General features: G+C 36.3%; 5 protein-coding genes across 7 annotated transcripts; 3 read left to right on the forward strand and 2 right to left on the reverse strand.

Moving 5' to 3' along the window:
• Positions 1 to 1945: 1945 nt before the first annotated feature.
• On the reverse strand, positions 1946 to 5041 carry LOC6647301 (Golgi-associated plant pathogenesis-related protein 1). 3 transcript variants are annotated; one of them, XM_023178688.2, is made up of 6 exons: positions 4898 to 5041; positions 2792 to 2920; positions 2504 to 2730; positions 2333 to 2425; positions 2259 to 2267; positions 1946 to 2117 (listed from the first exon to the last, which is right to left on the reverse strand). In XM_023178688.2, the coding sequence occupies exons 1-6, from the start codon at positions 4937 to 4939 to the stop codon at positions 2039 to 2041; spliced, it is 579 nt and encodes a 192-aa protein (XP_023034456.2). In that variant the 5' UTR covers positions 4940 to 5041; the 3' UTR covers positions 1946 to 2038. The 3 variants fall into 3 exon arrangements, with proteins under 3 accessions (XP_023034456.2, XP_046865143.1, XP_046865142.1); XM_047009187.1 differs by lacking the exon at positions 4898 to 5041 and adding an exon at positions 2985 to 3130; XM_047009186.1 differs by lacking the exons at positions 1946 to 2117; positions 2259 to 2267; positions 2333 to 2425; positions 2504 to 2730; positions 2792 to 2920 and adding exons at positions 3862 to 4031; positions 4173 to 4181; positions 4247 to 4339; positions 4417 to 4643; positions 4705 to 4833 and having other exon boundaries at positions 4898 to 5036.
• Positions 5042 to 8042: 3001 nt separating this feature from the next.
• LOC6647300 lies at positions 8043 to 9436 on the forward strand. Its single transcript, XM_002069496.3, has one exon. The coding sequence runs from the start codon at positions 8102 to 8104 to the stop codon at positions 9128 to 9130; it is 1029 nt and encodes a 342-aa protein (XP_002069532.1). The 5' UTR covers positions 8043 to 8101; the 3' UTR covers positions 9131 to 9436.
• A 3898-nt stretch (positions 9437 to 13334) lies between these two features.
• On the forward strand, positions 13335 to 84434 carry LOC6647297 (hemicentin-2). Its single transcript, XM_023178784.2, has 8 exons — positions 13335 to 13588; positions 47244 to 48022; positions 69826 to 70115; positions 74154 to 74224; positions 77966 to 78126; positions 83012 to 83220; positions 83747 to 83852; positions 84088 to 84434. The coding sequence occupies exons 2-8, from the start codon at positions 47932 to 47934 to the stop codon at positions 84201 to 84203; spliced, it is 1044 nt and encodes a 347-aa protein (XP_023034552.1). The 5' UTR covers positions 13335 to 13588; positions 47244 to 47931; the 3' UTR covers positions 84204 to 84434.
• Positions 28124 to 29179, reverse strand: LOC6647299. The gene has a single exon (XM_002069495.4). It carries the CDS (start codon positions 29083 to 29085, stop codon positions 28171 to 28173), a length of 915 nt encoding a protein of 304 aa, XP_002069531.2. The 5' UTR covers positions 29086 to 29179; the 3' UTR covers positions 28124 to 28170.
• LOC6647298 (plectin) lies at positions 54760 to 56263 on the forward strand. The gene is made up of 4 exons (XM_002069494.4): positions 54760 to 54928; positions 54987 to 55584; positions 55651 to 55800; positions 55866 to 56263. The coding sequence occupies exons 1-4, from the start codon at positions 54868 to 54870 to the stop codon at positions 56185 to 56187; spliced, it is 1131 nt and encodes a 376-aa protein (XP_002069530.3). The 5' UTR covers positions 54760 to 54867; the 3' UTR covers positions 56188 to 56263.
• Positions 84435 to 114386: the final 29952 nt, after the last annotated feature.

The following is a 114386-nucleotide window of genomic DNA, read 5'->3' on the forward strand; positions in this document are numbered from 1 at the left end:
ATAAAACAAATATAGAAACGCCACGCCCCATTTCCAACCAAGCAGACACTTATTCATCAGCCGGAAGTTTACTGTAGTTGTTGTCGAGCAGACTTGTTAGTTGTTCGTGGGTGTTTGCCGCTCATGCAAATTGCATAAGTAACTACAAAAAAAAACAAAAAAGCCAAGAAGAAAAACGAAAATGGCAAAAAATAAAGGGGAGAAGAAAATAGTACAGGGAAAAAAGTTTTCCCTTTTTTGTCTGAATTTATATTTAACTGTATTATAGGGCAAACAGCAAGCCAAGAAGCCAACGGAATCGGAAGTTATAGTTATGCCGCTTTTGAAATATTTTTATACCAAACATAAAATAAAAAAAAAAAAGTGTTTTTGCAACCTAAAGAAAAAAAAAGAAGCCGACAAAATCATACCCTTTGCTACATCAAAGTAAAGTCCATCTGAAAAATCCATCGAACATCAAACTAGCTTATTAACTTTAGGTGAAATATAAATATTTTTGATTAATTTGTTGAGGCTTATACATATAACATAACCTTCATTTTAATAACTGCAGGGTATAAATATGAAGAGAAACAGTGAAATAACAACAAAAGTTTATTTAAAACTTTTTGCGGTTAAGCTGAGTTACTTGGCAGCTACTTTTTGTTGCTACTGCTAACTCGTTTGGTTCAAGAGTTGCTCTTGTTGTCGTTGTTGTTATTTTTTGGATTTTTAAGCTTGCCGAAGGACGCCATAAACATTTTCCATCTAAGAGAATGAGAGAGGGTGGGCAAAAGATTGGAGCACGTGTTGGAGGTCATAAAAAATTATACAAGCTTTGACTTTGGCTATGCCATTAATGCCAAGAACTTCTTAGTGGTGATGCTGTTGATAGGAAGGTACGAGGCCGAGCATTGCATCTTCTTAATCAGGCTAGAGAGAAGATTAACTAACTTTTTATACAGCCGCTTAAATTTTTGAACAATCTGGCAAAGTCTCGCCCCTGCTCGCCGTTACCTTATCGATGCCCACGTAGCCAAAGTTCTTGGCATCATAAAAATTTTCAATTTCAACGAGCAACCAAGAGATGCAGCAGGTCATATCGATGGCAAGCCACCCAGGCAGACCACCATGAACCAGAACCATTGGAGCCATACACATGGGAAGGAACCATGGGAACCACCTTTCAACGGCAGCCAATAAAAGTGTCAGAGGATGCCAGTGACAAAGCTTTTGCCTGCTTTGTATTTATGATGAGCCAACGCCAACGCCACTCTTAGACCCAGGGCCAGTGCCAATCTCCTGCGGGTCAAACCGTGTGTGTGAACGTCTCTCTCTGTATGTGTGTGTGAGTATCCTGCAGGTCGGCTAACACAGTTGGATGCCAGCAATTTGAAATTGGAACCAGAGCATGGTTTTCAAATTGATGGAATTCCAATAAATTCTCCTGGTTTTTTGCTAGCACTTTGTTCAGTCTTTTCCGCTGCCTCTTGCCCTTTCTTTTTTTTTACCATAAACTTATTCCGATGCCCTTGTGGTGGTATCAGGAAAGGGTATTTAATTTTTTTTTTTGCCGTTTTTTTCTGTGATCTGAAGCTGTGCCTGGCCTGGCCATTCCGTTGATTTCAAATGTTATATAAATTATGGCTTAATTTAATTTGAGGTGCTTTTGCAGCATGGCATCGAACAGTGGTATAAAAAATTCGTGGTTTTCAGCCCCGTCCCTAATGTATGTATAGATGTGTGGCGGAAAATGTATATGTACATATGTAGCGATGATCTGAATTAAATACTAATTCATATATTTGTTTCAAATTGCGAAAATAACATAATAGCCATGTCGTCTAAAATTTTATTCAATTTCCTTTTCGTTTCATCTTTTCATTAAGCTTCAAATGAAAATAAAGTTTTTAACTATTGAACTACAAAATTTATTAAATTTAAGACCAAAATTTTACGAAACTATAAATTTTAAAATGATAATTTTTGATCAAGTACTTGCAGTCCAATACATTTTATAAATTATTTATATAATGAGAATAGAATCTAGCTTCTGCAGCTATGCCAAAAATTTGTTCAACAACCAAGCGAATATAAGGACGAGTCCGAATGTAAATTCATTGAGATTTCCGCTACGACTGTAAAAAGTGAAAATGAATAAAATATAAAAGAATATAATATAGAATATGAACACTGTCTATGTAATTCGGTACTCCAATAGACTATCTTATCGACCTGTCGTTTAACTACTTAACCTGCTGCAGGTTAAAGAAGCTTACCATGTTGAACTAAAAAAAAGAAAATGTAATGCAATTAGTTGCTTGTTATCATAAGCATACCGATTAGAGCTTACTTAAGTGGTTTTGGAACATTTTTTGCAAACAGTCCTATCACATTGCCTGTTGGTAGATAGCGTGCCACAATATATACCTTTTTGCTGACTTCACTGAAATTGAAAAAAATATTAAGATGCAAATCTGTGTACTTATGTAGTTCTCAGATGCTTATGCAGATGATAACTCACTTCTTTTTGTGACCCACTCCCAAACGTGTCGTTGCCTTCCAAACCACAGCCGTAAAATGTCCAGTTCCCTTTTGATATCCCCCTTTTTTAAAATTGTATAACTCGATTTCATCATACCAACTCTGCACACAATGTAAGAGATCATGCGTCCTAAAAGCCAAATTTTCACCGAATTCACCGTTATTTGCTCCTTTGGAGTGCACCATTTTATCTTTTACGGCCAATTCCTGCAAACAGAATGTTAATACACATTTTGTTGGGGATATATCGTAACGATTTCTATAATACCTCAGCATAAGCCTGACAACCTTTGGATAGCTCATCGTCCAATTTTAAATCCGGGACACCGTGCAACTGACGCAAACGATTGTGTTCATTCAGAATATCCTTATTGAAGCCAGAATCATTTTTAGCAATCTTTTACGAAGAAAGTTAAACACGGCTAAGCAATAAAAGTGAGAAAACTTTAAACTATTCTTACCACTGATATTAATAGAAAACTTATGAAAATCAAGAAATACATTTTTATTTTTTCTTTTGTCTTGGTTGGAGAACTGATTCTGTAAAAACCTAATTTAGAACTAAATTTGAAAATTAAATGGGAAACCGGAATGATACGTCAGTGGGGAAACAAAATTCCATAGCCAACTGAGCTTAGAAGTCTACATTTCAGTGCCAACTTGGTGGAATTTAGAAACTCCAAGGGGATAAAAATTGTACACTTTTTTGGCTTCTTTAGAATGGGGCAATTTGCCCAACTGCAACGAAAATAATGGACTAGTAAATATAAATTTCAAATGCTGCTTCAAAAAAAAACAAAATCAATTTTTTAGTCTTGATTGTAGTCTTTTCTTCAACAGCTGCCATGGACATAAATATAAGCTTTAATATATGTCGGAGATTGAATTAGGCATTTCTAAGAATTTGAATTGTGTGCCTTCTTTTAAGGCGAATTGATCAGTGTTGCGTAATGAATAACATGACTGATGAATAACTGTATAACACTAGAAATGTGCGATGACAATAAATGCTGTCGTCGAGTGTGGCTCAGTGTGCGGTTGAGAGAATTCAGTCTCTTTTACTATTGAAATTCAACCTGAACGCACGTCGAGACTTGCTGCACAATTTTAGTGATACAAATGAAAGCCAATATTGAAAACAACGATTCAGCACTGAAACCCCCAGCTCCCCAAAATATATGTATGAAATTGCGAAAATAACATAATAGCCATGTCGTCTAAAATTTTATTTAGTTTTCTTTTCGTTCCATCTTTTCATTAAGCTTCAAATGAAAATTAAGTTTTTAACTATTGAACTAGAAAATTTATTAAATTTAAGACCAAAATTTTACGAAACTATAAATTTTAAAATGATAATTTTTGATCAAGTACTTGCAGTCCAATACATTTTATAAATTAATATAATGAGAATAGAATCTAGCTTCTGCAGCTATGCCAAAAATTTGTTCAACAACCAAGCGAATATAAGGACAAGTCCGAATGTAAATTCATTGAGATTTCCGCTACGACTGTAAAAAGTGAAAATGAATAAAATATAAAAGAATATAATATAGAATATGAACACTGTCTATGAAATTCGGTACTCCAATAGACTATCTTATCGACCTGTCGTTTAACTACTTAATCTGCTGCAGGTTGAAGGAGCTTACCATGTTGAACTAAAAAAAAGAAAATGCAATGCAATTAGTTGCTTCTTATCATAATCATACCGATTAGAGCTTACTTAAGTGGTTTTGGAACATTTTCTATAAACTGTCCTATCACATTGCCTGGTGGTAGATAGCGTGCGACAACATATACCTTTTTGCTGGCTTCACTGAAATTGAAAAAATATTAAGATGCAAATCTGTGTACTTTTGTAGTTCTCAGATGCTTATGCAGATGATAACTCACTTCTTTTTGTGACCCACTCCCAAGTGTGTCGTTGCCTTCCAAACCACAGCCGTAAAATGTCCAGTTTTCGTTGAATATTCCCCTTTTTTAAAATTGTATAACTCGATTTCATCATACCAGAGCTGCACACATGTTCGGGGATCATTCTGCATGGCAGCCAAATTTTCACCAAATTCACCGGTTTTTGCTTCATTGGAGTGATCCATTTTATCTTTTACGGCCAATTCCTGCAAACAGAACGTTAATACACATTTTGTTGGGGATATATCGTAACGATTTCTATAATACCTCAGCATAAGCCTGACAACCTTTGGATAGCTTATCGTCCAATTTTAAATCCGGGACACCGTGCAACTGACGCAATCGATTGTGTTCATTTAGAATATACTTATTGAAGCCAGAATCATTTTTAGCAATCTTTTACGAAGAAAGTTAAACACGGCTAAGCAATAAAAGTGAGAAAACTTTAAACTATTCTTACCACTGATATTAATAGAAAACTTATGAAAATCAAGAAATACATTTTTATTTTTTCTTTTGTCTTGGTTGGAGAACTGATTCTGTAAAAACCTAATTTAGAACTAAATTTGAAAATTAAATGGGAAACCGGAATGATACGTCAGTGGGGAAACAAAATTTCATAGCCAACTGAGCTTAGAAGTCTAAATTTCAGTGCCAACTTGGTAGAATTTAGAAACTCCGAGTTGATAAAAATTGTACACTTCTTTGGCTGGTTTTGCCCAACTCCAACAATAATAATGGTTAATCGATTGACTAGTAAATATAAATTTGTAATGCTGCTTCAAAATAAATCGGTTGATTCAATTTTTTAGTCTTTTCTTCAACAGCTGTCATGTACATAAATAAAAGCTTTAATGCATACATATATGTATGACATTAAGGTCCTTAAATGCTCATCGCGTTGACAGATTACCATTACAAAAAAAAGGGGTGGGGTGTGGGTAGAAAAAAGTCAAGTTTGCCTCGTGACACCGTCAAAATGTGTGCAATTATTTTGTGCGAGTGCCCGCAGGCAAAACAAAGGATAATGCGATGCATTCGCTCAGATCGTTGGCAACAGCAGGATAACTCTATTAGAGTCGCACCCACTCACCACAGTGGGTGGCCTTCCGTCGCTGTCAGATATTAAATTTTTTTTGCCCCACTGCTGCCAATAAAAGTTGAGCGGGAATGACACCCCCCACCACATATCCCCTCGGCCATGGTCTACTGTTGTGACATCTACCATCTGTGTGATGTGTGTGTCTGTGTGTCGAACGATGAGTTGTTGCCACAACGCATGTGGCTAATGCTTTGGGCCATCATTGTTGACAACAATATCAGGGACATGGAGACACTGGAACAGCCATAGCCATAGCCATAGCCACAGCCACAGCGGCAACTGCAGCACAAGTAACTTTGTCCCCTACATCTGGCTTTGGTTTTTGGTTGTAAAATGTCAATTTGGGCTTGTGACGAAGATTTATTGTGCGACTGTGTGTCAGTCAGCTTTGATAGGCCCGTTTAAATCTACCCAATATTCCCAACTATATACATACATACATATACATATATGTACATACATATGTTGCCCCACTATCAATTTTCGGCAATATCATCAACGGATATTATTCTATGTATGTCTGTATTAGCTTAGCTTAGATAGAGATACCATAAACAAAATGGTAGAAAGCCATCAGTTTGTTTCAAAATCATTTCAAGTATAGGAGAAATTTGACGACAAACTCGTTAAACTCTTTCTTGCAAAAAAACAAAAAAAGGAACCAAGACCAAGATTTTCATTGGGGCTAATGATGGATAGCGTATAGAAAGAGATAGAAGTATTGATCGACAGACGAGTCGAACTTCTGTTCCCTGTAATTTCCTTCGAATTGTTCTTTTTTGAAGTTGACTCAATTAATTTTAATGAAATTTTCAACTGTGAAAATTTATCAGAATTTTTCTTTTCATTTTGAATTTCGTTTGTTTGGCCGTCTTTATTTTGGTCCTTTTTGTTTTTGGACAATGGAACAATGGACAGAAAGCCTCTTGCCCACCTGGGTGCATTTTGTTGGGGCCTAAAGCCGAAGCTTAGTTAACCAGCCGCCAGATGGCAACCCTGACCGACATTCGATGAATTGACCAAAACGCAGTTTGTTAGTTTTGTGTGCGGCAGAGCATTTCGTTTGACCAGTCGGCCATTTCATTACCCCGCTCTCTTGCTTTTCCTCTATACTTTTCTCACTCTCCCTCCCTTTTACTCCTTTGTGTTTTTAACAGATTCCTGCGACGACCAATGTCTATTTTTCACCTGGTTTGAAGTTTGCGTTCGCATTTGTTTGCGTATTATTGCCTCACGGTATAGAAGGGAGTGGGCACGTAATGTTATTTTACAAAATGTGTGTGTTTGTGTGGGGTTGTGCGGCCAGGTGTGATGGAACATTGCCCTGACAATTGTGATTTTTACATTGGACTGGGTGTGAGAAGGTCGAATGGAAAAGGTTTTAATTAGATTTTACTTCATTTTCTCATGTCATTCAATGTTCAATGCGATGACTCATTTTCTCTTTCCTATGTTGATAGCACCGCCAAACCAAACCAAACCAAACCAACACATTCATTTGCTATGTGGTTTAGCTTTCAAAACGAAATTGCATGAATAGGATTTAACTATGTATATGTATAAGGCTTATCTGTAAATGCTTTACCTGTTTTACCTGTCGAATTAGTGATGTTAGTTGACTTTCTGTTATAGCCAGTTTTATGTTTTCAAAAACACAAAAAGCCAATATCAACCATCGAACAAACCATATTTTATTCTAAATTGATCAAATTTATTAACAAAATTTTTCAACAAAGTAATTTTCTTGGTCGGGCTTAAGATTCTTATTCTTCTTATAGATTCATAACATTTATGGTCTTCAATCTGGCTAAAACACAGTTTTGATTCATAATAAACTTTTTTTTAGTGATGCTAATTTCATGGCTTAATTAGAATAGAGTAATCATTAAAAGTTTTATATTAGTTTGTGCCTCCTTTTTTTAAATCAGAGTCTTAGTTGCTGTAGACTGCTTTTTTTTTCTTTCATTAATTAACATTAAGCTCCAACAGTGTTTGCCATTTCCTGCTCTTCTTTTGCCATCAGTTAAGTATTTTAAAATTCGCATTAAGTTTTTCTACTTGTTTGTCTTTGGCATTAAGTTCTATTATGAAGATGAATTGTTGTTGTTGTTGGAAGTGCAACTGGGTCTGGGACTTTGGTTTTAGCCTTGTTCTGTCTCTATCTCCAGTGTGTTTGCATTGCATGACTTTTCCCTACGTGTGTGGGTATGGCTTTGTATATATGTGTGTGTGTGTGTGTGTGTGTGTTGTTTGTGTTGGTTAGTTACTTCTGGGTTAAGTGCTGCTTAAGCGCTTTTGTAAATGTCACCCATGGTAAATCGCATACATTGGCCCCTCAGAAGACTTAAGGTATCGAAAAATATATTTAAGTAAATGCGGTTATAAGCTCATTTAAATATTAACAATCAGATATGAAAGGTTTTTTTATGATTTCATGTTTCTATATGATTTGTGATTACACATTAAAGTAAGTATTTGAAGTTGTTTCCTTGAATTTTATTTCAAAACTAATTTCATTTCGTAGTTGAATTTATATTTTGCGTGTTAATACTTAAATAAGACATGTATAAGCCAATTGTACCAATTGATCAAAATTTAAGTAAATATTTGTTAACATACAAATCTCTGCCAACATTGAGGGTGGCTTTTGGGGAATCGAAATCTGAATTTTATAATCCTCCGCCATGTAAGGCTAAAGGCATACCCATCTGTGAGCCAGAGAAGGAAGAGGTAGCAGATGTAAAAGTGATATCCACATATTTCGAATTACCTCGTGTAAAAAAAGCAAAACTGTTCCAATGTCCTCAATCAGATTCCATAGAACTTATTGAAGCTATAAGCGAAGAGTCAGAAATTCCTGCCACTCTCGATGAAGAGCTACAAATTGATGATATTCAAAATGAAGTGGATCGCATGAAGTTAAAAGTCTCACAAATAAATCTATTGTTGGGTCTGAACACACCCGAATGTCCCAGTATAGATCCCTGTTTAGATGTGGATACCGAATTGAAGAAGCATTTAATCAGTCCTGAGATCCTAAATTTGCAGCGCAATAATCAAAAACTCCAGCAGCAAATAAGTCAACTACAACTTTGCCGCAAGGCATCCGATCTTAGCATGAATAATCTGACAGAAAGTATCTCTGCTGATCGGGCAGCAGCTGGCAATTTAAAGAAGCGACTTGGTGAATTGGACTCGTTAAAGCGCACTTTGGAGCACGAACAAGCCTTGTGTGGCCAACGATATCGATACATGGAAAAGGACAAGTATGATGGCTCCGACCTGCATCCACTTTTTGCCAGTGCTAATGTTAATATCAAGAGAGTGATTTCAAAGCTAGTACCCACAAGAGAATATGAGAAGCAAAAAGTTCAGGAAATTAAAAAGATTCAATATTTGAATGAACAATGTAGAAAATTGTTTGACTACATGTTGGAATCCTTTGACAAATTGGATGCGAAAACTGGTGTAAGTTCACGTATGCAATCACCTGAACTACCCACATACTTGTATCGCAATGAAAAGACTTTTAATGTACCACGAAATTCAGAAGAGAGTCAGCCAGAGGGGAGGACATCGATAGAAAAGTAACAACAAAGAGAAATCTGTACAAAAATTGTTCAATTTGTCATGGCGACCTTTCGATTTAAAGTTCATTTGCATATATTTCGGAATCGCCTTGATTATGCCGAACGTTCCTGTAGCGACGACCTCTGGCCAAGCTGCTATTCACATTCACGTGGCAGCAGCTGCTCCAAATGAGGTCAATTTCGGTTGTCCCACAAAAAGACTGAAAGAGCATATAACAGAAAAGTAAAGTTGAACACATTTTTTCATCTAGTTGGCCGGTTCTAACAAGATTCCATTTTATGCGAATAAAAACAAAATGAAAGTCAATCTTAATTTTTCTATAAAAATGTCTAACGTAAGTTCTTTAGAGGACTTTGACCCTTTACCTTAATTTTTGGGCATTCGTTACCTACAGTTATTGTATAGATATTATAGAGTATCTCGAACTTCTTTACTATAAAGGCAATTTCCATTTCCTCTCTTTTAGGTGTTTCCATGTGCTTGGCTATTTGTTGGTTCGGTGTTTTTTGTGTGCGTTTCTTAGGTCCTACAACGAAATGTATTTAGCATAAAAATTTACGATAATGACAACAACAACAGCAGCAACAGCAACAGACAGACAGATATAAACGGGCGGACAATTGGGCGGACGGTCAAGAGCATCAAATTTCGCATAAGCAAATAGACGAACAAACATTAGACACTCCGACCGCCAATAACACGAAAATGGGGAGGAGTTTCTGTTTCTAGTTGTTGTTGTTGTGGACAGACGGCGGCTAAAATGACTTTATTGTAGGTTCTAGTAGCCCACCTTATGCTCCTTCTCTTGTTGGTTGGTCCTTGGGTAGGACATACTCGTGTACTTAATCCTCCCTTCTATGTATTTGATAGTCCAATGTCATTGCCCGACTAACGCAAAAAGTTAAATTAATATTTTTCGCATTGACAAAAGTTTTGTGTGTGGATTTGCCTTAATATTTCGTATTTTTTTTCTCTCTCTCTCTCGTTTTTTTTTTGTTGATGGCATTTGAAATTGACGAATTTTGCGGTTTAACCGCCAACGTCAAAGTCAACTGTTGTCACTTTTCATATTTCATGTTGGGGATTTTTAAAGCAGATTAGCAAAGTTTTATGCAGTCATTTATTTAAACTTTTTTGCCCGACTGAAAAAAAGAAGAGAGAGTGGGTGGTGGGGGTTGGAGGCTAAGGATTATGTAACCAGAAATTGTGCGATATAAAATGGAAATGTATTTAAAATTAAGAGTTCATTGGCAGGGGATAAACCCTCAGACAATGAACTTTGCTTAACTGTGCGAGAGTTTCGATTATGTGAATGTAAATGAAATATCGAAATACATAACTAAGTTAAATATACATACATATATTTGCCTTCTTTGTGGCCACTTTGAGGTAAACCTCTTGTATGGCATCTGCAGTGCACCACTTCACTTTGGCAATTCCATATTGGGTAGAGTTCAGGCTCTGATATATTCTGCAGTTGGCTTACGCGACAAGCCCTTACCCAGCAAATGCGTCTATAAATTATTCATTTCGTTTGAGATGTTTGATGTGCATCGAAGTAGGATGATGTCCTTACACACACACACACACACACACACACACTCACTGGCACACATTGCCAATCGGTTTGTTGCAACTCCTTTCTTTCTTTTTTTTTTATTTTTTTTTCGTTTTTCTTGTTTGTTTCTTTCTGTCTGCGGGCATTTTTACCCGCATTTCATAGAATTCATTCATTTTTTAGCATTACTGCCTGTTGTTGGTAAGGTGGTGGCGGTGGTGTTTGCCACAGCTTTGCATAAATAAGATAAACACAAGGATACAAGCATGTGGCTGGCAAGGATGTATGCTGCTAACCCTGTTCTAAAAGGCTGCCACCTCTTCACTTCACTTGGGTTCGTTTTTTTCCTGCTCCTGGTTACTGTGATTTATTTTGCACTCCAATGTTTGCCAAAGTAAAATTGATTGAAGCGTTTGCCGGCGTTTCAATTGATTTTCACTACAGTCAGTTTCCTTCACATCCCATAGAACTACCGCTTCCACTTCCACTTTCTGCTCTAGAGTTTTTACAACCATCTTGGTTGGTCTTCCACTTTCTTTCTCTCATGCCCAGAGATGCATTTGAAGTGCTTGTCTTGTTTACAGTGGTTAAATTAACTTTGGTCAATTTGGTTTTTGCCGAGGACTAGCTTCCGGACAAACTGACATTACATTGCGATAAGTTTCGCTTTTCAGACTCCAATGTAAACTGGGGGACACATCTCCAATTGACAATGGAGCTGCTGTTCTTGTGGCCATTGAGTTTGTTTAGACTGGGCCAGACTTGTCCATTGTCTGCAAATAATTGCATAACTTGAAGCAATTGTTAACAAAAATTGCATCTCATCGAATGTCTATTGAAGGCGACCGACAAGAAAAACCATAGTTAAAGTTCCATTTGGGTTCTATGAACCAAAAAATCGTTTGAAATTTTTAGTTTTGTCTCAACTGTGGAAGAAAATTTTATAATTTTCTATACTGAAAATTATGTTGTTTATTCGAAAGAATTCTAATAATTTCAAGTACTTCTTTTGTAATGGTTAAAAGGTAGGACCTTTCAGAGACTTTAGCTGCTCTGATTTCTTCTTTTTAAGGCAAAATGATTTTATTGAACTCAATTATTTCAAGCTTTATTTGAAAACTGAAAGAATCAAATTTCATTTGCCAAATGGATAAATCAAGATGCCAGCCTAATTTTACGAGCTATGTGTTCCATCTAAATATGTATATACATATATCACTTTTTAATTGCTTCTCAATTTCTAGTTAATTGCTTAACATCAGATTGCTAAACGATTTTCTCGCTTAAAAGCATTTGCTGTCAGTGGCAAAAATAGCAACAATTCATCACTTGTCGTTTTTCATAGTATTGCTTTATAGCATAAGTGTACATAGTTGAGTACAAATGTATAGGTGAATGTGTGTGTCCGTGTGTGTGTGTGTGCGTGTGTGTCAGTGATTTTATTAACTGACGCTGATGGTGATTGAGGCACACACATCAGGGCCATCAACACCTGCAACCCAACCGCCAGCAAACTGCAGCCAAATAAATCTTAAGCTGTCATGTGCAGAGACTACGGAATACAGAATACGTAAGGGCAATACAAACAGAAAGCAGAGAAGCAGGGAATAAGATGGAAAGCAAACAAATTGCTGAAAGAAAAACAAAAACAAAAAAAAAAAAATAATAATAATAATAATTATGCAGAATCTACTGTGACGGATAAAAATAAAAACACGCAACGCAGGACAGTAAAATATATGCCATTTATTTTTATGAATGGGCATTTATCATAATTAAAAATTCAGTTCAAAAAGACCGGCAAAAGGGCAAGCGAGAGAGTGAGAAAGAGTATGATGATGAGGATACCGACGGACCGACGACAACAACAACAAAAACAACAGCAACTACGACGACGACGACGACGAGGGAGACAGCAACTTGCCGAGAACGTTGAGTTTCTGACCTAAGACACACGTCAGGCTAAGGATAGTAAGTAGTACAAAGCATACAAATGGCCAAAACGAGTGCGTCATTTTGAAGTGGCCCATACAAACAGCTGTTGAGTCAGTTGGGACAACTTTGGGACAAGTGCAAAGTAAGGCATTGGAATACTCTCTCTCTCTCTCTCTCTCTCTCTGTCGCTCTCTTTAATGCCCATTTCTATGTATTGGTGAAGCTGGAGCAAAGCGCATGTCTCACCAATTAAACCCGAAACCAACACCCAAAAAGGCTTTGCTCTCTTTCGTTGCCCTCAAATGTATGCTATAAAATGTGGTCTCTCGTTTTAGCAAACGTGCTGCGAACCTTCGGCTCACGACTTCTCCATATCTTGTGAGGTCTCGTACTAAAACACTTCGCATGCCGTTGTCGTTGGCTTCAGTTGTGTGCCACGCTAAGCTGCTGTATAATTTTGTGTCTGTTCCATTACCGTAAACTCCGGCTTTTTGCTTTCCGCCGTGTTTTTGTCCGTGTTGTGTCGTGCCGTCGTTTGCCGTGTGTCACTTCAGCTCGATTAAATCGGTGATTAAGTTGCTGCTGCTAATCGCATCAGTCAAGTGAAATTTGAAAGCGAAAAAAGCAAAAAATAAATATTGAAAATCTTAATCATAAGTGTCACCAAAAATTATATATAATTGAATTTACGTTAACAGCAACAGCAAGAACAACAACAACAACAACAACAACTTCTGCGTTGTCTGTTAAAAGGCGCATCCTTGTTTCGGTGTCCTTTCTGTGTCTCTTTGTGTATGTGTGTGTGCATGTGTTTGTATGCGTATGCGTGTAAGCGTATGTAATCCAAGCAAATCTGTCACGTGTTGTGGATATCTTTGTTTGGCCTACCCAAAACTCTCCGACGATGGGAATTTATTGAAAAGGACGACGGCGATAAAAGAAAAAAAAAAACAGAACAGAACAAGGTGAGTCCCCTCTGTCCTTGCTACGGCCTGACATATGCGACAAAGATAAAAGGCAGTGGAAAAGTTTCACGATCACGTGGAAAATTAAAATGGCTAAGCAGATTATATGAATGATGGAAACGTGTCCATATGAATTTGAATTCACAAAAATTCTTAATTGAATAAAGTAGATTTCTTGGAAGCCTCAGATATTTTCTCTAAAAAAGATTAGCTAGTAATGGAAGTGAGTTTTGAAAGGACTGGGGATAGCATGAGATTTGTTAGAGCAGTGCTACTCTTCTTGTATTAAAATCTTGTTGGAGATATTGGCGATAAGTATTTCTTGTCTCTCTGTGTCTTTTCTTCATTCTAGAAATTGTTTAAAAAAAAAACCATGACTATAATATTAATATCACTATTAGTGTTTTTAGATTTAGTTTTTATTCCATAATACTAAAAAAACCAAAGCTAATACTTTCGTTAAGACTGTGGCCTATTCAAAGCTTTCTTAAAATATAATCCTATATCTTTTTGGTGGAATTGTATTTACTAACCGAAAGGTTAACAAAAAATTTTTTGAATGGAAATTTCTCTACCATTTATCGAATATACTTATTTGTTTATATGTTTATGGTAGGTACTATAGACAATATATATATTTCTGTTGTCTTTTGGAAAGCTGAAAGGTGTTGCCAGGTGATTATTTAATGAAAACACAACTTGTTTGCGTCTTGATTGCGTTGACATTCTCTATAAAAAGTTAAGTCTTACCGTCGTCTTTTGTTATTTTAAAAATATTCAACTATGATATGAAATCAAAGCTAACACGATAAAAGTTTACAGTAGTGATTTTTATTAATTTTTTTTTTAAATTTTTTTCAATTGATATTTAATTTGTTTAACTTGAAAGCGAAAAAACAACCAAAATCGTTAAAAATCAATTTAATATAATTTCGGAAAGTTGTCATGCATAAAAATAAATATGTTAAATAATTTTAATAATTATAGCTTAATTTATAAACAATTAACTCTTTTCGTTTGTTAGTATAAGTTCTTCAGTTTAATAATATTTTAACAACTTGTTGAATAAATAAAAAGCAAATGTGTTTTGCTGCTGTTGTGTTGCGACATCATGTTGTCTAGTCGAGTCATATTTGGCCTGTTTATATTTTCACTGGTTATGGGCCCACAAAGTGTAAAGTATTCGGCAAATGTTGAGGAGAATAAACATAAACTTTGAAATTTTTTTGTTCAGGAATCTGTCGTATTTAAACTAACAAATGCTGTATGTGAAAGCTACAACAAGTCAAGAGTTGTGATACACACTTGTCGCTTGAAGGCAATTAAACGGAATAAGGTAATATTCAATTTCAATGGAACGATTCTATATCCTGTGAACGATATACGAATTCATTTGCAAGTGTTCAAAAGAGCCAATGGATACATTGAGGTGGATGCCTGTCGTTTTTATCGACAAGCTTACAATCCAGTTGCTATATTATTTTTCAATTTGACCCGAGAGTTTTCCAATTTCAATCATACATGTCCATATGTGGTGAGTTGTGTTGGTAATAATTCTTTGATAATATTTATTTTCAATCTATCTTTTTTTGTGAACAGGGTCCGATTTTTATAAAGGGCTTTTATCCAAGAGCTGAAGTTTTACGTTTACCGTATCCAACTGGTGATTATTTGTTAGCCTCTCGTTGGTATTACGATAGGAAATTGCAAATTGATGCAAATATTAGCTATACATTTGTTGAGAATATTTTGGATCAATAGAGGATAACGAATTCCTTTTTTTGTCCATTTCGAAGTCCAATATTCCAAATATAATAAATATTATAAATGGGGATTTGAATTAGAATGCAAAATTGTTGAAAATTTCATTCTTTTAATCAAGATTTGCAAATTGATTTTATGGTATATCAAAAAGATATTCCAGATGTCACTATCCATTAATAATAAATTTATAATACTGTTTGTCATATTTCTATTCAAATTGGTAAAACGATTTTATGGTTTCATTCCTACTAATAATTTTCTAACACACACCTTAGCAGAGAGTGAAAGAGTTAGCCTCAATATAATTTTCAGAATTTTCTTATTTCTTTGCAATTTATGACTGGTATAAGCTGGTGTAAATTGCCATGACACCATTTATGGCAGAATATTGTCTGGGGCACAGTTGATTGAATCAAAGCCAAGAAACATTCCACATTTTGTGGTCAGATAGTTAAATATTACAATAGAGACACTCACACACACACACACACACACACACACACTGGCACGTCCCATTATCGATTGTAATTTTATACAACTGCCAACCAAGCGAATCATATACAATACAATGCAATACAATACAGTCGATACACTGTATTCCCATGATGTTGGTGGTCACCGGCTAACAGCGAAGAGCGTCAACCGCAAAGGACAACGCGACGCCAGCAGAAAGGAGCGCAAAACCCACAACCAACGAAAAAAAAAGACAAAAAAAAAGTAACCAAAACCGAAAGAAAATCGAGAATATTTTTCCAGCGTGTCAACTCGATTTTGCATTGGCCAACTCGTCGCGACACAGAAACGACAACTAAATTATTAATGCACAATGAACTTGAAGCGCTGCTCTGCCGTGGTTCTCTACGGCTTTGTCCGGTTTGCTACGGACTGCTCCGTCCGGTCCGGTTTGGTTCGGTTTGGCTTGGCCAGAACCAAGAACCAACCAGAAAACATGAGCATGAACAATTTAAATGCAATGACAAATTACATTAACTTGTATAAAGCAAGAACAAATAAAATATAATATGAGGGCAAATTGCGTATAATACTTGTTACATTTGTGCTTATAGAAGATTATATAGCTCTTTTAAATACCCTTTATTGGGAGCTTTTACAAAAGGCTTAAACTTGTTCAATACTTCTGAAGAGCTTCAGTTCTTTGTTAATGTTTGAAAAAGTTAATTCTATAGAGAATCAAATGCTAGATGAAAGGAAGAACCTCATGATAGGATGATCATTTATATAGGAACAAAGAGAGGGTGCCTGAAAATCGGTGTTACCGGCTGTCTCTCTGGTATCTGTTTCTTGTTATTTTTGTCATTTCATTTTGCATTTTAAATCACCATTTTAGTGTACTTTCTTCTTGTTTGTGGAGTGTATAATTTTGATATGCATTAAAAACTTTTCAACTTTTTTTTTTTTTTTGTTCTTCCTTCGTTTCATTCGCTTTGTTTCGTTTCGTTACGGTTTTTGCTTCATGGGAATTTTACCTTTTGAAGTTGTGTGATAAAAATGCGTAATGATTTTTTCATTGCTGTTAAATAAACAATTCGGTTAAAAGTTTTGCCATGCCTCGTTTTGCAGGCAGAGAGACAGAGTCACCTGTTTCGGTTTAAATTTTAGCGGCCAGTCAGCGTTTGCTTAACGGCAAAACGTTTTATTTTTATACTCCCCTGGGGGTACGGAATTGGAATGAAAAAAATGAAATTCTTTCAGTTTTTCTGGCCTGATGCCTCTTTGCCTGAATATAATCAAATTCTGCTCTGCATATGTTAAATATTTAAATTAAGGTTAATTTGTTTGTCTACAAATAGATTGTTAAGAAAAAAAAATTAAATATTTCATTGGATTCGATTTCATCGATTGATTTCAATGGAAAATTTTATGCATTTGTTTGATAGATATATGAAGAAATCTAGTTTTCAATATGAAAATTGTGACTAGAGACTTCAACCAAGCAAACTGAAGAGTTTGAATTCAGTTCTAATAATTTGCTTTAAATGAACGCCCACATTCAAAATAATTGCCCATTAAGTGCAAGTGTAAGTATAATATTTCGATTCTTGTTCTTGATGTAATGGAGTAGAAATATATAGAATAACTAGGTCATACAATCATTTACATTTTCTGAAAATGGTGTCAAAGAATTGCATTTTCTTCTCTTAAATCACAAATTTCTTCTCTTGGGCTAACAAATTTCATGAAATATGATATCAAATCATATTATTCATCATTTGCCCGGTGCAGACTTGTCTTGTACTTCATCTTGTCAGACAGTTGTCCTCTCTTTATTTTCCCCTCCATTTCCCCGCTGCACCTCTTGCTCTCTTCTTACACTTCCGTCGTTCAGTTGCCTGGCCAGAATGCAGACACAGAGAAGACAAAAAAAAAAAAAAAGACTAAGAACTAAGAGGGAAAATGGGAAAAGTAAACTGCAAGCTGAAAATTCAGAATAATGAGGAAACTAACGAGCCAAGACTTTTCTCCATTGTTTACTGGTGCAAAAATTGCGCGATTATTAATTTTCTATGCCATTTTGTAGGGCTTGCTGGCTGGTTCTCCTTTTTTTTTGTTTGTTGCTCCTTTTCGTTGTTCGTTTTGGTTTTCGGTTTTTTTTTTTTTGTATTTCCCCGTTTCTCTTTTTTGTCGAGGCGCCTGGCGGCAACATTTTTTAATATTTTTGCAATATTTGCCACGTTTTCTTCATGGCCCAGAACTGAGCGTGCAAGTAATGGCAACGAGTACACAGATGAGCAGAGGCAAGGGCAAGAGGTGGGGAAGAAGAAGAACAAGTTGGAGGCACAACACCAGGCAGCAGGCAAAAGAGTTGCCGCAGCCAGTTGCCAGTTGTGAAGTTTTTTCTGCGTTGGCTTGGCTCTTGGTTGGAGTTCATTGCTTGGCATTCCTTGCTTTTGCTTCTACCCTTCACTTTACTTCAGTTTGCCATTTCTTTTCTTTACTTTGCCCCTCCACATGTTGTATTTGTATGTGTGTGTGTGTGTGTGTGTGTGGTATATGCCCTTCTCTCGTCACTTTAACTGACACATTTTCGTGTTGTATTCGCAGCTTTAGTTCTTTTTTCCAGCCAGACTTTTGCTTGTTTTATTCATTGGCCAATAAATGCTCGCGCCTTGAATGCTAATGAAAAGAAAATTCACGGGTATTACCAATTTTACTTTTCTTTTTCGCTTCTTTACTTTTTTTTCGTTATCAGTATTTCTTTCGTTTACTTTATTAAAATGAGAAGTTTGTCCTAAGTAGACAGAACTAAGTGGAGCTTATGTTGAGTATTATATTAAACATTTTTAAATTAAATACAACTACAAAGAAAACAATAAGGTTTTTTTCTTGGACTAATTCAAAGGATACTCGAAAGCAGAGTTCTAATGAAATTTAAATATTAAGTCTCTAACAACTAATAATAATAAACTATAAAAAGAAATATCTAAAGTAATAAAAATCCAATTTAATTTAGTTTTGTTCATTTTGAATATTTTTTGTACATCTTTACAGGTAAGCCAAATTGATGTGGATGTCCTTGAACAAACGGTTAAACTTTTTGCCTCTGACTCCTTTGATTTCCACCCTTTCACTCTCACTCTCCCTTATTCATTCAGTTACTCATTCAACTGACACATGAGCAAATACATTTTTAATTTAAAATAAACATTGTATATTAAATTACAAAAACACCAAAAAACAAAAATAACAAAAAGCAAACACACACACATACACATATAGTGAGTGAGAGATTGAAGGAGGTAACAAAAAAAAAACAGTGAAATATGGAAAATGTAGAAAGGGTTTTTGCCACTCGACAGGCAATATCCGTTGTGAAGGACACAAAATGCAAAAATGGCAACAAATCCAATTAGTTAATATGAATATTTGATGAAATCACTTCCGTTTCAAATGCGCAACAAAAAAGTTGAGCCTCAATTTCAGCCCCCCTTCCCCTCTCCTCTCCCGCAGCCCTCCACAGCAGGAGTCCCTCAAACTGCATGATGATGATGACGATGATGATTTGTAGTTCTTGTGCTGGGCCAGTGGACTGTGTGGAAAAGTTCGTTTTTTTTTTTGTGTGTGCCAACTGGGGAAAAAATTAAAAGTTTAATGCATACAAATTTTTCTTTTTTTTTTGTATTTTTTGATTGCTGCAAGTCATCGGCCTGTATAATGAAGAAGGGTACCAAGGAGGCGGGGAGGCGGCAGACAAGGGACGAGCTTAAATTTTATTTAAATTTTGTATTTTTTTGCTCGGTTTTTGCACAATAACCACAATTTGCCACAACTTTTTTGTGTGAGTGTCTCTGTGTGTGTGGGTGTGTGTGTGTGAGAGTGTGTTTATGTGGGTGCGGCACTTTGTCAGTGTGAAATGTCAGAATGTTTGAGAAATATTTAAATATTTTATTTGTCAGCAACAATTTCAGCAACAGCGAACACAAACACACACACAAACTAGCTAACTAACTAGCCCTTGGCATGTACCATGCGGCGTATACGTAATATATATATATGTATATTTTATTTTTTGCTGCAAACACCTTTAAGTGTTGCTTCTTTTTTTAACCATTTTATTTTTTAGGTTCTTCTTTTGGTTTTTCACGTTGTGTTCTTCGTTTTGCCTGCTTGAATTTTTAATTCTTGCTGCTGGTTTTTGTTTCTGTGTGTGTGTGGATGTGTGTGAATGTGTGTTTTGTTGTGTTGTTTAACTTTTTTGCCAAATGGCTTCTTGTTATTTGCGTTCACTTTTAGCCAACTCGCATGCCAGGCCAATGGTATACAATTTTAACGAGTTGCGGTTTTTGTTTGCCATTTTCTTGTTGGCCTTTGCTTTTGCTTATTGCCCTGCTCTGCATTGTGTTTTTCTTTTTGGTTTTTTTTTTTTGGGTTGTGGCAAAAATGTCACGCATTGTTTAATATTAATTTCATTTTCAATATGCTCTGACACCGCCAGCACCACAAAAATGAAAACGATATGTGAAAAATGAAATAAAATGTATGTACATACTCTGTGCATACAAATGGTCTTTAAAACTTTTATCTCTCTCTGTAGGAGTCAAGTTTGTCTGCCTTTTAACATATCCATTAGATTTTCAACATGAACATGAACAATTATAATTTGTTTAACCCGAGAAAATGAATAAGAGAATTAAATGTAATCTAACTGAAATTATATGTGAATGAAGCTTTTCTATGCTTTTATTTATATTCTAATGAAAGATACATTAACATTAACAAATTTGCACAAATTTGTTTTATGTTCTCTATTAAATTAATGTCTGTTAGAAATTTTCATATTTTTTCTCCATAATATTTGGAAAAATATGAAATTAATTTTTCCATATTTATCTGTTTAAGCCAAATTCGTTGAATTCATAATTCAATTTTCCACATTAATGAAACTAATTGAGGCTGAAGGTTTGCCAGTGCTCCAAACTCATAAAATTTATTGCCTGCCACCTGCCACACAAAGTCTGGCTGCTGGCTGCTGCCTGCTGCCCTTTCTCCTCCTCACAAACCCCTCGGCAAAGGGCGTAAAAAGTTGCGTAACTGTTAACATATTCAGCCGTCGAACAAAACTGAAATTAGTTAAGCTCATTAAAAATTAAACAGAAATGGAGAGAAAAAACTATTTTAATTAAATAGCTAACAACAAATGATGACAGCAAAAAATAAAAAAAAAAAATTATGAAAAGTTTGACATAAAAACAAAACTTTAAACCAAATGAAATGAGAGAATCGAATAAGGGGAAAAAAGCACCCAAAAACAGAAAGAAAAGAGAGCGAAAAGAAAGAAGCAAAGAAAAGTGGCTCACACACACACACAGACACACCCAGATAAATGTGACCCATAAAGAATTCTGCACATTTATTCCACAAAAATTTGCAAATTTTTATCATTTGTTAGATAAGAAAAGCAGAAGAGTCACAGCTTTTCTCGGTGGCCAAACAATAAATCACCATTAAACAAATTATGTACTCAACTCAACAATTTTAAATGTCTTTTGCTGGCCATTGTATCGAGTATATACATACATATATATGTAGAAACAAACAAGTAGATCTGTGCAGTTACTCAACTCAAAAGAATACGAGAGGCAACAATGTAAAAGCACGAAGAATAAGTGAAAAGGACTATGAGATGACTGACTGGTCCAAGCAAAAAGGGGAAAAATGCAAATAAATGTAATGGAGAATGAGAAAAATACTCAGTGAACAGGAAAACTAAGGGATGAGTTTATATAAAGTGGAGAAAAAAATTTTAAAAAATGTTTACTAATTTTAAATCAATGAAATCTGTTAAATTAAAAAACTGTATCAACGATAAACAACTTATAACTACACAAATGTCCCTTAGCGTGGTCAAAGATAGATATAGAATATAGAGTTATGAAATAGGGGAACTTTGCTCCATAAAATATGCAATAGATTGGTAAAGTATCCATTGTTTTTAACTAATTTATAAATTTCCGTTTGCTTTGTAACTCAAAAAATGTATATTACGAATATTTTTTTCAAGAATCATAAGTATTTTATCCTTAGCACATTCAAAAATTTATGTCAATGTTTCAAAAAGCCAGTCAGGATTCCCTCCACTTAACAACCCGAGTTCCGCCATAGATATAGTTAGAATAGATATAGTTATTTGGCTCTATGTCCTTGTATTTTGTATGATTTCTATATCTTAGTAGGACTTTAGTTGAAGTTAACTTTATAAGCAAAGATTGACTGAGTAAAAACAAATGTTTTTCAGTCTTGGCTACACAATTTGGTACACAGTGAGCGTGCTGTGTTTTGCTCCACTGTGCACAAGAGAGAGAGAGGGGAAGAGACGTAATGCTACGTCAGCCATTATCATTATTACTTGCAACGGCGGTTATCAGCAACGTTTCTCATTGACACGTTTCTCGGGCACTCTTTCGCATCATTCTAGACACTCCGCCCGCACTTGTCGTCGGCTGCCTTAGTCTAAGTAATGGGGGAAAGTGGGCCTAAAAGTAGGTACCTATACCTTGACAAGGTGTAAACATTTATGAGGGGTTTCTGTGTTGTTCTGTGTCTTGTTTTATTTCTTTTTCTGAGAGTTGTTGTTGTTGGGCTTGTTTTTTTCTTGTTTTTTTTTGCAGACGTTGCAAGCGACACAAATTTATTTCTAAACATTTACGGCTCAGCTTGTGTTATGTTTTGTTTGTTGCGTGTGTCACGGCGCCACACGCCACATGCCACATTTAGTGCCCACAAATTTGAGCATCTCCCTGGGCAACGGGGAGTCGAGAGTTTCAAATATTTCTTCTACATTCTGCTGCTGGCTGCTGGCATTTGGATGTTTTTCGGGAAGTGGGTAGAAGACAGAGGGGGGAGTAACCGCATTCTTTAGCAACCACAAATTTTCATGTAGTTATTTTTCTTTCGTCTGTGTTTTTTTCTTTTCTTACTTCTTTTTCTTCTCCTCTCATTCTCTTCTCGTCTCTCATACTCGCTATATATCTGTCGTTTTACGTGTGTTGTTTTATTTTTACAACTTCCTTGAAACAAGTGAAAAAGTGCCAAAAAGCAACAACAGCAAAAGCAGAAGCGGAGACGGAGACTGTTAAAGTGTTCCAATTTTTCTTGTCCACATCTGCATATGTAGTATTCCTTCCTTCTTTTTTTTTTTTGCTTTTGGTGTGTATATCTTTTGCCTCTATTAAATATCTTCTTTCTCTCAGTGTTTGTTTCCTATGTTCGGGCTCTGCCACTGACTCGCTTCGTTGGAATACATTTGCTTTCTATTTTTTTTGTCCTTTTTTTTTTTTTTTTGGAGTGCGTTGTCTTCTTCCTTTTCCGCTTTTGCCTTTGGCGCAAATTACAACGCATAATTTTCACATTACGTCAGCGCATTTAGTTGTATATGTGAGCCCGAGTGTGTTTGTGTCTATATGTATATATGTGAATCCTGCGTATCCTGGCATTTGCCTTGTGACTTTGGTTAATGTTTCGAGTGCGATATGGAAATCAATATTCCTAATGGCTGTCATGCTCTCTTTATATAAATATATATATGTACATATATTTATTTGTAGCTTTGTACTTATCTAGAAGTACAAGCCACGCCCTCATTGGCTTCTGGCCCTCAGTGTTTATCTGTGAAAAGAGAATTCGCACATTTGAATTGCATAAATATGTCAACTTGGTTAATATTTAATCAACATGAAAAATTCATGCGCATCGGAAATTAATTAAATCGATCGAAGACTCATTGGGCATGGCAAATGTAAAACCAATTTAATAAGATAAATGTCATAAAATAGCTGGGGAATTCATTAAGAGGCTTGACTTTTCATTTGATGATAATATTGGTTAATAACAATTTTCATAGCATACTTTTGTGAGTTCGATAATATAATATTTGTTTTCCTATGAAGAAAGACAAGTAGATATTTAAACATACGAGACCAGAAATGAAAATCGACTTAAAAATAAGGCATTTTTTTACTTTCTTTTTACTTAACTATAAGCTTAAACTTTTCAGACAAACTAGTTTATCATAGAATCAATAAATAATCACTTTGGTTAAGTATTTATTCAATGCATGTTTTAAAATATTTATTGTCAATTGAGTTCAATAAACATAGGTGAAGCCTACTAAAATTTTCTCTCAAGTCTTTAAAATGGCTTTATGTTCCCCTGTTAAGTTAAAGTAAATTTGTTCCTTTGTGATATTCTCTTAGCTTGTCTCAACTCAAGCTCAAAGGTGCTTCGCTTCCTATCAAACCAACTCAAATAGCAATAACTGGGTCATATCTAAATCGACTTTTGTGGGTTAGTTTATCTGGAGTAGTAAAATGCTTATATTCACATCACAAACAAAAATCCTTGAAACGCTTTTGTGTTCACTCATATGCCCAGCATGTTTGTTAATAAAGCGAAATCCATTTCCAAAATGAAGTCAATTCCCTTTTAAGAATGACTAAACGACGAAACAGCAACAAGGCAAAAAGTCAAAATAGCAGCGGAAAAGCGAGCCGAAAAGTAAACTGCATAAAAAAAAAAACAAGGAAAAAACCCAAGGAGAGCGAAAGCATCGCGGTAATTTGAACCTTTTTCCATTTGAGTGATTTTTTTCCTACGTCTGGCCCATATTGACAGAGAAATGGAGTAAGGGATAAGTAGATGGGGGCAAAGTAAATGGGGGCGGGGTCAGCTCAAAACAGAAATCAAATATCAAAGTGAAAACTTTCTATACATATACATATGGTTGTGTGTGTGTGTGTGTGTGTGTTTGGTGGCCCTGGCAAAGCATTGAACGCACGTCTAATCCTGCCTAGCAACAGGTTGCCAAGTTGCCTTCCTCATTGCTTTCTCTCTTTTATTTTGACAACTGAATGAAACCCAACGAAATGTTGGACAAATTAGGAAGCCGGATACTTGGGTAAGTCCGAAATCAAACTGAATGGGCGGTGAAATGTCATGGCCAAAATCCGGCTAAAGTTTTCCCACCCAAAAAAAAAGACGTAAAATTGTTAAAATAAAAAGATTTATACAAAAATTTAAACATTGCAACTTAACAATGTCGATTGAAATAAGCTACTTTTTATCCAACTTCTTGTCTGTCTGTTGATTTGGGAATTGACTTTTAGTTAAAGTTGTCCGCCACCCCCATCATGCCCTCCAGCCCCCAGAGAATGTAATCTTTCATCTTAACTGAGATTTCTTCTTGTCTCTATTGTTCTTCGCAACGTTCGTTTCCTGCTTTTTTCGTTGCTTTCCACCTGCTTTTTCCTTTTTTGTTTTGTTTTCATTCTTCTTACATCGCTCGTTGGCAATTACAGAACAAAAAGTCAAGTCCAAACGAATCCCATCGAATCGTTTTCCCGGCCAACATGAAGAGCGGAACACGCAAACCAACAACAAGACACATCAGAACAAAAAATTTATCGCTTGTGGATTTATTTTTCAAGAGATTTTCGACATTTCATCTGCTGTGCACTTGGGACGCGTCGCGACGTGAACGTAAGGCGAGATAAGTTCAAACTTATTGCTTCTCATTCCGGAAACGACGATTTAAAATGCTTACTTGGTGCCGTGGGGTGAATGGAATGGGAATAGAGAAACAGATAAGAAAGGTGTGGGATTTGAATCAATATTTAGACTTAAATTACTATATTAGAGAAGACTTAATTTAGGTTAACTAATTTATATTTACAACTATGCGCTAAGGCTCTAAAATGGGAGGAACTTTGCGTAACCAGGAGACTTTTCCATATTCCTTTATGTTTATTATTTACTTTGGGGGTGAAGTTTCCCCATTTTACAGCCCTAATTCCGGCGCTGTATAAAGTCAATTTATATTTAACTAATAACAAACTTTTAATTTCCCAAAAGATTCAAATTAACTTCTCTATCAGAGTTTCTTAGCTTTTCATCTGATAATCCTTTGCATAAATCAATATAATTTTCACATAAATTTATGGTTCTATACGATTAGAAGGGGTCATTTTGTTTCTAATATAAATACATATGAGCAATTCATTACTCATGGTTTTAAAGTTCGGTTTAGTTTAACACAAGTTATTAATTTAGAACTTCAATTGGTTCTTTTTAATCTAGAAAAAAAGGATAACGAATCACAAATTGTTGTTTTTTACAGTTCTGAATGTGTTTGAAATATAAAATTCATTACCTAAGGACAATTTTAATTCATTTTATACACATTTATACGTATATTTTTTTGTTTGGGTGTTTATTTATTTTATTATATGACCCACTTCAATTGAAGTGTGTTTTGCAAATATTCGCCACGTTTATTATTAACTTTACCAGCATACGCAATTTCTGAAAGCCAAAAATAAACGAAGAGAAACTTAACATACCAGGGCAAAAAAAAAAAATAAAAACCAGGAGCAATGAAATTAAATACGAGTACAGGGCAAACCCTGCTGAATAAATGCCAAATAAAAGCGTGAAAAATGAAACCCTCTAACACTCACACTCCACTCACATACAACCTATAGAAATAAAAGCCCTAAATGGGCCTTCAACACCGCAGCAGAGGGGGAACCGGATGGAGCCCAGATAAACCGAGTCTGAATTGAGAAGGAGCGAGGGGATGGCGAAAGGCCAAGGGTAGATGGCGGGAGTCGTTTATTTGCATTTGCAGACCGACAACCAACCAACCAACCAAACAAACAACATGAAGAAGAAAATGAAATCGGCGCTCCGGCAAATTCATAAAATAAAGGATTTCCTAATTGCCAATTTGCATGCAGCCGCGTCTAATTTTTGCCCATTCGTTGGATACATAAACTTCATTTCAGAAGAACTCCGGTTATTTTTCCACTCCGGGCTATTTAAGTTTTCTAGTTAACTTTATGAAGATTATAGATAAATCATATTTTTTAGAAGACTTTACCACAAATTATGTTTATTCGGAATTTGTAAACCCAGCTAGAGTTGATATTTTTAGAAATTGTCTCTGTCAAAATGTGAATTGATTTTGTTGAAAATCATTCTGCATACATGTCAGTCAACTAATTAGGGTATGTAATCCTTCTATCTCTGTAGAAGGATAATATGATTTTCCTTTTGTTTATTTATGAATTTGTTTATTCAGTAAGCTGGTTTTGCTTCACATTCCCCTTAGTCATTGCCATCGCAATTGCCATCTAAGCCCAAACCCTGCGGCAGCGTTTCACGCAAATCTTATTTACTCATTCCTGACCCAATATCCGCCATGTTGGCTCGTCAACGGACATTCCATGGTTTTGTTTTGCAACGTTTCTTTCTTCTTTTTGTTTTTTTTAATTTGCCCAATTCTGGTCATGATATGGGGTGGGAGAGGGCGTAGCTCTGTCAGCGATATGTATGTATGTTTGGCATATTTGCCTCTGTTCGTATGTTATTTATGCAAATGTCAAATATTTTGATATGCCGCTGCCATGTGAATAAAAGCAAACGGAAGTACATTATAAAGTTGCACCCACCAACCGCTCCTCCATTCACTGGTAGCCACTCAAACCACTAGCCCACTACGCAAACACCCCCCAAAACAACACACCAATTCATCGTCCGTACCTCCCCATACATCCATCTATTCCCGCTGCCACTTACAAAACCAGCAACCAGCAACTAGAGTAATTATGGCATTTTTGGCATTCCACCTCGTCCTGTTTCGATGAGGTCCTGTCCGGGCTCATAGCGGCCTGGAGCAGGAGTTTCACTAGCATTTTGTTACCAGTAACATGAGGCTGCCAACACCAGTCGTTTCCACTCCTCTGTTATCCTCGAGCGTTGTTTCTTTAGGTTTGTTTTGTGGGTGAGGCGGACACGCAAAGTAAATTTTTGAAATTATTGGCACGTTAGCCAAATTACTTCGCGGAAAGAATTTTTTAATTTCATCAACCACAGAGAGAGAGCCCGAAACATCGAGGAAAGCAACTCAAAAATATACATATATAAATATGTTATTGCTGTAGGTGGACTTGTTGAATTTCTATGGAAATTAGAAATACGCAAGTGAAATTTACAAATAATTGAAGTCACAAGAGGCGTGAGTTAGTGGAAACTTATTTTTTTTTCCAATTAAATTGCTAATTGGGTCGCTCAACTGGAAAGTCAATTAGCCAACTCGACAAAAATGAAGCCAAAGATCAATGAGAGGAAAATTCAAACAAATCATAAAATAATCAATTCTAATTAATGAATAAAGTTCATTATTAAATTATGCTTAAAACTTCAACTATTTGAGCAAAATAATAATCAGACTTCAATAAACAAATGATGAAATTGAAATTTTCAAAGAAATCTAAATTAATTGATTTATTTATTTCTTGTTCTTATTATTGATCAGTCCATATATTGCCTATGGGAAAGACAATAACTTTACGCAGTTTACGAAATGTGATTGTCTCGTAATGATATCCTCTGTAAACTTTCACCATATTTTTATCAGCGATAAAGGCCGCCTTAATGGGATCTAAATCGACATCGTAGCAATTGATAAGAAATATCTGAACAGTTGCCATGCGAGCCACAGTCTCATAGGCACTAGCTAAATTTTCATTCCATATGCAAACCGATGAAAATTTCACCGACTCCTTCAGGTACACCTCGGTGGCGTCTTTGGGTGTGCGAAAGGTGTGTAGGGTTATGACACCAGTGGGTCCTGCACCCAAATAGTTATGAGTAAAGTCACAAACCAAAATGGGAGTCCCCAAGTTGGGTGTGTGTTTCATCGCATTGCCCACAATTGTTGTGGCCTTTAATGCTTTTAGTTTTTCCATACTACGCAAAAGGATGGGATGATTGGCAATTGGAGCTGGCATCTCCTGAAAGCGATCGAGCAAACGATCTCTAAACTCCTTCAGCAAGCATTCCTGTATGAGGAGAGTGGCCACTGCATTCTCAGCAAATGGATCATGCAAAGATTCGACTATATAGTGAAGGGCACAATTGATATCGCCGCCATCAAAAAGAATCATCAATCTTGGTGAGTTCCATAAATATATAATGTCCTCTTCGTCGCCAACATCTCCAATATTAGCTGCAGATTTAGTTGATTTCGCAACTTTTGCCAAGTCCACGCCTTTTGGCTTAGGCTTTACCAAGGGCCAACTAACCTGCTCGTTGCGTGTACATTTTAACTTGTGAACCATTTCATATTTGATCAAAGGCAATGGCAGCTGAGGATATCTGGGTATTGCCATGGCCATCTCCAACTCTTCGGGCGAGAGTTTATCAGATAAAAGGCTCATGGTGCTTAACGAAAATCTCTCTGAAAATTTTCACAGATTTATGCACAACTAAAAATATATATTCACTTATCAAAAAATGTAACTACTATGATTACTTTTCAATCTACTTTGAAAAGATCAAAGAGAAGTTATTCTTGGTATATACAGTGTGTATGTATGTATAGGAAGCTAATATTATCTTGGATAACTTATCTTTCCATTTCGGAAGCGTTTGTTTTTTTCGAGCCACACATCAATACACACATGATTGGAACAGTTGACCTTGCCTTCCATTTCTAACCTTACCATAAGTGAGATTTACAGTTGATTTAACCATTTAAGCATGTCTAATGCACAATAAACGTTTTGTGGCAAACTTTTCCAGCTAATACACTCAGGCCAAGTGGGTTTCGTGCTTCATTTTTCGTTCTCCTTTTTTCTTTTTTGGTTCCTTTTGGTTGCCTTTTTCAACGCAACCTTTTGTTCTGAGCAATCTGGGCAGAAAGCTGTGGGCATTCGTTGCTAACTATTTAAGATAGAAATCATGTGCAGTCATTAGATTGTTTTTCGATTGACGTGACATGATAATGAATGATTTTCTCATTCTTATTCCGTTGCCCTTGTCAAGCCTTCCTACTCTTATTTTGTTTTGTTTTCTGGGTGGCTTTTTGCCTGCTTTTCGCTTTTCCGTTTCTCGAACTTTTCGTGTTGCCTACTTCTTGGCATGAAAGGAAGGCGGGAGGAAAGGAGGCGGAGAAAGACCTCTTGAACTGTGTAACATGTAATTTGTGTTGGTTGTGTAAAGTGTTGACTATTTTTATTGATGGCGGTGGTGTCGTGGTCGGGTGGGTGGGGGGCTCTGGTCGCCAATAACGCAAAGGGGTGGAGTGATTCGAGAAGGTGTTTGTTGATTTGTTTATGGCCAACCGTAATGACCAATGAAGTGCCTTTTACCTGCCGAACCGAAATTAACACACAAATTGCAGTTAAAATGCGCACGATATTTAGAAATCAACATGAACCATTTCGACTTTTATTTCTGCTGCTTGTTTCAATTACGACTTTGGCATACTTTTCAAATAGCTGGCTAATCCGGAATGGGTAATTACAGTTGGCCCAACCAGAAAGGACTCTCGTTCGCCCTTTTATGACTATGCAAATATTGTAAGCTCTTCTCTCTCTTTAACTCTGTTTCCTTCTTACATTTTATTTGATGTTGAATGACGTCTGCTCTTGATGTGTATGTGTGTGTATGCGTGGGACTATGTGTGTGTGTATGTGACAAGCTGTCAATGACTGGAAAAGGTGTCGCAAGCAATGTCAGAACATTTAAAATGTGTCATATGAAGAGCTATTTATAGCCATAAATACTTATGTTCGTTACGTGTTTATTTAAGCAATTGAATATAAATTACATTTAAGAATAAAGCATTTTATTCATGATGTCAAAACATACTTAACTCTTGCCTTAATTAAAATCATTTCAAAAATGGCAAGCAGATACTTATGAGAAAACAATACTAATCGATAAAATTCTTTAAAAATGTTGTTGCTCTATAGTCGAACTTATATGGATAAACTTTAACCACACGAATTAAGCGTGCAAAAATCAAATTTTATATTCATGTGCCTATTATGTTAATATTCCTAAAAATTTGTTTATCTAAAAAACAATTTTAATTCTCTGGCCGCATGAAAAATTGAATAAATTGCAGCAATTTCGATTTTCAGCTAAAATTTTCCATTTCGTTGCATAACTAACTAAGTGGAATGTTTTCAATAATTTGAGCTTTGAATATTCTTTATTTAAACAAATTAAACTGACTATGAAATTATGCAAATGATCATAATTTATTTACAGATATCGGACAGACATTTGAAGGAGGTTCTGAAATATCAAAAATCGTATTAAATTAAATCACCATTTGAGAGATTTCATCAGATACTCACTAGCTATTGGTTCAATAAATCCTCAACAAATATGAAACTAACGTTAATATCAGCGACTACTTTCTTATAATACAACCATCTGGTTGTTAATATATAATCGCCAGTTGGAAACGGAAGACGTAGTAGCTCTGGTTTGGGATAAAATCCACGAATGAACATTGGGCCCTAAGAAAAATCAAAAGTTGACATAAACAAAGTTCCAATATCCTTTTAGTCAACTTACTACATAAGGACATGAATGATTTAGATTAGTAAATTCCTGTATCAAATCGAAAAGTAGTTTAGCCATCGGATTGTAAGAGTGACGCATATATTGGCAGAAATCCAATTCGGTTTTCAAAAGCCACGGCTTGTATCCATTTGCCTTTTTCAGCACTTGCATATGCAGTCTAATATCGTTAACTGGATGAGGTAAAATCGTAGACACATTCAATACAGCTCGATTCCGTTTGATCGCCTTTAATCGGCATGTGGGTATAGTAACAGCGGATTTGTTATAACTTTCGCACACAGCATTTGTTAGTTTAAACACAATCGCTTCCTACAAAAATAATTACAAATAAAGTGAGATTTTCGGCAAATATATGTTAAGTATTTTACATTAAGCGGAAAAAGAATTATTAATGTGGCGAAGAGGATTGTAAGTCCCAAGATCAAAACTTCACTTGACCGCATGTTGATTGACTATTCCACTACTGAAATACATTTACATCAATGATTTGGCTTAACCCATTTTTCCGACATGAAGAATTTATTAGTATATGCAATTTATTGTCAAATATCAAAATGCAATCTACCGGAAAATGAGAACCGACTCATTATACATCGAAAATTAATATAAAATTGAGTTGGAAATCATTGGACGTTGGACCAAAACCAACTGGTGATCCCCTTTTTATACCATGTAATCATCTACGAAGATTACGGATGAGATAGATCTACCAAACTCGTGTGCATGCAGATCAGCTTCAAATATTATATTTATCGGCCCAAAGATTATTAAAAAATCTTTTCTTTAAGCTTTTCGTTTAAAATTTGTTTAATTTGTTTGCAGAAATCTTATAAACAGACTTTGAAATCTTTTTAGATTATTTATAAATAATTTCAGATACTAGTAAGCTATTGGTTCAATAAATCCTCAACAAATACGAAACTTACATTAATATCAGCAACTATTTTTTTATAGTAAAACCATCTTGTTGTTAATATATAATCGCCAGTTGGAAACGGAAGTCGTAATAGCTCTGGTCTGGGATAGAATCCTTGAATGAACACTGGGCCCTAAAAATTCCAAAGATATAAACTAAAATTGATGCTTCTATTTGCGAAACTTACCACATACGGACATGAATGATTTAAATTGGTAAATTCCTGAATCATATCAAAGAATATTTTAGCCATTGGGTTGTTAGAGTGACGCATATACTGACAGAGATCCAAATCGGTTTTCAAGAGCCATGGCTTATATCCATTGGCCTTTTTCAGCACTTGCAAATGAAGTCTAATATCGCTTACAGGATGAATTATATTTGTAGACACATTTAATATAGCTCGATTGCGTTTGATCGCCTTTAGCCGACATATGGGTATAACAATCGCTGATTTGTTATAACTTTCGCACACGGCATTTGTTAGTTTAAACACAATCGCTTCCTTAAAAAAATGATTGGAAACAGAGTGAAATCTTTTGCATTTATTATTTGATAGGCTTATTCACCTTACATTAAGTGGAATAAGAATTGTAAATGTGGCGATTAGGATTGTTAGTCCAACGATGAAAACTTCTCTTGACCGCATGATGATTGACTGTTTCAGTACTGAAATTCACATGGTTGACTTGGTTTAACCCATTCTCTACATGAAAAATATATTAGTTTGTTAAATCGTGGAATTTTTTGTTAAACACCAAAGTGCAATCTACCGGAAAATGGGATCCGACTAATGATAGATTGAAAATTAATATAAAATTGAGTTGCAAATAATTTGAAGCTAAATCACTATCATTTTATAATCAGCCATTTATGGTATATACTATTTCGACTGGTATTATGTTAAATTTTAAATAATTACTAGTACAAGTAATTATCTAAAACGATAAGTAATTACTTCAACACATTAATAAGATGTTTAGTCATCATTAACCTTATTCAGAATGATGTTGTGGGCGAGAAGTCGTTCAAGTGACTCGCAGCAGAGAAGTCAGAACGTGGAAAAGTTAAGAAAGGATAAAATTCAAATCATTTATCTATGATTTCTAAATCTTTTTTCCTACTCGATGGTTCAAATTTCGTTGAAGCTTCTGGAATTCTAACTTAACGCACAACTGCTGAGACCTTTTTCTATCTGTGTTTCTGTAATTAAAACATATATAAAATTAGCAAAGGGAAAAAAACCCATTCCATGTTACACAAAAAAGAAATTAAATGTATCACGTCTAACATATTATAAGGACATTTCCATTTCCCACACACCAAGACAGACACACAAACACACACACACACATGCTTGACAGAAAACTAAAGTGGAAAATGGCAGAAAACATGTTTCAGTCTCGTCTCACTTGCCACGACTTCCAAGAATCCATTCCCCTCCCAAGTTCTCTCTACCCTTCATCTCCTTTCGTTTTCAGGCTTTTTCCCTGCGTCGTCGACGACTTTGCGTCTCAAACAGCGGCGCTTTGTTTTGCCTTAATTAATACGCGTTTACATGTTGCCGACTTACGCACGCTTTTCATATGCCGCACACACACACTCACACATTCACTCACACACATACAAAGACAACCTTCCGATTAACACGGCCCTTCACGTTTCAGGCCCTTGTCTTTGTACCGGGCCAAGAAGCGGTTGACACGCAAATGCAATTTGTGTGCTAAGGTAATTTTTTGTATCCTACTATGAGAAAGGCAACTCATGGGTGTCTACCCTAATTCTCTCTTCATACACGCCCACGCCCCCGATCCAGGTAGCTGCTCACAAACAAATGACTGAAATTAATATTTAAATAGCCGCCAGTTTATACCCTTTATTCATAGAGTACATTGAGTACCCCAAAAGGTTATTGTCCTACTTTTTGTTCGTTAAATATTTCAATCAGTTCAAATCAACCAAGTCATTTTTTTCATATTCGCATTATATGAACGAAAGAACTACTAGAAACCTTTATACCAAATTCTTACAATAAAATGAGATATTAATCTATTTTTTTCATTATTAGTCTCTTATTCTTAATAAGCCCCAAACACAGACGCATCCAAGGGAGTTTTCTAGATCCGTCCCTGGTCTGTGTATTTTATTGGATTTTTAAACAGGGTTTTAATTTAGGCATATCTATTACTACAGGGTAGCATTAAGTCGTTGTGTAAACTAAGCCCATTTTATCATATTGTTGTTTATGCTTTCTCTGTCGTTTATGAAACTATAATTAATGTGAGTCACACATAGGACACATAAATACACTCGCTACACTGGAGGTCGTAATAAATGAAAATAACAAATTTTAATCATCTGCGTACTTAAACCGAAAGATCAACGTTAATTAGGTACACAAAGTGAATGCTTTAAAGCACAAAAAAAAGCATTGAATATTGAATATTTATTATCCAACTGGGTCATTCTCAGTATTGATTGAGTATTGTCAATTTTAAATGTTGAGCCAAAATTATTATGATTCCTGTGCGTATCTGGCATATGGCAGATGCCGTTGGCGACATTTGATAAAATCAACATTTAAAATTTAATTAAACACGAATTGATTTTGTCGCTATTTTAGCTCCCGGCCGGTTGCACATGTAATCAATTAATATATTTTATTCACTGAACACACAACATGAAAAGGCAAAGAAACAAATACTCAGATGCTAAATATGGGAAAACTCTATGGAAATGATACTAAAGTGTAGCCGTATCAAGGAAATTGGCTTCAAAAACGGAAATGTACTCCATTTATATCATTTATTTATTTATTGGCCTGATTTTACTGCCATAATATAAGGACCCATTTAGAACTGGGCAAACGTATTGCAATAGATTGAAAATTAATTAATTTAAGGGTCATTCGACTCTGCTTATTCTCATTATGGCAACATAGTGAATGAGAGAATTAAAATCATTCTTATGTTTACATACTACCTACATATTATTTTTATTAATTTTATTATTATTTTTATGCACAAAGTTATGTAACAACAAATTGAGTTGCAAGCATAAGCAAATGAAAATCATAAAAAATAAAAAATGCCCCCACCCAAAAGCCAAGGCTATAATAATGCGAACAGCAGCGGCATTCAACCGGGACAATAACGACAACAATAAATTAAATTATTGTACAAGCAAAATATAATGAGGTCGTAATTTTCATTTTTTGTTTTTGCTGCGTTTTATCGAAATGCAAAATAAATCCATATGTCAATTGGTTGTGCGCGTAAATTCATATTAAATTAAAAGAATGAAAACCCAACAAATTCATTGCAATCAGGAATTGCATCAACAAATTGGCACAATCGGGATAGTGGGATATATAGGACTATCCGTATAGGGTCCGAGACTGCGTATGAAAATAAAATTTCTTAATAAATTTTTGCAGATTTAAAATTGTAAACGCATTGTTCTTGCATATTGAGTTATTATATTATATATTATAAACACACAGGTTGGTCCTAAACATCAAAGGAGAGAAATTTGCCTTTTCATTAATGCCATTTATAGACAAAATCGGTTCGATGATTCCTAATAAGCTTATTGCCTAGACAAAAAAGAAAAGGGAAAAGAAAACTCCAAAAACGATACAAATAATAAATAAATGGGGAAAATTCTAAGAAAATTGTCTGACATCTTATGGTTAAATATTAAAGGTATAAAATATTCATTGAATGCAAATGAATAGCCATCCCAGGGCTCTGAAATAAAAGGTAATGCAAATATTTTTGCATGGATTTATGCAAATTGCTTGCTAAGATGTAAACATGTTAGAGGATTTTGTAAATTTAATCATATGCGCAAGCAAATTGAAATGCCAACGAATTTGGATATTTTAATCAAGCTCTTTTGACGTTTATTTTCATTTCATTTTTTCTTCTTTATTTTGTGTTTTTTGTGTGTTATCTTTGCAGGTAATTTCTGGATATACAGATTCATGTGGCATGTGGGCATGAGACTTTTATGCGATAGGGCTTCAATATTGCGTGATTTTCAGTTAAAAGAAGATTAAGTACGTGGAATGTGCGTGTCGACATGCCATAGCCACGGATACGAGTAGTTGTGGAAATGCATCATTAACGTGACTAATTAGTTAAGGGTAAAAAGTTAAAACAAATGAACTGGAAAGCGAAATCAATGCCATGCACAGGTGCTAGGCAAGTCAGACTTAATAATGGGCCAACCAACCAACCAACCAACCAAGTACCAAGCGGAGGCAATCCGAGGAGGAGTGCATTAAGCAGTGAAGCATTTGAAAATTAGCGTGTGCCAACAGCACTCGAGTGCATCGTTAAGCCACACTCTCCCTTTCTCACTTGCTTCTCTCTCTCTTACTCTATTTATCTCTCACTACTCTCCATTATGGCTATCCTTTTACTCTCTTCTTCATTCACTTCATTCCGCTTGTTTTGGTCCTTTTGCTCGAGTTGGCTTCGAGCTACAGCTAAAGCCAAAAGGGGCACTTAATGTATTTATGCGGCTCGTGCTGCCCGTTAAGTGCAGCTCACGATTTCTCGTAAAAAGGACATAGCTGCTGTTGCTGCTATGTATGAACTTTTTCCCCAGTGGCATACGTGGCGTATGCGCAATAAAATGCATTTCAATAGATTATTATAACGCGTCCGCGTTCCTCATAACTTTAAAACCTCACACATCGATTTGGCTTATAAAATATATGATGTGGGAATTGCAGTCCTCACAAATCTTGACTTTAAAATAAAACTTTGGCCATAAACACTATATAAAAGTCGATTCGATCTTACCAAAAAGATGTTGGTGGAATCAAATCAAAGATTTTCTTGGTAATTTGGTAGATGTTCTAGCCTAAAGTTGCTCAATCAAGTGATTAAATAGTTTGATATCTAGTGCACATTGAACTTAATTTAAAATTTTCTAAAAAATACTTTTTTTCTCTATTGTCAACCACTGTGCATGAAACATCTTGGCACGAGGCGCATTCGCTGCTATTTTTGTTGTGGTTCTTGTTGTTGTTACTGTTGTTGTTTCAACAGCACTCAGCGGTTACCCTGTGCGTTTATTATGCCATTCACAGTTTAATAATGATAATAACGTCAGGATATTAAAGTTTTCCTGACAGCCAGCTAGCAGTCAGCCTCCTATTGCCAACATGGCCATCCTCTAAGGGATCTTCTCATGTCTCTGCCCTGCTGCCCCTTTGTCGTTTCCGGCTGCATTCCAGACGACGAGGCATTAAAACTATAATCAGTTTGTGTAATAAAGTAAATTGTGTACGTAATGCGTGCCGATGATTATGGTGGTATGTCTTTTATTTATTTATTTTCTTATGCGCTACTTTTTATTATTACGGCTTAAAGTTGCTTAGCAGCCAGTTAACGCCCCGGGCCCACAGGCGTCAGACAGTCGTAGGGTGAAATGCTGGAAATGGGAGGTGGGCGTGGGCCAGCACAATAAAGCTCGTTGCCAATATTAATAAAAGTTTGGCCAAAACTTAATTAAATTTGCTTTTTAATGTGCAGCCATGTATGGGCAAAAAGGCGCGAAATGTAATAAATTGACCATACCACGGCAAGTCGGCTACATATAATGTCCATATACGAGTATATATATATATAAACCGCAGCTGTGTAAAATCTTCTTGCTGTTCTGCTGTGGCAAAGAAAATCGTAGAGCGAAGGTAGATATAGAGAGCTAAAGAAGTCATAAAATGTTATTTTTCGGGCACTTTAATTTTTCAATTTTTAGGTTTGAATTTGAGGCTTTCTTTTTTTTAACGGATTTCTGTAATGAAAATGTTTTTTTTTTCGAATTAGTCGTAATTGCAATTAGAAGTTATAATCTATTCAATAAGTTTTTGTATTCTCAAGTAATTTGGCAATTTTAATGCTTCACCTGCCAGACAACATTTTGCTTTTGATGTTATTCACTTTACAAAGACCTTCCTCATCATCATCATCAACATTATCATTATGATACTGGCTTTCGGCTTTCGTCCCTAATAAAGCACATAAAATAGCATTAGAGTGCCAACAAAGTCGACATTATGAGTTCTTTTGTGGCATTTAGTTGGCCCTGAGTCGTTCTTCCCCCCAACATATACATTCACTGTGCCATGGTCTTTGTGAGGCGTGTCAATATTTAATGGAGCCCTAAGCTCAGTTCTCGCGATTGTTCACCGCCGTGTCCTGGGGCAAGGACCACTTCTTCTATTTAGTGGAAAATGTTGGCCGCATACACCGATACACACACACACAGAGGGTGTGCCCAATTAAAGTTCCACCAAGTTCAATTTAGAATTTAGAAACACTTAGTCCTGAGTCCACACTCTTCCCCTGGGCAAACAATCGAAGCAATCAAGCGAAATCATAGCCTTTGAAACGCATGCTACGGATTTTGTGGGTTTTAAGACTTAGCGATTGGTTTTGGGCTGAAATGGAAAATGAAAAAATGGTAAGAGTTAAGGCTCTATAGATGTGGAAACTTAAAGTGAAAACTTAAAAACCAAAACACCAACTGTAAATGTTGTCATTTGGGCCATTTTTGTTGTGTGTTGCCTCACATGAATTACAAGTTGAAATGGCCAACAACAATGTCAATAACACAAAACAGTTTGACAGGCAGTCGCACACAAAAAGGAGGACAAAGCCAGCCAAGCGACAAAATTATGTAAAAAGTCAACAATCAAGGGTGTGAGTCCCGGGCTAGCAGTGGCTGGGGAAATGACTGTAAGGACCGACCAGGCGAGTACGAAGAATTGTGTCTGAAAATGGAGACAAAATGAAAGCGAAGCAAGCGAAAAGCACATCATGACCTCTCGAGGCCACTGGCAAAGTTGAAGGCGAAAACAAAAGGAAAACAAAGAAACACACAGGGTAACACTGAACAAATGAACATGCTAAGCAGACAACAAACAAACAATGGGAAAGGGAAAGTGAAAAATAGTTGTAGAAAGTGAAAGTGGAATTGGCATAGTTGTAACTAAAAACATATTTAGATGAAAGTAACATGAATCAATTGATTGCATACATTCACGAATCTTTAGATTCATTTTTCAAATTCAAGCATTCCAATGATTTTTGTTAAAAACATGAATAGTAAACGATTTTAAGAAGAGACCAAGAGGAAGACATGAATTGAATTTAGACATTTTTCTCATGGTAAGCAGCAACTTCTGTCGTCTTTTGAGTAGCTAATACAAAGAGTATTATATGCTATCTAATCTGTTTTCAATTATGTATTGTAAATGGCAACTTAAACTTTTAAATAAATGGTTTCGAAAGCTGTGAAAAAAAACCCTCAATCGAAGTCAAATTCATTAGAGCGCAATTTATTATTAAAGTGCTGTAACGACGACACGACACCAAGGACTGACTTTGAGCTGGGGAAATTGAGGTAAATTATGTGAAATGACTTCAAGTGTCGCGTCATGAGTAAGTTAGGCATTAAATTATGAATACATTAGAAGCAGCCGGCAAATGCCGAACATCTGTGATAACAAGGTAAAGTAGATGGTTGAGGTGAAGAAGGAGCTGATGCTGGTGGTGAGGACTAAGAGATAGACAGAGAGAGAGAGAGAGAGAGGATGATGAGCCAATATCTGCCAGTCATCTGCAAAGACAACGGAAACTGAAACTCAGACAAGAAGGAAAAACAGGGACAGAATGAAATGCCAGGGAGCCTACTGTCTTCTGTCTCCTGTTTAGATCCCTGAAATTGTTAACAAGCGAAACGAATGACTAAACAGCAGCAGGCCCTCAACCTCAACCTCAAACTCAACCTCAACCCCTCAACCCAAAGCAACACACGTACCCTCCCGTGCCTCCTGCTATCCTGCCCAGATAAGTAGGCTAGAGAACATAACAAAGCTAAGGGCTGAAGGCAGAGACATATATGCATGAGTCCCAGCTGACTTGGATGGCTGGTATGGCATGTGGATGTGAATGTTGATGTAGATGAGTCTCAGTTTCAGGCTGTGTGGGTTAAGCTCCTATCGGAGTGAACTTAAATTTTTTTGCTAGCTTTAATTCATTATGTATGCTTAATGTTAACAATTTAGCAGCTATTGGTTTATCTTAATGAAGCTGTCTGGCCCCCCCAAAAATCCCAGAAGCAGAGGCAGCAACCTAAATACACCGCCCATAGCCTTACACAGACACACATTGGCACAGTTGAGCGACCTTTCCGGCCTTGTCTTTAACTTTTATTACGCCTACAACCTAATCCGCTTGGCGTCGCTTTGCTACATCTTTCCCAACGCTTTGCCACCATCATCTGCTCTTCAGCTCGTCATCCACATCTAAACATAGTTACACTTAACCGCTCAGCGCGGTTAAGCTTTTGTCTCTGTGTGTTTGCCCTTTTGTCTTTTGCATTTTTCAACTTGCCTTAAATATTAAAGTGCTTTTGGAACCCCATCGCCACCCCATACTAACCCCACTCAGCGCCGTTGCGTTCCCCCTTTGTGGTTATGATAGTCCCTGGACCGCCAAAAGTGTTGACACTCGTGGGAAAATGTTTTAATAATTTGTGTAAAGAGTTGACAGCTTGGCTTCCCCCGCCTTCCACAAAAAAAAGAGCAAAAATGAAAAAAAGGAAATAGGAAAAAACAAAAATTGGCACACGTGTGAAAAGCTGGAACTTTTATTTTCTCTATAAGAAAATGTGCGATTTCAAAGGCGTAGCCAAAAAGTGATAAAAATTTCTAAAATTATTAAGTTGAGTAAAGATTGATAACTCCTAACTGATATTTAAAACTCTATAGACTACACAGGACGTCACATTGGCTTACTTAACCCTTAGCTGTCCTTTATATCAAGTGACCCTTTTGTTTGCGTTTGATGATTTGGGCGTATTTCCCCATTTGGATAATATTCTGACTACGCCCTTATACAGTTGAGTATGGGAATGCATATGATGATGACATTGGCTTGACAAGGGCTAAACAGCAAACGACATGGAGTAGAGTTGTTGGCTTCTATCATGAAATATTCAAAAATATATATGACTACGCAACAGAAAACCAACCAACCAACCAACACACTGACAAAATCCAAAATATGAAAAGGGGCCAGAGCTGAAAACCAAAATTGACATTGAATGTCATTTGGGATTTGTTTTGGCCTTTTCGGTCAATTGATTTGTCTCTATGCCTATTTGCATTTTCTCTATGACTGTAGAAGGTCAAAGCTATGGTAAATATTTCATTAAAAGTAACAAAACAATTTCATTTCGAGACCAAATGGCCCCAAAGCCAACTCAAATAAATAATTGATTTATCAGTTAAGATATTGATTAATTTCAATAGCTTTACTATTTTCCTCTATTCGTTGTTGTTGTTCACAAATGTTGTTTAAAGCCTTCCGAAGCAAACGTCTGAAAAATGTAAGTACTTAATACTATCTACAGTTTGGAAATTTTGCAAACGTGTTCTGTGTGTGTGTGTGTATGTGTATGTACACTGGTTGGTTAATGGTCGCCCACTTGGCAGGTGACACGTGTCGTTTTGGGTAACAAGTGGTCAAAGACATGCAACACAGTCACTCGAATGAACCCCAAAAGCAAATCTCTGCCAATTGACTTGCCCTGACTTCAGCGCTGACGTAAACAGAAATCTCTCTTCCCAAAAAAAAATTAAACCAGACTGAAGTGCATGTTGCCTTCCTCTCGAGGCAGGAAACTTGCCAATCAGTATAGACTGGTAACTCTTTCACGTAATTCGATTTCGTCACTACTCTTTTCTCGTTTTCGGATTCTGGTTGCATGATATGATTAGACTTTTGTTTACCCACGCATAATTTTTGGACCAAAATATTAGGTCCAAATTTATTAAATATGTTCAATCGATTCGCTAAATCCCATCGATGTGTAAAACTTAATCTTTTGTCATCTAAACCACCTTAGGGTTGGGTAATTGTATTAATAATATTTTAACCTAATCAGTCAATGTTAAAATATTATACCTAAGCTAAATACAAAAATTAATATTTTAACTTAACTGCAGGGCATTTATCCGTTGGTTTTCTTTTTCTTTAGTTGCTCGAGTAAAATGTTATAAATCATTCCCTTGCTAAGCACACAACCACCCACATATACAATCTCCTGCCATAAACTTTGATCTGTTAATAAATTGCCTGCACTTAATCATTTCAGATTAAAACTTTGGCAAGCCAATATATGCACCTTACCAAATAATATTTGAGTAGGAAATATATCTTGAATATTTAGATATGAGTCAGGTCGAGAAGGCAAATAAGTTATCACAAAAAAAGGGTGAAAAGAATTTAATGCATGGACTTACAGATAGTTATCTGGAATGAGATCAAATTAACCAATCGAGAAGCTAGTAGAGCAATTTCCATTTGCCTATCTCTTGGGGCATGTGGAAAAACAGGGACAGCAAAATCCCTAATGCAATTAAAACGTAGGAAAGCCACTTTATGTGTCTCTCACTCGCAATCTGTGTTTATGTGTGTGTGTGTGTGTGTGTGTGTGTGTGCTCTGGCAAAATTGCCATAGAACTAGTGAAAATTTTCGCTCTAATGTAGTGCAGGGCGTTAGCAAGGGGTGGACGGAAGCGTATTAGTTAAATGCATACTAATTGAGAATGACTCTATGCGTGTGTGTGTGTGTGTGTGTGTGTGTAGCTATAAGTAAACTAATCAATGCAAAGTGCATTTATTTTTGGTCAACATTTTTCGTGTATTACTTTACACATCGTCCAGTGTGTGCTTATATAGCTTGGATATGTGTGAGTGTGTGTGTGTGTGTACGTATGTTTTAGCATAGATGCAACTTAAGCTCTATTTACCAGGCAAATAGCAAACATGAGAAAGAGGAGGAGGAGGGGCAAACTCTGTGTGTGCTGATGCTGCAAATTTTCGCATTAATAAATCTTTTGTTTGCTAATAAATTGTGAAACAGCTAACGATTCTATTCTATAATTTCAAACATCTATGTATTTATGTATGTTGTTTATTTAAGCTTTTGCCAAAATACGGTCTCCGGTATATATAGTTCATTTCTCTTCCTGTTTCCGTCCATTATGCAACCTATAGATAATTTAAATTTAAGTATTAAAACACACAACACTGTGGCCGAAAGAACATGTTTTCCGTTGAATCACATGCCAACAAAAGCAGCTTTCACAAGAAGTCCATAAAAGCAAATGTTGTTCTGTCTTGACTCCCTGCTGACGGCATCTAAAGGCAGAAATACAGGGACGGATTTTCATTTTGTGACTTTTTAACTTTAAAAGTCGAAATCAAAGTTGCTTGAAAGATTCTTTGAGAATCAAACATAGTCGTAGTTAATCCGCTCCTGGACAAAGTACACCAACAAATAAGAAAGAAGAAAGTCGACTATAAAAATCACAGGTTTATATTTGGTGTGTTTTTTCTTGGTTATTTTTCTTTTGGCATTTCTTGTGCCCAGTTGCTGTAAATGGTTGTACTGGGCCATAGCTTCCTGCTGCTGTGCTGTTCATCAGAGTTCAAAGTTGTTTGGCCCTTTTTAAGGAGCAATTGACTGACCGTTGCCTACACAAAGCTGAGGCCTGGTCAGGACAGAAAAACAAGAAGCAGCAGCAGCACGAGCAACTTGGCAATATTTCGGACCAAAAAGGAAGAAAAAATGGTAAACGAAGACTTCCTTCCGATAACTTGAAATGAAGTTTGGCAGTTTGTGTCCGTTGCATAAGGCAAGATATGGGAAACACTAAGCCAAAGTTCGTTCAAGTTGCCCTCATTTGGGTGTTGTGCATCGATACAAGTCCTGCGTTTAATAGGCGAATTTTGTATCAAAATTAAAGTCCCCGTAAGCAATTGAAGTTTATTTGATGAAACATCTCACACACAACAAACAAAAATACATTTAATACACAATCTCAAGAACATTTTCTAGGTGAATGTGAAAAAGTATTTGCTGAAAGCTTAAGCTTTTAAAAGCAACAGTAAAACTATTCAACCTGATGACAGAACAGGCACAACAAAAGGCGAGATGGAGACAACTATTTTTGTGACTAGACAGCCAGCAAGCTTCGTAAAGGAAAGAATCACGTATAAAGAGCATGGTCACCCCATCCAATAGAAAATGTATATGTGGAATATGTGGTAGATGTTTTTATGGATGTAAAGATAAACATCTCAGACCCTGGGGTTGAGGCTCCAGAAGAAGCTGGGAGGCATTAAAACACCTCCTCCCGAAATGGGGAATAGAGTTTGCTTCCTCATAAAAATTTGTTGTTCCAAATCTGCTTAGTAGCAACAGCAACAACAACAACGAGGAGTGAAGTTAGAAAAGGATGTAAGGGGTAGATGGAATGCTTTTAATAGCAAACTCTGCCTCTTTTTCTCCCTCTCTCTCTCTTTTTGTAATCTGTTGTGTAATGTCTTTAGTTGTGTCAACTTCGTTGTGTGTTGGGTAGGGTGTCAGGTTGGAGCCAATGTTCCGCTCTAGCATAAAAACTGATTCTGAGTGAGTGCGAAAAAGGAAAAAAACGCCAACAACAAAGCCCAACTAAACTTGTCTATGAAGCTAGAGTCTCATATATTTACACATACACACACACACAAAGCCACCCACAGACAAGTTAAAGTTTTGAAACAACATTTAGATAAATTTCCCCAGAGAGTTAAGCAGCAGGGCAGAAGAAAAGTGAGAGCTACAACAGGCCTTAGGAAATGATGTAGTTTGTTAGAGAAATAACAGCAACTTGGCCAATTCAACTAGAACAATTCAGTTGTTATATAGCAGTTAGTACTTTAAATTGTCGAAATAAAACGAATGAAAACTCTAAAATTGGCAATTTAATTAGTATTTACATAATAAGGCCAGAATAAAACAAAGATAATCAGCAAAAAAAAAAACATTGCCTACTTATTGGGGCGATTTCTTTTATGTCTAAGGGGTCGATAGAAATTTCATTGACCCAATTTGAGTTGAAAATCTGATGAGCTTAGTATAATTGACCTATTTATTTTTCGGTTTGGGATGAACAAAGAGTTTTAGGTAATTTTCGGCTTTAATTTTCATAGTCTTTGAAAAAGGACTAGCTTCGATTTTCCTCTTTTTTTCATTGGGCCAAAAACTATTGCCTTCATATTTTTGTTAGTTGGATTTACGAGGTAATTTCTCATAGATATTTTGTATGTCGCCAGCAGCTGGCGCCGCCAAGTGGCACACAACTGACGCGCTCTTTGAGAAGGACGAGGACACATGAGAGAGAGAAAAAAAAAGACAAACAGAAATTTATCTTCATAATTTTCCACACGTTACTGGCAACTCATCTGCATAAGCACACTCACACACACACACACATACAGAGGCTCACACACTCTTGCAACGCGCTGGAAAATGTCAACGAAAGTGAAAAGCGGAGGCAGTAATGCCAAGAGTCGCACTCCCTCATCCAAATGTAGGCCACTGTAGGCAGAATGTTGACTTTAATGTTGCCTGTCGCTTAAAATTTATGCAGCTGACGTTCGGGCTACTGGGAGTCAGCCAGAGAGTCTGTGGGTCCGCTGTATTTCCCGCAGCTGCCAGAAAATTTTAAGAGCACAAAATGCAAAAATGCCTGAAATGAAAATGGCTGAATGCCTGCTTGCCTGCATCCTGTTGCCTGATGAAGGGTCGAGGATTTTGTTACTTTTTCTTTTCGACTAACAGTTTTTTGCCATTGCTTCTTGTCTATGGCATATGTAAGCTCCTCACAGTTCACAAGATTTATGCGGGTCACCTACTCAGTCGGTTCCCTATCCACACATATACATGCATAGATATGTTTATACACTATATATAATGCTCACACAAGCGAATCGTAATTAAAAAGTTTGTCTAAACAATTTCTCTAATTAAATATTTTCACATTGAATTGTTTTTGGGAAAACGACGAAACAGTTTTTGCTATTTCATGTGAATATTAATGTCCTGACAGTTTCTTACTTTCTCCCCTTGCACACTTCCTTTTTCTATTTTGTTTTTGGGTAAACTTTGCCACAAATGTTACTCAATTCGGTTCGGTATTTGTTTCCTTTTCTCGCACGTGTTTGGTGTTTGGGGTTACGCCATTAGAACAAAACCCCTTCAACCGCCCTTTAACCAAACTCCCTACAACCCCGTACCCTAATGGCTTAATGACGAAACCACAAAGTACATAGTAAAACGACCAAATTGAGCAGCACTTACTTATTCCAAGCGAATGAAGTCGAACACATTTCACATTTGGCTTCCGGCACAAGTTTTAAAATATAACCAAATCGAAAGAAAACAAGTTGATAGAGAGCAAGTGTTATGAACAATGAAAAGCATTTAAATTTGACATATTTAAGAAAGATTCTATCATTTCCTTTTCACTCCTTTTGTTTAAAGTAAATTTCTTAATTAATTTAAGATCAAAATTTGAGAATGTTTGTTTGCTTACATTTGAAATTAATATTTTATTGATGACTAAATTGCTCAAATTGTTGCAGACAAATCAATTTGAAATAAACGTTTGAGCTAAAGTTGATAGTTAAATCCCAAAACAACATGTAACCAATTACAAGTTAAAGTGTTATCGATTGTAAATAATTGTAATATATTGATATTTAGCAATATATCAATTTACTTTAATCAAAATCCATTGGAGTCAACTATGCCAGAACTCTTAATCGAAATGGATTGTAACCCTTTTTGCGCATAAATTAATTAAATTCCCATGCCATTTCCCAATGATTAGTTTTGGCCCTATTGAATACAAATTGTATTGTAACAAGAATTGTTGTTGTTGTTGTTGTTTTGCCATTGCCAATGGGAAAGCATTCCAATACCACCAAATCTTCAAGACCAAAGTAAGCCCACAAAATGGCTTAACTTGAGATAATTAATTGAGAGCAAAACTAAACACGGAATTGTTGCAGAGCCAAAAGCAATTATCTGACATACAATAGCAAAGCACATGTGTCCAATGTGGACGATGCTGAGAGTAAATCTTTTGGCATTTAGCAGTATAAAAATAAATCGATTCCCTATTAACAGTGAACATTAAAAATCCTGATTGCCGCTTTTGTTTCATTTCAGATAAATAAACGAAAAGCAGAAAGCAAAGACAAATCGTTTGGGAAAGGCAACCAAATCGAATATGGCGAATGGCCAGAGAAAAAGCCAGTGGACGGAGCATGGAAAATGTTATAAATAACTTCTAGCACAACGAAAGAGTAAACCAATTCACATTAAATGCCACACAGACAAGCTAAATAAACAAATGCATTTGTCAAACGAAATGGCAATAGGACTCAACTCAACTTCACAAAACAAAATATGCAAAAACAAGAGAAACTCGACATAAAACCAAAACTGAATATATGAAAACTTTTGTGCAATAAAATTGGCCATAAAAACTATATATATCTCATATAAGAATCGACTTCCCGCATTCTTCTTGGCCACTCCCCATTTATTTAAGCCCAACTCGTCGTCAGTGTGAAAGTGAAAATTGTTTACACCGCATAAAGTAAAAAAATATACAAGAGATACAAGAGAAAAACATTTAACCATATCTTTTGCCATCTCAGCAGGAATACGGAGAAAACAAAAAACAAAACGTCTGAATGTTATATCTATATCTCAGCTGGCGGATTGCACCCGCATCGTTTCAGCATTGGTTTCATTGAGTGAAAGTGCCGATTTGCACATTATTTCTATGTAAGTGAACACTTTACCCAAAACGAGGGATAAAGCAATGCGCCTGTGAGAGAAATTCTTCAAAATGCGAATATTCAAATTGGGCCTAAGGCCCGCACAAAATTGCCCACAAATGACACAATTGCTTATTGGAGGCATTGTCTACATGATATTTGGTAAGTGAATTGCAAAACTTTCCAATTGTAGTTTAAGTTGAATTCAATTAAGAGTGCATATGTATGAAATTTGGACAACTAAAAATATTTCTTTATTATTTGAGAACAAAAAATCATAACAATATCATAAAGATTTTAAAGATGAAATGAAAGATGAATTTTCATATATCAACAGCTTGAATATTAAAGCTGTTGGCTTTTCTTTAAATTCTATTGATTTCTATCAACAATGATTTAATAATATAAAAATCCAATAAAAGAATTTAAAGTCTAGCTCTTTGACTAGGTTATCTACCACTCGCAAATTATTTGCCTTGTCCAAAGCATCAATTGAACCATTTTCAATATTGTCGTTAAATTTGAATAACGATGGATAGTTAGTTGCTTTTGGTTGTTCAATACAATTATTCGGACTGCAGAGGGCAACAATCGATTTGACAGTAGTTGTTAATGCAATTGGCGCCTCATTTTGGTCTCGTTGGACCACTTGGCAAATGTCGTTGTCAATGGTAGATGAAGCAGAGCGATGATAAATTGAATTTTAACCATGAAAAATGTTTGGCCTAGAGTGTGAACTGTTTTGACATTGAGTGCAGGTTGAATACACAAGTGGTTATATGGGTTGGGGATATGCGAAACAAAATGTATGCATGTATGTGTGTGCGTGTGGATGTGTATGTGTGTTAACAAAACCACTTTATGGAGATGTTTTATTACATGGTTTTTTTTCTCGTTTTATTTTGAAGAGCAATTAACTTAATAATTGTTGTTGTTGAACTGACGCAACGCTAACAATCAGGAATTGTGTAAATTGTGCATCTGGGCTGACATGGCGTATGAGTTGAATTCAGAGTGTGAGATGAGGGGGAGAGAGAGGAGAAAACATCTGCTTCAGACCAGGCTCTCATTCATATATTTTTCATGCAGCCGTTGCCAGACGATTGCAATCGAGCCAAAGGCTGAAGTGCAAATGTCTCGCGCACTTTAACCATGCACCGTGAACCACTTGATCAACTCACATTCAATGCCATAACAAATTGACATTGGTATGCAAGGTGAAAAGATTTCGATTACGGAGATTTGTAAGTTCTTAGAATATGCTTAGCTTAGTTTTAATTGGCAAACAATAATCCAGCTTTAAAACTGAAAGCATCTCGGTTTGAGAAAAGTCTCAACTAATTGCTTCATAGTGCACTTCAACTAAGCTTATTAGGAAATAAATCGCTTCAGTAACCTCAATGAAAAACCTCAAAAGTAAATCCTCTAGAGAAACCAACAAGTGCATCAAAGGGACAAAAGGGCAAAAAAAAAGAAGAAAAATAAGAAATTGAGCAACAGCAATGGCAACTTGAAATGCCAATTGGTAAAATTCAAAATGCATTTTGTGCTAGCTCACAAAATCAATTCAATGGCTCAACAAGATTTAAGTTGATAGCCAACGTGAAAAGGACAAACGGACTGACATCGAGGGAAACCGAGTCCAAAGCGAATGGACGAGGTTTTTGTAGAGCTGGAGGGAATGGAGTTGCATTTTATGTATAATTTATTGATACACTCTGCTTTGCCATAAAAATTGATGGCAAAAACACATTTACACACAGAGCGACTCGCTGTCGGCACGGGAATTTGGTTGGTTGGTTGGGTAGGTAAGTGGGTTTTGGAACCGGATTCGTTGAGGAGGAGGAGAAGGTGGCAGCCATAATTTTTCATTTCATTGTTTTGTTTCGTGGAAAAGAGCGTAAGCGAACGCCAAGGATAAACCAAATACAGTAACAGAAACAGCGACAGCAGCAACAACAACTATAACAATTTGTTCTTTTCTAGTGAAAATTCGTAAAAATGGTTGACGGAACTGGAAGCTGGCAAAAATTTTCTTTTTCTCTGGTTTGTTTTTTTTCTTTTTTATTTTATTCTTTTTGCTGCTTTGTCTGATATTTATTTTCAGTGGGAAAATGTGAAACCAACAGCGTGGCAGAGAAAAAGCAGAGTAAGAACTGCAATAAAATCCAAACAGACGGAAATGAAAGCAGAAAAATAATGTCCCCAGCCAAACAGTGAACGGGAAAGCAAAAGAAATATAAAACGATTAAGCTAAGCAACGAGTTTTGTATACCCTGCAACAATCTAACTAGCAGTAGCTTTCACTACGATCAATTTGGCTTATGCTAAAGTGATTGATCACTTGGACAACATAATTGAGTCGATCGTCTGCGATTTTCTTACTAACTCTTATGACTAAAGTAGAAAAGAAGAAATTCAGACTAAATATTTGCTTAAAATTACCATATGAGCACCACTTTAGTGCTTTTAATACCATATTCCTGTTCTTTCAACGATATAGGGTAAACACTTAATCCAAAATAAGTCAAAATTTTACCAAAGAAACCTAGCAGAGCTGGTAAAGGCCAAAGAAGAACATAACTTAAACCAAAGGCTCAGTAGCGCTATGTTGATTTTATTTTTATTACCATAATTTATATGCGGCGAGATGTTAGTCGACTGCCAAAATACGTATACGTAACTTTTCGTTTAGCAGCTCTACGAGCAAAAATTTCTTCACAAAATGCACACTTTATAGTACTTAAGTGGCAGTTGCCAGCATTTCTTCGATGATAACCGACCATCGTTTCTTTTCTTTACTCTCCCTCTCATGCATATAATTTTCATTCATTGGATTTATTGCAAATCAAAAGAGAAAACACGAAACGAAACAGCAACCAAAAGACAGACAGGCTAAGAGGCAAAAATTATACCATTGCAGCAAATCATTTTTAAATGCTTACAAATTTCCAACAATTTATTTTTCGCTTCACAAATAAATTACGGCTAAACAGGAAAAGTTATGAAAAATGAGAGAGCGAGAGCAAAAAAGAAAGCAAAAACTGAGAAAATAAATCAATCTTACACTCTCAGAAACAGAGGCGGCGAAAAAAAAACAAGACTTAAGAAAAGTCGGCCATAAGGAAAAATCAATAGAATTTAAGAAATATTATGCCATACATACATATATGTATATAGTAGGGTATGGCTTATATATGGTAGGGTATGGCTTCACCAACATAAAAACTCTGTAGAATTCTTAATGGCCAACCAACTAGCATCCAAACATAAATATTACTTCTATTTGTTGCTGTTTTGTTTTTTTTTTGTTTTCTGTGTCTCGTTTACTTCTTAACTTTCTCTTTTCCTTAGCCATTTGCTTGGTCTTAAAGTGTTTTTTTTTTCTAGCGGATTTTGCTTTTCCTTTCGCTTGCCATAACTTTGTTTGTTCGTTTTGCCTTTCCATTGCCTGATCATTTACAATTCAACATTTTTCCAGAGCTCATGAATTATGTTTTCATGTTTGCTTTTTTCACTTTTTCTCAATTTTTTTTGTTGTGTTATGTTTGGCTTCTCAAGCTCCATTTTTAGTGGCTGCGACAGGCCAAAAGAGGCAAAGGGAAGCGCAAAAAATACGCTAATAGCTTCTTATAACTGGAATGAGGCAAAAATTCTATGGAAAATATTATGGTACATTCAACGAAAGAGAACAAGAGCAGTTAGCTACTGAAGAGAATTTCAGACCTACTTGAATAATGCACATAAACAGGGATTAAATCATCATCATTTGTACATGGAAAATATATAAATATTAGCAGGAACTTTTAAATGAAGACATTTAATTGTAAAATATATAAAAATTTTCGTTTTGATATTCTTTAAATGCAACTATCAAAGATCATAGCCTTAATAGGTTTTTTTTGTATAAGAATCTGGGTATGAACTCAATTTTGACTAGCTGACTAACTTTATTTTGTTATTTTGTTAAGTGTGAGACCCAATTTTTGACCGTTCTTTGGATATAAAAAAAAGGAAGGAAAAGAAACATTAATCTTTTATTTACAATAAGCTTGGCCTTAAATCATTTCTTTGCCAGCTTCCCGGCGGAAACAAAGAAAGAAAATATATCTATATAGTGGGAAAGCAAAGAAAAAATCAATACCTGCTATATCAATATTAATGGAGCTGCAATTTTATATCCATCACACACATACACACACACACACACACAGAGATAAACACACCTAGAATGAGAGAGTCGAGTGTATGAAAAAGTGTTGACAGCTGCTTTTATTCACCTGTCAGGCACACAAGCCGCTAAACTGTTGATAAGCAGCCCTAGCACATGTGAGTTTATCTATCTTCTCTTGCTACGGCTCTATCCCCTACCAATCATCTCCTCTCGTCTCGTTAGCCATCCTGTTATCCTGGCTGACAGGCTTGGCCATAAAAATCCATCAGAATCATTTATCAATAAGTTTTCTCTGGACATAGCAGTAACCTGAACAAGTTAAAAAACAAAAGATAAGGCAATGTAAAACAGAACATGAGTAAAATGTATGGAAATATCAAATAATAACGTGTAGAAAGAAGAGAGAAAAAATATGTCAAATGTCCTTGTCCTGCTACTCCACCATCATAAGAAGAGAGAGGAACATGAAGAAATAAAGTGAAACGAGAGTTTGTCAAGTCTCTTGGTGGCCATGAAGATTGCCATCTCGCCTCCTGTCAGACTCCATAAATGTCACAAAGTTCGTGCGATGATAAATGACATCAAGCATGGCCGCCGTTGCCATTGCCACTCGCCAATGGATTAATTTTCGGCAATTGAGTAAGAGCATCAACTGAACAGGACAATAGCCCAGGAATTCGAATAAAAGTTGGCGAAAGTGAAGGCCAACTCTTATCACACACAAAATTGGTCACTGTGGAAATAAATAAAATATCAGGGAGTACTTTAAAATATAAGAAAACTCTTATTGGAAACTAACGTCTTGATCTTTAATCAACTCGATTAAATACGTACATAACTTTTTAGTTAGAACAGAAAGAAATTTCAAAAGTCAAAAAGGAAATGTGTATTTTTCAAAAGACAAACAAATACTTTAAAAATGTTTTCAGTATTTTTAATTAATTTTTATCTATCATGGCTTCGTGTTCGTCACCTGCAGGTATCGCGTTTTTTTTTTTTTTTAATTTATAGTATAGATAAAGTGAAAATGTAATTCAATTTGAATATTCCACCTCTGGAGGAACTTCCTGGTTGTCATGGTCAAGGGTCAAGGGGTTGAGGTGTATCGGTTTGGGGCGTGTGTCGACTGCAACTGACAGTTCAATTCCATTTCGTACAAGTTGCTCGCTTTCTCTCTCACTTATTTGCTGTCGCTTCCTACACTTTTGTTTACATCGCTTGGGTCCTGGGACCGTTTTTGGATTCGATCGCCTTTTTGCAAGTCAAATGAGTGCCAAATGGCCACGCCCACAACCCAGGCACAACTCAGCACAATCAGACAGATAGACACTCACACCCACACACAAACACACAATGACACACAGCCAAGTGCAAGCTCTCAAACAATATCTGATAAGCTGCATCTCATACATTTGCATACTTCCGGCAATTTATTTTTGTGCGAACCAAACGAATCGAGACAAATGCAATAAGCGTAAAACACAAGAGGAACAGGAAAACGAAAAGCGAAACAAAACGAATGGCATAAAAAAGTTGTTAAAAATTGTTTGACAAAATATGCAGAAGAGAAGTTCGCACTTACTAATACCCTAAAGTTTTCATCATTAGGTAAAAAACAAAAATAGCTATCAACTTAAATTGTACACCAGAAATTCTTGTAAACTAACTTGATTATTTAGAGCTAAATTCTAACAAAAATCTTGATTGTCCTACAGTTCCAATCATTCAGAGATTCATCCATTTTTTTTTCTAACATTCCAATATCAATAAGTGTTAAATAGAGTATTGACAAAAACAAAGAGCATGAGAAATAAAGATAAAAACCGTAGAAGTTCACTTGGCTATGCAGCTGCTCAATTCAGGATACTACGCCGGATTTCGAATCATCGTCGCAGAGAGTAAAGGCTAGTGGTGGCTTTGTGCATACAAATTACACTGCCGCATTGTTCCCGCTTACAACTTTGGCATCATCCTGAATCCACTCTGGCCCCCTCTTAGCATCTGCCAGCTCCCCCCCTCCCGAGTTGTGCGCGTTGTTTATTTAGGTGCCTCGTTGCTAGTTGCCAGTTGTTTGCCATTTGCTCTATGCGTCTTTTGCATTGGCTTTACATGCGCATTTCAAAAATATTGTTAGCCATAAATTTGGCAACAAATAGAACACAGGACACACAGTCACACACAGTAAAAAGAAAAAAAAAACGATGGCAAAACAGAAAACAAAAAAATGAATGGCTAACAAGTAGTGGTATTTGTACTCACAAATTTCAGGCATTTGTATTTTGAACTCGTGAGTGCATTAGGGGGGCAGGAAAGGAGGAGAATGTGACAGAACTTTGTTCATATCGCGCAGCGGGTTACAAGTTGTTTCCTATTGGCCAAAGTCAAAATGCTTGTACTTGAGCTATTATAGTAAAAGGGTAATAGGAGATGCAGCAAGGAGTTATATGTGGGACTTATATGTAGATACAACTTGGCTTACCAAGCTGCTAATTTAAGTTTCAAAATTATGGTCATAAATTTGTATGGAAATTAATAAGTTGGATGGATTAAATAATGTTGGTTTTGCTTTAGTTATTTTAGAAAAGAAAAAGAGAAAAAAATCCGGAAATTTCAAAAGATTTCTAAGTAGATGGCTTTAAAGAATTAAAGACTTTAATTTATAATACAATTACCCACTTAACTAGATGGCTATGTTAGGAACTGAGAGTTGAACTATTTTGATGTCAACTCATAAATATTGATACTAATTTTGTTAAATACAAAAACAAACCTGCCCCACACATACAGTTAAATATACATTTAATTACATAAAGAAAGAAAAATACAAAAAAAAATGCGTGCCAACAAATTAAAAGAATCATCGAAGACGCCCGACATACGATTAGCCATCCAAGGTGAGTTTGGTCTAAGAGAGTGGAATGAAATTGAAATTACTGCCTTATATCACATTAGATTTCTCAAATGTGCGTACTACACAGATTGGTTGTGTTTTGGGTGCCTTGGCCGAAGCCATAAACCGTGTTAAAATTTCTCTTATATTACCCAGACTCTTGGAGGATCCAGACAAGTTGGCAAAGGTTCTTACTGGTACCAAATATGAGAGAGCTATAACTTTGGTCGAAGATTTTTTTCGACGCTGGGAATTTATAGTGAGGGAAGAACGGCCTCCCTTGATGGATCATGGTTGCATACAAATTATTGATTACTTTCAAAAGAATTCGGAAATGTATCTGCTCTTTCCACGATTCATGAACAATTTGAAACCTGATGAGAAGAAGCTACTGGCTGCCTTTGAAATGCTTTACGAATTGGCCAAGGAGCGTTTGCATCGCACCTCAAAGGAAGCCATAGCTCAGGAGCGCAAACTTCATGGCATGTATTTGGAGAACGAGGTCGTAAAGAAAAGCGTTGCCGAGCTAAAGAAGAAGATATTTGTGCAAAAGGTTCAGTTACGTTGGAAAATGGCAGCCAAAGAAGCATATCTGCAGAAATGTGAATCCGATTTGGCCAACAAACGGCGACAAAACAGTGAGCAAATGCAATATGAAATGTGAGAAATAAAATAAAATGGTAAAATTTGGTAGTGGATCAGTTTACTAACTTTTTGTTTTCCAAGTGAGAAATGTACTCGGGCCCTGCGTGCCAATCAAAAGGCCAGTTTGGAGAGGCAAGCGGAACTGGAAGAACAACTGAACAAACTGAAACTCGAAGATCAGAAAATAAATAAGGAGAACCTGATCCAGGAGAAAGAAGCACGTGATGAGAAGTAAGTCGGCAGGCTTATATAGGTTTCAGAGAAATTATTTAATTTGTTGCCCATCTTTTAATTAGAAACAAACTTTTGCTACAACTACAAGATCTTATTAAGAAATATGATCATGGCATTCGTGATAAAATGGTCGAGAATATGGAATTAAATGAAGAATTCAGTAAGGCCAAAAAGGCTTTGGATGACTTCATGGTTGGCTTTCGTAAAGTGGAGCAAGTCTACAAGGATATTGTGGTTAAGCGTGAGGATGCCGAACGTCGTGCTCATCAGCAACGGGTTATTATGTTCATGATGAATCGGGCAGCTCGTAAGATTCAGAAATACTGGAAGAAATGGCGTCGTGATCTACGAAAGAAAAACAAACGATTACGCAAACAAAAATAGTGATAGTGTAAAGTGAAATTTGGAACTTAAATTTATGATTCAATTTCGATCAATAAATCAAAATTATCAAAGTTAATTATGGCAATTTGATAAGGTCCATCGTATTCTTTCTAAAGGAATTCAAAGCTTGCCTATTTTAACCGATCGAACTTAACTTTTATGTAGTAGTTGGTATTAAGTCCCTAAAGTAGTTTTCCATCTTTGGAAATATGAGCGGAATAATTCTGAAGGACATGATGAATCTTTATTTGTATAAACCACTCACACTAATGAAAATTTTTCCGATTTTATTTGTGTCGATTTGGATTTAAGGTTAAATGATGTCCTACAAAAAATAAAAAAAAAAAAAGATGGCAACCAAAAAAACAAACGTATCTGTCCTTGTCCCAACCTGGTAACAATGTCAATTGACTGATGCAAATCCTAGAATTGTTTTTAATTTTTTTTCTTTTTTTGTCCTTTTTTATTCCCCGGTTGCAATCAACCCGAGATCCGAGACTAGAGAGATCCGAGAGCCAGAGTCGGGTCACCATGAATAGAAATAGAAATAGGAAAACCAATACAAAATGAAAATCTGCCATGAAATAAAAACGAGGGAAACACACACACACATACACAGAAATACCCGGAGAGAAAAAGACATTTCCATTACGGCGATTAAATCGTCACAGGAAATCAAAAGAGACGGGGGGTGAATCCTGCAAGGCTTTGGATTTGGATTCGGATTCGAATTCCATTTTGTCTGCCATTATTTCAATTGTTGTTGTTTATATTCATTGGATGCTCTTTGTGAATGGAACATTTTATAGCTGCTACGTACACACATACATACATCTATATCATATATATATAAGTACATATACTTTTATGGCTGGCCAGACATAATTATCAATCTTTATGGTCAACTGGAATGGGCTTCACAATAAAATGAAAACGTAGATCCCGCGATAAAGCAAAATGTCCGCTCACTCGTTGGCTAAGTGTAAAATCGTGCACAAGCCGAACTGAGGACTCCCTGAAAGAAGTCAAACTGAACGCCCACATATACGACTATACGTTCTGATAAAATTAGCAATTCGAAACCATTTGGGTGGTGTGTGTGTGTGTGTTGTGTGGGTGGATGGTTCATATTAGCAGCAGATATATTCATGTCGAATGTTTCAGCGTCTCCTTCCATCTTCACCCATTCACCAGGCCATCACCAGTTTTGCTGTCATCCTGCAAATGCTCTGCGGTCGTGGTACGCGGCCTGAGCGCGTGTCGAAGCATCTCAGTTGGAAAATGGGTGACAATTCATGACAGAGAGCATTGCGCGTAATTTGCATAGATGGTTGGTTGGCTGGTTGGTTAGTTGGACGTTAGGTTACAGCGACTCACACCGACACCCTCAATATCATTTTCTACACTTATACTGCTATGCCCCTTCTTCTTTTTTTTTTTCTGCCACACGAAATTCCCACTGGTGAATTTTGCTGCCAGTTTTTGGCTTTGACTTGGCACTGCACTTAACCTCCTCCCACCCACATCCGCCCACCCACACACAGCAACACACACACAAAGTGTCACACATTTTCATTTGAACAGAAATTCCGTTTTCTATGCATTTTCAGTCATTTGCATTTAAAATGCAAATGATGTCCCCAGAAGGGAAAGTGGTGACGTGAGGACAGTGGGAGGCTAAAGCGGATAGCTCAGTAGTTACCCAAATTCCGGTTTCGGTTTCGGCTGCTAGATTAAAAGTGAAATTAGTTTTCTTCTAATAAGCCAATCAGCCTTGTTGCATCAGTTAAGCCGCAGCACACGAAAACCAACTGAAATTTAAAAACAGAAAGAAACAAAATTAAAATGACTAGTAAAAATGGTTTGTTTTTAGACCTCTTTAAGGGAACTGGCGCAGGAGAGGAATCTGATTTCTAAAGACTTTTATGTAAAATAAGGAAAATTGAGTTCAAAGTTTGCTGATAGACTTTATGAGGAAAGTATCATGACTATTTTTACTATATTTAAGACCTTTGCCTTAGCTTACTTATAAATTTAAATATAAAAATGTTCAAGTCCGGTCCTGACGTCAAGGAATGTTTAGAAAAATGCCAAGGTACCACAAGCCAAACTCCAACTTTGTGTCCTTGCTATCCATGTCATGCCCGTTGCATACCAGAGTGCGGCGTATGCTTAAGCACTCACTTGGCATACCCACTGACAAAGAAACAAACAAACAAACAAACACAACGCAGTCGACCAACCAGCCAACCAACCAGCCAGCCAACAAACAGGCAAACCAAACAAGCCAACATATCTTGGGCTTCGGTATTTTCCATCTCATTTTCCTCGCCAACAATGGCAAATACTTGCGGCTGCTGGCTTCACATTTACCGGCAAGGCAAAGTGAGACAAAAGGAGAAAAGGCTAGAAAAATATGCTATGAATGGTTGAATCGCCGGATATGGCTGCCATAGCTAGCTGTTAGCTGTTAGGTAAATGTGATGGCAACCCGCGGAGCGTAATACAAACCTCTAGCCAAAAAAAGAAGAGAACCCTCCCAGTCAGACGGCGTTCCCATTTTCTATGGCTTGTGGCGGAAGAAAACTCAAACAACACCATTCGATTCGTGAGTGCAGGAAATGCTTTATGAGAGTCTGGCTTCCATGTTTCCTCAGTTTTCAGTTTTCTCTGGTGCTCTCTCTCTCTCTATGCACCAGGCAAATTGAAACCTCACAAAGGCGGCAGCCTAAATATGGAAAGTTTTTCTTTTTTCCTCGACTGAATGCAGCAGCCCATTTTCCCCCCTTACTATATCTCTCTATCTCTCGCGCTTTCTATGCTTGTCTCTGTCTCGGTAGCCCTTTTTCTCACCCTCTAACTACTCATAATTTATGCTAACAGCAATTTAAACTTCAGCTGTTATTTATTAAAGCCAAAAGCAAAAGTTCCAGCCAAAAGAAAGAGGTGGAGTTCTGGGTTGGTCACTGTAAGCCGCGTTTTAAATTCAATGTGTCGCATAGTGGAAGAAAATTGTCAGTTCTTACAGCTAGAAAGTAAGAAATTTATCCAAATTTTATAGCATTATAGTAGAAGTTTTGAATTTATAGAGATGGAACGATATATTTTACTATATAAATATTTGATTATTGAATCCATAACAACTGGCTTCTTCTTTGGAAAAGAATTAATAGGATAACCCATTTTTTTTAGTATTTTCATAGGCTAAATTATGTAAAGGATAAAAATAATGAGAAAACACACACCTAGTTCAAATAATTCCCCTTTTATAATTTTTTTTTTTTTCGTTTATAAATTTTAAATAAGTTAAGTTAAGAACCTTCTGCACAGGCTTAATAATGATTTTTATTTATTTCTCATTTTGCCTTTTAGCTTTTCATTTAAAAAATATTTGAGTATAAAAGCAACACTTAAAATTTTATGAGAAGGCATAAATGTAATTTTTTAACCCAAATTTCTTAACTTCCGGCCACTGTTTTGAGGTTGGAGCCCCGCTCACTAGGACACAGACACAGACTGTTGCCAAAAAGTGACCCAAATTTACAACCAGCAGCCAAGTAGAGGTTGGAGCAGCACGAGGGAAAGGAGTCTCTCCATTTTGTGGGGTGTGCTTTATTCTTGTTTGTTTGCCGAGTGTCAGAAGGGAGTGGAGAAAAGTAAAGTATTGGGCTGGCGGGACGAGAGGATTGCACAGTGCCATCAAATTGTTGCCAGGGGCGGGTTACGATGATGGCGACAACAGCAGACTCAAACCTAGGTGGAGTGTTTTTTTTTTTTTCTGGTTGCCGGGTTGCTGGAAGGGATCTCTTCTGGCACGTTTCGGGGTTTGATGTCGCCCTGCAGTCGAGTTAAGTGTTTTATATTTTCGTTTAGCAGCTGGAAAGTTGCATCCTTTGCATCTTTTCGGTCCTGGCCTGCCCTGGCCTGGACGAAACGATGTTGCTGCAGCCCAACCCACACTCATCTACGTCAACAAACTGCTGTTGCTGCCAGCCGGCGGCATTGGCGTTGTTTTTATGCAAAAGTTAAAAGGCAGTTTTGTTGCACCAACCCAAACCATGCCATACCAATCCAAATACAAATAGAAAGAGACCGACAGAGAAAGAGAGATAGAGGACGATAGAATGTCTGCCGCTTCCCTTCTCAAAGCGTGTTTAAAGCACTTTCAGCTGAGATTCAGGGGTTTCATTGGTAAATTGGACAGATTGAGGTAAAGTGATATTAATGTCAACTCCTGTCCCTGCCCCAGTGCCAGACCCAGTCCCAGTCCCAGTCCTAGTTCTTTTTCTCCACGAAAACACAAACATGACACATCAACGAGAAACTCCGTGTTTTGGTTGTGTGACCAACTTTTACCTTTTTTGCCAAAAAATTAAACTTTTATTTAAACATTTCATTTGCGTCATTTCCAATTAAACAAAATAAAAGCTTACACGACAGTTTAAAAGTTGTATTCTCGCAATCAGCACAATTTAGAACTATTTCGAATAGTCCTTTTGAATAAAGCAAAGCCTGCCATTTGGTATTTGTCTTTCCTTGATCTTTAATTGTAGATTCAGCCCATAAGCTTTTGGATAAGCAATGGTAAGAAGTCTGGAAGAAAACGAAGCAATCAGATACGAGTCTTAAAGGACGTAAAGACTACGATCTAAAGACTCTGAATCTAATTTAAATATCTTAATTAAAACTAAATTCTTACATTTGTTGTGCTCTAGTTTTCCCATTGCATAAAGTTTTCCCAGAGTTATTGAAAAATCAGAAAATTTTTATTTAGACGATATCTCTTCATCTCACAGCATGAGTAATTATTATTTTAATTGCATTTTAAGTGAACTAATAATAAAACATCAATTATTTTGCTTTTTGAAAAAACTTTAGAAAAAGGATGATGGGAGATCCCGACTGTCCTTTGATATTGTTGATAAACACTTTTATATGCTTATCACCTAAAATTCAATTTATATTTTAAAAGCATTTTTTTTGGATTAAAAAAACTCTTTTGATTATATTAAAAGTTTTTGCAACAACAACTTTTGATGCTGCCACAATTAGAAATTTAAATGAAGATGACGAAGCTGACCGCTAAAATGAATATTTCTCTCATGGACTAGTTTACACATACTTTATACGATAATGGGTCGTCTAATGTATTTTAGCAGTTGTCGCCTTGTTTGCTGAAAGAAAATTAAAACAAAACCAGAGGGCCGGGGCTAACTTCGACCGCGTCAAAGTTTGTATACCCTTGCAACTTTTATGGTAACTCTTTCCTTACCTAAAGCCATCAAAGTGGAAAAACGTTCAAGCTAAAAAGTCTAATGTTTGCGAAAGAACGGCCAACAATCTATGCATAGGAAATAACGAAGATATTGATCAAAGTCACTGTTTTCCACCGATCGTTCCTATGGGAGCTATATGATATAGTAACCCGATATTTATCAAATTCGGCACAGTCATTAACAGATATATTAACTAACAAATATTTAATTTAAAAGCAATCGCGTCAGAAGTAACGAAGTTATTGACAAAAGTCACTGTTTTCGAAAGATCGTTTCTATGGGAGCTATATGATATAGTCACCCGATCTTGATCAAATTTAGCACAGTCGTTTATATGTGTAATTAATTCACCAATATGAAATTTCATGACAATAGCTCAGAAAATAACAAAGTTATTGAGAAAAGTCACTGTTCGTGACTTTGCCATTTGTATGGGAGCTATATGATATAGTGATCCGATCCGGCTGAATCCGAGATATACAACGCCTGCAGTATATAGAAGCCTACATGCAAAATTTCAGCTCTGTAGCTTTTACAGTCTAGGAGGAGTTTGCGTTGATCCAGACGGACGGGCAGACGGACAGACGGACGGACGGACGGACGGACGGACGGACGGACGGACGGACATGGCTATTTGAACTCGTCTCGTCGTGCTGATCAAGAATATATATACTTTATATGGTCGGAAATGCTTCCTTCTATGCGTTGCACACTTCTGACCAAAATTAATATACCCTTTTTGCAAGGGTATAAAAATGCATATATATGTAAACATTTATGTCACTTGCATAATTTGCGACAGAGAAAAACAATTACGTTTATTATTCAGGCGAAACGTGTTTAGGATGCGCAACATTTTTGCACATGCATTTGGCCATTTATTATAACATACTTTTTCTGGTTGTCGTGGAACTTTTTACTGCTCCCGTGAAGATGTTGGGCTGAGAGGGAAAAAGGGTATGAAGAACATCATTAGATGTTGGTGTTATAAAAAATAAAAACTGCGCGCAAATGAAATTTCACCTGCTATCAACAAATTGCGCTACTTTGCAGGTTAACTGCAGCGGAACAGACAGGGCGAGACGACAACAGCAGCAACAACAACTCCAACAACTTCAGTTGATGTGCATGACTGGCAACAAAGCGATAGTCCCCAACACTCCTTTCCTTCCTCAATGTTCCTATGTTGCCCTTCTATACTTCGTCTCTCTTCTGTCCCTGTAGTTGATTGCTGACTGCTGCTGCTGCTGCCGTCAGTAGGGAAGGCCGTTAAAAGCACTGAGGTTACGACGTGTTGGAATTTTTATGCGTTTTAAAGTATTTTCGAGCTGGGTCTGAGTTTGGATTCTTCTCTTGGCCCGTAAAACTGTATTAAGCGTAGATGAAACTAAGTTATGCGACATGGCATAGAGTTACGAAGCTTAGGCAACAACTATGGTTCACTACACACACACACACAGCCACATCAACACCCACACACACACACACACACAACTCAGACACCCGCACTACACTATAAAAACACTAAGCAAACACTGCGGCACGTAGTGTCAGGCAAAGAGTACGTGTGTCCATGAAAGAAGTCTCATAATGATGTGGTTGAGTCATGTGTGTGTGTGTGTGTGTGTGTGTTGGTGTGTTGGTGGGCGAAAAGGACACCACCGTCATTTTATGTTCGTGGAGCTAAGCTCAAAAATATGCCAACTTGTTTGCTTAAAAGGCATAAAACATAAAAAATACCTTGCCTGGTCTTTCACTTTTTTTTTACATTTTATGCTCTGACATTATCACCTCATAAAATCCTTTTTCTTTGTATACAACTAATGATGGGTTATCATATGATATGGATTGCAAAAATATGTCTGTTTTTAGTAAGCTAAAATTGTCCAAAGACTGTTGAGTAATTTACTTTAAGTATTTAGTTTAGGTGAACCTAAAAAGACTCTCCAAGCATCATTCTTTAACAAAAAAATACGTTTTGAAAATATTAACATAAACAAGCGATTAATTCACACAAATTATACAAATAATTTGGGTACCTTTGGGTCCTAGCTTCTTAATAGAATTAATTCAGTTATTGGTTAAAAGGTTTTTGGCGAAATGAATTAATTTTCATGTACTCATCCCTAAAATTTGGCAATTTATTTTCAACCTCGAAATGTCAAACCAAATAAGTGCAACTGAAATGACCGCAAAAAGCATTTTCTTTGCCAACTTTTTGCATTTCGTTTACAATTTGTGGTTTAAAGGCTGACAGTTTTAGTTTTTACATGTAATTCTCTTTGCATAATTGATATAGAAAATTACAAAAACAACTAATTTGAAATACAAATTTTAGAATTAAACTGTATATACTCTAACATACTTTGTGCCAAAAGTTGCAAATACCATTCCATTTTGTCTAACATAACTAAAATCAGGAACTTCTATGATTGTTCGCTGATCTGATCCATAAGTCCTCTATATATTATAGTTCAAATTTAACTGGCCAAACAGTTGATCAAAATGCATGTACCTTTTCTTCTGGAAAGGAATGTGTAGAACGTGAAACGAGTGCGCTTGATAGACACGTTGACGAGCGACCACAGACTATTAGGGTTTATTAAACGCGTTCTAATGTCAGTGTGGTTGAATGTTGTTGCTGTTGATGTTTTTGCCATCTCCCTTTTCCCCTCTTTTGCCCTCCATAGTCATCAGTTTTTTTCCATTTTTCCGTAAATATTTATTTATTTATGCATTTAAATAAGTGCATCCTCGCATCCTCGCAGCCTCGCTGTCCTTCTCCCATCATGTTGTATAGAGTCTAAATTGGAAAATGTTTATAGTATTGATAAAAATGGAACAAACACAAAAAAAATTGAGAGAAAAATGCAAATGCAAACATTGGTCGCTTTTGTTTATTTACGACAATAATTAAAAGCTGAAATTGGTCATAAAATGATATTTTGTATCAAATATTTATTGACAACTTCAATTTCAATAAAATGCATTGAGGATTTGTGTATCTCTTAGTTTGTTTCCTATCAGTTTTACGCCCAACTGATTTTTGGAAACTAATGTGTCACTTTATAAAAACAAATTTAAATATCTAATTAAACCAATAATGACTACTGACTTGAATATGAAAGTTTCTTTTTATGTGTAATATCATGAAATTGTTAAAGTTTTTCTAAGGCATACGGCAAGGAAGTTTATATTGCCTTCGATAAAAAATTTAAATTTAAGGTGAGCCAATTAAGAAGTAGATTATTGTAAGAAACTTTGCTATACTCAACGAAAGTTTAAGGATGTTGCTGCTGCTCCTGGCAGAATGTTAATGAAACATTTTGTGTATATGATGTCTTTTTAGCTCTGGCAAAGTTGGTCATTTAAAAAAAAGTTATGTGAATTATCACAAATAACAACATAAAGAAGGAGAAGCAGAAGACAAGACGTTGGCTTTGTGTGTGTGTGTCTAACGAAGAATTAATTAAAATATCAGTTTCAGCTGCAGTAAACAACTTGACAAGAACTACATAAATGATAATTACAAGTAAAAACCACAGAGTTTCACTTTTACAGAAATAACCGGAAGTTATTTACATTCTTGACGGCGGCTGCTAAAACAACTTTCCAGTATACTTTAATTAAACATGTTACAAGGCATAAAGTTAAAATAAACTCATGTTATATACTGCAATGACATTTAGCCAAAAGAAATAACTTTGACATGCAAAAGCAGAAGCAGCAGCAGCAGCAGGAACAACATCAGAGATAGCAGCATTTTCCCCTCAAAGAAAACTGTTTGAAAAAAGAAAGCTTGAGGCTTGAAAATTTTTGCCTTTGCAAGGCTATGTCTTGCTTCGCTTAGAACTAGGGCAATGTGAACTTAATTAGGGTTAATTAATGCTAAAAAAAAAAACACACACACACTACGAAGCAGAATGGGAAGATGGAGCTTAAGCTGTCTATCTCTTTCTCTTTGTCTCTTCACAGGAAATTAGTTTCCAAAAGGCCGGAAGGCAGCAATTACGTGAGTCGCTTTGTGTCCTTCTACCTACCAAGCAAATGTGTAGGTTATCTTAATTGCTTTGGGAATCGAAATTTTCACATTTTAACGATAAATACCAAAAGCAGGCAAACACATACAAAAAAAAAAACAAGTGGCAACTTTATGAGCCTGTAAATTGAACCTAAATGAATTTTTACAGCCTTCAAACTTCAATTTGCATTCAAAAAAAAAAACAAAAAAAAACAAACATGAAAAAACCTTCTCTGACAAATCCAATTTTACCAAGGGCGGCACGCCCTTTTTTCTGAGGCGTGTCACTGTGTGGGTGAGTGCGTGTGTGTGTGTGTGTTTGTGGTTCAACACTCAATTTCAATCTAAGGGCAACAGCAACAAAGAGCAAATTCTTTTACGTACTGCATACTTTGAGGCGCATTCCAAAGAAATTGGCTTTAGGTGAAAGAGATATGTAAATATTGAAGTTGTAACTCAGTTTAGTTTGAGGTTTAGAGATGAAGTGCAACAAATCGATACTTTCCTTAAAGAAATTTTCTTGAGGCTAAGAAATTTTGTTATGTATTCAATGACAAGTTACTTGTACATTCGTTTCTTGTGTTCTATTGAGGTGAGAATTTAAAGTTTTTCCCAAAAGATTTCTTCTTTTAAAAGGTGTAGAAGTTTGTATAAAATGTTTCTTATACTTCTTTAACCAGGAACATTAATCGGATCGTCAGTTTTGCTTTTCTTTTAGTGTATTCTTTTTTGTTTGATTTTCTCCAACGGGCTATAACGAATTTATGATGAAGTTGGTGCATCCTCCCCTTACACACACTGACTTGCTATTCCATCAAGATCAAGATCATCACTTGCATTTTGATCCGCATGTGGGTCCACAGGGGCTGCAGCAGGGGGAACAACATGGGGCGCAGCATGGTGCACAGCATGGGGCGCAGCAAGGACTGCAGCAAGGGCCGCAAGGATTGCAGCATGGAGCACAGCATGGAGAACAGCATGGTGAGCAGCATGGGCTACAACAATTACCCGCCGGCGGGCAGCATGATTGTGGGCAGCACGATGGCGGGCAGCAAGGTGAGCAACATTTTCCACATGGCGAGCAGCCGGGACCGCAGCACGGATTGTAACATGGCGGACAGCAGGGCGCACAACATGGCCCACAGCATGGACCGCAACAGGGTGAACAACAAGATCCACAGCAGTCGCCACACGGTGGACAGCAGGGGCCGCAGCAGGGTCCACAAGGGGAACAGCATGGCCCACACGGGGAACAACAGGGCGAGCAGCAGGGCGAACAGCAAGGTGAACAGCAGGGGCTACACATATTCGATTCGTAAACTGAAAGACAAATAGAAATAGAAAGTGATGAGTTTTCCGAGGAATACGTAGTGTCCTGCATTCCAACTTACTTGGAGCCCGTCAGAGAAATCTCTTGGAGTGTTATCAAAAGATTTTCTTGAAGTGTTGTGTGTTTGTGTAGATGGTTGCCAATGAAATATGTTTCATTTTTGATTAGGAAATATATTTTTTGATGTAAACTTAAAAGGCAATCGGTGAGAATTCCTTAGAATTAGAAAATAGATAGAGGATCTAAAGCGTCTTGGCCAACTTCTTTGCAAACGTCATTATGTAACATAAAAGTCGACGCTTGCAAAATAAATGTAGTCTTTAGTTTTTGCAAAATTGATATAAAGCTATTATTTATCTTGGGGTAAAATATTCCCTTGGAGCCTTTTTGTATTCGCTTCGCTTTCATTGATTTGGTTTTATTCAATTTAGCTAGATAACGAAAATTAAACATTTTTCTTTTGCTCTGATTTTCGACGTCTCTCCACATCTTTTCACATGAACTATGGTTTTTTTTTTCTCTTCTTTTCTATATGTAAACGTTAATCAACCGCTTCGTGTGCAAACGCAAACTAAGCAAATTTCTGTAGCAATCTGCTTCATTTCTATCAGCAAGAATAGAAAACTCTCCGCCAAACAAACGCAAAGTATACCAACGAACAAAAAAAAAAAAAAAGAGAAAAAGAACGTAGCAAAAAAGGGGGGAAATTTGCCTTATAGCCTTGAGGCTATATAAGTATCTAGAGTATATATGTATGTATGTATGAGGAGTAGACCAAATCATGGCTTGCTTTGACAAATCACGCACTGCTTGCCGTCCAACTCTCTGCCCTCGAACTGTCGTCATCGTTCTGACTGACAATTGAACGGCTTTGATCTTTTCAGCACTTTGCGACACAAAATTTTTGCGTGTCGATTGCCAACGGCCTTTGTATTGGGAGGTGTCAAGCGGTGTAGGCCGAGATAGAAGTGAAGGCGGTACGGGCGGATGGAGTGCCATAGCCAGCCACTCGTGCGTGTATTTGTCAGTGGAGGAGGACATTGGCAGCAGGAAAGTCTGCCTGGCACTGGCATTGAATGCATGAAACCTTTTGTCAATTACGTTGACGCCGCCGTCGTTTCCACTTCCAATTTTCCCCACCTCCACCGGTTTTTTCCTTTTTTTTTATTGCTGGTGCTGCCGCCTGACTCTGTCAGTAACAGAAGAGAACTCGAAAAAAAAAAAAAATAGGCATAGATGAAATGATTGCTGATTTCAGGCTATGCATGTCCCCAACGTTCCATCCGGATTCCACCTTCTCCATTGAGTTCTGTTGCAAAACGAAAAGCTTGTACCAATTAAATTGACGTACAACTTGTCAAACTCGAAATCATTTTACGCTACAATCGTCGTTTTAATTGGAACACACACACACATTCAACAGACATACACAAACAAATACACACAACCCCATCCTATAGACAATTTCACCAGGATTCCATTGTCCATTGTTGATTGTAACTTTTTCTCCCTTTACCTATGCATAAATTGTTAGAAATTGTCATTGTTTGCCGCATTTTCGATTCTACTTTTCGTTGACGAATTATTAATTTTTTTTTTTGCTCACCAAACTTGTTATGAAAAAAGCATTCTGCTCTCCCAAAAAAAAATTAGAAAATTCTATCCATTTTCTAAGTTGCGTTTCCAACCCAATAGATATTTGGGTCAGGGTAAAAAGCATAGATCACATGGAAAATTTATATGTATAACTAAAAGCGACTCTCTCTCCCCCTATCAAATCTATCAAAATTGAAACTGTCAGAAACAGCAACAATTATGTCAAAAAAAAGAAACGAAAATGCAACCAATTTATTCCCATTCCAATTCCCCCGGCAATTCACATTCTTGTCATTTTCATTTCTTCTACTCACGCATTACAGAAATTAATTTATACGGTTAAAGTGGTTTTCGCCTTGGCACAAGCCAAAAATGAAGATAGTCGCAAGAAAAATCAATTCAATGCGCACCGTGGTCTTAAAATATAGAAAAATATGTAGAAATTTCGATCTACATTTGTATAGACATTCTCATTAAATATTGTTCAGTCCTTAGTTTAGGTTCCCATAACTAGTATTACCTCTATACAGTTTATATTTATACATATTTGAAAAATCTAAAATCTGTAAACTTCGAAAATGTTTAAAAGCCTAATAAGGTATAGCAAGAAAAAAAACCCATCAACTTTAGGATTGAGCCTTCTTTTAGGCAAGTTTTCCGATTCTGAACTGCTTAAAACAAGTTTCTAAGTCAGATTTCAGTTCAAAATAATCAGTGAAATATTTTTTTTGACATCGAAAATGCTTGTGTAAGACCAGGGTACGGTGATTCGTTTGTACGTTTTAGTGGAAATTGCCAGTTAATTGGCAATTCAGCAAAAACCGAATGCGTTCTGGGCGGACCTTCTGCCGCTGATAATGATTATGATAACGATAATGATGATGGTTAGAAGGTTGATGAGAGCGATGTGAATGATGAGTGTTTGTATTGCCAACTCATCGGCATCGACATCGACATCGGGGGGCAAACAACAATCAATTTTAATGAACGCCATTCATTAAAAAAAAAAAACTTTCTCGTCAGTACAAAAATCAGAAGCCACTTAAATGGTGTTTGATTAATTTGAAACCGAAAAACTGACAAATAATTATTTTATGGAGGGGTGTTATTTTCTTTTAAATACAAATTTCGAACAATGACGTTTGATATAACTTTTCTTTGAGCCTGATTTGATGATTTCCTTGGGGTTCCTTTGCGTTTTTCTTATGGTTAAATATTTGTGTCTGTGAATCTGAATTTGAATCTAGCTTTAATGGTCTAAATCAACATTCATATATGCACTCACTCCAAAGCCACGTACGTGACGTGTGATGGGCGGAGTTGTAGCCCAAAAAAAAATTGTCATTTCGATTAACAACAAAACTACTTTTCTTTCTTTCTCCCCACTTTTTGCTTGCCGCCCAATTCAATTTCAGCATCGCATTCAGCAGCGTCAGGAGCAACATCAGCCAGTTTCGATGAGAGCGGCGACACATCATCATTATCATCTCTGTCATCGTCATCAGCATCATCATCGTCATCGTTAGAATCGTCGTCCACCGCATTTGCTGCCATTGCCAGCTCCAGTCTGACTCAAGTGTCTTCATTGCTGCCCGAGGTGGCCGCCCTGTCGGCAACAGCAACTATGGTCGAGCCATATCTGGATGGCTATGCCACATCCAATGTGACCACACAAATTGGAACACATGCGTATCTGCCCTGTCGGGTGAGTAGCAACAATATACAATATACAATATATGTATATATATATATATAAATATATAGCAAAATATCCATTGCGTGTTTAGCTTCGGTTTGCGTGTGTTTTATTTCTAATTATTATTTCTCGTTCCTCCTTTTGGGGTTCTTCTCCTTTTTCTTTTTTTTTTTGTTGGTCTTCCTTAATAGAAAGCACATTAAATTTTATTGCGTAAATATTTGTTGGCATCGGTCAACTTGCTCAAAGGTGTGTGTGTGTGTGTCTGTGTGTGTGTGTGTGTGTGCGGTTATGGCCGGTTGTGTGTGCCTTTCTTCTTTTAACCACCACTCCATCGGTCTATTTGTTCAGGTGTTTAGGGGCTGCCACTTCTCTCTCTCTCTCTCTCTCTCTCTTTTTGACCCCATGCTGAAAATTTGTTTACTAACAAGTTGTAAATATTTCATAAATTTTGTATTTAACGAAAATCCGAAAATTAAATTTCAACAAATTAATTTTATGTTGAACCCCACGTGACTCGTGTATTTGATGGCTTTTAACTAATTATTGACAATAACATAAAAATAATGATAATAACAAACGGAAATGATTAAGTGCCAGTCCATTTGCAAAAATGTTTTTAATAGTTTTATTAAATATTCATATAAAATCCAGCTTTGTTTTTATCCAAATAGAATTGTTTTGAATCATTTGATTAGTTTTAGTCACAGCAGATTAAAAATTTGCATTGAATAAGCAATAAATAGAGGAAATTATAGAGAAAATTAAATATAAAGAGTATAAAAATATATTAAAAATGTTAAAAAAAGGCTTTTAAATTTTAAGATTCTCCTAAGTTTCTCGCAAACTCCTTTCTAATTTTAAGCATTGTAGAATATAAATTTACACGCCAAAATAATTTCTAATGGCTTTAAGCAGCTAATTATAATACCCATGCGAAATGGCTAAACGAATTCCTTTTCATATTGAAACATTAATTTTAAATAACATTCTCCTTTACCCACACCCAAAAGTCAAACTCAAAGTTTAAAATGTAATTCAAATTCCTGCCGAGGAAGATGTAAAAAAAAAAGACAAAACCAACAATAAGGGAAAAGGAACAAAAAATAAATAAAACCAAACTGGCTATTAATCCTGGGTCCAAAAAGTCAACTGAAAAGGAAGGCAGCTGGGAAATATTTAATGCATGCTTGTTGTAATTTTCCAGCAGAACAATGTTAATTTCTCGTTGTCATGGTCAATTAAGTGCTTTTCACACAAAAACTTCAACGCATATCCTAGACAGGGGCAGGGGCAGGATCCGTGGCAGAAGCTACAGAGGCGGAAAGGACAAAAGTATAAAAAGCTCTCTCGCATCTCAATTTTCGTCAATTACTCGTTCGCTTTACACTTTATGTCTGTTCAGTGTCTCTCTCTCCCTCTCTGTCTATCTCTATCTGTCTGTCTGTCTGTCTTTCTTTGGAGAAGTATGACCACGCCCACCAGCATCCTTGTGCCTGGTTTGCTCTTTGTTCAAATGCTGCATTAAGTGCCACAGTTGAGTGACTTTTCTGTTGGACGACTCCCTTTTACTTTTCAAATTGGCCTGACTTGTCCGAGGCCAGGTTCAGCTCCATCTACCATCTGACGACGACACAAACAGGTGAAGATGGACGCACTGTTAGGGATTCTCGACTCTGGCCTATTTGAAATATACCAAGGTGCACCAGCAGGAGCAGCAGCAGTAGCTTATTTGTAATTGTTGAAGTTGTTACTTTTGTCCTGTACTCCGTCCGAACAATGCCAAAGAAATCTAAAGTGGAGCCTTCTGTGTAAATGCTCCAATAAATTCTACCAACTAAATTGAATTGTTTTTTTTTTTGCTTTTCTCGTCTTCAAAGAACATTGTTTAAATTTAAACAATTTTTGGTAGAGACCAGCAAAGTATGTTAGCCACTTTTGACAACTAACTAGAGTAGAATAAGCTATAAGCAATGTATTTTATAGAATCCGACAATGTCTTTGTTCTACAGAGGAACATATTTCAGGATATGAATCTTTAAAGTTAAAAGGAATTTCAATGCTGACAGTTGGCATCCTTTCATTTGCAGCCTCGTTCATGTGATTCCATATGGCATAATGATTATTTGGAAGTTTCATTCACTGACATTGCTTTGGAGTTGTACATGTTGTTGTTTCACTCTAAATGGCATTAGCATTAGTTCAAGGCAGAGTCGTCATCGTTGTAGTCGTCTCTACGCTCCATTAACAAACATCGACAATCCTCAAGTGATTTAGCTCAACAAGTGAAAGGCGAGTGTGTGCCTCTCTCTCTCTCTGCCTATTCCCTTCCCTATCGACAACCCAAGTTCTGGCCGCAAATGAGCCAAAAGTAAATTAGTGCACTCCCAAATGCAGTGCCTCCTTTCAATTCGCTTCCCGCTTCATCAAATGGCCAAAATGGCCACAGAAACTACATTGAAATGTAATTAAATACCAAAATGAACATGCAACTGAGTAGAGTAGAGTACAGTAGAGAGAACAGAAGGCAGTGGGTGGAAATAGAAGGTTGCAGATAAAGTCAGACATCCGCATGTTTCAGATATTATCGAAATGTGTCGTAGTTAGTAAATCTAAAATGCGTTTACACACACACACACACAGATAGAAAGAGTGAACAGGCAATAGTTGGGCGTGGGTGAATTTCAAATGGGGTTAGTAGTAAATGCCTCGACTCAATTTACATTGAAATTATTTTGTCTATTCAACACTTTGGTTTTGATTTTACCATAGACATAGGACATACCATAGAACAGATGCTAGATCCATTTTAATGCTGTAGACATGTCAACGATACGGGCCGGGCCTTCCCGCCTCCCAAACCCTCCCCGCACCGTTGCCCTTAATTTGGTTGTAATGCTTGTATCTAATGAGGGCCAAACCAAATGCATATGTCGGATTTAATTGGGTTTACGTATGCATACCTACACATAGTAAATAAATGTTAAAAGGCATATTTAGCATTTAATTCGTCCAATATTACAGTTTAAAAATCACTTCCACTTAATTTTACGAGTGTTACGAATGAACTTGAATGCGAAGTAATTTAAATTTATGACTTTATGACTTTGTGCACACGATTTTATATAGAAACTGATTGGCAATGTAATATAGCCAGTACTACCAGAGTCAGCTGAATGAACTAGACGATCTGACAGTCCGACCAGACTTACGAAGCACGAAAAAAAGGTGGCAGCGATGTATATCAAAGAGTAGGCAACCCTGACGAAACGAACCTAATAAAGTATTTATCCAATTATCAAAGTAATACATCAAACTACTTAAGTGTCATTTGCCATAAATTTATCACAATGCTTAAAATAAATGAAAAAACAGCTACTTTTTCAAAGTCACTCTATTTTGAGGCTTAAAGCTTACTTAGAAGTTGGCCACACTAACTTAAAGTGAGTGACAAAATCGAAAAACAAAGTTGCGCCAAATATGCCCTTGTAGTGTGTACCATTTAAAATCGGCAATACCTTTAATATTAATATTATAAGACATATTTAGATAATATATGTATTTCTACTAATGTCAGATATTTCTCAAAGTAGGCTTTTCCATTGTAGATTTCTATGGTTTATGCTATTGTCGTACGATTCAACGAATTGTTAATACGAAGTTTCATTTAGGTAGCTGGTTAGCTGGATATGAAGTTAACATACGGAAAGAAAGACACTGCTTTATCGACTCGGCTTCTGACGCTGAACAAGAATACATGTAGTTCATGGGGTCCTAAACGTCTCATTCCCTGAGTTAGCAATTTTATAAAACCCTATTCGAAAGAATTATTGAAGAAAACGAAATATATGTAGATTTTTGCGTTATTTTCTTTTAAATGCAAGCTCACATTGCTTTTACATATTTTCTTTAACTAGGACGTTAATAATTAAGTTTGTTTCCCAGGTATTTTTTGTAGGACACATTGATACTGTTGTGTTGGATTTTAAAAAATATTGTGAAAATTGTTATTACACATATGTAAATTATTTTCTTTTTCACTCGCAGGTAAAGCAACTTGGCAACAAATCTGTATCCTGGATACGTTTACGTGATGGCCATATATTAACAGTCGACAGGTAAGCAGCTGAAAATCAACGAGATTTAATTTGAAATTTAATTTCAAAGGAAATATTTACATATATCACAAATCAAGTGTTTACTTTGAGGCAATTTACTATTTAACATTAACCATAATTGTTGTATTATTATTAGAATGAATATTGTCTCTCTATTTTCATTGAAATCATTTGTATGGCTGCGGGGCAAAATGTGTTTAGCAAATGATGAATGCCAAAATATATTCTATTGTGAAGCAGTTGATTGTATGCCGTAATTGTCACTAGAAGTGTTATGACTGTCGAGTCATTTAATATTAATTAGTTACACATTTGTCTAAGAAGTAAAATAGATATTGATTATATCAAATTTCAATTGAGTGAAGTAGAAGCAAATACGATTTGTGACAAAGTGAATTAAGTGCACAAACTTTCCATATATTCTTTGGATTTTTTTTTATTTTCAATTTCACTCTTTGAGTTCTGCAGCCCTCAATGAATCCACTTTTTCTTGAGTAGCTGTGGATGTCCTTTTTATACTGGCCAGAAGTAGATGTATATGGATATGTGTATGTATATAAAGTTTGTTTGTGTATGTGTGACAGGCGAAGCGGAAACACAAGTGTGTGCAATTTCATTGCACAAAAATCCAGAGCAAAAGCTTCACTTCACTTCAAACTGTCTGCTTGTCCGTGTATCTGACTGTCTATCTGTCGCTCTCTCTGTCCGAGTGTCTGTAGTTTTTCCTGGAGCAAACATTTCCAGCTTATTACATTGATAGAAAAGTAAAACCAATGAACCTTTCACATTAGATAAGGACACGCTTCAGTGTGTGCGTTTGGATGAATGGCCAGGCAGGAATGAATGAATGAATGAATGACTGGCAGGGCAAACACAGTGAGAGAACATTTTCCGACCATCAGAGACAGAAGGAAAACCATTGAAATTTAGTTGAGATAGTGTCCTTACTGATTGCTTCCTGCAGTGCAACTTCAAGTGTCCTGCCTCATTCAAGGCAGACTTCCGCTGGACCGCAAGTCCACCACCCCAAGGCTTGCACCTTGCATCATTCCTGCCCATTTATCTAAAAAGTTTTCCTTTAGCTTCTAAGAAAACCTCCAACTGTTTGTCCAGCCTCTCTTCCTTGACATATCAGGCATAATGGCAATAGATTTTGCAACACGAACAACAAGAACAAGAAAATAAAAAGGAGAAAAAACTTTTAGCCACTCACTGCGAGTCACAGTTTAAGACACTGGGGCAAGAAATTGTGTATTGTCGGTATAATAGCGCAAATGATGTGTTTACACTATCATATAAATGTCACGTGCAAGGCGATCTTTTGTTTGTCCTCAGGAAAGAAACACACACACACACACACACACGCACACACACACACTCGTGTACACACATATGGCAGCTTTTGAAATTTATAGCCCCAACACAATAGATTATTTCTGTTTACTCTGGGTGGCTGGATGGCTGGCTACAGAAGAGTACAAGGATACAATAATACCCCTGAATGTCCAGGGACAGGGTAATTACATCTGCCCAAGAGCAGCTTCTGTTATCTCTTATCTTTCGCACCTGCTTGCAATTTATTTCCTCTCAGCAAACAGAAATTTACCATGCAACACACACACACAAACACAAGCGAGTTGCATTTAATGGATTTTCAAAATGAAAATCACCAAACAGAAGGGAAAAACGAGAAACCTGCAGTAACTACAAAAATCATGAGTGAAATCGAATTGAATCCAGTTCTTTAGTCCAAAAACTAAGAGCCCTTTGAACTATACTAAGTATATTTCCTTGCAAATGGAATCCATCAATAGGAATACTTTGCTAAACATCTCTAGAGGTAGTCATGGGAAGTGAAATTAATTCTTATAAAGATGGAAAATGAAGTCAAAGCAATTTGTTGAAAAATCCGTTCATCAGGTCAACTAACAAATCCATTAAAATAAACAAAAGCATCTTATGCTACCCCATACAGGAATTTATTAAATTGATATTCCCATTTCCTAGACTAAAATTTTTATTGCTGGATATCAATCGATACTTAATGACTTGACTTTTATAAAAGGTCATAGTAATTTATTATAAATTTTTAATCAAACATAAGCTTTAGCTTCCTGTTAACAAGTTTCATTATAAATTATACTCTATGAAAGTATTTACCATATAAACAAGTAAATACATTGTGAATTCCCTTTACTGGTATAAAATTCGAAAAACTGTAAACCGTTTCCAATTACCGCGCCAATTTGGTGCAAGCGTTTACAATTGAGCTCGTTTATTATATGATATTTATCCCTTTATTAACACGTTTTTGTATCTGTCTGTTCGCTAAAATATATATATGCTATCTGTGTAGCGTATAGAAACGAATAATCTGCCAAACTTTTTTATTAGGCCCGTATAGAATTTCTGGTTTGGTGTTTCTGTTGTTACTCCAGCAGAGAAACCAATAAATTGCAGACCAAAAAGTTATGCGGCATCGGGGGTCACTTCCTAGGCACTTGAGTCGAGTGAAAGAAAACCACACAAAAGAGAATCCATTTCGAGACAGAAAAAAAAGAGTGGGAGAACAAGTGGGTAAGGGAAATCTCGAGAAAGGAGCCGAATAGAGTAGAGTAAAAATATGGCAAATAATGTTTAGAGCAAGAGGAAAGGGAAAGGAAAGTCACCGCTACTTGGGAAAACTTTAAAACGAAATGAAAATTATAAAGTAACTACAAAATCTTGATAAGAAATACAGCGACAAGAAATCGTCCTGGGTGGGTGAGGAGAGTTGTAGATTGGACCAACAAAAAAAAAGCAAAAGCAAAAGATGGAAAAGCACTGGTTCGAGGAGGGAGGGGGGCTGTGTGGCGGGAAGTAATGGAGGAGGCGAGGCCAAAAGGAAATGGCAAAAGTCATAAAATGTCGAGTTTTACGAGTGCAAAACGCAAGGGTCTAATCTGGGTTTAGTATCAAAACTTGTTAGTGCAGGGCAAAAACCGAATAGGGTGATCCAAGAAATGAGAAAAAGAGTATGCAGTAGGGGTATGTCCCATAATAAGCAGTGTCAACGCATGTGTGTGTGGGGGTGTGGCTTGTTGGCTCGTTGCACATTTTCAACGGGAAAAGACGGAAACATTTTTGCACTTTAGGCAAAGTGCAGGGGACAATTTCAGTTTCGTATACGACGCAAAAAGGGATGAGAGTGAGACTCCCAAAGGAGGGGACTAAAAAATATTGCAACAATGACATTAAATGCAACTTATTTTAGTGCCTCACCCCCCCAACATTTGCATACGTCCCCTTCCACACACACACACACATCGAGTAGTTGCTACAATGTTGCCCTTTCGACTTCTCTGAGAGAGAAGCTGTTTAAATGCCGCAACTAAATAACTTTGAGTGTCTTTTGAGTGGCCATTAGCAGTGGGAACTTGGCGACTAAGTGAGGCCTGTTTAGCTGTCGCATTGCCAGTTGCCCTCCCATACTAACTTCTTATGGCCCGGGGAAAACTTTAATTTCAATTTCAAGTTTTAACTACATTTCAGTTTGACCATTTGCACTTCATTGAAGTGAAATAAACTAATAGTCAAATAATCAAATTTATGAGAAAATAAGTTCAGGCGTTTTGATAAAAAGCAGCAAAAAAGTTTGGAACAGCGTTTTCTATTAAAAGAAGCAAAAGATTTGGATTTCTCTTTAAACTTTGCAATGATTCCTCTAGTGTCTAATTAATTGTCTTTTCTTATCTATTTCAGAGCTGTCTTCATAGCCGATCAACGTTTTTTGGCCATCAAGCAACCAGATAAATATTGGACACTGCAAATAAAATATGTGCAGGCTCGCGATGCCGGCGCCTATGAGTGTCAAGTGTCGACAGAGCCAAAAGTTAGCGCTCGTGTCCAGCTTCATGTTGTGGGTAAGTGTCAGGGCCATAACCATGGACCATGAACATGAAAATGGAAATGAATGTTCCAAATCCTAGCCACATGCAATTAGATGGGCAAAATTTCAGAAAGGTCAAGTGATTTCTCCATGGACATATGCAAAAACTTTGCCCCACTTTGCTGGCCTTCCAAAAGCCAACCAGACTGAGCAAATGACTCAGTTCAGTAGAAGAAAAAGTAGGCATGATAAGGGCTAGAGAGGAAATTGAGTTTTTGTGGGGTTGAGATCTTTGCTGCATTTGAAATTACTCAGTAAATTGCATTCAAATTGCGGCTAGTTGCATTTGCCCAATGCCGAAAAATTTCACCACAAAGAAATTTCTTTGCTCGGTCAAGTTTTTTAACGAGAAAACTTTTCTCTCTACACACACAGACTCACACACTTGTCGACTCGGGGGTGTTGAAAAAAGTTAATTAAATTTTATGTTTGCACATACACAAAGACGGAAGAACAGAGACAGAATTATTTTAAAGAGAGAGCAACAAGACCAATGAGAAAGGCAAGTTCCACTGTAATTGATGTAAAATATTTTAAACAGGATGCATGTGTGAGAATGTGTGTGTGTGTGTTTATTAAATAAGGACCAAACCAAACTTACTTCCCCCTTCTTCCACAGCAAACTATAGAATGTTATAATTTGCCACAGAAATGTATAGATTTTCATAGAGAACATTTGAAATCAATGCAAACATTTTTGATTCTAAAGAATTTTGTTTATTTGCCGAGATTTTCTCCTTTTACACTTGACACATTTTTCTTGGAGAATGAAAAATCCCTTTGACTTTGCAAGTTATTTATGTTTGTTTTATAAAGCAATTTGGCAAATTACAAGAAAACATTTGTAGGAGTAAAATTTGAGTAAAATTTGTAGTTAAATAATTCTATTTTGTTTCTAGTCTTATGCAAGAAAAAGGATATATTTAATAGTTATGAAGCAAATTTTGTAAAGTGAACTTTAACATTTTATTTAGTATAAATAAAATCTAGATAAATAAGGTGGTGACTTACAGTACTAAAATAAATTGGGGTTCAATACTTTGGGAAATTTGCGATCTTTTTGACAATCTTCAATCAAGGGCTATAAAAACGTAGTACATCTCTTAACTAACTTAAAATGCTGACTTCCCCATGGAGGCACAGTTTAAGGTCGTCTCATTGTCACCCAAAATAACAAGAGCAGAGAGAAAAAGAGTAAAAGTAAATTTACATTTGGAGCAACAAATTGAATTTTCTGTTTTATGCAACAAACACTTTGGTTTTATGGAGAGAACGAGAAAATGGAAAATGTGCAGATACCACATGCTGGCTTAAATCTATAAAAGGCTAAATGCCAAAAACCAAAAGAAAAAGAAAAAAAAAACCAAACCAATGGAAGAAGATAGAACCCAAAAAAAAAAAAATAAAGGAAAATCAAAAAAAGTATGGGGTAAATGAATGTGGCAAGAAAAGGAGGCCAAATGGATGGACCAAAAAGAAGAGGGCCAAGAGGGCAATAGACTGGATAATGGCGTTTGCCAAAAGTGATTTTCGCATTTCCGGTTGAGCTAATTTGTATGCTAAACACTAGTCCAAGCGTATGTGTGTGTGAGTGTGTGAGAAAAACAAAATGAAAGGAATCAGGCCACTCCATGGGTGGCACCCAACAGGTATCTGAAAATTTTGTATGCTTCGCCACATTTGCGTTAATCTAACGACATGTTTAAGCATAAAAGATTTCTATTCATTCCTTCCTCTCTATGTCTATGGATGGAAGATATGAGCATTCGAAACGAAGACGTAGTGAAAGAAAAAATAGATAGATTTTCCACAATGGTTTTCAGCCAGCTAGCCAGCAGGCAGTCAGTCAGTCAGTCAGCGGTTCAGGAGATTTCCCATTATTTGCAGTCATTTGGCAATGTTCGACCGTTCTGTTCAAGTCTTCAAACCATTCACTCTATTCTTTGACGTAGAATTTTTGGTTTGGTATGGATTTTGGTTTTGGTTGGTTTTTTTTGGTTCTTGTTTTGTGCGTTTTTGACTCCCCCTTCATATAACCATTATCGGCAGCACCTAGAGACAGAGCCGCCTCGTCTTATATCCTTACTATTTAGGATGTTTCTCTCTCTTTCTCTTTTTGGCTCGCTTTATTTATGTTGCTTTCTCTGTCAAATCTGGTTGGTTGGCCATGTAATTTGTATTTATTGCATCGTTTTGTCTGTGCCAACGAGTAGAACTCCCTTTGCATGTTCCGATTCATTCAATGAAAGGACCGAGCAATGGGTTTTATGTTGAGGCAGAGGCTAAGGAATAGGCCGAAGCTTTAGCCTGAAATGTATTTGATTTCTGAGCCGTTGGCCATTTTGCTTCTTTTTTTTTTTTTGCTGCTTTTCGTTGTAATAGGCTCGTAGTTTTCGGTCAATTTGTTTAGCATTATGGGTATGTGGGTGTGGATGCCGGGACGAGTTCGTTTTGTTTGCCTTTTAGTTTGGGGCACAAATCAGTCAGTTGACTGCAAGTTTACACAGTAGTAAAGAGAGATAAGGGTATTTCTTTGGTTTAAAATTAATATTTCTCGTTTATTTTGTTTTTTTTTTTCGTTTTTTACGAAATTACAACGAAAGATATGTAAATTTAGGTTTAGATTTTACATTTCATTGAATTTTAACCCCGAAAAATTCAATCTGTACCCATCGTACTGCTCTCACACACATGGCCCCGCAAATGACATGAATATATATATTTTTTTTCTGCCTCATTGAATGACAAACTAGATTTGGTTTTATGAGATTTGCTTTCTGTTCATCTCGTTTGCTTTCAGGGTTTTTTTTCTCCTTCTTTTTCTCTTTATTCCTTTTTTTTTTGTGTCTGCTTATTTAATTTGCTGCTAATCTTGTAGGGCCAAAGCCAATTTTTTCTTTTGGCTTTGCCCTCTCGCCTTCTCTGTTACTCTTTATCTGGCCATCAAAAGTGACAATTTCCCTGTGATGTTGGCACTTTCTCCCTTTCTCTCTCTCTGTGTCTCTGTCTTGCCCTTGCCTTACTTCTCGGCACCTTTGCCATCCAGCATTTGCTTCATTTTGTTAAACTTAACTAATTTCCCTAAAAGCATTTCGCCATAAACTCAATTAATTTAAGTTGCTGCAATTCGTTTGTCACTACTATCCACAGTTTTCGTTTCAATTTTCTTTTCTCGCTTTTATCGAAATATATGAGATTTTAGCATTTTACTTTCGTTTCTTTTCTTCTTTTTTTGGGTGGAAATTAGCTAAAAGTGTGGTTAACTTTGTTCAAAGTTTGTTGGTTTATTTCTTTCTCTTTTTTTGTGGTTGGTTTTTCCTTTTGTGGATTTGGTTTTGGTTTCCCCATGTTAACGATAGCTCAAGCTTAAGTTAATTGACCATTGAGTGTGTATTTTATTTCAATTAATTAGCATTAAAAGTTTTATAAATTCTTTTAATCTTCTTTTCATATTTTTTAAGAAAAAAAAACTGAAAAAAAGTCTTTATCATTTTTGAAATAAGGTAAAAGCTTTTACTACTTTTTCAGTAATCGAAAATTTATCTATGAAACTTGTAGAAATTCCATATTGAAGAATAATTTTCGCTCAAAAAGTGAAATTATTTTTGATAAAGAGAAAGATAATCAAATCGTAGGGACTTCTATTGACTATACTTCTATAGGCTATAATGATTGAACTTCCTTGGATTTAGTTTTGGTCAGGCAATTACTATAAATCAGAGAAACGTTTTACGATTTTGAAGTCTTCTATCTTCTTTTCCTTTAGTCATATTTCGTTCACTTGTTTTCTTTTTGTTTGTTTTGAATATTTAATTTTGCTATTATGCTAAAGTTTTCGCAAGTTGGAAAAACACTTTTGAAAATTTTTCCGTTAGTTAATTTTTAAGAAGCCCCCAAAGCTTTAGCTTTCTATATGTATGGACTCCCACGTACAGCGAGTTGCTAGATAAAACTATGTGCAACAATTTTCATTTCATGTAGTTCACTAAAATAAAATTACTCACTGCTGTTGCCAATACTCGCTGGAATAGTTAGTTTGTCTGGCGGGGTGGGTGGAGAACGTTTGCTGCTAATAACATTGCATTTGCCTTTTTTTAGCTCCACCTTTTTGGTCCTTCAGTCAAGCAGCTGGGAAACTAACATGCACAACATGACGATTTTGACAAGCTGACACAGTTTGGGTGTCAAATCTAAAAAGTGAGGCGCGTGTTTCGAAAAGCATGTGCTACACACACACACACACACAGATACGCATAGTCGTATAGATACATACAAACATTTCGTAGTAGATATTCTCGGAGCACTCATTTCACACACATATTTTTGTGTAACAGCAGTGAAAACTCGGGCGTATACGTGATTTTGTCAAATTTCAAAGCTCACGTCCCCAACGTCCAAAAACCAAATGAAGACGCCTCGCCGCCTCAATGGGTGGTGTTAAACTGGGTGGTGCTTCGGTGGAATGGGTTTCTATGTATTTTTTATTTTTTTTTGGCCCAGACCTCTCGCCTTGTCGCTCCATCGCTGACTGGCCCTCTTCTTTTTAGTTTTGTTATGCATGTGCGTGCGCCGTAGATGCAAAAGGTAGAGAGATGAAGGAGATGAAGCGGAGCAAAGCGAAGCGTTGGGTGGTGGTCGGCAAAACTTCAGTAAGTGAAAAATTGAAAAGCGGATTTACAGAGAGCACGCCAAAAAAAAAGGTGCCCAGATTTACGTGTGCTACGTGACTGTCAAGCTGTTAATTCAATAGATTAGCCTTGAATGACACAATTTTCCCTTCATCAACATTCGTCCTCCTCTGTGTTTGGCAAGATTCTCACTGTTTTTTTTGCCACTTCTCTTTTTGCTTCATCTTGCAGTTCCCCGCACTGAGATTTTAGGCGAACCAGATCGTTACGTGAAGGCTGGCAGCAATGTGGTGCTACGTTGTATTGTTCGTGGTGCTCTCGAACCACCCACATTCATAATGTGGTATCATGGGGCCGAGCAATTGGCCGCCGACTCTCGACGCCATCGCACGCAATTGGATCCGAATTTGCCAGAGGCCAATGGCGAGGGTCAGAGCACGGTAAGTGGTTCTCTCTCTCTCTCTCTCTATCTTTCTCTCTTTTCAGTTTTTGTGTTTTTTGCTTTCATTTTCCCCTGATGATTTTAATTTAATTATAGTCAATTTGAAAATGACTCTCTAGCTTGTCACGTGAAATTATCATGCATATTTTGTTGCCATAAAAGTTTTATCCTCTCTGTTTCATCTAATTGGCCAGGCGGTGGCAATAACTTTCGTGACACGAAATTAGTTCGCCTGGCTCATGGCAAATATTTGCAAGACGTGTTCAACGAGCAGAAACCGAAACAGAAGATGAAAAACGAAAAAGAAAATATAATTCAAAAGTTGGTGTCGTGTTCGTGTTCTCTCTGGCCAGTTGTATTTATCTTTGCGGAAAAGTTTCTTCTTTTCTGTGCTTTCCTTTTTTTTTGGTTTTATTTTGCTTCTCTGTTTTCGTTTTCTTCTTTTCATTTTTTTGGCTTGCTGCATACTTACGTGTGACTTTTTCTTCATTTTACTCTCGTTCATTCTCCCGTGACAACTGCAGATTGGCTCATTAATCATTGAGTCGGCCAAGAAGCGGGACACTGGCAATTACACATGTAGCCCGTCAAATAGTCCCAGTGCAACGGTAACGCTCAACATAATAAATGGTAAGTCTGACATAACCATCCCAAAAAAATATATACATATAAATATTGCATTGGAGAGCCATACTCACATTAAACAATATAAATAGAACTTTATGTGTGTGGAGAAAATTCTTAAACCTTTCATCTTGAATACAACAATTACTTAAGGGATGCTAAATTGTTACCTGTTATTGGAAATCTTGTCATAAATTTGTGGTATAAACATATTTGATTGTCTCTTTCTCTCTCTGTCAAGGTGAATCATCGGCATCGGCGGTCACTTCATCGGCACCCACAACCCGGGGATACACTCTCTGCATTATGGCTCTATTACTTAGTGTCATTATTATCGGCGATGGACATCGAACATGACATGTTCCAGCCAAATCAGGCTAAAAATTAGAAACTTCTAAAGAATATGCATTCAAAATCAGAGAGATTAAAAGTTAAAGTGAAACTCTGCCAACATAAAATGATTAATATTACAAAGAAAGAATTAACAAAATAATCGTATGCATGTTGTAAGCAAAATGATTTTACCTTATAAACAAAAGCAGAGAGATAAAAAAAATACAACAAAATCAAACAAAACTTTAAGAATTTTCAAAAGTAAAAAAATACATAAAACCGATAAAAGAGAAGAGGAGAAAAAATTGAAGTAAATGTAAGTTCTATAAGCTCTAAGCGACTTTAGTTGTAAAAGTTTTAGGCGATAAGCGGATCAAAAATGAATTCTAATCTGATTTCAGTTGGTTTGCTTTCTTTCTGTCTCACTCACACATTCATTTCTATGTACATGTACTGTATGGTATCTGTCTATCTCAATATTTTTTTTGGTATTCATTTTTTTTTTTTCTGCATAAATGCATAAACGTAAATATTTATGTAGCATAAAATGGAAATTGCAACCGATATTCTGTGAACTTGCACTTCAATCTCAAACTTCCGCCCCAGCTTCCCTCCCCCCTGTCACCCTGGCAGCAAACAGCATTGAAAAATAAAACAAATGGAATGTTGGACAAACTCAAAATACAATCGAATGCAAAAATATTTGTTTGTCCTTTTGTTTTTAAGGCTATTGAGCAGGAACCACTTCGATAGTCAAGCTAGGCAAAGTGGGCTGGGGGGAGAGTGTGACATTTTGATGATTTTTTCAATTAGAAATATGCATATTTGTCTTCGAATAGAACACATTGAAAAGCTTCTTGTTTTTCAATATGTTCAGAGTGGTTCAAGAGGTGAAAAAATCGAAATGCAAAAATCAAATAAATCAAATAAATTCAAATGTTGTCCGTTGAGAAATTTTGCATTTAAATTATTATGAAATTTTAAATATTTTACTTTCATGCGAAGTTTGATGGATCGAAGTGCAAAGTACAGTCGAATCAAGACACACAAAACAACAGCAATTCCGTTTTTCACTAAGATCTACATTTGCATTTCAAAATATTTCAAAAAGATATATCTTACTTAACGCTTTGTGAAAAAAAATACTATGGTTTCGATTTAAATTAAGATTGCATTCTCTGGGTTTCTATATACATAAATGCATATGATAGACCGTCCCAATTGTAGTTTATGTTTACATTATACAATGATATATTCGTTTTTTTTTTTGGTTTTTTCCTGCTCTTTCAAACTAGATGTCAAGGCAAATCAACTATGAACTTTATAACAAAAACTCACATCATACAGCAGCTAAATAAAAACATAGAAAAATGTTTACGAAAAACCAATTTGTGAAATTCTATTTTATGTGCTCTGTGTCGATGCCATTTACATAACCACAAGAAAAAAATATATATAAAAAGAGGAAATAAAGAAGAAAAAAAATCCAATTTCAATACATACATACAATTTAATTGATAGCCGATAGTGAAATTTATTATATTAAGTGGACTCGGACTCGAACTCGCATATTGTATATATAGATGGTGTAACTCTATTGCGAGAAATGTTCAATACACAGCAAACATGTAAATTAATTCAACATAATAGTATAATACAAACACATACATGCATAAATACATACATATATAAATATATGTATGTCGTCTGGTCTGTATGGAAACAATAGCAAAAAACATAACCCCCAATATATATACATAAATATATAGTAATAAAGAAAATGTAACGCCGATGAGTATTCCAAATACTAATGAATTGCATTTAAATGATACCGCAAAAAGAAATCAAATAAATATTATGCCTCTACTCACATCAATACATATACATATACTTATACATATACATACAAACATATATATATATATATACTTTATGTAGGAGATGGAGAAGATAAAAATTAAAAAAAAAAACCCCACACACACAAAACTCATCGCCAAAATACATGAAAAAAAAGAAAACACTGCATATTTATTTAATTAATTAATGTCCAATTTAAATTACACACACATCACATAAACCTGTAACTGAAACAATATAAACTACTTTTAGTTTAATGTTAAAATAAAAAAGAAAAAACATAATACATCCATTTATATCGAAATATATATAATTACATATATATAATATATATAGCAAGCAAATCCTATAAGATTTTTCGCGAGAATTAATTGAAATAACAAGCGAATGTGAGCGGATCTCTTTCAAAAATGGGGCAAATGACAACAAAATCCTTAATTGCAATTAAAACTGACCTCGAAGTAATCAAAAAAGTGTTAATTATCAACAGGGGGAGGGTCTGAGAGGGGGCATTAACTACTTTCACAGTTATTTCATTCACTAATTGTCATTTTCAGGAGAAAAGTCTCTCAGTTCAATTTATTTACTGAAAATCAATGAAATTTCAGAAATTATAGAATGTCCTCTGTCTATGTCCTCTTAACTTCACTACTAATCTCTCTAGTTGATTGATTAATCAAATTTTCCTTTAATTGAAATATTTCACTTTTTTAAAGATTTTGAAACGAACTCTTTCAATCATCATTGGCTGTGATCCCCTAAAGACGCCTCTGATCACAGACCTAAAGCAATGTGGACAGTTGTATTATTTTTGTTAGGGGGGCCGCAACCAACCGCAACCTACACTTTAGCCAATTGATGAGGGAAGGGTAGGGAATGTTGTGGTCATCATGAGGGAATTTTATGTATTGAGAGGCGTGGAAATTAACACTTCGTCTGTCCACATTCACATTTGAAATGCTTTGTGGTTATTGCTGGCGATGTTGCGGTTAACCGCCTTTGAGAGGTCTCCACCATTCACTCAGTCAAACAGCTTAACTTTTTGCCCTTTTTCTCCCCCTCTACCCACAATCTCCATTCATTAATTAAACCACTTTTCACCCTTCTACCGTTGCACATTCAAAACCCCTAAACCAACCAAAAATAAAAATGGCAAATGATTTAGCTATAAGAAAACTATAAATCGAAATCAAAATACAATTTTAAGAACTTAAGTGTTTTTCATCGAAAGTTTAGTAAAGAAAATGGTTGCAAAATACGATACGAATCAGCCAAAACTAATTGTAAATAAGAAACCAATACTTATTAACGTTTTAAACAGGCAAACAAAAAAAATAAGATAAAGGTAAATTACACAAAAATGAGTAAAAGAAATATAGCGAAATTATTGTTAAGTACCAACTAATTAAATATAAAAAGTACTTACATATATATGGAAACGAAACTAAAAAAAACAGAAAAACCAACACAAAACAGAAAACTATGAGAAACTTTAACTGAGAAAATTTATTGCATTAAATAAATAAATAATAAATTGAATAAACTCTACAAGATGTCTAATTAAATTACGAAATGAAAAAGAAAGTTTCAAAGGATATGCCAAAGGCTTGACAATTTATTTAATGCTCCTTTGCTCCTCTTTGAAAGAAACTTAACTCAAACGGCACAAAACGCCACGCCGAATGACCAAACAAGCCAAGAATCCATGAAAAGATATTCTCGTCGGCCATAAAATTGCTTTTGGCCAACGGAATATATACAGCCAGAAATCCCTTTCACAACTGCAGCGACAAAAAACCAAGTTTTGCCTCCACAAATTGTAAGGATCTTTTGCCTACTATTCTTAGCATTAGCCCTCCCTTTCCTCATTCAGATGCTTGAGGCACAATTCCTTGCTTTCACCTTGTGTGTGCAACACACACACACACACACACAAACACTCACTCACCTGCACATGCAACCACTTGCAAAGCATCTCCTCACTTTCATTCCTAAGGCTGGGGGACATTGCACTCGGAAGTTGAGATTCAGTTCTCATTTTTTTCTTTCTCTTTTTTTGGATCCTTTTTCATAAAATGGCAATAATGAAATCAAAATGTGAATGCACTTTGCATTTCCTTCTTTAGTTTGACCCACAAAATTCCCCACAGAATGCCAGGGAGTCAGAGACCAGGACTTCCTCTTCCTTTTTGAATATGCGCACTCATTAGTTTCTCATTTGGTGAATTATGCGGCTGCTGTGTGGCAGATTTGCATTTCGCAATTTCAAAGAGCACAATGCTACCACTTTGTCCTTTGATTCTGAAAGTGAACCTCATAGGAAAGGAATTTTAAATGGGTTTTGAGGCAATTCTAAGCATTGTTTCATGATTAAGGAAACGTTTACTCTTGCTCCTGAATTAGGACGCTTAAAATGTTCTTCATTAACTGATTAGTGTCGTAATAATTCTGATTAACTTTCTCGCGCTTTTTGACGTTTTTAGTTGCGGCTTTTTTAATTAGGTCAATAATATTCTTCACAAATAAATCTATATGCTTTTCTATGATCAAAGTACTAAACAGATGAGCCTCAGATATGTATTCCAGGAGGTTGAATATCGATTATATATAAAAGAAAACACATTAGGATAAAGGTCTCAAAGATTTCAGTCCTACATGTTACGCTTAGAAATGTAAGGACCAACACGTTCAATAAAATCTTTGTAAGCCTTTGGAAAGAAAACGAAATCCAATTTAATTGAAAACAACTTTGGCACGTGGCTGGTCGGCGGGTTTTGCTGTCGTCGGCCACAAAACATTGCGGAAAAACGAAAGCAATGTCCTTATAAAGGCTCACCAGTTGGAGTGCATTTTTAGCTTCCTCTTCTTTCTTACTGCGTCACTCGGAATGAACTCATTTTGCTTGAAAGAAATTACAAAATATTGTCACGTCGTATGTGCTTGCTTTTTAGAATATTACGCAAAAAGCCAAAGGAAAACTCCATCAACAACAAAGAGACAACAAAACGATGTTACGAGAAGAAGAAAATAAAACTATTTCCAAAGCGAAATGCATATCAAGTTCTAAGCATAAATTTAGGTCAAAAAGTTTAATTTAAACGAGTGTTGCTGCTCTTCGCTTTTTGTCTACAAAATACAAATAAATTAGTTGCACTTGCATACATATATCTACAATGAAAGGAAATAGTGTAAAGAGAATAGAAGGGGGTGGATAGGAAAACGAGGTGGTGTAAACTGAAGATAGGAAATTTACTAATTTCAAACTTTTGCACGCATTAACCTCGAAAATCTGCGCACGAGCAAATGCTGATTTGTTGTATAAGGCATCTTTACCGAAGTGGCTGAGGGGTTAAAAGGAAAGACACTTGGAGACACTTGGAATTGCAATCCGCATTCCCCAGGAATGCTGATGACGATGAAGGGGAAGAATGAAAGATACTCTCACACACACACTGATTCATCTTATATATAGTTGTGCATATAATTTAGGTCACGAACTGGGACAGCAACGGGCTAAGGATAAGGCTAAGCCCTGGCATAGATTCGGCGACTAGAAAGACCTTTCTATGCCCCGCCACGCACCCCACATGAGAGTCATGTTAAACTATTGTCAAGTTGTAACCTCGATATGCAGCGATGTAAGATTAAAGCACCCCCCCTCATTTGGCTTGGGAGACGGGGCCACTTGGTATACAGTTGCCGCTGGGCAAAACAAAAATAAGTAGCAAATGCCATCTGAGCCATACCGAAGGAATGGAATCCTGCAAGGGCGTCCTTTAGAGACTGTGGGAACGTGGAAGTGGGTGTAATCATGCAGCTAGCGTTGACAACGATGAGTCTGGACTCCAGACTTTGGAGTGCATAAGCAACAATTCAAATTGCTAGGGAGGAGGAAAGAAATAGTTGATTCGCAAACAAAGTGTGGACAAGCCATGACGAATTATATAGGTAAGTATTTACCCATTTAACCATTTGTTTATACAGAAATATATGTTAACAGGAATAGCTTATAGTAAAAAGAAGTCTTTGGTCTAAGTTCTATAGTTAGAATATTCTTCTAGGAACTTGCAGTTCTCGACCATTGTATGCGGATAACGAGGTTGAGGTTGCTGAAATATGAATAACAAGAAGTCGGCCACTTCGCGGGAATCCCTCTTGTAAGTAAGCCTTTTGTGTGGGGGACACGCCCACCTACCAGGAGAAGCATTTGCATGCCATCGTACATAGTATGTTACATATTTGTCATGTCAGGTCCGTATGCCAGTTGTTGGTCGGCATGTCGTGTACAAGTTCAAAATCATGTCTGCTTGGTTGACTTTTGGGGCCAGCCATTCAGTCATTCATTCGCTTCTTCATTCATTCATTTATTCTTACACTCTCTCATCCTCAAAGTGTATGCAATTCCAAGATATACGGTGATTCACATTTAAATTCAGTTTCTAAAAATGTTTTCTATTTCTCTCTGACTCAATTTAAAATCAAGTTTAACAATTTTTCTCTATCTCACAGCACATGCAACAAATAGCCCTAAATAAACTACTGACCTGTAACAGAAACGAAAAAAAAAACCAAAAAAAAAAGAAACAAGCAAATAAATAAACCAACTCAACTTTTCTCTCGGCAAATAAAAAGTTGAAAATAAACTACGCCCCAAACTACCTATAACACTCAACTTGTAATGAAGTTTCCAATATACAAATCAATAAGGACCAAACAAGTTGATGCAGGCGGCGCAGGATGTGTACTGCAAGCCAAGGCAAGGAAGGATGTAGTCCTAGCAAACTGCAGACTACTTGCATGGCCCACGATACCAGAGAAGAAACTTTTTTAGACACTTTACTCTGTCTAAGCAGACTCCGACCTAGACCACGGCCAAGACCCAGAGCCAGAGCCAGACAAAATGGCATGGAGAACCGAAGGTAGCAACAAGGGCATTATATGTAGTTGCATCGAAGCCGATTCCCACCATCAGCCAAGAAAAAGTTAATGATGTCACTTCCATTTGCCGAAGGGCTGCTCCAACACATATAAACATCACACCTACACATACATACAAAGGGCCACATAGAGATAGGTCTTCGATTGGGCGCCAAAGTTTTTAAACTAAAACCGCAGCCACTTGATATAGAAGCGTGTGAAAAATATGTGGGTAAACCCATTAAATTATTATAAGGACTTGCATTTAGAAAGATGCCAATCGCTGGTGGAAATGAAGAGCTAGTTTATCGAGTTGTTTATCACCAATTAGCAATTAAAACTGGAAGGTGAACTAATTTTAAATACATTTGGCATTTGAACAAGCTGTTTACAAGTTTTTAGCGTTTAACAAAATTATCTTTTAAATTTAATTTAACATCAACATTTCTAAAAATCATGTCATTGAGTCTTTAAACAGAATGTTTTTTTCCTCAGAAGATACTTCAGATAAAAGAAGCAGATTTTGCTCTTGGCTGAAAACAGTTTTCTTTATATTCATTCACATAGAATTGAAAATTAAATAAACAGTCAAAACTCAGAGTTTTTCGGTGTAAAATGCAAACCAATTCCATTTTTTTTTTTATAAATTTAATCAAAGTTTTCAAGTCTGTTATCTGTAAAAATTCTAGGATGGTGTAAACTCCTGAATGGTTGGTTAGTTTGATATCAAATTGCTTTGTTGATATGACCAATTTTAACATTTAATTTGGGTCTCGAAAAGCAAATCAAACCATACGCAGAACATGTCCAAGGGACATTGGGAAGCGGAGGATGGAGAGGGAAGAGGACATCGTTGCCGATGGCTATGGCTATGCCGATGCCACAAGTGCAGTTAACGATTCGAAAGCTAGTCCGGCTAGAAAACCATTGGATAAGCCATTAACTACAGCCTCTGGTTATGTTTTATGACAGACCGAACACATTGGACCCGAAAAAGTCGAAAAAAAACGTTAAAAGTTTTTCTTGTTGTCCTCTCTCTTTTTTTTTTTTTGGTTCTCCTTTTTTTTTGTATTTTTTATGTTAAGACCTTGCATGATATTTGACTGTTAAAATTGTTGTAATGTTTAATGGCCTTTAATTAAATTTTATTGAATTATTTTTTACTCGAAATTGCTTTGCGTGCCTGCAATTAGGAGGAGTCCTTGCTGCGTTGTGCTTGGGCTGCCTGGCCACTTGCCAAGTTATCAGAAAAACATTAATGCGACAATTACGACATTTTTAATTGTTTTCTTTGTCGTATTTGCTATACATTGCTTTTGCCATTGTCCTGTCATCTGCCCTATCCCTGGCAATGTCCTTGCTGATGGCGAATGGGTAATTAAAAACATGTTTTATGAAGACGTCCTTAACATTGGGAGGGGGGGAATAAAAACTAAACGAAACTTATAAATTGCTAAAACAAAATGTCATTGCCAAGCAATGAGAAGCTTAAACTGAAATGTAAAATTTTAACACCTAACGGGATATCTATGTAGCGCATTCAATATATACATATATTCGAATATATATATATGTAATGAATTTTCCTTTGGTTGCCTGGGTCAATTATTAGTTTTTGCTTATACAAAACGTGGGGGAAAAAATCTAATTGCCTTCAAGGCAAAATATGAAAAAGGAGAATGAAAAACGTGTGGAAATGCTGTAGAAGTTGGTGGAAATTTCATTAAATTTTCATTTCTAATTTTCCAAATGGATTAACGCTAAAAGATGCAGAAATCTTTCATCATAATTAGCGCGCCACGCGGTGCTGGCCATGTTCCGGGATACGGAGTGATGGGAAGGGATGGGGGATTGGGGATGCTACACAGAGCTATAGTTGTCCACTCCCCACACATATATACACACATACACACACACACATACATACAATACACACTTACAAAAGCTCACATAGGGAGGGGTATCCCGTTTCGCATCGTGTCCTCTTTTTGCGCGCCTCATTTTCATTTGGGATTCTTTTTTTTTCTGTTCTGCTTTTCCTGCTCACGCTTTCGTTTTTTTTTCTTTTTTACTTTTCTACTTTGAGCATAGCCTCTTTTACCCCCCATCGACCTCCGCCTCTTCCATCGTATGGCCTTGGGCTTGTTTGACTAACTCATTTTTCAACCATTTGCACTTCGTCCTCGATTCCGCGGCACTGTGATGATGGCTTGTCCTTTTAATTATGTCAATAGATAAAATTCTCTTTAATAAGCTTAAATTTGTCATACATAACTTAAAAGAAATATTTGAATTATCCCAATAATAAGATATCTAAGTCAATCAATGTTGTTAAATTAGATCGTGGTATACAACAAAAGACTATTAAACTAATAAATAAAGCTGCGATAATATTGACAACAAAACAGAAGGTAAAATATTGACCTTCTTGGTTGTATCAAAAATTGGACAAAGAATCTATGTATATACCAATCTGTATAAAAAATATCTTGATTAAAACGATTTTTGGCTATTTATTTGGGTCTGTCTAACTCTTTCACAGATAATTTAAGCCAAAAGATGTTAAAGTAAATCTTTTTCAGAATAAATTTTACATTTTATTTCTTGCCAGACGTCAAATCTAAATTATTTTCATTATTTATTACAAAATTACTTTTCAACTGTATTAGCAATGATGAATGGCAACACGTTGACATTTTGAGGTCCAGGGAATACAAAAATGCATTAAATGTTCAACAAAAATATGCAAAATTTAATGAAATAATGTAAATTTTTGTTTCATAAGACAGAACCGGAAATATGCAACAGCTCCCACAACAATCAGGACCCAAATATTCGACCCGAAAATTTATGAAATTTCCTTTGAAATGCGTACAAGTTCAGGGCACAAGAAAGTTCTGCATCAATGGCCGAAAAGGGATTAAAGTTTGCCACCGAAAAAGGGTGCCAACCGGAAGCAGGACAAAATGGTGACACCGGACATGAAATAATTTCAATTTTTGCCCATTTCCTACTTGAACGGAGGAGTCCAAAACGACTGCGATGAAGATGGCGACGGCAACGACCTGGGAGACCAAGAAAAGGGCAAAACTGAATTTTAAAATTCATTTTTTTTTTTGTTGTTTTGCCTTTTTTTGTTTTTTTTTTAATAAACTTTTTTGCCAACTTTACTGCAGCAGTGAAAAGCCGCAAAATGCTTGAAAGCCAAAGTCTCAGAGTCTGCTTGCCACGGGGAACATGGTTAAAATGAAAAAGTGAGCGAGTGGGGAATTGAAAGAATGAGGCGTCATTGCTTTACACTTTTCGTTCATTCATTTAATTTTACCCCCGTTACCATTTTCATACCCTTGCAGCAAGAGGTATATGCCTTTTGAGTTAATCAATTACAAATCATCCTAAAAATGTATTCGAACCTTAATAAAGTCACCTTGAGAAGTGCATCCCAAAAAAACATATTTGTTAATGTATCTTGAGTTATAGAGTGAACTTTAATCTATGAAATTTGATCGAGTTTGTTGTTCGAAATCAAGAGATTTAAGATTCAAGGGTAGCCTTCGTTCGAGCCGCATTTTCTTATCTTGAGTGGCTAAAGTGTGGCAGTTGGGCCGATCCGAACCCATCCCTTAGCAGATGGCACTTGGGCATTTAACGTTGCGCTAATGCCTCCAGCCACCAACGCCCAGATGCGGTGTAAATGGGGCGTGGCTGTGCAACCAAGGCGACAGTTGGCGGCCGTTTCCTAATTACAAATCAGTGGCGAGCAAAAAGAAAAGAACAGAAACAGAGAAAAAAAAATGAGAAGAAAACGAGAAAACAAGTAGAAAACGTAAAAGAAGAAGCTGTGAGAAGAAATATCATCCTAGCTGTAAAATTACATTCTTTGGCTATATATATATTTTTTGTGTCTGCTATTTTGTTGTTGCCCCTCTTTTCTGGCCTGGTTCTGGGTCAACAATTATGCAAAATACTGTTATTTTAGAGCCCGGCCGCGTCGCATTTAGCTGTCCTTTTTTTCGGTTCTGTTTTCTTTTTTTTTTTTTTTTTTCTTTTTTGAGCGCATCCGTTTTATAATTAGTTCGCTAAAAAGAGGCAAAGAAAAAATGTGAAGAAAATACAAGAAGAACACGAAGGAGAGTAAAGAAAATTGTGGGTAAAACAGCTTTTAAATGCGATTTAAAGATTTAATTGCTTGAAATTTTGTTAAGTGCGTTGCCCGATTATTGCTGTTCTCCCAGCACCCAGCAATTCCCTCACCGCGACTTCATTTCCCCCTGCCCTGTGTCGTCCATTATTGCCATTCATTGTTAGTAAACCAAAACCCCAGAGGCTTGCCACTTGAGTTTGAGTAATGTAATTGTTTTTAGCTTAGGATTAGCGGACGCTTACGAAATTAGCCCAATGTGAGGGAAACAACATATTGGCCATATCTCCAATTGCAGATGAAGATGGCAAGGGGCATGAGAAAGGTCGTTGGGGTTGGGCTGATCGAACGGAAATAACATGGGAGAGAACGGGTTATTGGCGCAGTTAATTCATCACAGAAAGTGATTGGCGTACCAAAATCGTATTATTGTAAGCTATCTTTAGGCTATGTATATCATCTAAGGCAAGTGAAATTTCCTTTTTAAATTCATTGAATAGATACTTTATTAACTGCTGCAACCCTTTCATTTCCCGCTGCATACATTCTAATAGACCATATCACCGCTTTCCTTTTGATAAATGATTATCTTTTTGTTTCACCCACACAATTCTATGAAACTTGCATTGGTTAAGCTCTATCGGACTGAAACAGACCAAAAGGAACAATTATTCTCCACCAAATACCAACACAATTATACTATATTTACCATCCTATACAATCTTTAACCATAATAAACATATTTCAATCTTAATGAAAATAGTTTCACTTTGGCTTTTCCTTCAATAAACAACATTTCCCTGGCTGTTTCAGATGATGGGTAGGGGTTGAGTGCAGTTAATGTAATTACCGCTACATTTTTCTTCTACGAAGGACACTCACACATTATATATAAACACACACACACACACTCATACATACTGACTCCCAAAGGACTTGGGCATTACTGACAGACACCTCCCAGGCTCCCAGACTCTTACCAATTGGCCAGATGGACTTATCAGACCAAAATGCGTTGAGCGGGTGAATGATGAGAGAGAAAGAGAGAGAGTGAGTATGGTAAGGGGAGCACATCATTTCCTCTTGGTTATAAATGTGCGTCCATGTCCTTGGGCAGAACTCTTACGTATTCTCATTAAAATTGACCAGCCATTATTACAGGAACGTGCCATCTTCGACTGTGGGTGTGTAATATATTCGTCCTGGTATATTCCCCTAACTAGTTCCACTCCCACCTTTTCTTCCGCGCCATTCAACTCCTTTGTTGATCCTTTATGCTTTAACTATTTATATTGTTCCTTCTCGTCGTCACTTTATTTATTTAGCATTTTCAACAGTTTTATGAACTGCAAGCGAATTTCTCTTCAACTTATCTTTCATTCGTTTGTGCCATTAATTTTTATGACCAACAATAGACAGAGAGACCGAGAGAAAAGAACAAAGAATGAGAGACATAGAAGACAGGGAAAACAATAATATTTGTAGTTGCTAAATGAAAATGCAGTTGGTTGGTTGGTGAAAAAAAAACTAAAAGAAAATGGAAAATTAAGTTTCGTAATTGCGATAGGAAATGAGAAATGCGTTTGCAATTAGTTCGTGTTTTGCTTGTATATAAAAAAATAAAATGAATAGCTCAAAAGTTCTCGGCAAAAAGACTCAACTCAAATATGTGAAGCGGTTGTTTTTTATAAAGTTTAAATTGTGATAAAACAATAGCCATAAAATGGATTGCTATTGATATTATAACTAACTCGACTTTAACCAACAGAAAGTTAGCATCAATTGTTCAGACCACAAAGTTGAAATTCTAGGATACTCTATGATAATTTTAGCTGGTTCAACGTTGATTTTCTTTTTGCCTATTCCATTGGAATGTGAAATTTGAGCTTAATGTGCAGACGATATGTTTCCTTCCTTCCGGCCTGCAACATCTGCACACTTTATTGTTTTAACAAAATATATATTTTGCCTCAATCGTCGTTGTCCGTGTAGTTGTAGTCCTGCTGCTTCCCCCTTCTATCTGAGGACACATAGTGCTAGTATTTATCCATCACTGACAATGTCAAATATATTACCCATGATGAATGACTCTGCGGATTTGATGAATGTGTTTTGTGGCTTTTTCGCCACCAAGAGTTCGTTCAGTCGTTCTTTCCTTTCCGCATTCAGGCTAAACGGGAACGCAAAAAAAGAACAAAATACGAAAGGAAGACCCATAACAAAAATGCCATTGAAACTGCAAATGATTTATAAAAATTCGAACGGCAGACACGTCAGTTTTGATGTAGGCCCCCCCTCCAATTGGAGTACTTTTTACCAAATCAAATCATATGCCATCTATGCTGGGGGGCATGGAAGTGAAGTTATTTGAGTTGGTTTTTTCTGTATAGATATATCTACACATATACATGTGCATATATAAATATTGGTATTTGTTAAAATATTGTACACATAAGTGAATAAATTTACAGATATGTGAAGCAGGGACAGGCCAATGGCAATGAATCTGTCAAAAAGTTCAACTCTGTATTGTTGTTTAAATAAAGCAACATAATACCCAGCTATAAATTATGATATAGGTATACAAATTTATTATAAACACAGAGGCGATTGTATAAAATTTTAAATATTATATAAATTTTCACTTTATTGTCTATTTTAACTCAAAGAATCTCTTTTAATTTGCTTCTTTTGCTTACGTTTTCTAAAGTTTGTATGTCAATAATGCTCTTTCAGGTAAGACAAGTCTAAAATTTGCAAGTATATGAAGGAAATCATCTCTTACATTTCTCACTTTCTCTTAAAAATCGAAAATATTGTATTGATTATTATCGCCTTAGTCAGCATTTTCATTCTGCAAAAAGAACAACATCTTCTTTTATCCGCCTCACAGGCCAACAATCATGTTTTGACCCATTTTCTTTTAAATTTTAAAAGTGGCTTTAAGTGAAATTGATACTGATTATTTGACTTGTCATATTTTGGTTTAGTGACTTTGGTTTTGTGTTGAAACCATTTTTAAGTCCTATTACTAATATTGTTATTAGGCTTTTAATATGATTAACAAACATACAATCTGTGTGTATAACTTATCTTTGTGTATATAAAGAAGCATTTGTTTATTTGTCTATCAAAGTGCTTTTATGGATGGCAAATTTATAGTTTTGTTTGTTTTGATTACGTTTTGGGGCGATTTTTACGAGTTTTTTTTTTTTGGTTCTTACCCAGTTGTATGTACATCCAATCATATGAGTAGGATCGTTCGTTTGTTTTGCTCTATTTTTCAAAATCAATTGATATTTTATCAACTTTCACTTGCAATTGACAGCAAAATATTGTTTTTGTCGTTTTAGTTTTTGCTCCATTTGTGTTTTATACAAAATTCAACATATTTTTACTGTTACCTTGGCCACATGACAAAAAAAAATTATACAAAAAAAAACCAGTGCATAGGAATGAATTTAAATTAGTTTGCTGTTGTCAATTTAAATGCATATCAAAATAAAAATTTAAGATATCTTTTTCAGTAGTTAGAGAATTTTTAATATACTTTCCGGTGAATCCAAATATATGTATATGGTTTGGGTACATATATTAATAATCAGATATTGTCATGGAAAGACATCCATCGCAAAAAACTAGACTACAAATATTATTGACGACAGAAAGTATTAGCTTTTTCTTTGCATGAAATAAGTACTAAACCGAAATCAAACTTATCTAAAATAATTCTTCCAGAGTTTAGGGCCATAAAGCTATCTCTAGGCGCTAATTAAGCTTGATCGGCAAGGAACTTGCCGAAAAGAAGACTAGCGATTTCTTAATTATTACCAAAGTTGAATGCTCCGCTTTCAAATAGAGTATTTAGTATCTATTTTTTACTTTTTGAATAGACAAGCATATATATTTGGGTGGTTCTCCACACACATTCGGTTTAAATATGTAAATGTATATATAAATATTTACATTTATTTAGTTTATGGCATGGCTATAGAATTTTCCACCATGCCCACGTCTCTGCATCAGTGCACCGTACCGAAATTTCCATGTTGGCCATAAGCCGAACTAAAGTGAATGGTTCTTTATGCGTTGGTGGCCTAAATTACATTTTTTTTTGTCAATATTTACCAGTAAATGGTGGGCAAACAATCATTTTCGTTGTTTTTTTTTTTTTGTTTGTTGGTTCACTTCTTTACAGTGAATAATTGCCCAAGCAAATTGATACTAATCGAATGCGATTAAAGTATTGACACTAATTGAAAATATGACACAAAGCAAGCACACAAATAAACAACAATATATTCCCGCCATTGCAGGAGCAACTGATAAGGAATGAAATATGATTGAAATTAAAATCAACGAAATTTTAAAGCCACGAGACTTGAATTTATATGCCACAGCGATGTTGAAAGCGAAAACGGCAAGGAGGCAAGAAAAGAAACCAAGAAAACATGAGGAAAAAAAAAGCAAAAGGAAAGAAATAGCGCGGCAAGAGCAGAAAAAAACTGGGCAGTGAGAAAATCTAGCGAGATTTATAAGAAGTGAAATTAATGTGGCAGCGAGCGAAGAAATGGAAATGGAAAGGAAGAAAAGAAAATGCCACTGATTGTTGTAGAGAGTGGAAGGGAGGAAGTGGGTGGTTGGGTTGGGTGTTTTTGGATATTAAGGGAACTGGCAAGTCTAGGGACTCAGGCCTGAGGCCTGTCGGCGGAGGCTTACCCTCCCAAATGCGAATCGAATTTATTTTATTTAGAGCTGCGCTTCGTCCTTGTCTGCCTTGTTCTTGTCCACATGCTGGCACTGCCGCTCGTGGTCCTCAATGTCGCTGGAAAAAGGGAAACTTTTCGCGCTTAGTTGCCTTCTAAAAGCGCAAAAACACTTTGCCCACTTTCAGGATTTCTTTATATCCCACGCTTTCTTTTCTTTTTTTTTTGTGCATAGCATTTGAAGTTATTTCTAAAGTTTCTTTTCCTGTGTCGCCAAAAAAGGAAAGAGGAAAATAAAAACAAAAATGATATGGCAACTTATCGCATTGTGTGCAAAAAAATTACGGAAATTGAAATGAATTACAGCACGTGGCAGAGTATATTCACTGGGTCACTGGGCATCTCGTCATAGATAACAATTGGGTCAAAATTATAATACAAAACTATTATTGCAGACCCAAGACATCATCATCATCTTCTGATGGCCCTTGATAAGAGAGAGATGGGATTTTATTAAGTGTTGTCTTCAATGATCCAAGACGATCATAGCAAGCGGAGGGATCTGAGAAAACAAGTAAGACAGCTGAGAATATGAGTCTCAATATAGATAAAGGTATGGCTATATATAATTCGTGCAACTTAACTAACAGCCTAAAGAAGTGCTTATCAATTCTGTTTATTTTTAATTTCTTATTAAGACAAGAACTGAAATTGACAAATCAATTGAGATTGTTAAATAATTTTGCTTAAGATTTAACTAAAGCCTTCTGTAGGTAAGCAAACTACTTATTATTTTGATGCCTTTTGATAAACTTGTTCAAATTTATATCGCTTTTATAAATATAATTGCTTGTCTAGGATTAAGCTAAGCTAAATTTGTCTTTAACTGATTATTTGATGCGGCAAGCTTAAGTTAATAATAATTTTCTTGGAATATACAAATAAACAAAATTGAATGGTGACACGCAATTAGCATGTAATCCAATAATTGTGTCTCAATAGCTTATATTTTATTAAAGCACGCACACTGCTTATATATATTTTTCCTCCAGTCCGAATATGTAGTTCTTTGTCATTCTATCTCTCGCTAATTGCAGTTACATATGTCTCTTAATCGGACCCAAATCAAACTCATCCCTCGATTCGAAAACCCTCAATAAATTACTAAACTACCTCAACTATTAGGCTAAAATGTGTGCTTGTGGTTTTGGTGACCGTAATTATAAGTTAAGCTGCTATTAATTATGGCGCCTAATAGAGAGGCGAGGCAGGTTCTGCTCCATCTCTGTGTATGTACATATATACGCCCAATCGCCCTTTTCCCATTTTCCATACTCCTAACATATGCCAAAAACCTCACAGTCACAATGAGTTCCCGTTCTCATTTTCACTTCTTGCTCTTGTTTCTCTCATCGACAAAATTTGTACGCTTCAGCAACAAAATCTAACATCAGCAACAGCAAAAGCAACAGCAACAACAGGCTAATCTGTCTGACGGGTGAAACTCGACCTTAACGAACCCCTAATTAATTTGCCAATGGCGGAAGTTTTGAATCACATTTGCATGTCAGTGTGGGTTTCTGTGTGTGTGTGTGTGTGCGTGTTTTATAAACGTGTGAGTGTGTTTGTTACATGTGTGTCTTCATGTGTGATTAGAGGTCGAGAACTTTTTCTACTAATTAGCAAATAAATAGTAAATTCGAATGCTTTGTTGATTGAGCAGCGAACATTTTATTAAATTACTTTTTGCTGCCTCTTAATTCTTGATAATTGTGAACTGTGCTTCCAAAAACAGTCAAATTCATCAAATTATTGCAGATGGCACTTCAGTATTCCTTGAGTTTTCTTTGTGACTTACTTCAGTTGAGTTGGAGTTACTTGAGTGACCTTTATCCTTATAGCCAAGATTAGCTCATGAAATGACATTAGCAAGTAATCAAACATATATAGACTTCACTTCCAAAGAAGGAAAATCCAGGAAAATAGAGACGCGATGCAAGGGGTGGGAGGTGTGGCAGAAGAATGAAACAGAAAGCCGTGCATAAATCAATTTGAAATGAAACGAACACTTCGTGTACTTTGTCTGCTTGTCGCTGATGCTTATTTCGCTACTTTGGCATCCTTCTGCATCGCCACCCTAGCTATCCGTCCGTCCGTCCGTCCGTCCAACTGTGCCGCCCCCATCTCGTTGACTTTGGTACAACCAATGTTACAATGGAGATAGTGTATATTCCCCCCAGTAGCATAGCTCTACATAAATTTTTCGTGGAAATCTGCATAAAATCAGCGCTAACAAGCAGTCGTTTCACTGTAAAACAGCCAACATCTTTTGCCTCTGCCGACTACGTAAGAATTTTCCTTTCGTCCGCTTGACTGACTTTCCGACTTGGGAGACTAGATGATTGCGGGGAAAGATGGCTAACTGAGGGCGAAGGCCGAAATTGCTACATGGCAAGGCAACGAGTACAACGTCTCAATATTGCAATCCTGTCAGAAAATGGCAGCCATGAAACAAAAATGAAATTGACTGAAAGTTCAAGAAAACTGTCATATGCAGCATATATGTATGTGTGTATATGTTTGTATGTAATGGTGTGTACATTCATTTCACTGATTTTCTGATATGCAAAGTGGCAAAAGATTAAAATAAAAGTTTTTCAAACTGCAATCAACATAAAATGGCAAACTTATGAATGACTTGAGTGTAATTGAAAGATTGAGAAACTGAAATATTTTTTATGCTGCATATGAAATGCCATTTGATAATAAGTAATCGTAACTAAAGGTTAGCATAAGCCAAGCAAGTAATATAGCTAACTTTGTTCACTTCATTGGATTGTGTGATGTCAGCCGTTAAGTGACTACGAAGAGATGACTGACATTTCCGGAAGAAGAATAACCAAAGGGCCCACCGCGGCTTATTATCTTAATGGGTCTTAGCCATTTCGCGAGAGTGAAAGAGTATAAAGGGAATAATTATGCTGTCCAGCGGCGACTCTTCGATCGATGGGAAAGAGAAAGTCAACTTTCTTCTGGCGCCTGAAAGTCTGCAAAGTTTCCTATGAGCACTTTATAAGGCTTAAGCAATATTCCTCAATCAAACGAAATAAATGAAATACATGGCCAACTTGGCGTATACGTAATATAATTCTCAAGCCTTAAACAATGTGAAATATAATTTCTAAAGCATTTTGTTATCTCTATCGATAAGTCAATATTTTGGCATCTGCTTCGTACTTCCGCTTGCCCTTCATGTATCAATTTAACAACCATGACTAATAAACAATCAACTTAATCGTAGCGTTTTATATGATAACCCCAAGAAAAACAAAAATGTCTTTCAAATAAACTGACTGGGTAAGTGAGAAACGGGGCAAAGTGGCATACAAAGTGTTTCGCATTATTTGCATTTAAGTAATTGCTTTGCGGCTGAAAAGTTATAAACATTTTTACGAATGTTTTGTGGGGCATATCAAAAAGAGGAAAAAAATACACGAAAAAGGGTGCAGACAGGTGGTGTTAGCCCACCCACAAGTAACGTCGTTCTGCATAATGGTGGCTTTGTGGAATGATTTATGCCTGGTGGAACATACGCGGCGTATACTTATTTTATGATTTTGTGGAGAGAATGAAGTCAGGACTTCACCGAGCTATGTGTTTGTGTCTGCGTCTGTCGGCTCACATATTTCTTAATCAGAGTCAGAAGGAAGAGAATTTGGTGTGTAGACAATGCTGTGGGTTATATATGTGAGTTTTATGGGGTTTGTTAACAGCAGCGGCGGCGGCAGCGGCAGCCATGTCTATGGCTTTTATAAACATAAATTTTTGTTGCTCTTTTCGTTTTTATCTCGTCAAGCCGCTAGCTTTGACGTATTAGCAATTTGTCATGCGAAATTAAACAGAAAGAGAAGCCATAGTAGCAGCAGCAGCAGCAGCAGCTGGCAAAGCATAAAAATCAATGCCCAAGGAACTAATTACTCCCCAAACAAACTCGAGTCACAGATGCTGATTACTTGATGCTTACCACAGATGAGACCCTTCCTGACTGCACTTGCTGAATGGACACATATACATATATACAAAGAGATGCGACCACCCACCCACACAAACACATATACGTACATACATATATACTGATGAGGTCCCTGGTGTGGAGCAGCATCTGTGCCAGTGCAGCAGTTTTTCTTCTTTCCACACTTTCAACTTACTTTGATCATTTTTCATTTGCTTCCATCGTGACACATGAGCTCTACCATAGCTGACATTGTTGGACTATGTGTGTGCGATATTTTTATTAAGAAATATATCAAATGCACAAACACAAACTGAAAAATGGTAGTCGGGTGGGAGATGACCAACGGGCACTTTATTATTTCTATTGTTTAAGTTATTTATGTACGTTTGTTGTTAATAAAGCATATATGTACATACATATATATCACATAGAAGCAAAAAGGGGTGGGAAATAGATAAAGAAAGGGTGCAGAGGTATTAGACTTCTATTAAAATTCTTTTAAAAGACATAATAAAACACATTTTAAGGATTTTCCATTAGGTATTTTAGTATTACTTGCTTCCTGAATGGGTACTTTAAGAGATTTTTACAGAACATGTTTTTTTTTTTGCAGTTCATAAATTCATATACGAAAAGCTAAGAATAATCTTGCCTCTACAATTTGTCAGTACCTTTATAATAGATGCAGACTTTGGCAGTTAAAAATATATTTGCCATTCATTTGACTCGACAAAATATCTTGCTAATTTATTCATCTAAAGGGCTAGCTACGTTTCATAGGCCAAACCTTAAGCCGAAAGTCAAGTTAACTGACCTTTTTCACCATGAGCTGAGAAAGAATTGTTCACTCATTCACTGAAAATTTGCCACAAAAAAACAAGAAACAAAAAAAAAATTTACATAATCGCGTGAAGCTTATTTGTGAAAATAAAAGAAACCGGCAAAACAAAATGTCAGAAATTACACATGACGATGACGGCAAGGATGTCCTGGGCAAAAAGGTCAACGAAGGATCTCCGTGTAAGTGTGTGTGCTAAGCCATGAGCCTTAACAGGTTAAAAGCATTTTGAATAATTTGCATTTAACATGCGCGACATGAAAACCAAATAAACAAACGCCTTTTGGGCCCTCCCCCCCATCCCCCTGATATCTGGTCCTCTGAGCCCTGCCACCCATAACAAGTGAGTGGCAATTTGTCAACCTGCCTAACTGGGCCCTGCGAAACACTCCACTTGAATTGTCCGTTGATTTGTTGCAGTCGTTTTTCGTCCAGCGATTTGTTGATATGTCTGATGTGCGAGTGGAAGGCATAAAAACGCACATTTCCTGTGCCCCAAACTGGGTTTCAAAGGACAAACTCAAAGTGAATGGTGGCTGCTGGCTGCTAGCTGATGTTGCGTATACGTAATCTCTAGCTGAGACAAACTCTAATAACTTTCCCTTTTGCATTAGTTATGAGTTATGGACATTGGTTTATTGAACTAACTGAATACACCAGACGAGTCACATAAAAACTAAATTAACATAATATAGCTGTGAACAGGACTAGTGACTTTTTCTTTTTTCTTTGGGCAATAGCAAAGGCAAACAAAAACAAATTGTAAAACTTTATCCAAACTAGAACTAGACAAGAAAATGTATTGTTAGGCCACAGCTGAAAGTCAATAAAGTGAGTAAAAGTTTTTGGCATCATAAAAAGAATTATATTGAGTAAAGATAAATGGGAGAGGGAGCCCACATATGAAATCCAAATGACTACACCATGAATTTTGTATACACTTTGAAAGTTTTAATCATATTAGAACAATGAAGTTCAACATATTTTTTATCTATCTGCACTTATAGGTAGATTTCAATACTCTTTTAAATTAGACAAACTGAAAAATATCACACAAGCCTTTAATATTCTCTTGCACATTCGCTAGTCAATATACCCCATGGATAAGTATAAATTTGATGAATATTAATGTCATATCCAACAAGCATACATAAACAAGGGCATGTAATACGTACGGGCCATACATGCATATAATATCAATAAACCTAAAGGTTTTTGGCTCAGTTTTATTTTATGATTTATTGTGTTTGGTCAGCGAACGTGGCCGTAGCTGAAAATAATGTAATGTATATACATACATACAATATATCGATATATAAACGAGACTTCCACCTATGACTTCATCATCGTCTTTGGCAGCATCGTCATCATCATCATAATGGTGCACACAACTCCATGGTCCATTAAATCTTTTGGCGACACATTCAATGAGCCCCATAACGTGCGCCCTAATACCTTTTGCCCTTTGCCCGAATATCCCGTTTCTGTCCACGCTAATATCCTTTTGTTTATAAATGTTCTAATGGAGGGCAAATTATTAGTTTTTTTTTTCGGTGCTATGTCTGCTTGCCGCTCAAGTGATAAATTGATTGGAAGAACCCACACACACACACGCACACAAACACACTTACACCCACACATATCGGTTGCTGGCTCCAACCAACTCTACTCGGGCTGTCAACCCTTGGCATGTTGCGTGGCTATTTAGCCAATTTATGGTTAAGGTTAAGCAGCATCACGACAAGCGGTCAAAGGATAATAGTCATACTGTTCCGGCTCTGCACATCTCAACTCCCCAATGGAGGTGGACATGGAGACACATACATTGTGTCTATGTCTGCGGCTGCCTGGCTATACTGACACTCATACATACATATATCTATGGTACATACTACTCCCTGGTACTTCTGATACTAACTTCAAGCATCGCCTTTGCCTTTGACCCAGCAGTACCATGCCCAGTCGAAAATTGTTTGTACGAGATCAAATTGCTTGGATGCGGGCCATTCTCCCATGTTTACTAGCATATTATGTTCTATTTTATGTACCTCCCATCCCTTTACACAAACACACACACACAAGTACAGTGCACTGCAAGAAATTTTTGGGACATTAGACAACCCTAATATATTATGAATACACATATTATATATTCTCTTGTCTCTCTCGCTTTCTTTTTCACTGTTTATCTCCCACTCTAAATTATAATAAATGTCATTGCACGGTTTTTACTGTGTGTAGGGATATATTCTTTTCATAAATTATGAGCAACTAGACTGTGGCGACAATAGGGAAATATATCATAAAATGTAAGTATATAAAACAGAAACTCATAACATACATAAAATAAATCCAGTTTTGTTGTTAATTAATAATTTGCCTCAGTTTGCATATGATAATGATTAAATAGCATCTAAAAGATGCTGTCAAACTTTTAAAATAAAATCCAAATCAGACTACATAAATTTTGGTGTCTTTTATAAAATAAAATTTATGGAATGCCCTTATTAAAACATATAAAATATACACCATTTCAAAAGTTTTATTAATCTCTAAGCCCAATAAATTATTAGATAGAATATGAAATTGCTAACAAATATTTGAATTAACGTTTGAACTGTAATACATTTTCCATTTATAGAACTTATAAATAAATATATAAATGTAATTAAAGATTAATGCTTGTCATAAAGTAAACAAGCAGTGTGCGATATTTTTCTTTATTTTCAAAAACACCCGCATCAAATAAAATAAAACAATAAAACCAAAAAAATAAAAAATAAAGGAACAAAAAATATATTTACCATGTCAAGGATAACTTTCACTTTCATATTTTGAAAAGTATATAAGTAAATATTTCAATGGAGCCTGTCACAATTTTTAATTTCCCTGTCAAAAACAGGCAACTACAAATACTAACAAGCATTCTCCTCTGATTGCACTGCTGCTGTGTCCCCGATCCTGCTCCTGCTCCTGCCCCTGCTGATTACAGTTTTCATATTTCTGGGCTCTGCTGATTATGGTTATAATATGCCTCATTAAAAATAATAATAAACTGTCAGGGGCGAAATATGAAGGCGAAATATTTGCAAAATTTTCAACTTTAATTGTGCAATAAGCGAAAAAGGGGGGGAGGAAGAGGCAGGATGGTTTCAGGGTATGAGCAGCATGCAGCAGGCATGGCAATGTAAACTTTCATCTCACGTTTCATTTTTGTTTGTGTTTTTGTGTGTGTTGTTTGTTGTTTTCAAACTAAACATTTTGGCAAGAGGAAAGGCTATAAAGGTGCGGAGAATGCAATGTGGCTTACTGGTGGGTGGGCCGAATATGTAAAAAGCGAGTCTATTCGCTTTGTAATTGTATCCTTGAAATGCATATCTGCCCATTTTTCATAAAAAGCATTGCAGCATTTTCTCTATTTTATAAATATTATATATACATATATATCTTAACATTATGCAGTGTGCCTGTGTGTGTGTGTGTGTGTTGTGTGTGTTGAAACCAAATGCGGTTTTCAAATTTCTTCTTTTTCCATCTTTTTATGGCATTTTGCATGCAAACCATTTCGTAGGAGACCAGAAGACAAAGGGGAGAACCGCAGATGTAGTAGGTGTTGGTGTTTATGGCAGCAGAAAAGGCCATAAAATGAACAAAAACATATTCTCGTGTTTGTGTTTCAGCAATGTCACCTCACCCCCACTCCCCGCTCTCACTCCCTCACTTTCTGTGTCCCACTCTGAGTGCATGAATGCGAGTGAATGAAATGGTTGCAAGCTAAACGGACATTTTTGAGGCAAAGAAAGAAAGACAAAATGCCTCAAAACGATTTAGAGATGGCCATGCATCGTGATCAAGTCATTGAAAAATAAATAAAATTATATAACTAATGCTGATAATCACTTTAAATCAAACTATATAGAGTTGAGATATTTTGTGTCATAATTCACAAAGGAAGGAAATTTGAAAGAGCTCAAAATCTTAGTTTAAAAGTTTAATTTGCATAGACCAAATGGAATTTGAAGGCTCAACTTCAAAATGGTACTAAAACAGATGGAAGAATTGACACTCAGTTTATTAGATATGGAGATATTTTTGTTAAATTTAAAAATTAAAAATAAACTCCTAAAGCTGTGAACGTATTCATTTAACACTGTAGATGATTCGTTTGGTCTTGACTCGATTGATTACACAAAATGTTGATTTTACTTTTCCCAGGCAATGTGAAAATTGCTTTTTGATTCCATTCATTGTTCAGCTGAAGATTGCCAGGATTTGGCAAGATCTCAATGCAATAATTCATTTATTACATCTCTGGCATGAACTTTTACTATGTGCCAGGATACCTCGACTATCTCATGCCCAGGCTAAGGCATTATGGCCTTGTTTTTGGTTTTTACATTTTCGAAAGCATTGAAATTGAAGCTGGTAAATGTTTTGGACCCAAAGCCTCGTACACACACTTGTCTTGGTCTTGTCGCAAGCACACACACACTCACGGACACATCCAGTGTTGAAAAGAGGGGGCCAAGTGGAGGGGGGAACAAAGCATTTTGGACGAATGCGGTCCACTTGGTTAGAAAGCTAAGAGAGAGAGAGAGAGAGAGAGGGAGAGAGCGAGGGGGCATAGTACACAACAAGGTGACGTTGCTTGGCTTGGCAGATGTGGCTTGGCTGCCGCTGATGTGGCTGCTGCACATTTGTTTGCAGCTGAAATTAAAATGTTTACACAATCCGAATGCCAACGACAACGACATCTCTGCATTCATGTGAGTTGTCCTTCAGTTAAAAGGATAACAGGAGATTTCTGTTTGGACTGCAACAGCCGCTCCCACTGTTGGTGACAGGTTACAAAGGTGTCGACTGACTTTACCATGAGAGGGTAAAGAAAAAATTGCTTATAGCTTTATCTAGATTGTTTTACAGTTTAGTTCGAGTATAGGTATAATTAGTGGCAGAAATCTAAAATGCCCAAGATTGTTGCTAAAAATATTATTCTTTAACTAATAAACTAACAAGAAAACCTCTTCTCCTATGCAATTGATCATAAAAACTTCTCATTCAAGTAATTTTTCATAAAAGAATATGTAGAAAAGATTTCATAAGTTAATCTTCTTTCCATTTGCTTTTCCATTTGCCTCCAGCAACCGCTTATTTATGCGCTTTGCGTAATCTGTAAGCACTTGCCGCTGAAGCCGGTTCGAGCCGCAAGTGAAATCTCCGGCAGGCCGCAACTTAACACCGTTTTAATCTGCCATTTGGCACCGCTTGGATTTGCCCCCACAACATCATCTCAGCACTTCCTCTGACTCGAGATGGCACTACTACTTCAACTTCCACTTCGATTCCCTCTCGCTCCACCTCCGCCTATCCACTTGAGTCAAGGTGCGGCTGGGAAAATAACATTATTGCAGGCAACTTCTTAGCGGCAGTTTGTTGGCTAAAGTGCAGCTGAATATTTTATGAACTTGGCAAGTACTTCGTCTTTACTTCAAACTGCTGCTAGCTGTTCCCTGGACATACAGCATCTCCTGTAGGGGATAACAGACCAGAAAAAGGTAACTGAAGGCCGAAAGACGTGAAGACACAGAGATCTAGATGAAAAAACCTAACGCCAGCTAGTTCAGATTTTACTTCACTTTTGTCGCACAGAATACCTTATTTCCACTAAATAAATAACTCCTACTGATGGCTAGCCAGTACATCCAAATAGATAATTGCCTTGAAGACGAAAAGAAGAAACCAATAAATATGGCACAATAGAGAGGCACCTCTATATATTTACATATATGTTTTTGGCTCAATTGTACTTTTAAATTCCGCAAATAGAAACTACTTGCAATTCCATAAAGGAGGAGGATAGAGGCAAAAGAAAGAGTCAACATAATGCTGAGATTTAAATATGACCAACTGAATATTTGAATAAAAGAAATATTTATATGCATTTACATTGTGACACAAGTTGTTGCTCAACTGTTTTGCATTTAAATAAGACGAAGAAAATCATAAGAAAAGCAGTTTACATTTTGTTATTTCCCTCACATTACAACAGAAAAAAAGGTAAACAAAATACCAGGAAATAAAACTAAAAAGCTAACAAAGATATTTTGAAATATCTGCACGCTTTTTGCCTTGAAATCATTTCTGTATACATTCAAATTGACTTAAGTTTTTCGAGAGGATAAAAAGAAAATATTGTTGATATTATCAATTAAATGCAATACTTTTCGCTTTCACATTGAAAAATCTATAAATACTTTCGCTATGCTGGCAATTTATTTTTTGCTGAAATTCAATAAATATTTTCTTTACTAGTTTCATCATCAGGTGAATAACCTGGCCACATACACACCCACAAACACACACACACATATTTTATTCGATTTGGGCCAGTTATTTTCTGGCTGGTTTTTTGCTCGTTTTGTTTCTTCTCATTTTTGGTGATTTATCTGAAGGAATTTTACTTTTGGGACCTCCAACCCGAGGCTGATGTTGGCTTATTTGTCTTTCTGTTGCTCTTTGCTGCTTTTTTCTTCTTCGTTGTGGTCTTATTGAATTTGCTTTTATTGCTGGTTATTGTTCAGTAGAAATAAGTTGTGTGACTAGTAAGTATTTTTCTTCTTCTTAACCATTCGGGTCGTTGGTTAGTTGGTTTGTATGTATGTATGTCTGTCTGCTTGGGTGTTCGATGGCCCCTTAGTACATTATCTCCTAAATAATTTATGTTTTGTATACATTTTAATTTAATTTATTTGCACAAGTCGGAATATGTGCGTTGTACGGGTCAGCAAACAAATACAAAGAAGGCATATAATGTAATATATTATATGTTTGTGTGTGCGAATTCCATGCGAGAGCAAAAGCCAATATTGATTGAGTAGCCGCACTGTTGACTCGCTTTAGCAAATACAAATACTTACATACATACATACATGAAGATCTCATCATATAAATTCTTCTCATGCTGCGTTTTCTTTTATGAAAATTACCGATTTGCACGTGGCCCAACATTGAAATTCCTATTGATTCAGCTTTTCTTTCGTTAATCCCTCTTTCAGAATATAATCAATGTCTTTGTTGTGTCTGTTGTGTCTTTTGATGTATGTAGATTGGAAACGAATGCAAATTGAAGAACAACTTGAAGTTTCTGCACATGCGAAAAGGCTTAATGAGATGAGTTTTGTCAAGTGGCGTGTGTAATTTGACAGCGCAATCGGAGAAGGGATGTTGCTGCTGCTGCTGCTGTTGCTGCTTGACTGGCGTCTACTGTCTGAAGGAAACGAACAATAAAAGGGGCCCATTATCAACGAGGACCTAGCAATGCGACAAGCACAATGACAATGACAACGACAACATCTAGGATAGCTACTGACACAAAAGCGCAACTGGATTAGCATCTGTTACAACCATAGATACAGCAAAAGATGGGACTATGTATGTGTCTATAGTATATTTATAAAAGAAGCATGCGATAGCAGAACGAATTATAGAGTTACTTCTGATGGATAACAAGGATAATGTCAAACGATTCATTTACAAAATAACTACATTAATATCTTAATGTAATCAATCTCATATATACCTATGCATTAGACATTGTAGTTCATGCACATAAGCCAAATCAAGGTTGAAAAATGGAAAAGCCCTTAAAATTTAGCTTTAAATTTTAAAAATCTGTCTTGTGTCAATAATTTTTTAAAGGACTTCAAAGATTTAATAAATTAAAGAAACTAACACATGACATTTGTAGCACTTGAAGACTATGTCGAGTTATAGAACACTGTGGTGCAATTGTATAATGGTTTCCCACACACACACATAGATACATTCCCTTACAACTTCATTTCTTTATGGCAACTCATGGCTTTTCTTTATTTCCACTATAGTGACACACACATTGTTCTAGCAAGTCCGGTGTGGGCAAAAGGATATGTTGTTCAAGATGGTGTAGATTATATATATATATATACATACAAACACACATAAAATAACTACTGTATACATATATACATAAATCTCTTCCTTTTCATGTTTTTCAGCAAATGGAATTTTGATGTATGTTTTGTTTTACTATTTATTTACTACAGAAACAAAAACACACACACACACACATATCTAAATATATATGTATATATCCTCCCAGTGCTTTCAACATTTTAAAGTTAATAGTCGAAAGAGAGGCATTTGGAAGTAAGATTGGGAGAAAGTTGATGGAAGAGTGAGGGGGCAACAGTGTAAGATTGAATAGGAATGGCAGTACGAGTTGGGATCATATTTTGCACTCCGGAATTGTAATTTCCATATGTACATGCACATAAAGTCGCTCGTTATATAGGAACCAAGGAGATGACAGGAACACATATGCTAGAGCAAAATTCTGTATTTGCTCATCCAAAACAAAACTACCAAACGTCACTGACAACTGTCCCATCTCCACCCTCTTGCATTCCCTTTCTATGACCATCTCCCTTTCTTACTCACTCTCTCTGTTACTGACACTGCGTCGTCTAGTTTATGACTCTGCAAATTCTCATAAACTTGTGGATTGTGTATGTATATGGCTCTATATATGGGTGTGTGAGTGTGTGTGCGGTGGGTGTGTGTAGAGCAAGCGAAGTTTCGGTTACATTCCGTCCGGGTAGCTCCCATAGTAACCTTAAGTCAGTTTCCATGTAAACAATCCAGAGTGCGGGTAGTGCTAAGTGCCTTCAGATTGCCCAACTACCGAATGGCAAATGGTGAATATATTCAATGGTTTGTAAACAGATTGAATACCCTCGTGTCCCTTTCCTATTTAACCCCTATCTCCATCTCCTCTATGGCAATTAGTGATTGGTGTCACTTGCAAGTTCGCAAAACAAATAATCTACATACGACACACCCAAACATCAAACAATTCTCTATTCTATATGACCGTAATGCAAATTGTTTTCCATTTGAGTATCGGTTACCGGTTGAAGCACCTATTACCTAATTGGCAAGGAGCTTAGAGTCAGTACTCTTAGCCACAGCGTTTATTAAACTAATTGCACTTACTCTTAGTTTAAAAAATGTCACTACTAAAAATTGAGAAGAAATGAAAGGCGACTTGGCTTCGACTTGACTTATCCATGATCATGTAAATAGTTTACAAGCTTCAATTACAACTTGTCAAGAATCATAATATTTAGTTCAATTTCCTTAATTAAAGCACAAAACATATTTTTAAGTTTGTAATGGAAAAACTCCCAGCTGAATTCTAATGGAATTTCTTACAACTAATCGCATTTCATGTGGCATTTTCTTTATGGTTTTGACTTGGTTTTACTACAGCTATAAATTGAAATTCTACATGAATTTATATGCATTGTAGCTCCCTATACACATTACTTTATTGGCCCCATTTCAATTCAATTTTGATTGGCAAATAAACAGAAAATGTTATGAGATCACAAATTGATTTCTCATGCTCGGATAATAATGATGATGATGACAATAATGATAAGATAATGGTTAGATGTTGCATCTGGCAATCGGCGACAATGAGCAGAGACAAAGAAAACACACATACACACACACACACACGCACACGATGTAGTAAAAATTGAAAATCGTGGCAATCTGGCAAGTTGGTACTTTTATTTTTGGCTAAGATGCTATAAATTTTGTTATTTCGAAAATGAAATTGATTGGCAGATAGCCAGTGGCGAGTGGCCAATGACCAGTGGCTAACATCCTTAAATAAACTGAACTGAAT

Source organism: Drosophila willistoni, chromosome 3R (genome assembly GCF_018902025.1).
Source record: "Drosophila willistoni isolate 14030-0811.24 chromosome 3R, UCI_dwil_1.1, whole genome shotgun sequence".
Lineage (NCBI taxonomy): Eukaryota > Metazoa > Arthropoda > Insecta > Diptera > Drosophilidae > Drosophila > Drosophila willistoni.

What these genes read in the sequence shown, in the direction of transcription:
- LOC6647301 (XM_023178688.2), bottom strand. Translation starts at nt 4,939, where the DNA reads ATGTATTTCTTGATTTTCATAAGTTTTCTATTAATATCAGTG. An exon ending in GTTTTCTATTAATATCAGTG is followed by an intron (nt 2,921 to 4,897) that starts GTAAGAATAGTT and finishes TCTTCGTAAAAG; the next exon opens with ATTGCTAAAAATGATTCTGG. An exon ending in GTTGTCAGGCTTATGCTGAG is followed by an intron (nt 2,731 to 2,791) that starts GTATTATAGAAA and finishes TTCTGTTTGCAG; the next exon opens with GAATTGGCCGTAAAAGATAA.
- LOC6647300 (XM_002069496.3), top strand. Translation starts at nt 8,102, where the DNA reads ATGTATAAGCCAATTGTACCAATTGATCAAAATTTAAGTAAATATTTG.
- LOC6647299 (XM_002069495.4), bottom strand. Translation starts at nt 29,085, where the DNA reads ATGAGCCTTTTATCTGATAAACTCTCGCCCGAAGAGTTGGAGATGGCC.
- LOC6647297 (XM_023178784.2), top strand. Translation starts at nt 47,932, where the DNA reads ATGCGAATATTCAAATTGGGCCTAAGGCCCGCACAAAATTGCCCACAA. An exon ending in CATTGTCTACATGATATTTG is followed by an intron (nt 48,023 to 69,825) that starts GTAAGTGAATTG and finishes ATTCAATTTCAG; the next exon opens with CATCGCATTCAGCAGCGTCA. An exon ending in CATATATTAACAGTCGACAG is followed by an intron (nt 74,225 to 77,965) that starts GTAAGCAGCTGA and finishes TATCTATTTCAG; the next exon opens with AGCTGTCTTCATAGCCGATC.
- LOC6647298 (XM_002069494.4), top strand. Translation starts at nt 54,868, where the DNA reads ATGCGTGCCAACAAATTAAAAGAATCATCGAAGACGCCCGACATACGA. An exon ending in GAGCAAATGCAATATGAAAT is followed by an intron (nt 55,585 to 55,650) that starts GTGAGAAATAAA and finishes TTGTTTTCCAAG; the next exon opens with TGAGAAATGTACTCGGGCCC. An exon ending in AAAGAAGCACGTGATGAGAA is followed by an intron (nt 55,801 to 55,865) that starts GTAAGTCGGCAG and finishes TCTTTTAATTAG; the next exon opens with AAACAAACTTTTGCTACAAC.